Source organism: Eubalaena glacialis, chromosome 1 (genome assembly GCF_028564815.1).
Source record: "Eubalaena glacialis isolate mEubGla1 chromosome 1, mEubGla1.1.hap2.+ XY, whole genome shotgun sequence".
NCBI lineage: Eukaryota > Metazoa > Chordata > Mammalia > Artiodactyla > Balaenidae > Eubalaena > Eubalaena glacialis.
Genome location: NC_083716.1, coordinates 90,084,265 through 90,208,465, shown reverse-complemented (window position 1 = coordinate 90,208,465; position 124,201 = coordinate 90,084,265). Strand labels below are relative to the sequence as shown.

Below are 124,201 nucleotides of genomic sequence, written 5' to 3'. Positions count from 1 at the left end.
GGTTCACACGCGCGTGCAAGCGTTTGTGCTGGGCCGTGGCCTGTGCCCCTTCAGCCCGACGACGACACGAGAGCAGGTACGCCTCCTGCTCCGCCTTGGCGTTTCCTCGTGTCTCAGTCTGGTCCAAGGTTAGCTCTAGGGAGAGAGAAGGGTGACCGGGAGTAAGGGAGCAGACCCGGGAGGCCTCAGCAGGAATGAGGCGGCGGAGCCGGAGAAGTGGGGGGGCGAGGGGAGGGGAGCCCCCGGGGGGGGGCAGCGGGCACAGCTGGGCGGCGCTCTGGCATCCTCCGCCCCCTGTGGAGAGCAGGTGCTCCGGTCCTGGCAGGGAAGGCCCTGCCCTTGGACGGATGGGCCTCCTAACTCTGCGTGACGTTAGGAAGCTGGTCAGAGGGACAGAACGGAGAGTGAGACCACGGGAGGGACTGATGCGAAGGGGCTGAGCCTGCTCGGCCGGGGGCGCCGGCTCACCCGCCTAGGCTGGTGCTCCCTTGTGCGGGGCCGGGCCCACGGGCAGCAGGGGCCGGGACGGGGAGGAGAGGTGGGTGCGGAGTGGGGAGAGCCGGCCCCGCTGTGCCGTCTCGGAGCTGCACGCACACCTGGGTGCTGAGGAAGGGCCTCGTGCCAGGAGGCGAGCCTGCAGCTCGGCGTGACGGGGTGCACTGCACACGCTGCATCACTGCCTCTTCCGCATCACGCGGGCTCCCTCGGGGCCTCGCCAGCCTCGTGCACGCCTGACACGGCCTACCTCGGCAGCCACGTGGCCCAGTCTCAGTCAGCGATGGACTCCGGCGCTGTCCCCATCTCCCCGGCTGCTTTGCCTTTATCGGTTGTTTCAGAACGTGGCGGACAGGGATACAGTTTATCAGCCCCTCCAACTCCAGCACTGTTGTTCCCAGTTTGCAGACGAGGAAACAGAAATTAAGGAGTTGAGTCGGTAACGGGTTTGGGATCTGATGACATCCCTCGGGGGCCATGAGGCATGTCCCCTGGCCGTCCTCGGGCCGGGGCTCGTGCCCAGCTGGAATGTCAGATTGAAGGGACCTGTAGTTGTCAGATGATGACCTTGTCACTGGATAAGCACTCGCAACCCCAGGAAGACGCACGGTTGGCTGCAGAAATGTGTAAGAGAAACAAACCCCTACTGTTAATCCGTTAATATTTTTGTTTAAGTGATCCACAGGACGTCGGTACTGAGTATCCTTGTAGCATCCTGAGCCGACTTCGCATTTGTAAAAGAGCTCCGGAGCAGAGAGCAGCAGGTCCGTTCGTGCACTGCCAGTTGCTTTTGGAGATAAGGCCAGGGCACAGACATCCCCTTCCTCTGGCTGCCATGGTGGCGCTGCCCCAGGTCTATCCAGGCGACTTCAGCCCAAAGCTGGGCACCCAGCGCCCTCACAGATATTTGTCAGATGCAGGAAGGCATGTGCTGGGGGGATTGTTTTGAAAGGCAGCTCTGAATCCAGTAGTCAGCACCTATTTTGAAAATAAAAACCGTTTTTCGCCTGAAAAACGTGATGGTTGTGGTTCTGATTTGCAGATGCGTCTGATTTGCAGATGATTTGTGGTTCTGATTTGCAGATGCATCTGTCCCCTCGAGACCCTTACTCCAAGTGGTGGGTCCTGACTGGTGGTGGCCACGTTCCCGTCTAGAAGCATGTGCTTGGAGGGGAGGTTTTGAGCATCGCTTAAAGCAGTGCTTCCTAAATTCTAGGTGATCCCCGGGCCTCCTGCAAAGATGCAGATTCCGACTCAGTAGGTCTGGGCGGGGCCTGCGGGCCTGCCTTTCTCCTAGGCTCCCAGGGCAGTGCTCCCCCGCACGCTAGGGGAGGACCCTGCCCTTCCTGTGCAGCTTCTCGGGGCTGTCCTCACTCCTTGCCCTGTGGCCCCGTGTCACATCTCCTTTCTCCTCCTCCAGTCTCGCTGTGCCTCCCTCTTACAAGGAGGCCTGTGACTGCACCCAGGGCCCACCCAGATAATCCAGGATCACCTTCTCACCTAAAGACCTTTAATCACATCTGCAAAGCCCCCTTTGCCTTCTAAGGTCACATTCAGAGGTTCTAGGGATTGGGACCTGGGTGTCTTTGGGTGCCATTTTTTAGCCTGCCACAGCTGCCCACAGATAGGCACCCCCCTTCCTGCCATACTTTTGTGGAGCAGGACTTCCAGACAGGGAGGTCGTGACCTTTGTGTGGACTGAGGGCCATTGATGTATTGGTGGTTGTTACTCAGTTATTCATTCAAGCGTTTCCCATTTTACAAATAAAGGCAGGGAGGCCCAGAGAGGCAAAGTAACTGGATCTGGGGCACACAGCAGTTCGTAAGTGTTGGAGCTGGGCTTCCTGCTCAGCCGCCCATCTCTGGAACACCTCTCATGTGCCCGGCGCAGCAGACTAGACGGCTGGGAAGGACAGCGGTCTCCCCTGACATCAAAACTAGGGAGAGGTGTTTTGACTACAGAGGGGGGGCTTGGGCGTGTGGGGAGAGAAACTGAGCTGCTGTCCCCTGCCGGCCGCAGTGGTCCGAGGGGCAGACGCCCACCCCGTTGCCACAGTTCCATCTGGAAGAGCCGGGCCCTTGGAGCAGCTGCAGGGGCCCAGTCTGGGGTGGGCGGGGCAGCTCCTACAAGCAGAGCAAAGACGCTGCCCACTCCCAGCCCTCGAGCCCCCAGCTCCCTCCCCGGCTCCTTGGCCCTTATGGATAGTGGCCACGCTTCAGTACGGCTTAGTCCTTTCAGTGTTCATGGAAGGGAGGGACCGAAGGTGCTCTGCGTGCATTTCACAGTTCGGGGCGAGCAGCATGGGCCGGCCTGCGAGGGCCCACCTCCCTCTCAGGCTCTGCCTGAGATCTAGAAAGTGGGGGGGCAGGCAGGCACTCAGCAGACTGCAAGGCGTCTGCCCACGTTCGTGGGTGAAGATTTCTCGCTCCATCTTGGGATCCCAGGCACAGCGTGGGCAGCAATCCCGCGGGGCGTCCGGGAGGACGGGCGCCGGCTGTCCCCCGCCCAGTGCTTCCCAGCGGGGTGTGCGCAGCTGGTCACCATCACCTGGAACTTGTCCAGATGAGGCTGAGGGCAGCCTGTGCCTTCCATGAAAGCCCCATCCGAACACGGCTCCAAGGCCTAAAAGGCCCTTTTGTCGGTACAGCCTGTCAGCTACCTTGCACACATTTGTCCTGCTGCTGCTGAGTGAAAGAGTTTTTCATTTTTGCTTATTGTTGCAAGACATTTATTAATAACACAGGGATAGTCAGCCATGGGATTACAGTCTAACGTACATTCAGACGCGTGTGTTTTTTTTCGTCATGTGTTTTTCAAAAACCACAAGTATCAGGGGAAAGAAAAACTGAGAAACCCGGAGAAAGGAACGCATCGTGGACCACTTGCAGGTCATCGTCACACTCAATAAGCCAAAGGTGAGCCTGGGGCTACGAGAAAGGGATGTTTTAATTTTAAAGCCCGATTTCTGTCCTCGGTGAAAAAGGACACCATTTTCGGGTTCACAGACAAGCTGGTGTGTTCAGGCTCCTTCAGGAGCAGTGGCCTGTACAGAGCACGGCTCGTGGCCCTGCATCCCCCCAGCCGCCCGAGAAGGATGCGCGTCGCACACGGCGCGCGTTTCCCAGGAGCAGCGGCCGCTCCCGGCCCCCGGTGGACTCCGTGGAAGAGAACGGGGGCGGGCGGTGACACCGGCGGTGACGCACGGGCGGCGGGCCTCACGCGGCGCTCAGCGGGTTGGACACGCGGCCCAGGAAGTGCAGGGCGGCCGAGTCTCGCTCCAAGACAGCCAACAGGAATGGGCTGTTCAGGGTCACCTCCAAGACCTCGGGCCCAGCGGGCTGCGGTGCGGACTCCGTGGGCTGCTCTCCCTCGTCTGCTTTCAGCTCAAAGAGAACGCTGTTCAGCACCTGCAAAGCAGCGAGGCTGGGGGTCGCTCCTGAAGGCCGGGCCCGGGGGAGCACCACTCTCCAGCCTGCCCGCCCTCCCTCGGCCCAACTCACACGATGTGACGGCTCCTCCCCAAAGTGTCCCCCAAACCTGCCCGTCTCCACCTTCCCCTGCTGTCCCGGGCGGGTGCTTCTCTCTGTGAACTCAGCGCAGAGGGCTCCGGGCCCACGACTGTGAGCCGCCCGGCCTCCCCTCCCTCCCAGCGTGCACACGTTTCTCGGTTGCGGGCGTCCGTCGCCCCCTGTGCCCCTGGACCGTCCGTCTACTGCTAAGTGCGTCCCTGAAGCCGGGAGCTGTGTGGCGGGGCCAGCAGCCGGCCTAGAGGCACTACTCCCCGGGTCCCGGTCCCCACCCTGCTGTAGGATCTGGGGAGGACCCGAGGCTGGGCCAGGCGGGACAGAGCCCAGAACGCGTGGTGGGGAGAGGTTTGCCGCTCTCCAGCTGTCCCTGGAAAGCCCCAGAGAGCTCTGGTCTCTTCTCTGCCACCCTGGGCCCCCAGCCGCCCGGCCATGCGCTCCTCTCTCTCCTCCTGCCGCCCGGGCCGCCTCTGTGTCCCTCCCGCCCGTGCCTCCCAACTCCGGGAACAGACAGAGCCCACGTCAGGCACAGACCCTGGTGGCACGGTACCTTTCCAACTCTGAGGTTGGCATCGCTGATTTTGCCCAGGTTCGCCTCGGCGCCCAGCAGGGTGGGCAGCTTGGTCTGGGCAAGCAGGTCCTGCAGGTCGTAGGACCCTTTCAGTGTCAGCTGGGGCACGGTCAGGCGGATGGCCCTGGGGAGATGACACATGGTTACCAAGCTCCCGCTATGAAGCCCCAGGCCACACCGGACTCACGGAAGACCTGGGAAGCTGGGTGGCATGTGTCCCCGAAGGAGGGGGCATTTACCACCCTCACCCAGCTAGGGTGTCTCGGGAAAATTTTCAGCAACAAATGCAACAAAAAAAACCCTTCATTTTCTTTGAAATTCTGTGGGAGGGATGTACAGTATTTAACAACGGTGCTCTCTGGGGGTTGATGTGAATAGTTGTCTATTCTTTTTTCTACTTTTTTAGGTTGACTGCATTGAAAGCGTACTTGGTTAATTTTAAAACGCTGTCCTCTAAAATAACGCGTCGTGTCTCACTGACTACCTTTCAGTGGTGAGCTCCCCGTGGGAGGGGGAGAAGGTACAGTGTCAGCCTCTGTGCCGGGCATGTCACTTATGTCAAGTCAGTTCACCTCCATGTACTACCTCTGCCTTCCTTGGGCACCCCTGAGAGCCCATAGATGTTTCCAGCGATGCCCCAAACCCTTACAGGGTTGACAGTACACCCATGTCCAGAGCACCACTATTGACAACAGCCAAAAGGTGGAAGTGACCCAGGTGTACATCAGCGGATGGATGGGTGAACAGATCGTGGCAGATCCCACAACGGAATACTCTCCAGCCTCAGAGAGGAACGACATTCTGACACATGATACAACATGCATGAGCCTTGAGGACGTTATGCCCAGTGAAATAAGCCCAACACAAAAGGACAAATACTATATGATACCACTTATAGGAGGTACACAGCGGAGTCAAATTCATAGAGACAAAGTAGAAGGGTGGTCGCCAGGGGCTGCGGGGAGGGGAAATGAGTTGTTAGTGATTAATGCGGACAGAGTTTCAGTTTGGGAAGATGAAAAGTTTCTGGAGACTGATGGTTGGTAGCACAAAAATACGAAGGTATTGATGCCACAGAGATACACACTAAAAAATGGCTCGGGTGGTAAATTCTATGTTATGTGTTTACCACAATTGTTAAAAAATGACTTCAAAAGAGTTGACCTCAGGAGGTCCTCTGTGCCCCTTGGTGCCTGTCTCAGAACAGAGTTCCGGACCCGCTGCTCTGGGCCTGATATGTAAGCAAGTGTAATGCCCCAGTGGAGGGGAATTACTTTATTCCCGTCACAGTAGGAAAGAGGAGCAGATGAGCCAGGCAGCAAACTAGGGGAGTCCTGGAGTCGAGCAGCACCCCGAGAAGCCCCCCTGCTCCCAGGGCTGTTGAAGGGGTCCCAGTGCTGCTGGAAAGTCAGTCCCCCGGAAGCTGTTGGAATGCAGCGGATCACACACGGCCGAGGTCCCCTCTCAGAGGGCATGTGGACCGTGGGCCTCCCAGCCCTGTGGGTAAACGGAAGCACAGGGCAAAGCGGGCCCCCTCGTCCCCTACCTCTCCTGCCCCCAGAGAGAGAAGACAAATCAAGAGCTGGGTCCACGGACGGAGGGGGCACTGCTGGGTGGAGGGTGCTCAGGCGCCATCGCCACCCTACCCGCTGGGCGCCCAGGGCTCGGCCCACACCGCGCCCACGCCCGCCCGTGCCCCCCACTGCCCGGGCAGAGCCGTCCGTGCAGCTCCCCGCTCTCCAGGGGCGCAGCCCAGGAGGGTCCAAGCAGTCTCCCGGAGCCGTACCGGGGAGAGAGATTCTTCATCCAGGTCAGGAAGTTGTGCTGGAAGGTGACGGCCTCCACCTGCCGCAGGTCGGGGGTGCGGTGCGGCTGGATGAGCAGCAGGCAGGCGTTGGCGCTGAGGGGCACGCGGGTCACGGAGAGGTTGTTCTGGGTGTCGCTCCAGTAGTGGAAGGTGCCGATGCCCGAGAGCATGGGGACCGACACTGAGGTGGTGTTGTCCACCCAGAACTCCTGGAGCCCCGGCAGCAGGGAGAACCCCTTCATCTTTCCTGGGGACCCGGCAGGAGACAGGAAGGGAAGAGTCGGGAGAGGGAAGGCTGGGTGCAGGGCTGGGCCGCAGACCCCTTCCCCTTCCCCCCTCCCCTCCCTTCCCCTCCCCTCCCCTCCCCTCCCCTTCCCTTTCCCTCCCCCTCCCCCTCCCCTCCCCTCCCCCTCCCCTCCCCTCCCCTCCCCCTCCCCTCCCCTCCCCTCCCCTCCCCTCCCCCTCCCCTCCCCTCCCCCTCCCCCATCCCCTCCCCTCCCCTCCCCTCCCCTCCCCTCCCCTCCCCCTCCCCTCCCCCTCCCCTCCCCTCCCCCTCCCCTCCCCTCCCCTCCCCCTCCCCTCCCCTCCCCCTCCCCTCCCCTCCCCCTCCCCTCCCCTCCCCTCCCCCTCCCCTCCCCTCCCCTCCCCTCCCCTCCCCTCCCCTCCCCTCCCCTCCCCTCCCCCTCCCCTTCCCCTCCCCTCCCCCCCCCTTTCCCCTCCCCCTTCCCCTCCCCTTCCCCTCCCCCTTCCCCTCTCCCTCCCCCTGCCCTCCCCCTCCCCTCCCCTTCCCCTCTCCCTCCCCTCCCCCTCCCCTTTCTCCTCCCCTCCCCCTCCCTCTGCCCTCCCCCCTCCCCTCCCCCTCCCCTTCCCCTCCCCTCCCCCTCCCCTTCCCCTCCCCCTTTCCCTCCCCCCTTTCCCTCCCCCCTCCCTGACAAAGCATCACCCCTGCCCCAGCCCCAGTCTGCTCTGCACTTTCCTGGCCCCCGAAGTTCACGAGCCCCAGGACCCACGACCATCAATTCTTCCTCCTGCAAAATCCACCACCTGCCAGTGTTGAAGGCATAGTCCACGCCAGGCCCCAACCTGAGGCCCACAAAGGAAACCAGCTCGAGCACTAATAACCAGGTAAACTCAGACCCAGAGCTGCCCTGGCCCCAAGCCTGGGCTCTGCCATGCTCACTTTAAAAAACAAACAACAAACCAGAAGAACCACTTTATTTCTTAGAGCCGTTTTAGGTTCACGGCAAAATTGCAAGAAAAGTGCAGGTCTTTCCCGTATGTCCCCTACTCCCCCCTCCCCAGCACACAGCCCGCTACTGCCAGCATCCCCGCTAGACGGTACGTTGGGTAACACTGAGGAACCGAAGTGGCCACATCGTCGTCACCCAGAGTTCCAGAGTTCACACAATTCACGCCTGGCGCTGGACGTTTTACAGGTTTGGACAAACGCTCAATGGCGTGTCCACCGTTATACTAGCGTACAGAATAGTTGCACGTTTCTCGGTACTGCTTGCTGCTAGGGACAGACAGACGATCCAGTGACCAGTGGATGTGAGCGGAAGTGCTACGTGCTACCTCTGTGCTGCGCCCTGAGGGGGGGTGAGCCCTCCCTTTCCCCTCCCACCCCCAGGGGCGGGCTGTGGCATGGGGGTGGCGGAGCTGAGCTGCCAGCCGGCTCAGCTGTTGTTGAGCAGCTTGCTGAAGGCGCTGGCACCCGGGGGCACACCAGCGTATCCCTCCCTCTGCAGTCCTCCCAGCCCCTTGAACGACCCATTGTGTGGGTGTTCCTGGGAGAACAAGGTGAGGTTGAGAGATGAGCCCATCACAGTGGCCCCGGGGCACCTGGCACTTGGAGGTCTGAGCAGAGGTGACTTAAATGAGTCTGGGGTCCCTTCTTATTGAGTCCGAGGTCTCCAAGGAGAGATGGGGGAGGGAGCTGGGGGCAGGGAGCCTGGGTCTTGTGAGAAGGGAGTGGCCAGGGCACCCAGCCTCTGCCCTGTCCTCCATCCTCGGAGCCCTGTGTCTACAGACAAGGTCGGCTTCCGGGAGGGCTGCGCACGAGGAGCTGCAGTGTCCGTCCTCTGGCTCCCCAGGGGACCTCCACGCTGGCCCACAGACCTGGCAGGAGGCTGGTTAGTGTATAGGGAAAGAAGGACTAAATTTTTTCCACCAACAAGCTAAAAGGGAAAGAAGGATGCTGCCTCCAAAAAGATTTGGGAGTCAGAAACGAGGGTGGCTGCCCGCTACTCTCTGCTCCACTGAAGAACACAGCACCCTGTCCTCATCCAGAGATTAAGGACGTCTCGCCAGGTTAGGAGAACTGGTGTGGCCCTTTCTGGCGCCAGTGGCTCTCTGGCTCTGCCTCTTGGGGGGCAGCCCTTTCGCACTGAGCTCTCCTCCCAGGCTCCTCTTAGGGACGGCGGGCCGAGCTCACAGGCCCCCTCCACCCTCCACGGGGTGCGGCCGCCCCTGGCTGCGTGGCCCCTGCCTGGACTCTGCTCCCGGGACCTGTCAGCGCGGGGACCTGGGCCCTCCTGGGGTTAGCGCCTTCCCCCTGCTCCCAAAGGCAGGCTGGAGGCCTTTTCTTTGCAGATTTTCAGCCTTCCAGGGTATTGTCAGAGTAAGAAAAGGACCGCGCTCTGTTCAGCCTTCCCCTGTCCCCACGGCCCTGCCCTCCGACCGCCTGCTTTCTTGTCTCTCGGCTCTGCTAGTTGCCCGTCCTGATGGCACCTCACTTGCAGCCTCCTCAGCCTACCCCTCCGTTCACAGAGCCGAGACCTCAGGGCCTGTTCCCAGGAGAGTTTGCCGGGCAATTGCACAACCTTCCAACGACTCACCTGGCCTCTGGTCCCCGCAGTGCGGGCCAGGGATGACCTCTGAGCAGAACGCCTGCCCCTCAGCTCCCAGACTCCCACAGCTCCAAACTCCCAGCATCACATCCAAAGTCTCAAAATCTGGCCCTGACCCATCTTTGTGGCCTTGCCTAACACTGGTCCCATTCTCTCCTTCTGAGCTCAGGCCAAACAAAGCCACTCCTGTTCTGGTTCCTCGCCCTGACCTTGGCAGCCTTGCGCCACTTCCCAGGCCTTCCCTCTGTCCTCTCCCAGGTGACGCCCCTCGCCAAGTGCGCTGAGCCCCGGGCCACCTTCCCAGCGCGCCTTACCTGCAGCTCTGGGGCTGAGGCACTGGCCCGCGGGATCCAGCTTTCTGGTAAACCACAGTCAGCAAGCTGGGGTCGGGGCCTGTGCGGCCTCCCTGCTTGTCCCCTCTGAGGCGCCAGCTCAGAGTCTTGCAAGTACTACATCCTCAACGATTGTTTTTGAATGAATGAACAACTTGTGTCCTAGGGATTTTTTTTGGTAATAACCTCTCCCAATATGAAAGTGATGTAAGCAAACTGGTTATTTTTGCATGGGACAGTGACCTTCTCAAGGACGAGAACCCTTGATCTTCTCAACAGACAGGAACCCGTCCCTTCTGAGCGTGGAGCTGGGCCACAGGGCCACGAGACGTGAGTTTGGAACCCGGGACCCCCGCTTGTGGCTCTACCATCGGGAGCGGTCCCTTTGTTTCTCTGAGTCTGTTTCCTCACTGGTAAACAAAGGCAATCACACCTCTCACCGCATCACGAGGGGACTCATTGATGAAAGTAAAAGGATGCAGTGCAGGAGCTGCACATAGTAGGGCAGCAGCGGGGGAGGCGGATGCTCGGCCAGTGCCCATCCAAGGAGCCCAGTAGGGCAGCCACTTCGTCCTCCGTGAGGGTGGCCCCAGGTACTTCTCCACATCTGCCACCCTGCCCCTCTCCAGGCCCAGCCCTGCTCAGCTGAACTGAGACGTCGGACATTAAATCCGTACAGACAAAGAACTGCCACCCTCCTGCACCGGCCAGGGGCAGAGCCCCCCCACCCCCCGAGGGCTGGCCTTACCTTGGAAGTGGACGTAAGCGTTGAAGAGCAGGGTGCTGTCTGGGCTGACCCCTGTCAGGGGCCTGCCCATCTCCCACCCCGTCACAGCCTGCATGAACCTGTTGATCTTCTCAGCGGCAAGATCTGGGTCCGTGGACAAGTCTAGCGAGCGGGAGAGGGTGACAGGGGTGATGGAAGACAGGCCCTGCACGAATGGCTGCTTCAGGCGCAGGCCAGGGGCCGTGAACAGCCCGACCACCGTGGACAGGAGCAGCCTGGCCCGGCTGCCGGCCCCGCCCTGGGCCACCAGGAGGCCCTGGATGGTCTGCAGGGCGGACAGGACCTTGTGACCATCCAGCCGGGAGGTGCAGCCCTGATCCTCCCCCGGGACGCCCAGGAACGCCTGTAGTCTGCTGGCTGTGGGGTCCAAGGCCCCCAGGTAGAAAGAGGTCAGGGTGCCAAAGAGAGCCACCGGGGAGAGTACAGCCCCGCTGGCCGTGCTCCGTGTCTCGCTCAGCATCCTGTACATGTGGAAGCCCATGAAGTTGAGCAACATCCCCACGTTCACGGCCCGCAGCCGGTCTTCGGCCTCCAGCTTCTGGGTGGCTCGAACCAGCTGTTCACGCAGGGCCTGCTCATCCACAGCGGACGACTTGGCCTGAATCGGGACGGGTGTGAAGGTCGGGTCTGGGGGCGACTCCGCACTGGGTTTCTCCAGCTGGTCACAGCTGCTCTTGCTGTAAACAAGGAGGTGGAAGGGGTGTATATACACCCGGTCTGCAGTGGCCAGGCGAGCCCAGGCCAAGAGGCAAAGGACGGAGGCCCCCAGGCTCAGGCCAGCAGGAGCCATCTCTGACGGGGTGCTCGCTTCTGCGGACCCTGAAATATTCTGTGAAGGGTGAAAGAGGATTACTGAATGCCCTCTAGCAACAATCCCTACAACCAGTCGGCACAGGAGAAATCCATCCATGTCTTACAGATGTCAGAAAGGAAGTGGTTCAGAGCTCTGTGGAAAATATCTATGTATATGATCCAGGTGCACACTGCACTGTCACGGGCTGAGTTGTGCTTTCGCGGGGTTTTATTTTGGGGTTGGGTTTGGGTTTTGTTTAAATTTTAGAGTGGTGAGGATGCCTGAATATGAAGACATTTGTAGATTTTAAAGAAAAAATATGAAATGGTTCATTAAGTCAAGTAAAAAATGTAAACAAATGTTTTCACAAAATATTGCAAGCATTTTTCTTCAAGAATATGTGAGTGGCTTATATTATTTTTACCTTGTGCTAATTAGTGATATGATGCTTTGGTCAATAATTACATGTTTAACAAAAGAGTAATATGGAAACATTTTAACTTATTTTTAAAGGAACACTTTGAGTAAAAATGTATCATGATTTTATGCAAAAAATTAAAAATTCATATGTTAAAGTTGATGGAAGAAATGTTTACATGTTGAGGTATGGGGAAGTCATTCTGGCTTATCCAAAATGGAGGTGGGTGGCCACTGCAGATGTGCTTTCAGACATGTTCCTGCATCACTGAGAACTTGAAATTTCTGAACTCTATCAGACTCAAGGACACTACCAGCCATTCTCAAAATAATATCAGCTAGCAGCTGCCAGCTGCAACGTTATGGTCTCAGGGTCTCCCCTTGTAACTATGCAACCTTTTGGACCCCAACCAATCCTTGCTAAACAAACACCCTTACTTCTTGCCAGTTCCAATCCTAATTCTTGACAAACAGCTTATGTAATTTTGCAGTTTTTGCCTTTACAAGCCTCCTCTATTTTGTTGTCTGGTGGAACCCAATTCACGTGCTTCCTGTATCCGTGTCTCCCTGCTATAGTCCTCAGTTTGGCTCAAATCAAAGAGTTTTCTATTCCTAATATAGATTGTTTATTGATTGTTTTCGTCAACAAAGTCCTGACCCCCAGTGCCTCAAAGTGTGACTGTATTTAGGGACTTCCCTGGTGGTCCAGTGGTTAAGAATCCGACTCTCAGTGCAGGGGACGCGGGTTCGATCCCTGGTCAGGGAACTAAGATCCTACGTGCTGCGGGGCAACTAAGCCCACGCGCCGTGACTAGAGAGAAGCCCGCTTGCCGCAACAAAAGATCCCACGTGCCACAACTCAGACCCGACGTGGCCAAAACAAAAAAATAAAAATAAATAAATATTAAAAAAAATTTTTTTTTAAGTGACTATATTTGGAGACAGAGTCTTTAAAGAGGTAATGTAGGTTAAATGAGGCCATCAGGGTGGCCCTAATCCAATCTGACTGGTGTCCTTATACGAAGAGGAGATTAAAACACAGACAGAGGGAGGACCGCTCGAAAATACAAGGAGAAGACGGCCAGGAGACCGACCGCCTGCAGGCCAAGGAGAGAGGCCTCAGAAGAAGCCACCCCTGCCAACACCCTGATCTCGGACTTCCAGCCTCCAGAATCATGAGAAAATAGATTTCCATTGTTTAAGACCCCAGCGTGTGGTACTTGTGGCAGCCCACGGCACTAAAATGCCCACACGGTTATGGCTATCAGTTTTCCCCAGAGAACAAAACGTGGGGCAGACAGCAGGTCTCTGTGGGCCTCCAAGCCCCAGGGTAGGTGGTAAACCAGCTTGGAGTACAAGACTAACACACACAGAGGTTTTTCCTGTGTTATAAATCAGCCTGGCAAGAACAATCCAGCTGTGTAGTATCCCCTGGGGAACGTTCCCCTCATTTCCCAGCTATGGTGCATAATCTAAGAATGGAGATCTCATATTTGTTTTGTACGTGACGGTTCACAAAAGCCCTTTCCCATAGATTATGCTATCTAACCGTTACACGATTGCGTAAGGAAGGAATTGTTTCCCTCCTTTGCAGACACACGAAGGGCAGTTCTAAGATGTGGAGAAATGTTCCCAAGGTCATACAGCAAGGATGTAACAGACATCCGATTCCAACCTACTTTACTCTCCCCCGGTGCTCAAGGGACTCACCCGGGAAGCCTTAGAAACTATGAAGCCCTGGGCCTCACCACCAGACATGCTAACTAAGGGGCCCTGGGGAGGGGTCTGGGAAGGGGTTTTTAGTCTCCCAGGGGTCTTAACATGCAGCTGGGACTAAGCACCATGGGCTCAGCCTGGGGAAGCCCAGGCATCCCTCACCTGTGTCAACCCCACACCAGCTCCCTCTTCCCTGCTAGTGGAATCCCCGAGGAGCTCTGTCACCCTACCAAGCCCCACCCACCAACAGCCGGATTTCACTGGTCTGTGTCGCGTTCTCCCAGGCGACACGGATGTGCCGCAATGGTTTCAAACCTCTCCCTAGACACGGGTCACCCGGGACGGGCGGGACCGTCTCCAGCACCCTTTTGGCTCAAGAGCCCTGCGATTCTGTCCCAGCCTCACCTCTGGCCAAGAGCACGGGAGCGGGCCGAACCCCTGGGAGAGGAAGCTCCTGGGCCAGCTCTGCTCGTTTATTCTGCGATGGTTCTCACTGAGAAGATGCATGCTGCCTGTACGGCTTCATTCATTCCTAGCCATTTTTACATGGCACCTCCCTCATTGTTCTGAAGGGGTGTGCTGGACCACCAGGCTACCTCTCAGCCTCCGCATCCTTCCCCATCCTCCCCCTGCCCTCCCAGAGCTGGCCTGGGCCTCCTTGGAGTTGTGGGACGTCACCACAGCCTCCAGGTCACCTTGAGGCCTGGACGGTTCCTGCACACCCATGCACGGCCGGTCAGCGTGCTTTCCTCCCCCAGGCGTGCTGACTGCAACTAGCTTCCACACGTTGTGTGCTCGCCCTGCTCTAGGCGCCGAGTTGCCAAGGGAACTTTGACCTCCGGTCTCAGCCCCTGCCTCCCCTCCTTCCAAGGCATTTGACACAACCCACTGTTCTCACGAGGAACCACACGACACGGAAACAAGGGACAGAAGATTCTCCCCTCTTTATAGGGCTTCCTGTTACGCGGGCCTAAGTTGCCAGCTGATGTCTCGTGTAAAAGGATGTAAAAGGCCACAGCAAGTCAAGTCGCCGGGGAAACCGCTGGGGCCCGAGCGTGGAGCACTCCTTCAGTGACAGGCCTGAGGGTCCCGGGTAGGGGACCAGGCAGGTAATCGCACCCCCTTGCTGGCTTCCTGGAGGCACAGCATCGTTTCAGGTGATTTCCGAGGCTGTTGCTGGCACTCACTTGTGGTCCGTGGCTGCAGCCCCGGTTCTAAGTCGGCACCCGGCCGGCCTGGCCAGACGCCCTCTCCTTGGGTTCCATTCTCTTCCACCCACCCATCCTTGGCCTCCCCCTTCACCAGCCCCTCCTCCTAGGCTTCCCTACTTCTCAGGGCCCTGTGTGTAAGGATAACAGTGAGGACGGCTGCTAAGGCATATATAAGGAGGATCACCGTTCTAGTGATTTCAAGGATCAAGTCCTCCAGCCCTCACAGCAGCCCTACCTTCCTGCCCACACCTCGCCGCCGCCAAATTTCATGCTGCGACTGGCCCCGACACGCCTGGCACTCTGAACTCACGCCCCCTGCCCTCCTTTCCCTTCCCCATGGCACTGGTCACCTGCAACACTCTGTATCACTAAGTTATTCTTTTACTTCTGTTTAGCGTGTACTGCCACGCTAAACAATGAATGCAAATCCCACAGGAGTGAGATTCTTGCTCTGTTTTCTTCACTGATGTGTCCCACATTCCCCAAAATGTGCCAGCAAGTACTCAACAAGTAGTGGCTAAATGAATGGGTTAGTGCTGTTTTGCAGAGGAACAGAGAGGTTCAGAGACTTGCTCAAGGTCACACAGCCAGTAAGAGACAGATCTAGTATTCAAACCCAGAGCCCCTGACTCCACAGTCCACACGCTTAAGCACTAATCTATACTACTCATGAGCCAAAATAATAAGACCGTGTCTTTTTCATTTATTCTAAAGTTTAGGAAGCACTTTCAGGATGTATTAGCACTCTTAATTTATAGCAAGTCCCTGAGCAAGGGAGGACAGGCGTTGCCATTGGTTCCATTTTATAGATGAGCAAACCAAGGCTCAGGGAGCCCGGGACCAGAGCCAGCACTGCCTCAACAGAGCTGCAGGAGACAAGGCCACCGCTCCCCGAGCCCTGCACGGACGCAGCCCCGGGCTCACTGAGCCTGCCCTTCCCCCCAGCTCCACTGCCTGCACAAGCCTTGCTGCCCCTCTGGCCAGAAGAGGACCCAGTGGACTGCTGACCACGGTGAGTCTTCTCCCAGGCCAGCCCCGCAGGACCCAGCCCCGCTCAGAGGGAGAGGCCAGCCTGCCTGCCGCTGAGGGGAGCAGGTCCCCTGGTGAGACCCAGGGTGGGCTCAGAGGAAGGACAGCCCAGGCCTGGGGGAAGAGACAGCCTCAGCGTATTCAGTGGTAACGTCCGCTGCAGCCCAGGTCACCACTGGCCCCTGGCGCCTGGGTCCTGGATGCTGTTTAGCCGTGGCCTTCCGGCAGCTCTTCCCCTGCCCCCAGCAGAGCCCCCAGCTTTCCTCCCACAGCGGACAGGCCCCCCGGCCGGAGAGAGCTGGGGAGGGGGAGGTGCGGGGAAGGCTCCCGCTTACCTTCTGCTCTCGTCCCCAAGGCAGGGGTGGCCTCTTCCTCTGGCTGGGCCGCTGAGGCCCTATTTATGTCTGAAGGGTGGGGACCGTGCCGCTCCGAGGCTGCCCTGTGCTCAGGCTTGGGGGAGGCGTTGCATCACGGCGCCGGGCCGTGGGGGTGGGGGCCTCAGGCAGCTGCCCGACTAGAGGGACGGACGCCAGGCCAGGCGACTCTCACGCTGGGCCTCCGTCCAGGAAGCCAGGGAGATCGATGCACGCTGTTGCCTCCGACAGACCGAGCCGGTACACGGTCGAGTTACACATTTACTGAAGTTCTCCCGAGCAGAGGCTGCTGTTATGGGACACAGGAGTGTCCCATGTGGTGGTGTGATGCGTCTCGGCCCCCAGATGTGATGGCCCGAGGCCAGCCGCCCAAGCCTTGGGCCGGAGTCCCCTTGGGGTGTGCTTCTGAGAGGCCCCAAGGATGTGCGGGCTCATGGGCGCAGCGGGAAGGGGAAAGCCCCGCTCAGGTGGCCTGGGGGTGGCCTGACGGCCACCAACGACGGCCTAGAGCGGCCCAGCCGTTGTCCAAATAGCCACTGGGGGCCCACTCCACGCGAGGACCTCTGACAGGCGTGGAGAGAAACACACAACCAAGAAAAAGCATCTTCTAGAAGCTTGTGATTTATCTGGGGAGACCATTAGACACTCACTAGGCTCAGACAGATGGGAAGGTGCCCACAAAATGCTTTCAGATTGTGAGACACATCAATCCCTTAAAGCTGGGGAAGGTCTCAGGGTTCTCCCTGTCACTTGAGTCAAACCTTGAAGGATAAATAAGTTGGACTTGGAGGTTAACGAAGCGCTTTTCAAGGGTAGAGACAGATATGACAGTAACAGAGGTGGGGAAGCATGGGGCTTGTCTGGGGGTCACCAGCCAGCCCAGGGGCTGGAAGCGGGGGGCAGTGATGGCAGCAAAACTGCCGCTGCTCCTGGGCTGCCCCCCCGGGGATGGCGAGAATCCCCCAGACACAGAGTTTCAGGCTAAACTCTGCAGGAACTGGAGTTGACACACAAGATGCCAGCCTGGGTCTGGGCCATGTAAAGTGAGTGACAGGGAAGGAAGGATGCTGCTTAGAGCCCGAAGACCACTTCGGAGGGTAGAGGCGACGCCCGGAGAGGGAGGGATTGAAGACCTCTAAGCAAAGCGTGGGGCATGATGCTGGACTTCTTCAAAAAATTCACTCTAACAGCGATACCGTCATAGGAGGGCTGGAGGAAAGATGAAGAAGGCACAGGCATCACGTTTCCAAGCTCAGGCTACTGAGAGAAGGATGAAACCAATAACCCCCGAGAGGGACACGGGAGGTACAAGAGCTCTGGGGAAGGACTGCGCAGAGTTTGAGTCTGGATGGGTTTCTTTTGAGGTGTCTATCGGAACCCAGTGCTGAGCACTTGGGGAGACGGTTCTGACGCTCCAGAGGGCGGTCCAGGCTGGGGACACAGATGCGGGAGACAAGTACACAACCAGCACATAATCCAAGGCCAGTGGGAGGTGTTTTACCCAGGGAGAGTCAAAGTGAGGAGAGGAGCTGCGAGGGAAATCCAGGGGGAGAGGGGATGGGATAGGAGTCAGCCAGCCTAGGAGGGGTCCAAGGGGACAGTGCAAGAAGCATGAGGTGGAGTTTCAGAGGCCAGGGGGCAGTTCTGATAAGTGAGGAGTTACGGCCTGAAAGAGGTCTTCTGAGCAGGATGTCATAATGGCTTAGAGTCACTGGTACTGAGATGTGTCCACACAAAGCATTTTTGATCAATCATTGACTAACCCTTTAGCGCTCGTCAAAGGCCAAGAGGAGGTGGGGTGAGGTCATGGGCAAGTTGGAGAGCGGCCTCCGGGAAAGATGAGGGAGGGACCAGGCTGAGATGGTTTGAGAAGACAGTGGAAGGAGAAGTGGGCAGATTGAACTGTGAGCTCCTCTTTTTTTTCTTTTTAGATTTTTTTTTGATGTGGACCATTCTTAAAGTCTTTATTGAATTTGTTACAATATTGCTTCTGTTTGATGTTTTGGTTTTCTTGGCTGCGACGCATGTGGGATCTTAGCTCCCTGACCAGGGATCGAACCCACACCCACTGCACTGGAAGGTGAAGTCTTAACCACTGGACCACCAGGGAAGTCCCGTGAGCTCCTCTTTATTGAAATGTGATAATGAAAGAAGAGGCATTATTCTGTATTCTCAACTCTAAAAGAGAAGAAAGAATTAATATTTATGGAGCAGCTGCTGTATGCCAGGTATATAAATCTTTCAGCATGGCTGCAGTATAAATTTTACTATACCCACCACCTAGGGAGAGAAAACTGAGGTCCAAAGAGGCTCAGCTATTTCCTAAACGTCACCCAGAAAGAATCCAGGTCTGTTTGACCCCAACACCCATTCTTTTCGTACCACTTTTGTTCATTTGCCCAACAACTGTTTATGGAAAACCTATTAGAATACATGCCAAGAATGGAATTCATCTCTGAGGTGACAACTGGAAAAAAATCAGGCACAGTCGCCACCCTCATGAAACCTACAGTTTTGCAAAGTGTCAAAATTAATCCGTAATTGCGTAAATAATGATTTATTTGCAGTTTGGATAAATGTTAGGAAGAAGAGCCGTGTGCAACCTGAGGATAGAACAGGAAGCCTGGTCTAGCCTGTACGGTCAGGGAGAGTCACTTTGAGAAAGGAGAAGGCAGGGCAAGGCCTTGAGGATGAGCGGGAGTGGCCCCGGGAGCAGTGTTGGTGGGGCCCGGACCTGCACTGGCCGGGGTCAACCTGGACCCACGTCTGACAGTCTACGACTCTCGCAGACAGGACGGACCAAGGGACGACATAGTCCTCTGGGCAGGTCTCTGTCCTGCTGGGCTGGGAGCTGCCCCTCACTCCTCTCTCTGCCCTGAGTGACCACAAGCACACTTCTAGCCCTAGGAGTCCCTTATCTACCTGTCAACTCACCTGGCTGCACAGATTTCCCTGCCCTGAGAGAAAGATGCACCCAGCCCAGGGGACGGTCTGGGCTGAGAAAAGTGCTCTCCCGCTGGGCAGCCCACTTGCTCCTCAGGCACTTAGTTTGGGCATTACAGATAAAATTTAAATTGTGCTTGTTGATGTGGCATTGAAATGGGTCTTAGCCCAGCTCTCAAAAGGACCACAAATGTTTCACAAAAATGACGGTATCAAGAGGTGGTGGGAGACATCTGGTATCTAGACAAATCATAATGCACATGTTTTTTATTAAACTAGTGAATTTGGGGGAGGGGCCCTGAACCCCAAATATGTGTATAACTAGGTTTTACTGCATCATCTCAAAATGGCCCAACAGCAGTGGGAAAACTGAGCTGTGAAGAGTTGAATCTTGGGACCACAGAATTAGAAGGGGCCTCTCGACAGTGCCACCCTTAGATCCCACAAGCCACGCTCCAGGGCACCTTCCTCTAAATGTTCTAAGCTCTCTGGTGCCTGGGACCGACAGGGTGGCAGGACCATGACCTGTGTGGCCCCTGGTCCCTGTTTCTCCCCTTCAGTGCACTCATCCCCCAAGTGGCACCAGGGGTTGACCAGATGTCCAAGTAGCTCCAGGACTCTTGCCTATGGAGTATCCCAGTTCTAGGAAGGCTGTCTACTAACGGGATCACTCTTGCTGCCTGGCACAAGGTTTCCTTCACTGTATGTGTGTAGCAGGATGTGGGGGGCGTGTGTGTGTACATGTGTGGTGTGTGTACATATGAGTGGTGCGTGGATATGGTGTGACGTGTGTGTATACGTTTGGGTGTGGGTGGGGTGTGGTATGTGACGGTCTGTGTGTGTGGCGTGGTACGTGATGTGTGTGGTGGGGGGTGTGTGTATGCGGTGTATGTACGTGTATGGTGTAGTGTGGTGTGTGTATATATGTGTGTGGTGGGGTGTGTGTGTATGCGGTGTATGTACATGTATGGTGTGGTATGGTGTGTGTATGTATGTGTGTGGTGTTTGTATGTGTGTGTTGTGTTGTGTATACGTATGTGTGTGGTGCTTGTATGTTTTTGTGTGTATGTACGTGTGCAGTAGGGTGTGTGTGTGTGGTGTGGTGTGTGTAGTGGTGGGGAGCTGGGCATATTGACTGGTGTTTGCCCATACCGTGTCTCTTCTGTGCACACGTCGCCTCCCTGGGTCACTGACCCAGAATTTTGGCTCCTGGCCTCTTCCCCAGCCTTCTCTGTCGGCTGGAGGGGAATAGACACCACGTTGCCCGGTTCCTTCCTCTCTTCTCCAGGCTTCCCCTGGGTCCAGGCTCTGCTGGGCCTGCCCCCTCTATCCATCTTACTGTGTGTGGACTCACTTGTTCCCCAGTTCAAGCCTGGACCAGCTTCTGCCTGTGCTGGGCGGCCACTCCTCTGAGCCCTCAGACCAAAGGCTCTCCTCCGCACCTCTAGCCTCGGCCGTGCCCACCCACCCCCCAGACCCAGGTCACCGCCAGCGGCTTCGGGAGCTTCTGCAAACCCTGCCCTGGTGTAACTCCCCTTGGCGAGGGCCCCCCTCAGCCCTGAGGGAGTCTGCCGCACGATCATACATCTTTTAGTATATTTGAAGCAGCTTCTCAGGGAGCACAACCCATGTCAAAGTTCATTTCAGCCTTGTCATGAGGAGAGAGGCTCTAAGACAAGGCAGAAAATTCTCTCTTGGTAATGATATGTTATTGGGGAAAAATAAGGAAATAACCGTTGTCGGGTTGGACACAATAAAAGGACGTCTGCCTACGTTTTCTGCAGGATTGGTTCAAGGCCCTTAATCAACTTTCAAGGGTGACTATCAGCTGTGTGGGTTTTCTAAGTGAGGCTTTTAAGCTCATTAAAATAAAACAGAAAATTGCTAGAGCATTTTATCAAGAATGTAAATTATCCCTGGAAAGAGCAGCCACTTCCAACACACCACAGATTTTTGACCCAGTCAGATTTAGGACAACTTCTTTCCAATAGGTGTTATTTCTTGTGCTTTCATTCCAGCAGTGGACGTGAGGGACAGTTTATCTGTGGGTCAATAAAGACTTGAATGAAAGTGAGCGCTGGCTGTGGAGGAGGCTTCTCTCAGAGTCGGACCGTGGACCCAGCCACGGATACAGTCGGCAGATGCGGTGACATACTGGTCAGAAGGTGCCCCCCAGGCTGACGACATTCACGTCTATGTGGGTCAAATCTATTCTGTGGTTGTGAGATGAAGCTTGATCTAAACCAGAACCCCCGCCTTCCCAGCTCCTGACCAACCAGCTAGTCACGGGACAGACACACACAGACGCCTGCTGTGAAGTAAAACAGAGCCAAACCAGGAGAGAAGGAGGTGCTTTATTTGTATATGGGAGGCAATCCTGCTTGGAACCAGCTAGCACGAGGGAAGGAAACAAGGAGGGGTCAACACAGGAACCGGGTTTCCATTTTTGCGTCTAGAAAAAAACTGTTTCACAGAGGATCTGTTTCTGCCTGGATCAGACTGTTTTACCATGAACGTGCCTTTTGCAAGACACGTGGCCACTAAACTCATCATTTACTGGAAACAGAGGATGGGGAGGAGCTCGCTGTCCTACATCCAAGGTTTTCCGTTTATGACAAGGACAGTTTCCACTCCTCCTGAGTTCTCATTGCTGCTCTCTTGCATCAGGAGAGCTGGGGCAGACCAGAGGGCTCTGCATTTGTAACATGGGCTCTTTAGGGGAAAGTCCACTTCTTTCTAATAAAGAACACTCACATACAAAGAGTTTTCTCAGTTGGCTCAAATGAGCTTCAGATTTCTGGTAAATAAAACAAAATAGTCCCGGCTCCCCCATTTCCCCAGGAGGAACCTGCTCCCCGTGTAGCCCTCTTAGACCTCTCAGGATGCTCCGGGCCGTGCCCTGCAGACTGCTGCAGGCAGCCTTTGTCTGGCGGAAGTGTGGCTGCCACTTCGGACACAGCAAACCACGGAGTGGAGAAGATGGTGATTTGGGATAATGAGATCTGGGAAATTTTGTGATTGGACCATGTTTCAGGAGTTATAGCCACACTGATGGCTTTTCTTGGTCGCCAATTACAGTTTCATAAATAAGAAGTGGGTTGTTTGTCCCTATCAATTTTAACATGAGGTGATACAGTTAGTGAATTCAGTTGCATGTTCTTTTGAAAAGTAGTAATAAAGTTTTTTTTTTTTTTAATTGGAGTATAGTTGTTTTACAATGTTGTGTTAGTTTCTACTGTACAGCGATGTGGAGTTCCCTGTGCTATACAGTGGGTTCTCATTAGTTATCTGTTTTATACATATTAGTGTATACATGTCAATCTCAATCTCCCAATTCATCCCACCACAACCACCCCCCACTTTCCCCTCTTGGTGTCCATACGTTTGTTCTCTACACCTGTGTCTCTATTTCTGCCTTGCAAAGCGGTTCACCTGTACCATTTTTCTAGATTCCACATATATGCATTCATATACGATATTTGTTTTTCTCTTTCTGACTTACTTCACTCTGTATGACAGTCTCTATGTCCATCCACGTCTCTACAAATGACCCAATTTCGTTCCTTTTTATGGCTGAGTAATATTCCATTGTATATATGTACCACATCTTCTTTATCCATTCGTCTGTTGATGGACATTTAGGTTGCTTCCATGACCTGGCTATTGTAAATAGTGCTTGGCATAAACTTTATTACCACTTTTCAGAGAAAACCATAATTCAAAAAAACACATGCACCCCAAAAACACATTCTCCCCCTACACCTTTCTCCTTTGTCCACATCCATGTAGAAATTGAGAAAAGTAAATACTTGCTTTCTTAGCCTCCTCTGTAACGATTAGTGGCCAAATAAAAGAGTTCTGGACAGTGGGACATAAACAGAAATCTGTTGAGGGCTTCTGGAAGTGCTTTTGCTTTCCTTTTATTAGCAATGTCACTGGTTCAGACTCTACCCCTTCTTCCTCCCTCAAATGTTGATGTAATGTCTGGAGACAGAGTAGCCATCTTGCAGCCATGAAACAACAAATGTAAGGACCAAAGGCCAACAAGTCAAGAATGATTGGGTGGAGCGACGGAAAAAACCTGGACTTTTGATTGACATATAGAGCTGCTACGCTAGTACCAACAGCTGCCCGTCTCTAACCTCTACTTGTCTGGACCCAACTAGTGGCATTTTTAGACGGTTATGTGCAGCTGAAAACATCCCTAAAAAATACAACTTTACCTCCCACCCAGAGGCCAGAAGAGCATTCTTTTAAAATTCAACTCCATTGAGTATAGTATATTTCCTGTCAAATTTCAGCCTCTTTGTAATGGGTTTTCTGTTTCATATTTGTTTCAGTTGGTTTTAATTTTAAGGGAGCATGCAAAGTATAATGAAGTGTAGCAATTTCCCAATTAAGTTCAGAACTTAATCTGCTATGCCCAGATGAGGTTAATGACTCTAAACCTTGAATGAATAACAAGGTAAGTGTCATACCTTGCTTTGCTATTAGTTTTTATTTTATCATATAATTAACCCTGTGATGAGGGTCTGGACAGTCGTTCTGCCTTCACTTTCAATAAGGTGGGAATATGGTTACCTTCCCTATATCCATTCCCAGGAGGTTTATGGTTCTTAATTTAGCACTGCAGGGTGTTGAGGTCTTCTAAGAAAACTAGGTATGACTCTGATGATGCACACATTGTTGGTGTACAGTCTTCTAATAACAGCTGCCATCCTGAATGACTGGGTGAAAAGAAACCATTTCTAATGTGTATTCCAGGACCTCCCTATTTATAGTAGTCTATGGTCAATCTTGGCAAGGAAAGGATACTTCTATAAAACAAATAGAATGAACATCTATTCCAGGGATTGGCAAACTATAGCCCACGGGCCATATCTGGACCATGTGTAAATAAAGTTTTATTGGAACACAACCATGCTCAGTAGTTTTCATACAGTCTATGGCTGCTTTCAGGCTACAACAGCAGACTTGAATGGTTGTCACAGAGAACGTATGACCTGCAAAGCCTAAAATATTTATTACCTGGCCCTTTACAGAAAAAACTCGCTGACCCCTAACCTATTCTGTTAATTCAGATTGCCAGTGACAGAGGCAATAAATCTAGACTTGTATATTCTCTCCTTTTATTTAAAAATTAGCATTGTAAACATGTACTGTATTTACAGCACTTATTTCATGTATAATTTAATTATTTCATTCCTACATGAAGGGATGACTACTCAGGGAATTCTGAATATAATGACACACACACAAATTAGATAACATATTTTATTCAACTCATAATGAATATGACAGGTAGAAATAGTCTACACAGTCTATCCACAGACAATGGCTAAAACCGCACGTTACACACTTTGTCACCAACTGAAAATTGATTTTAAAAAATAAAAAATTGATTTTAAAAAATTTAAGCCTTGGACACTGGATTTGACCATGGTGGGGTGGGAAACAAAGAAAAACAAAAGGAAATTTTGTATCTGGCCATAAAATAAAACTTTCAGTGGCAGAAGTTATAATCAGGAAAATTTGATAAGGACAAAAGCTAATTGATTAATCAGCTCTTCATTATAAATTCTAAGTGGAAAAGAATTTATCCTAATGAAAAGTACTTTTGAGAAATCAAAATGGAAAATGTTTCATTAATTAATTTTAGAAAAATAAAAATGATTTAACCAAGTATATAGAAATTGATTAAGGAATTAAATTGGCTTAATGGATTTTATTCCAGAAAATACAGTTTTCAAGGAAAATTCATCAGGAGTCATATAAAAGTGCATACAATATTCTTATTTAAAATGGCGAGACTTCCCTTGTGGCACAGTGGTTAAGAATCTGACTGCCAATACAGGGGACACGGGTTTGAGCCCTGGTCCGGGAAGATCCCACATGCCGCGGAGCAACTAAGCCCGTGAGCCACAACTACTGAGCCCGCGTGCCACAACTACTGAAGCCCACGTGCCTAGAGCCCGTGCTCCGCAGCAAGAGAAGCCACCGCAATGAGAAGCCCCCTCGCCGCAACTAGAGAAAGCCTGCGTGCAGCAACGAAGACCCAACGCAGCCAAAAATAAATAAATAAATAAATTTATAAAAAAATATAATAAAATGGCACATTCTCAGTTATCCTGTTTGTTTTGTGGGTGCCTCCTTAGCTCAGGAATGGCCCTGGACAGGCCTGGGGAGACATTTCTGTGTCAGTAGAGTGAGGTGCTGTGAAAGCAGATACAGAAAGTACTATTACTAAATCCATTTCTCCATTCAGACTCTCTTGCCCTTATACTACTGCAAGCAAGGTGGCTGAACTCCGGGTGTTTGCTTTGGCACTCACGCAGCTGGGAAAAGTCTACAGAGGACAGTTCCACTCACCATTTAATAAGTTTAGATAAGACGTGGCTGTTGAAATGGAAAAATGTTGTCACCCTTTTCCCACTGAAGCGCAGCCTTGTGATGGTAGAAATTCTGTGCTGTGAGCCTGAGATGCTATCTCTTATGAAACCAAGCTCCAGAAATAATATTTATTTAATGATCGGTTTCTCTTCTAGGAAGAACATGGCAGAGAGATTTGGAAAGAGATGTATTAGTGCCTTCCTACTGCAAAGGAGAAGTTGGAGGACTCAGCCTGGGGGAGGCCGTCACTGCGGGTCTGTGGGGAAGGCTGGCGGCCACAGCAGCAGGAAGGGGGGTTCCCAGGCACCGCTGGGCGCCCCCCAACCCCATGCTCCTCCTGCCTGAACATCTGTGTGAGGAGAGCACCCACCACAGTCCCTTTGCTCCTCTTCACCATGAGAGGGCCCAGCTGCCTTACAACTGGTTCAATGGCAGATGGTCAAGCCAACTGGACGTAAGGCTTGGCCTTACATGTCACCCTACCAGCCAAGGTGGGAGAGAGCTTGATTTGGTTTGCACTTACAATATTTTAAAAAGCAAAACCAAACGAAAACAGTGAGTTCGATTGACCACTTACATTACTTTATTATATCCTTAATTAGCAGTAGGATGTCTGATGGGTGAGTAAATCTCTTCTGGCATCCTTTCTAAACATCTTTGTTCCATAATTCAATAAAGAGTCATCTGTGGGTGTTCTTCAAACTGAAAGACTCACAGAGGTCCAGGCGACCCAGGGTCAGCCATCCCATTCTTCCTCCTGTCTTCAGATTTGTCTCCCCTACTCTTCCCACAACAGGGCCTCACTGAGCCCAGCTACCATGTCTCCCCAACACTTGTCTTCCCACCTCACTGTTCCCTTGGATCTCAAAATATTTTCCAAGAAGACACCTGGGCTATCTGAGTAAGGAATAAGGAATTTGGACAAAACACCTGGAAGTCCTCCCTTCTCCTTCTCTCCTAGATGGTCATGTCATGGCATCCTTCTCAAGTCAAGGTTGCCCTCTCCATTGTCTGTACCATGAATGATGAATGGTGGCACTTTCGGGCACCCCAGTGGGCCTTGGAGAGCCTGAAAACCACACCAGTGGTGCCCAGGTATGACCCTGATACCCAGAAAGGACTAGCTCTCCTCCTAAAGATTCTAGACAAGAGGAAAATACAACTCCCCTTAGCTCCCTTCTCCAGACCTTAGTGATCCCCCGTGCCAGGAATTGCTTCTCGTACGTGAACCCAACTGGGCGGTCCCCCAGGCCAGGGCAGAGAGAGCATCTCATAGCACCAACCATCCAAATCGGAAATCTCAGATGTCTTCCCCAGGAGGCAGATATCCAACTGCACTCACTCAGTTATTCCACGATCATAATCTAAAACTATCAATCAACTGTTAATACATATTTACTGAGCACATATAAACAGACCACAGTTACAGAAGAGATTGGAAAACTGAGAGCTAATACTGTATACAGCTTCATGCCATGAAGGGGGAAAACCTAAATGACATGTCACAATTCTCTAGCAAAATCCGCAGAATCAATACAGGCTCAAGAAGAAATAGAAATCCTAAGTGAATAACCGAGGAGGACATAAAAAGTTCAGTCAGAGTTCTACCCCCCAAAAGACACCATGCCTGAGTGGGAAAATGGCAAGTTCTCTCCACTTGTAAGGAACCAACAATTCTCCTCTTCTGTGAATAATTATCGAGCACCTACTCTGTGTAAGATCTTGACCTAGTGCCGGGAGGCATATAATATAGGAAGTTCTCCAGCCTTCAAGGGTCTTACGTCAAGCTGGAGAGGTAATATTCATACACATGAAGATATAACCAGTGAAATATTAGCAACAATAATAAGATACTGCCACTTACCAAGCACTTTTGATGTACTTGACATCTTTACCAAGCACTTTACATCTACTTCTTCATTTCATTCTCCATAACATGGTACACAGAACAAGGGTAGCGTGTACTATTTGCCCTGTAGCTCTTTCAGGGCAGGGATTATTTCTGCTCTTGCATCCTATATTCTTTAATTAAGGTCAGGGAACATACCTGGCACATTTTTGTATTCCCTGCAATCCCCAGCAGAAAAATTCCTATCTCGCAGTTTGTTCTGAGGATTAAATTAGTTAACACAGGCAAGGCTTTGGAACAGAGCCTGGCTTGCAGTGAGTGTAGTTTAAGCCTTAGCTTCTCTCACTCGTGAAAGGTCAGCTGGTGGTGTGGTTCTCAGCCAGCAAGCTGGGGAAAGAGAGGAGGTCCCCACGGAGCTAACCGGTCCAGGCTCACAGCAACGGCAAAGCAGAGGCAGCCTGACCCTCCCCCGACCTGGAGCCCACGGCTTCTGCAATTTCTCCATCAACTACCTTGCAGGGCTCTCACTGCCCTTTGGCTGCCACTTTCCACCCGCTCCCTGGACTTTCACCCACATTCAGCAGGAGCTTGATGATGCCTGCTACCTGTGCTCCTGGGCTGGGTTCCCAACACGCAGCAGACCCTGTGTTAAGGACAGATAAAAGTCTAAAATTCTTCCTGTTGAGAATGGGGAAGAGATTCCCCTCCCATCCCTCTTCTCAGGGCATTTACCTTGGAAAACGCATCACTGTAAATGCTTTCTCTTCTTTCTGAAATGCAAGCATTAAGGGAGATGGTGTCCCATCCTCCAGTTCAGTGGGCACCTGGCTCCAAGTTGCAAAACCACTTCCTGCCATAAAGATGTGAGAGTTTGTTTTTCCTCTGGATGAGGCCAAGTAGCCAACACAGATGGCTCTCCAATTACCAGGTGAAGCTGGGATGAACTCTGTGTGACCAGTGGCGCAGTCAGGCCCCCTCCCGTGAGGACTAGTTACTGTTTATCATGAGAACATACGTGTGATTGGTTGTATCTGCTCATCTGCATAAAAAGTCAAGGTGGCTTCCTGTCTCTGCAGTCCCTTAGCGGAACGCCTGTGATGCCCGTCACCCTCTGGTTTAAATGCTTCTTCAATAATAAAAGTGTTTGCTTTCCCAACTGCTTGGTAGAGAGGCTGTCTGGGTTGGGAGAGAACCCAGACAGCCTCTCTACCAAGCACAGCATCCCATACTGGCACTGCTGGCACTTTGTCCCCAGCAGTGCCCCATAACTCTGCCTCGTGTGTGCCTGGCTCGTCCCGCAGGCCCCCTGACTAGGCCCCCTGCTTCCCCTGCTGCCCCTTCCAGCTGTTACTCACTCAGCTCTCGGTGTAAATCAAATCACATCATATTCCCTCCGGGACTCAAAGTCCCCAAAGGCAGCCATTCCCATGAGCCAGCTGCTGTCTCTCTGTAAGCCTCACCCTGCGCCCGTCCCTGACCTCTGGGCTCCAGCCACGCTGACCGTCTCTGTCCCCTGAACACAGACTCGCAGTGCTGCCCTGTCCCCCTGCCCCCAGCATGCTTTCTTCCTCAATCTGGAGCAGAGGTCCCTCACCACTTGAATCTCAGCTGGAATCGCACCCCAGGGGAGCCCTGCCCACCTCTCCCCTCTCAGGACAACCTTACCTGTTTTTTAAAATTTTAAAAAGATTTTTGGCCACGCCGTGCAGCATGTGGGATCTTAGTTCCCCGACCAGGGATCGAACCTGTGCCCCTGCATTGGTAGTGCAGAGTCTTAACCACTGGACCGCCAGGGAAGTCCCAACCTTACCTTCTTCACAACCATTGTCATCACAGGAATTGCATTATTGATGTCTGGGTTAATAATTTATGTCTGAGCTCAGTGAGCTCTCTGAGGAGTGATTTTGTTCGTTGCAATATTGCCACATCTAGAGCAGTGTCTGCCTAAAGGTAAGCCCAAGAACCGGTGTGCCCACCAAGTCGTGGGGCGGGTAGAGCTGGGGCAGGCAGCCTGGCCTTTCTGGTGAACTGGTTGAGGGGTAAACTGGGTCAGCACAACTTCAGAGAGGCACCTAAAACCATCTCAGTCTCGGATGGGCTCAAACGAGCAATTGGCCCATTAAAAGTCAGCCCCTTTTTGTGAAAACTCCTTCCAATGGAAATGATAGAATATTACTATCAACTCCCAAACTCAACTCTTTACTAGATGTTTCCAGGCACACTTCTGTGACAGCTGGCGTCTGTGACCAATACTGGCAGGAACTGGTACCCAGTGATCACCTTTGGTCATGAGGCTGCTTCTCTTCCTAAGCGATTTGTGTGCATTTACCTCCATCCCAAACGCTGTCTCATTTGCCACAGTTTAATAAACCCAGTCGTACCAAAATGGTATCTTTGCTTATTGTGTGAAAATAGGAAGGCTTTGAAGGAGTGACTTTCCTCTTTCAGGCAGTAAGGGGGGACGTTCAAAGGTTCTTCCTGAGTCTTTTGTGCCTTGATTTTTTTCATCTCAAAATAATCTGCAAGCCGGAGTGACACATCTTCGGGTGGCGGCCCTGAGCCCCATCAGTTCCCTTCTCTGAAACTTCCCTGGAAGCTTTACACACAAAAAGCTGAGCTGGTGGCTGTGGAGAGAGAAAATGGTATATAACCAAGTGGTAAGGAATCTGCAGAGGGAGAAAAAAACATAGATTGGAATGAGGATCAACCAGCAGAAAAGAACAGAGTTGCCACCTAAAGACTGTCCCTTGTCATCTGCCTCTACAAGGATGACGTCACCGGCCACTGCCATCGCTGACCTTCAACACCCCCCCGAAAGGAGTTCAGGGCGGAGATCAGGAATGCGGCGCCCTGTGCTCTGGGAAAAACTGGCAGAGCAGGGCTTCAGATAAATATTTTCAGCAGAAGGTTTTATGAGCCCAATTCTAGCATCTTCTCACGTCTAGAGAGGCACGAACATCACAAACAGACGCATTTGCTCCCCGTGACAAACTGCCTTCTGCCAAAATGTGTGCTTAGGTGCACACGCCCCCTTCACCAAAATCACATGTATATTGACTTTCTCCCCTACGTCTTCGGAGCAGTTCCTCAGAGCTATGTGAGACGCTGTCTCCTGGGCTATAGTCCTCATTTTGCCCCAAATAAAACTTAACTCATGACTCTCATATTGTGCATTTAAAAAAAAAAATTATTTATTTGGTTGCACCAGGTCTTAGTTGCGGCTCGCCAGCTCCTTAGTTGCAGCAGGTGGGCTCCTTAGTTGTGGCATGCAAACTCCTAGTTGTGGCATGCATGTGGGATCTAGTTCCCGGACCAGGTATCGAACCCGGGCCCCCTGCATTGGGAGCGTGGGGTCGTATCCACTGCACCACTAGGGAAGTCCCTTGTGCATTTTTTTTTCGGTTGACAGAGCACATTTCCTTACACCCCACTGACCCAGGCCCTAACCCTGGGAATGGGCCAGTCCAATGAAATGTTTAAGCTTCATTTATCTAATGGAAAATGCTAAATTTTTTTTAACATCTTTATTGGAGTATAATTGCTTTACAATTGTGTGTTAGTTTCTGCTGTATAACAAAGTGAATCAGCTATATGTATACATATATCCCCATATCTCCTCCCTCTTGTGTCTCCCTCCCACCCTCCCTATCCCACCACTCTAGGTGGTCACAAAGCACCGAGCTGATCTCCCTGTGCTATGTGGCTGCTTCCCACTAGCTATCTATTTTACATTTGGTAGTGTATATATGTCCATGCCACTCTCTCACTTCGTCCCAGCTTACCCCTTCCCCCTCCCCTTGTCCTCAAGTCCATTCTCTATGTCTGTGTCTTTATCCCTGTCCTGCCCCTAGGTTCTTCAGAACCATTTTTTTTTTTTAGATTCCACATGTATATGTTAGCATACGGTATTTGTTTTTCTCTTTCTGACTTACTTCACTCTGTATGACAGACTCTAGGTCCATCCACCTCACTACAAATACTTCAATTTCATTTCTTTTTATGGCTGAGTAATATTCCATTGTATATATGTGCCACATCTTCTTTATCCATTCATCTGTCGATGGACACTTAGGTTCCATGTCCTGACTATTGTAAATAGAGCTGCAATGAACATTGTGGTACATGACTCTTTTTGAATTATGGTTTTCTCAGGGTATATGCCCAGTAGTGGGGTTGCTGGGTCGTATGGTAGTTCTATTTTTAGTTTTTTAAGGAACCTCCATACTGTTCTCCATAGTGGCTGTATCAATTTCGCCACTATTATTCAAGATAGTTTTGGAAGTTTTAGCCACAGCAATCAGAGAAGAAAAAGAAATAAAAGGAATCCAAATCGCAAAAGAAGAAGTTAAGCTGTCACTGTTTGCAGATGACATGATAATATACATAGAGAATCCTAAAGATGCTACCAGAAAGCTACTAGAGCTAATCAATGAATTTGGTAAAGTAGCAGGATACAAAATTAATGCACAGAAATCTCTTGCATTCCTATACACTAATCATGAAAAATCTGAAAGAGAAATGAAGGAAACACTCCCATTTACCATTGCAACAAAAAGAATAAAATACCTAGGAATAAACCTACCTAAGGAGACAAAGACCTGTATGCAGAAAACTATAAGATACTGATGAAAGAAATTAAAGATGATATAAACTGTTTTTTTGGTAGATGTAAGTTAGACACTACTTGCCCTGTTTGAGTCACATAAAATCAACTTTTTCCACGATGATTACACAAGCTCCTCCTTGCTGGGCAGTGTATCTGGGGCATGCTGTTTTGGAGCACCCCAGAGGCCAGGTTGTTAACTTCGAACTGGAGTATTTTCAAAGTTTGCATACTGGTATTGAACTCTTGTTCTATTACCATGGAGAGATTTAAGATTGCCTTTTCCAATTCATAACCTCTAAAGCTTGGGAATAAGACCCTCAATGCTGAAAAGAACTTGGAGTTGTGATACACAAGGAGATTCTCTACAGTTTCTTGACTGGCACATTTATGTAGCACAACTTCATGAACAAAGAAGCCCAGGTTTGTAACTTGGCTGGCATTTGGGGTGGAGGATTTGGTGACAGAAGAAGCCAAGTGCCCAAGTCTACATCATCCAGACCACTGAGGTGGGAACCCTTTATATACTTTGTTGCCACATAAAATTAAAAAACCAGTGTGGTTTGCAGACAAGGTTAGAATGGAATCTGTAATTCCCAGTGTCTGGAGCATTCTATGGCCTTTGTCATCGGTCTCCCCAAACCTCCATTTCCCATGTGCTTCTGTCAATCTTTGAGAACAAAACAGATTGCAAAAGAGCCGGTACAGGAGGCCTGTCATCTGGTTTTGGCAGCTGTAAAGTTTGGTTCTGTCACCTAACCAAGTTAAGTCCAGGTTTTTTTTTTATATACTTTTTATTTATTTATTTATTTATTTATTTATTTATCTGTCTGTGTCGGGTCTTAGTTGCGGCCCACTGACCCACTTTGTCGGGCCTTTGTTGCGGCATGTGGGCTTCTCTAGTTATGGAGGGCGGGTTTCTCTCTAGTTGTGTCATGTGGACTCCAGAGTGCATGGGCTCAGTAGTTGTGGCGCGTGGGCTTAGCTGCCCCGCAGCACGTGGGCTCTTAGTTCTCCGACCAGGGATCGAACCCGCGTCCCTTGCATTGGAAGGCGGATTCTTAACCACTGGACCGCCAGAGAAGGCCCAAGTCCAGATTTTTGATCCACCCATATATAGTTTGGGTACTGGCCAATTTAATCATGGTGGGTAGCTACAATACCCAAGCTGTTCAAGGGTGGCTGTGAGCCATTTGGAACATGTGGTGATTTGGCAGACGTTTGTGTTAGAGTCACTCACAGCTTTCTTGAGAGGTTTGAGGATGCCACCTGTGGCAAACTGCAGAGTTTGACTGCAGTATTGTCCTGGAATGTCACCCAAGAAAGGTCCAGGGTCATGTTTGTTTTCAGTGCAAAGGGAAAAGTTTCCACCTATGGCCCTTATCTGGGTAAGGGACAGACAGTCCTTGGGCTTCTATAGAGTTTTCTGGGGTCCAAATGACTGTCCAAAAAGAAGACAGAACATGACACTGGACCTTTCCTGGAGTGTGTTTTCTTCTAAAGACCCTGATGTACACCCAGTCTCCTGGTCTAAAGGGATGGCGAGCCTTGTCAGTCCGTGGCGGCCATGCCCCTTTTATCTGTTGGTGATATGCTTCAAGTACACTTGTTAGTTCTTGTATCTAGCTAGTCATAGCATTGATTGTTCACGTAAGACTCCATAATGTTCATTTAATCCAGGAATGGAAGGTTTACAGATGCCAGTAGGCATTGGTTGTCCAAACACTAGTTCAAAAGACATCAATCCATGCCTCCTATTTGGAGTATTCTGATCTCTACAAGGGCCAAGGGCAAAGCTTCTGGCCATTTAAGTCCAGTTTCTTGACAAAACTTCCCTAAAGTCTTTTTATGTCTAGATTTTTATGTTCCACTTGCCCCGATGATTGAGGATGATATGGGTATGAAAAATTTTTTTTTTAATTTGGTTGCACCGGGTCTTATTTGCAGCACGTGGGCTCCTTAGTTGTGGCATGTGAACTCTTAGCTGCGGCATGCATGTGGGAATCTAGTTCCCAGACCAGGGATCGAACCCAGGCCCCCTGCATTGGAAGGCGAAGTCTTAACCACTGGACTGCCAGGGAGGTCTCTCATTTGGCACCCTTTTTTATCCATTTGTCTTTTTCAGATTGCAGGGCATTTGCCCGATAGTCAATAATGTCAGTCAGGGATAAAGGCTGGTTTAAAAATTGGGTGGGGAAAGGATCAGGGGCTCCCTATAGAGCTGCATGTTTAGCAGCTCTGTCTGCCCTATCACTTCCTAAAGATACAGCATCTGTGTCCTTAGTCGGGGCTGAGCAAGGAACAATAGCAATTTCAGAAGGCAGGTGAATAGCTTGTAATAGGGCAGCAATTACATGCGCATTAGCAATAGGAATTAATCATCCGCGGGATTTCCAAATTGTGGCTACAGCATGGCAGACTCCAAAAGCGTATCTGGAGTCTGGGCAAATATTGGCAGCTCTCCCTCTCGCTAATGTACAAGCTCTAGGAAGAGCTATGGGTTCAGCAGCTTGGGCTGATTTCACAGTCGACAAAGAATAAGCCTCAAGAGTTTCATCAGGGAAGCTATGGCATAACCAGGTATTATGTTTCCCCGGAAATTTCGCTTAGAGGAGTCCTCATGAAATAGAAGTGAGTCTGGATTGTTTAAAGGGCTGTCTGAGACATCATCTCGTGGCTTAGAGACCACTTCTGTGGTTGCAGGGCGATCATATGGGAGAGAGTGGGTTCTCTGTAATCTGGGAGGCGCAGCGGAGGACCTGGGGTCAAGGGGTTACAAGACTGAGAGGGTGGAGAGTTAGTTAGAAGAGCCTGCCCAGAAGTGGTCTGTGCTGTGTAGACAGGTGTGTGTCCTATGGAGGCGTAAGATGGCAGACACAGCCTGGGGAACACGGAGACGGATGCGGGCTAAGGTTACAACACTGGTGGCAGCTGCAGCCATCACGTGGGGCAAATCTGATGCTATGGTATCTAACTGCCATGAGAAATATGCTATACGACAGATCCGAGAGGCACAAACCTGTCCTACAATGCCTGCGGCAATCCCATCATTTTCATGGTGGTATAGATGAGGAAGTTTGTCAAAAGTAGGTAAGAGCTGGGGGTGTGGATAAAGCTTATTTTAAGGCTTCAAAGGAGGTGCATGTCTCTGGAGGCCAGGAAATGGGCTCTGGGGTGGTATCTGGGAGGCGTGCCTACAGAAGCTTAGCAAGGGCTGCAAAATTAGGCATCTATCGGCAGCAGTAGCCACCAGCTGCCCCTAAAAACATATGTAACCGTTTTTTCATTTTAGGGAGAGGGATGGCCAACAATGACTCTCCAGGTGTTTGGGGTGAGCCTTTGAATGCCCTGAAATATCTCGTGTCTTAAGTAGGTAACAGTGGTTTGCACCCATTGAAGTTTAGATCTGGAGGCTTTATGGCCTCATTCAGCTGGTCCCTTTAGGAGAACAAGGGAGTCTGTAAGAGCTGATCACAAGGTAAAAGGTTGAGACTTCCCTGGTGCCACAATGGTTAAGACTCCGCGCTCCCAACGCAAGGGCCCCGAGTTCGATCCCTGGTCCGGGAACTAGATCTCACATGCCTTAACTAAGAGTCTGCATGCCGCAACTAAGAGTCCACATGCCTCAACTAAGGAGCCGGAGAGCCTGCCTGCCGCAACTAAGACCAGGCGTAACCAAATAATTAAATTAAATAAATATATTTTTTTAAAAAAACAAAGTAAAAGGTCAACACACTGAACAAACATGGGAGCTTGGGTAAAGACTACAGGATCTGGTTTGCCTTAAAGACTTGGGAAAATGCTGAGGGAGACTCACAATATCCCTGAGGTATGAGAGTCCATGTTAATTGTCTCCCTTTGAAGGTAAATACAAAAAAAAAAAAAAAAAAAAAAAAGAATGCGAGTCAGGGTGCAAAGAGTTTGAGAAGAAAACTGAACAGAGGTAAATTACTGTAAAGCAGGAGGCTGCGTCAGCAAGAATTATTTCAGTGAGAATAACAGCTGGACCAGGGACCACAGGACGTCAAGGAATTACAAAAGAGTTTATGGCTCTTGCGTCTTGTACAAATTGATAGATTTGGCTCCTGTCAGAATCAAATTTGCCTTCTTTCTCTGTTGGCAAGATTGGGATGTTACAGGGTGAGGAAGTAAAGACTAGTATACCCTGCTTCAAAAGGGAGTCTATTATATAAGCTACAATATATAAGCTATATTGTACACCACAGGGAATATAGCCAATATTTTATAATAACTATAAATGGAGTATAACCTTTAAAAATTGCGAATCACTATACTGTATACCTGTAACATATACAATATTGTATACCAACTATACTTCAATAAAAAATGGGGAATCTATTAGAGATTTAATTCCTTGCTTTGCATCCCTAGACAGAGGGATTAGGCTATGCTTGTGATACCGAGCAGAGCCCTGTGGGGCTCCTGGGCACAAAGCCTTTCTGTGTTCCCCTATTTCTTTGATTACAGGAAACAGTCTTCATTCAGCCTCCATGACCTTCCCTGAGTTCCAATGGGCAGATCCAAGCAGTTGTTAATTAGGGAAGGGAGGGGACAGGAGACCAGGGCAGAGCAGCCAAGAAACAACAGTGCAGCCTTGGGGCAGGGTCCTGGTTCCCCCTCAAGGGATTCACACAACGATATCTTTTGGGCTCTTTATAGAACTAAAACCCCCAATAAATGGAAGATGAAGCAATCCTCCTTCCACAGAGAAGGTCACTGGATTGATAGCCTCGGAAAACCAGAGAAGCTAATCTGGAGACCACCTGAGGCCAGATTAAAGGAGTGCAGGTCCTGCACACACCCTAATCTTATCAGCAACCCCACCCCTGAACTATTTGCTATAAAATTCCTCACCAAAACCTCCCGGCTTGGGACACATACTTTTTGAGGGGCCTGAGACTGCTGTGTCCCCCTTTGCCTGGCAAAGCAATAAAGCTATTCTTTTCACCCAAAACTCTGTCTCCAAGATTCGATTCAACACCAGTGCACGGAGGTCGAGCTTTTGGCATCAAATTCAATAAGCCTATTTATGATAAAACCCAGAGGTAACTTTCCAGATTTAGAATAAATCTTTACCATAGATGCAAGATGCATCCCTGGTGAGGGGGCAGATGTAGCCCTCACGATTCAAAGGTTTACTCCCAGAAATAGTCTAAAAAAGTAAAGACCTTCGTTGCATAGGTGGTAAGGATGGTATAGTGAAAATGGTGTCCCTGGTCTCCCACAAAAATGTGTGGCACCTTTGCCTATAAACCCACTAATTATATGGCACCGGGCAGGTACTACTGGAATGGGACATTTCCAGCACTAACAAGCAACAAAGTTTGCAACAACGAAGGCCCCTTTCAGACTGGGACCCCTTGTGAGAGCTGGAATGGCTGGACAAAGAGGGTGCTGTTTGTGACTTAGTGTCTCAGAGCCCCAGTCTACTTGACTGGCCACAAGATGCACCCCCGTCATTGCACCTTCTAGATGGCGGAGACAAGAGAGAGGTTTCTCACTGGCCAACAAGCCAAGCTCTTCAGGACATAGAACAAGACAGAAAGAAAAACTTCAACTTTTTCTTACCTGCACATTACCAGTTTGCCTAGGTCTTGAGTTTCTTGGGGTCATGCTAATGCCTGGGAGGGTGGGGATTGGGTAACATTTTACAGAGTACCTTGCTGCATGGAAATTTTCTTGAGGTCGGTGGGTGACCTAGTGTCAACCTGACAGGTTCTGTGACCAGCTTACCCCCTCGCGGGTGTCTTCTTGAGGTGGCGAGAACACTAATGTCTATTAAATGCTTGCCTCGTACCCACCAATGGGGCAGCTGTGGCTTCCAAAATGTCCCTTAGCTTTAACCTCGTGGGCCTATCCACCCACAGCAGTGTTTGTCTACACAGACTCGTGGTCTGTGAGGTTGGCCTGAACAACAGGCTTATAGGGCCTGTGCCTGTATCCCACCCTATGGAATCTCCTTCTTATGACGAATGACACAATACAGACAAAGAAAAACAGTAATCATCTCTGGGGGGGTGAGGGGCAGGGAGGATCAACACACCAAGAGTGCTCTACCAAATTTCCAACCAAGTGTCACTGAACCAGGGAATTCGTTCCACAAATATTTTCTCCTGCTAATCTAAATTTAGAGACAGAAAGAAGGAGATTCTCACCACATTCATGCCACTGAACCCCACAGACAGATTCTGGGAGGCCGGCGTGCTAAGAAGTATCACCTTCTGCTGGCCTTTGTCAGGTGTCCCAGCATCTCTTCACCTGCATCCGTCTTCAGGAGGAAGCAGCTTTCCACCCAGAGAAGGCAGTTTTTCAGCCAGATGTTCCCAGCCAGGGAAGTATCCTTCCAACTACGCCAACAGTGGGGAAGGGGAAATTTCCCCTCTTTCGCTTCCTAGTTCTTTTGTCTGGCAATTCAAATGACCTAGGGAGATTGACAGGAGAAACTCAACTATGTTCCTTGTGCACAGGGAATCCACATAAATATGAAGAATTCCAAAAGTAGTGAGGCCAGGTGAGGTAAGGAGAAGGAGGTAGGGGTTTGAGGACTCAAGGGGAAGTAAGGTAACTCACAGAAGATACAAAGTTATGTGTGGTAAACAAATGTTTTCTGGGCCATCTTATTTTTTTTTTTAATAAACAACTTTATTGAGATATGATTGACACAGCCCAGACTCACCTGTTCCAAGTGTACAATTCAATGATGTTTAGTGCATCCACAGGTATGTGCAACCATCACCAGGGTCAATTTTAGTACATTTTCATCACATCAGAGAGAAACTCCACAGCCTCCCCACACCCACCCTCCCACACTCCCCCAGCCCTAAGCAACCACGAATCTACTTTCTGTCTCTATAGATGTTCCTATGCTGGACTTTCATCTGAATGGGATCATCTAATATCTTAGCCCGTTTGAGCTGCTGTGACAAAACTATCAGATTGTGTGGCTTAAACGACAGACTGTTCTAGAATCTGGGGAGTCCAAGGTCAAAGTGCCAACAAACCTGGAGAATCCGTTTCTCGGTTCATAGATGGCCCTCTGTTCACTATGTCCTCACATGGGGAAGGGACAAGGGAGCTTTCTAGAGTATCTTTTATTAAAGGCACTAATCCCACCCATGAGGGCTCTGTCCTCATTACCTGATTACCTCCCAAAGGCCCACCTCCTAATACCATCACATTAGAAGTCAGGCTTCCACATCTGAATTGGGGAGGGACACAAACATTCAGTCTATAGCACATAACATGTGGACTTTTGTGACCAGCCGCTTTCACTTAGCATAATGCTTTCATGGTTCGTCCATATTGTAACAGGTATCAGTATTCCATTCCTCTTTATGACTGACTAATACTCCACTGTATCCGTATGCCACATTTTTTTATCCGTTCATCAGCTGATAGACACTTGGATTGTTTCCACCTTTAGGCAATGAACAATGTTGCTATACACATTCCCGAACAAGTTTTTGTGTAGACGTATTTCATTTTGGGGGGAAATATGCTTAGGAGTGGAATTGCTGGGTTATATAGTAACTGTTGTGAAATAAAACTCACATTCTATGGCAAGACAAGAAAAATTTACACATACAAAATCTTCTTTGCCCTTTGGCCTCCTCCCTCTCCATGCTGTGCATTGTGTGTCTGCGTTAGACATCGACCAAACCTCCCCATCGACAGAAATACCTGCTCAGCCATTTGGAGGAATATTCTCCCAGCATCAACGAGACAACTCCTTAAAGATAACGTTCCTTCTTGATCTCGTAAGGGACCACGATAACACTTAGATCTGGATTGTGTAAACTCTGAATAATACCTCATTTGCTGTCCAGCCCTCTGTCTCAAAAAACTTACATACCTGTGCCTGGACTGCTAATGGGCAGGACAATTCTCGGGGTTTTCTGAGATGCTGTCCCCGGGTTATAAGCCTCAAATTTGGCACAAATAAAATTTTCCATTTCTTTCTTAGCTCAAGTGATTAATTCTTTTGTCAACTCTGTTTAATCATCTGAGGAACTTCCAGACTGTTTTCCCAAGTGGCTGTACCATTTTACATCCCTACCATCTCACACATGTTTAATTACCTACATTAAACAGGAAATTATATTTATAAATCAGTCATACTAACTGAACTTGTTACTGTAGTAGTTCATACCATAGTACTCAGATGAAAAACAGTCCTATCAGAAAAAAAAGATTATTATGTCCTCACAGCTATGACTGACAGTCGGTGACTTTATAAATTATCTTTTCGTAGGAACCTAAGCTAATAAATTCCTTTTGAAAGTTGGATCATAAAGATTGCTATAAGATTTTATGGAAGCCATTAGCTTAAAGAAGACATATAGTTCTTTTCCTGAGCTATTCATCCACAAAAACACAGCGTGTTTGCTGCCTAGTGCTGCCTTCCCAAAGTGGGAGGATACGTCATTTATGAGAATCTGACAATGGTGTATCAAAAAGAGGAGATATAAAGGGACAAAAGAAAAGACACAGGAGGAGATGCTGAAGATAAACCTTGACCACAAGAAGATGAGAATTAAATCAGATCTACGTCACATAACTAAATACGCAACTGTACTTGTACGGAGAGCGCCAATGAGATATCTTTAATGAAATCAATTCATTTAATAACCCAGAAGTATTATACTTGGAGAAGATAAAAATCTCTATAATGAAAGGATTTTCTTTTACGTCTCCTTCTGCTGTAGAAGAACTTCACGAACTTTGACCTCCAGTAGCCAAGAACCTGATGTGTCAGCAGTAATTCACGTTAGTCATGCTCTGGCTACTGTGCCCCTGCTTCTATGCATCAATGACCTCTCCAGTGTTCCCTGTAATTAAAAATAATAAATGCCCAAACATTAATATTGTTGATAATAGGATACAAGTGAGGAGAAAGTATCTTTTTTGTTCGGCTTATCATTTTGTGTTACTGAATCTCAAAAATCACAAGAATGTTAGAACTGGAAACCATATGGGAGATAAGTGGTTTTTGGGTTTTCAAAAAAATATTTATTTATTTATTTGGCTGTGTTGGGTCTTAGCTGCAGCACACGGGATCTTTCGTTGCGGCACACAGGCTCTCTAGTTGTGGTGCAGGGGTTTAGTTGCCCCACGGCATGTGGGATCTTAGGTCCCCGACCAGGGATTGAGCCCACGTCCCCTGCATTGGAAGGCGGATTCTTAACCACTGGACCAGCAGGGAAGTCCCAAGATACGTGGTTTTTAACTCAAGGGGAAACAAGCTCATTTGGGAATCTGGTGAAAAATGTGGACTTTTTTCCTAGAAAAATGAGTAGCAACCATAAACAGTATCAGGGTTGCTAATTAGCCATCCCTTATCCTGCTTAACTAGTAGGGTTGTGAGTGACACCCTTACCTGCAGGATTCTCACAGAATAGATGTCCTTAGAGTCTGTTGATGTGGCAGAAAAAATCGCAGGTGGTCAGAGACTTCTGGAGATTAGCCCCTCCGGGCAGGCATGCAGATTGCCTCCAGGGGCAAACAGCAGTTGCCAGTTTAGAAAAATATGTATTTAGGGATGTTAGGGAGCTGACAGATCCCGGGGAAGGCAGAGACTCAGGCTCAGAGAGAACAAAGCCAGAAACAACACTCGACCCCATCAGGAGGCTGCGTTAGAGAGACGGCATTGTCACTGCCACTCGCAGAGACCTTGCTCTTCAGCCATCCCTTCCCTCCTGCTTCTCCCCGTCACTGGCTCTGGACCAGCCTCGTACAGGAGCATCTGATGAGCAGAGCCTGAGTCAGGAGGTCGGGCCACCAGGAAGACCAGGGAGTGCAATCTGCTTCCAGCCCTGGGACATGGGGCTTATAAAATGGGAAACTCTCTAGTTAGGAAGAAGGATGCCAGGCAGCCCAAACACAGCAACTTCCACTGTCTGGGAGGGGCTGGCTGAGACTTAAGAGTTGGGGAAGCAGGGCTTCCTTGGTGGTCCAGTGGTTGGGACACTGCACTCCCAATGCAGGGCGCCCTGCAGGTCGGGGAACTAAGATCTCACATGCCACCGGGCAACTAAGCCCGCATGCCACAACTAGACAGCCCATGCACCGCAATGAAAGATCCCACGTGCCGCAATGAAAGATCCCGCATGCCGCAATGAAAGATCCTGCGTGCCGCAACTAAAGATCCCGCATGCTGCAACTAAGGATCCTGCATGCCGCAGCTGGGACCCAGCGCAGTCAAATTAAAAAAATATATATATAAGAGTTGGGGAAGCGACTGACATTGGAGAGACCTGGCGGGAGCTCCTCATTATGGGAAAATGTTGGACTCAGGCTGAGCCCAGGAGAACAGCAATGCATGGTCCCCAGTAAGAAACTAAGACGCAGGTTACACCAGCCTCGGTCCTTCCCCAGTGGACCGGAGGTCCTGCCCCGATGCCCTGGATACATAAGATCTCCCCCTGTTCCCATGCCACTACTTGAAAGGAAGGGAAAGGAAGACTATGGGAGAAATGGACTTTATAGGGTGTTTAAACTTTCAAGTGACTGCTAATTTACAGACAGAGAGAGAGAGAGGGAGAGACTAATCCAAAATGAAAGAGTGTGTCATACAGCAAAATTTAAATTGAATTTTTAGTACTAGACGGAACGGGAGCTTCAGAGCAAGAGGAGATAAAATATATAGTTTAAAAAAGTAAAGTTAGCATGTTTGCACCCTAAACCATGAGGAGTAAACGCCCAGGGTTCAAGTCGCCCTAAGAGCTGTGTGCAGGGGCTTTTAATCTCTGGAATAAGATTAAACGGCAGGGGGAGAAGTGCCGGGGCAGAGCTGGGCGATATTTATCCTTCGGCAACACTAGATTTTTTTTTTTTACTTTATTTATTTTTAATTGAAGTATAGTTGATTTACGATAGTATATTAGTTTCAGGTGTACAGCAAAGTGATTCCATTACACATATATATATATATACCTATATTCCTTTTTTTCTATTCTCTTCCATTATAGTTTATTACACAATATTGAATATAGTTCCCTGTGCTATACAGTACATCCTTGTTGTTCATCTATGTTATATATGGTAGTGTGCATCTGTTAATCCCAACACTGGAGTTTTGAAGAGTAGAGTTCCTTCTCAGGGATGCAAGGGCAATTTCAACAGTGTCAGCTGGGGCCAGGGGTTTCCTGGGGAGATTAGGCCTCTGGGGGAAGCTGTATTCCACAATAGAGCCTTCAGGCAGCTTCAGCAGTCCTGGGAAATGGAAGGGAAGTTCATGGTCTGTGTGACTCCAAACTGGAATCCCTGTGGGTCAATGGAGGCCCAAGACTGGCCAGAGAGTGTGGAGGGATTGGGCAGGTGCCTGAAGATGACCTCTCACCCCATGATGCGATGCCTTTGCGAGGCTCATTCCCACGCAGGAGAAAGTGGGCTCCTGCAGGGGGAGGGGTACACAGATGGCGGGTGTTCCAGGGAAGAACAGGCCCCAGGGGAGGGAAGCGAGTCCCACCTGGTAGCCAGGTTTGCTGATATGAACTTGGGAGGTGGGAGGTGGAGGACAAGCTCTCACCTTCTAGGACACACAGTGACACTCATGACCACAGCTGAACCTCCTTTTGCAAAGCACAGACTTCTGGGGACGGCCCAAAAAGGGAGACCGAGCTCGCCTGGAACAATGCCATCATTGCTCCGCTCCGAGCTTCAAGCTGGACTTTTAAGTCTATGGCAAGGCTTTGGAAAGCTGGGCTGTCAAGTGAAAGCAAAGGATTTCTCAGAACCCACGAAATGACTTTTTTTTTTTTTTTTTTTTTAAGATCAAAGCTTGGAGACGTAACGGGAAAGTAAATCATACAGCAAATCGCCAGGGGACAACAGTTACAACGTAAAGGTCATTCCCACCTAAGAGAGAAAGCCCCCTGGGGCCGGGAGATGTGAGGATCTGAGGTGGCGGAGGGCAGAGACCCTTCCCCCTGCCCCCACGTGCCCCCCTGGGGAGGGCGGAGGGGGCAGAGTCGCTGCAGACGATGCTTACCCTGAGAGGACTCCTCTTTGGCCTTGAGAGTGACTGAGACAGTAATATTTAAAACCGACCGGAAACTTACTGCATTGGACTGAACACCCTGCAGAGGGCCAGGAGAGATGTGCGCTCCCTGCAGTTTTCGGGCTTCAGGGCCACGGGAAAGCAGGTACTAGAAAAGAGGGAATTGCATTTCTGTACATGTGGGACACAGGGCGTGGATTTTGAGACCCCAGGCCCAGCTCTTACTGCAGAAGCTGACGATTCTCAACCTGGGTATGTGGCGCTCCTTTGCATACGCTGTGAGTGCCACGTACCGGGGCACAGGTGGCAGGTGACGACCGGGACAGCCAGTAAGGGAAGAGTGCAGAGTGTTCCGTGCTGGGGGGGAATAGAGCCGCCAGGATCCTAGGGCGGAGGGATTGGGAGTCTGAGAGAGGATGACGGGGGCATCGGCCAGGGCCTCCTCCCTCTGTGAAGCTGCCCTGAGGTCTAACCACCACTGGGCGTTGCCCTTTCATGGGCGTCTCAAGGTAAAAAGAAACTCAACCAAGTAAGTCTAGAGGGTTACAAGTGAAAACGTATTTCCTGTACTCAGTCCACCCCTCTCGTTATGCCTTGTGTAATTTCCAAGAGAACTTTATGCAGCTGTAAATGCACACCCTGGTCCCCCTTTCTCCACAAATGGGAGTGCCCTCTGCATCCCGTGCTGCACCTTGACCTGTCGGAGACCTTCCGCGTCAGCGTGGAGGTCCTCCTGGCTCTACTCCGTGGCTGCCGGTTATCCCACTTCGTGATTGGCTGGGCCATAATTTTTTTTTAGCATTCCCCCCAGTGGTGGGCACTGAGTGTTTTTCAACTTGTTTCTAAAGTGAGCAACGCTGCAACGAAATGGAAAAGCTTGAATATCTCCACTTTGCAGGGGTGCAGGTTCGTCTGCAGGATAAGCTGCCGGGAGGGAGTGGTTGGATTTAGAGAGTGTGTGCATTTGTAATTTTCATAGATCTTAATAAGCTGCTCTCCAAAAAAACTGTACCCGTTTACACTCCCACCAGCTATTAGGAGGGCATTTTTAGCTCAACAGACCCAAAGTTTTGAACCTTTCTTCCAGGCCTGCCCCTGCTTCGTTCCTTTGCTCAGGTCCGAAAGCAGGAGGCCCCATCTTGCCCCCCCATGAGGAAGCCCGGGCAGTGATTCTCCGAAGACAATCTGTCCCTTCTCGCCTTCTCTCCTACCACACCTGCGCTGCTCACCTGGACACCTGTGTGAGCCTCCTGACTCACTTCCCCTCTTGTATCTTCCGCTACCTCTTCTCTACACGCAAGCACCGGGGCCCATGCTGCACCCGTCACCGCAGGCAGGCTCCCGACCGCCTCCCGCAGACACCCAAAACAGAGCAATTCCAATTCCCACTGCGGGGTCGTCTGTTTTGCATACCTGTCAAAACCTGGTGCTGGCGAAGAGTCAGCTCTGCTACGGTAACTCCCGGCCCACTGGCGTCCAGGACAAGGTCTCTGCGCCCAGGTGAAGGTTCAGAGCGGTGTTCTTGGGTTTTGCCCAGAGGCCTCACAGACGCACCCAGGGGGCTTCTTGCATCCCACTGCCCTGATACACACCCACACCACCCCACCCCCGGGGCTTACTCAGGCCTCTTCTCTGGAGAACGAGAAACCCAGCGGCCTCTGCAAGCTGAGGGTGTGGAGGAGAGAGAAAGAAAGGACAGGAAGGCCCCAGGGCCAGGGTGAGGGTGAGTTAAGCTGGAGTTCCCTTTAGCAGTTGTTCTGTTCAGGGGAGGAGAATGCAGCTAAAGTGATGAGTGGTCCCCATGGGCACCACAGGGCTCAATGCCACGCATGCCTCTAGGCTGGTGACAAGTGGGCAGGCCTTGTGACAAGCAATGTGCACCGTCCTGTCGTGTTTGTGAGCAAACCCACGGGCCTTGCCCTCCGGGCGGGCAGAGCGCTTCCCTGCGTGTGTGCCGGAGCTGCACACAGGAGGCTGAGATCCCGCTGGGCCTCCAGAACGCATGGCTCAAGATCCTCTAAATATTCCATCCAGAGAAGAAGCAAAGGTTTGGAAGATTCACCTGAGAGGCTCAGGTACGGTGTCTGCTTTCCAAGTTCCCACAGCAAATGGGCAGCCAGCGCCGACCCACCCGGCTGAGCTGGGGGCGGGCTCAAAGGTGCTGGGATGCAGCCCTAAGTCCAGCCAGTAAGCTCTGCTGAGTGCCTGCACCCGACATGTGGCCCGGGCACGGGTGGGGGGTGTGGACAGGTGACCAACAACAGCACTCCTTCCTGCGGACCCTCCCCGCAGACCCTTGCAGGGGCCGGCGAGCGGGCGTGCTGGGGCAGGGTCCTGGCGGCAGGCCTGGCCCCCTGCGCTGGGGTGATGTCCTGGAGAGCAGGGGTGTGGGATGACCTCCAGGAGACTAAGGCATCTCTAAGCCCTTTTAGTGTATTTCCCGCTCGCAGGTGTTTTTGCTTTAGTCACAAATGACAGTGCAGTCTCTGATTACCTAGTAACTAAGATGGGCTTTAAATAAACATGGGTTCATCCGGTCCACAGGAGAGACCAGCATGGCAGGACAGGACCCCTTTCCTGGAGAGGTAGGGGCACGGTATACGGACATGCATCCCTGGAGCCTGGAGAGGGTCCAGCATCCCGGAAACCCCTTACGACATTGAGATTGTGTTGAATTTCACTTCAAGGTCCTTTCCCCCAGTCTCGGGGTCGTTTGAAGGGGAAATTCTGAAAAATCTGAGCTGGTGATCATTTCCCTGACCAAGGCGTCACAGAAATGGATGGCCCTCATGCTGCTGCACCTGTCTCCCGGGCTGTTCTCCTTAATCACCTGGAAACAGAGCTGTCTTACAAGACGCCAGCAGCTCCACTGTCTCTGGCAGAGAATTATTCCAGAATCCTTTATGGTGTGGTCAAAGAAACATAAGAAGCCTTTACTAGAGGCGGCAAAAGAGGCTCAGGAAGGGGGCTCTGAGATCCGGTGTCTAGGGCAGGGCAGGGGATAGACAGGACAGGGAAGGGGGCACCTGCAGCTCCTGACCCGGCCCGTGGACCCTGCCGGCTGCTTTGTTCCCAGCCGCCCCTCGCAGCCCTCACAGTTGCCCGTCATCCGAGTCCCAGAGGAACCGGGGCAAAGAGGCCCTGCCCAAGGTCACCCCAGGCAAATCTGGGAGTCCAACCCAGATGCCCCCAACTTCAGTGTCTGTACATCCCTGTAGACCATATGCAGGATTCTCTCAACAGAAAGTGTGTGGAGCCAAGTGAACGTTCCTGGGAATTGGGGGTCATGTGAAAACTCATGCCACGGGCTTCTAACCACACCTATTAACTCCAGACCCCTTGACTCCACGGTGAAGCCCTTAGAAGCCTCGGGGCTTCACGCGGCGGCTCAGATTTTTATTAAACTGCTGCCCCAGAACATCATTTCTTCTCCATCGTGACAGCCTATTTGTAGAGTTTGGCAGGGCAAGGAATTTCATTAATAGATGTCTGTTTTTGCAACTGTTTTCCAAGACCAGCTGCCAGGAAAGATGGAGACAGAGGCCTCCTTGCCCTGGAGGAGGGGTGGACGTCCCCTGTGAGTGCACCCATGTCGGGGGTCAGAGCCACCCAGCTCCGGCTGGATGAAATCCAGCCCTTCTGCTTTTGTAAGTAGAGTTGGATGGGGCGCAGCCTCGCTGTTTGGTTCACACAGCATCGTGGCTGTTTTTGCTCTACAACCCAAAGCTGAGTAGCTGCCACACAGACCACATGTCCCACGAGGCCGGAAAGATTTACTATCTGGTTCTTTCCAGACAAAGTTTGCCAACCCTGCTCTAAATCAAAATGGGAGACTGTGAGAAAGCTGTCCGTGCAACATGGACTATTGTGATTCACTAAGCTCTCTGCCAGCTACAGAACTCTGCGACTCTCTGATTTAAGAGGTGATTGAAGATCACCCCGTGCCCTCTCCCCACAGCAAAGCCCGCGCTGCCTGCCACCTCCTTGACCAGTTTGGTATCTTGCGGTCTTTTGCCATAAAACCACCCTCTCTCTCCCACCGGGGTCTCCCCCGTGCACTAAGCAGAGAGCGCTGTCTCCGCCCAAACCCGGCTCAGCCTCAGAGCTCCTGCTGCGCTACAGGATCCCCTGGGAGGGCAGAGGGCTCTGTGAGAGTTTGCCATCAGGGTGCGCCCCGTTTCCGTCTAACAGGGAGGTCCCCAGGAAAGCAGGCGGAGGCCAAGGTCCACTTAGCCCAGTGCTGCCGCACTGGCTCCTTTTGACTGGCACCTGCATCTCACCTCTCCCCATCCATCACAGACCCCGAGTCCGCTGGCCCGAGGACAGCTACGCCTTTCCTCTACCGGGCCCCAGGGCCTCGGGAGCCGCCCGCCCCCAAGGATGCCCGCATCACCCACTCCTCAGGCCAGAGCTTCGAGGAGCTCAGGCGGGCGTGTCTGCAGAGGGGCGTCCTGTTTGAGGGTGCAGACTTCCCAGCCAACAGATCCTCTGTCTTCTACAGTGAGAGGCCCCAGATCCCCTTCGTGTGGAAAAGGCCGGGGTGAGTGCTGCCAGGGTGGGCGGGCAACAGACAGGGGGTGTGCAGCTCAGCAGCCCAGGAGGGGGCATCAAGGAAAGGATGGGCTGGGAGGCCTGGGCTATGCACAAACTGGACTTAGGCACATCTCCTGGGTCCCCTAGAAAGGATGCGGTTTGAAGGTAGGAATGATGCTCGGGGGGCAACTGGCTGCTCTGGGTGGTGGCCAGGGTCTGGCCTCGACGATTCCCCGCCGAGGCCCGGGACTCAGGATCGGAGAGGGTCTTGTCCGTAGCTGGTGAGTGGAAGTCAAAGCTTTATCCGGAAGTGTCAGGTGACACGTCCCACCAGAGCCCAAGGGCAAACACGCAGAAACAGGTGGGAGGTGGTTCCCTGCAATTCCCTTGCGCTAACGCTGAGACAATGCGCCCGAGGTGCTCAGGGGCTTCTGGCCAGAGCCTAGGATGCTCGGAGGGGACAGAAGCTCACTCAGCGAGCGCTCAGGCCCTGTGCGATGGACAGAAGGCGTGTGAAGCAGGGATTCTCTCCCCAAACCATCTCCCTTCCTGGAGGGCAGCCACCATCTGTGTCCCCGCAGATCCCCTGCCACCAGCAGTCTGGAGGTGATGGTCCCACGTGGCACCAGCTGGTGCCTGGGACCAGGAATCAATATTGGCCGTGCTGGATTAGTCAGGGCTCGACCTCTGACCGGGCGCCGGCTGGCTCTCCTTCCGCCAGGGAGGGTGCTGGTCTGGGCGCGGCTCCTGTGGGGACAGGATGCTGTGGGCAAGGCTAAGGGTGCCGGCCCTAAAGGGGAGACCCTGAGTGCTGGTGCCACCCTGCTGCTAACGTGACCCCTGACCGTGGTCCCAGGCCTCAGTCTTCCCACCTGTAAGGTGGGAACAATAACGACCAACGTAGGCCCGACGTCTGGCACACAGAAGTTGCTTAAGTGACGGCTGTTGTTCTGATTGCGGTTGCTATTACTGCATCATCAGCATCAGCTCTGAATCTCATCTCACCACGAGCACCACATCGACCTCACCATCTCCCTACATTCAAATAATGTCGATATTTTAAATATACAACATGTCTACTTTAAACAAACAAACACGAAAACCTCCGGCCTCTTCAGGGCGGGGCCCAAAGCACACATAAGCTGTTATTTGCACAGTGGTAAGCTCTTTTTTTAAAATTAATTAATTAATTAATCTATTTATTTATTTTGGCCGTGCCGGATCTTAGTCGCGGCGCACGGGATATTCGTTGCAGCACGCGGGCTCCTTAGTTGCGGCACGCATGCGGGATCTAGTTCCCCGAGTGCAGAGTCTTACCCACTGGACACCAGAGAAGTCCCACGCAGTGGTTAGCTCTTTTTATTGCTATTTCCCGTTGTAGACTGTGTGTGTGTGTGTGTGTGCGTGTACATCTATAGGCCATGCTGCCCTGGTTCAGGTGTAAGTCGCTTCTGGTTGTCCAGTATTTTCCTAAGTCTGACAAGGCTACCACGGAATGGCTCAGCCTTTCTTCTGAGAAATTCCAGTCACTTCCTTTCCTTCTAAGTGGTCTCCCTACTTCCAGCCGTAGCTCGTCAGGCCACCCCTACTGCCACCAGGGGCCTTGCCATCCCCTGCTCAGCGCCCTCAGTGGGCTCAGCATTAGCCAGGAGTGAGGCCCGGGCTCCCACACAGCCCCTGTCCCCAGGCTGCCCTGCATCCGCCGCCCCTCCCCGAGGCCGGACCCTCCCATCGGAACACGCTGTCGATCTGGGAGGCCCTTCTCTGCTTGGGGAATTCGGGCTCTTGCTCAAGGGCCTCGCCCACCGAGCCTTCTTGGCCCCCTGAAGAACTGTCGGCCATCCTATTTCAGCACTCATGCCGTTTTAATGTAATGACCTGCCTGTGTCCCTCCTCGGCGCCCAAGTCTTCTGAGAGGCAGGACCTCATTCATCCCATACCCCACTGCACTCTCAGCTTCCAGCACCTTCTGTCACCTTCTAAACAATGATATCAGCCAGCAGTTACGATGCCCGGCCAACACTGACTGTTCCAGGATTGTCTCATTTAATCCCACACAGTCCTAACATCCGGGTATTATCATTATCCCCGTTCTACCGAAGGAGAAGCTAGAGCCTGATGGGTGACGCGCACAGGCAGCACATGACAGAGCTGGGCACCCCCCCAGGCACTGCTCCGGAGCATCGAGTGTGCCTGGAACCCAACGTCATCACCCCCGTCCAGGAGGGCGCCCACCCTCCAGCCTACGTGGTCATCCCCTGGCTTCAGGTGTCATTCTGCCGCCTACAGCTTGCCTTCTCTTTGCCAAAGTTGAAATTGCTCCACGGTAAGAGCGTGATGTACACAGGCCAGGCTGGAGACCGTCTTTGTCCCCTCCTGGAACGAGGGCCCCCGGGACCCCCAAGGGATCCCAGTGCCCCAGACCGCAGCTCTGGGAGGTGCTCACCTTAACACTGATGTCTGCTCAGTGCCGCCCTGAATGATGGGCGAGGCTCGCACCCAAAGGCCTGACACCTCGGGCCCCTCCACGCTCCGCTTTGATGTATCATAACTGGGCAGCTGTCCTTCCTGCATTCACTTTCAGAATCCGTTCTGCCCTTTGCTTGGTCTGCGGCTGGGTTCACCCCCTCTGTCTTCATTCCCAGAAACACACTCTGCGTGTCTCCTACTCAGGGAGGGCAGGGGCTTTGTGTCCCGTCTTACACGCGTCTATGACGTCAGAAGCAAGGACCTGGGAGGGGATTGAGGTTGCTCTGGCAGGACGGAGCCCGGGGTCCCCGGGATGGGGTCAGCCAGGGCAGCAGGGCCGCGGGAAGAGTCGCGGCGTCCCTCTGGGAGCCTCCGTGGCTCGGGCGCTGTGTCTGCCTGTCTCCTCAGCCCTGACGTGCTGCGTGTCCCAGCAGCGACTGCCCGGCCATCCAGAGGGAATGTGGGGCGGGAGCTCTGCCAGCACCACCTTCTTGGCAAACACAGCTCTGCCTGGGGGCCGGGGACTGGTGCACGAGAGCAACCAGAGCCAGGAAAGTCATGGGACGTCCGGGGGTGCCGGAGAGGCACCTCGTCCCCCCGGGACCCAGGGCAAGGAGGCTCCGAGGGGGAACCTGGGCCTGGGGTTGGGGTAAGAAGGGGAGGTCGTCCAGGGGTGAGCCCGCCCCAGGCCTCGCGGGGAGGGCTGTGGATCTGGGGGGGCGTCTCCCGGCCTGATGGGGACACAGGCAGGGCGCAGTGCAGCCGAGGGCCTGCCTTCTGCGCCTGTAGCCCGAGCCCCTCAACTCACAAGCGCCTCGGCTTCCCTTTGCCCCCCGACTCCCCATCTGCCTGCTCCCATCTGCCTGCTTACATACAATTCCCTCCTGACTCCTTGGCCTCCTGAAGGCCCTGGTCCCCCCTCGAGCCTGGGCTGACGGCCCCTGGCAGCCTGCGTGCATTACGGCATGTGGCGGAGACCTCCCTGCACAGTGGCGCTCCCTTTGGGGCTGCCCTCCCCCCAGAGGCCATTGCGCTCCAGGTCCCCATTCTCCCACCCCGTGCCCCCTTCTGCCTCGACTGCCCTGGGCACACGGCCGGGATCCGCGCACAGCCGTGATCATAGGGCCCAGCCTCTCCAACCTTGTTAGAAATGCGGCTTTTCCCTTTTTAAATTAAGGACTTAATAGAGAAAAGTCTGTGTGTTTGGCTGAGCCCCTAATGAGGTACAAGGTGAACCGTACAGGCCCTGAAAGCAAATGTTCCTGGACACTTGGTCCCAAGTCCTCTAGGGAAACCACCTGCTGGTGCCCAGGCCGGCCTCCCTCCCTGGGTCCCCAAGCCACCGTCTGGGGTCACCTCAGGTCTATGGAGACCCCTCTGATCCTCCCTTCACAGGACGGTGGTTTCAGGTAACCCTCGTCCTCAAGCCCCCAGACAGCATTTCTCACGAACAAACACACCTCTGGGGCCCACACGCATATGCAGGAGTCCCAGGCATAAGCGCCACGCACGGGAGCGCACACGGGGCACACGCGTGGGCTCACGCACTCCACATGCCTACACACGTCACACATTCAGCAGAGGAGGCACCCACACCTGTCAGCACACGTGCCACGTGGCACATGGGCGTCCAACACTCCCACACAGCGCCCCTTCACACACGCACGCACAGAACCCTGTGACCGGCACAGGGCTGCACCGACGCACGGCAGCGCTGGACAGACAGAGGCATCCGTCACACGTGACAATCTCACCAGCCTATACCTGATGGCTGATTGGCATTGGCTTGATGAGAATTTCTGAGTTTTCTCTTTTTTGTATTTTTCTCCCTCAATGCACAGTTTGATGCAATTTGATAAAATTCTCCTGGACAAAAACAACCAGTTGCAAGACAAGAGCTGGGAGGCGGGGCACCTGCAGGTGCATTTGGCGGAGCTGGTGAGGCGGGCGAGGCCGCAGAAGTCGGGCCGGGGCGGACAGCAGGGAGGGGAGGAGGGGCCTTCACGCCCACAGCCCATCGTGTGCCAGGGGGCCCAGCATCTGGCCCGGGGCTGGGCAGCGGTCTGCCAACCTTCAGACTCCATTCTACACGCGCGGCTGCTCATGCAGGCCCTGGAGCAACTCCCTTGGGAGGGCCTCGGGGCCGTGCAACAGGGCTCTGGGGACTCCTGGGGTGCCCTTGCGGGCAGGGGCTCCAATACAGATTCTACCACCCGCCAAAATGTCCCCTCTGGAGGAGGGTGGGGTCTGTGTCTCACGTGACAGATAAGAACACAGCCTGGAGAAGTCCGATGGCCGGCCTGACCCGCCGATCGGGGAGGGCTGCTGCTGGGACCACTCTCACTTCCCTGGTTTGCGCCTTCCCACATGCAAACGTCCTTGGGCACTGAGGTCAGGGAGAGAGAGAGAACATGGGGGCGGGGGAATCCTCACGGGCGAGGCAGGGCACGGGCACAAAGGAGCTGCTCCTCACCTGCAGCTGCCCTTCCTGCTGTCATATGATGCCAAGACTCCCCAGATTACCTGGAAAGAGGCAGGAATTCTAGGGCTGGTGTTCAGGACGTCAGCCAGCTCTCTGCCAGGCCTGGGTTTGTCCTACATCAATGGCACAGTGCTCTTCAGAAATTCTCCTGGCTGAGTTTGCTGGGATATTTTTATTTTTTAAATTGATTTGGCTGTGTCAGGTCTTAGTTGCGGCACGCGGGATCTTCTTTGCAGCACGCAGACTTCTCTCTAGTTGAGGCGTGAGGGCACAGTAGTTGGAGTGCGTGAGCTTAGCTGCTCCGCGGCGTGTGGAATCTTAGTTCCCCGACCAGGGATCGAACCCATGTCCCCTGCGTTGGAAGGCGGATTCTTAACCACTGGACCACCAGGGAAGTCCCTGGGATATTTTTTAAACTAATAAACCCCTGGGCTGGCACATCCTGGAGGCTGCAAAGAGAGCCCCATCATTCTACACTTTAGCCTGGGAATTCCTCCTTCCTTCAAAGAAATCACCACCCTCTTCTGGCCCTTTAAGACACAGACCAGAGGAGAAGCAGGGTCCTGGGAAGCTTGTGGAAAGCAGTTAAGGACAAAGCTCTTCCCCAGGCGTCCACCCAGACCTGGTGGCGAGTGGCTGTCTCCAGCCCTCATTTCTGGAAATAGGTGGGAAAAGTCCCTCACTCACCTAACTGCATTTGGACCCAGTTAAAATGATGGGGGACTTCCCTGGTGGTGCAGTGGTTAAGAATCTGCCTGCCAATGCAGGGGACACGGGTTCGAGCCCTGGCCCGGGAAGATCCCACATGCCGCGGAGCAACTAAGCCCGTGCGCCACAACTACTGAGCCTGAGCTCTAGAGCCCACGAGCCACAACTACGGAGCCCGCGTGCCACAATTACTGAAGCCCGAGCACCTAGAGCCCGTGATCCACAACAAGAGAAGCCACCGCAATGATAAGCCCGCGCACCGCAACCAAGAGTAGCCCCCGCTCGCCGCAACCAGAGAAAGCCCACGCGCAGCAACGATGACCCAACGCAGCCAAAAATAAATAAATAAATAATGGGGCATCCGCTGTGTGCAGAACTTTCATCCACATCCCCTGATTTGCTGATTCCCCTCCCTGGACGGTCACATGATGCCTCTCAACTGCCCGCTGCCTCTGAAGCAGCCCATCCCCTGCCGTCACTCTGTCCTGGTGCTTTGTCCCTCCCCAGCTTGTACATCTGTTCAGGGGTCTGGCCCCAGTCACTCTGCAGGAACTTTCTCTCTCTTGTTCCTTAACTGTAGTCCACACCAGGAATGGAGCCTGATGCCTCAAAAAATGGAAAGAAGATATGAATTTTATATAAATGCTCTCAAAAACCTTTTGTTAATGTTTTATACATATCTCTCCATGTTTTATATATATAATTATATTACATACACTTATATTATTGTGTGTAATATATAATAAAATATATAACGCACTGTGATAAAATTATATGAGCGATATGTGCACATAATCTATAGATATATAAAAATTTTCACCTAAATGTGTAGTTAAAAAAAGAAAGAAGCTGGAGGTGGGTGAGGGGGAATTTGTGCTTAATCCCAGGGCTGTGGTGTGGGTATTACTTCACTCTAAGAGGAGGAATTTGAAGCCCACAGAGGGCACAAAGCTCATAAGTGTGGAGCTGGCATTCAAGCCTGCGGCCCCGGCTCCTAGCCCAGGGCCTGAGCGGCGATGTGAAGCCTCAGTGCGTGGTCCTCTGTGCAGCCAGGAGGGTCGGGAGTCTATCTGGCCAGAGGGTGCATGGGGGTGCTGCTCAGAAGACAGGACCTCTCCCCAGGGGTGTGACCAACCAGGGACAAACCCAGGTCTGCGAGGAATAGGGTCACGGCAGTCTCTCACCTCTTCTTGTCCCTTCTTGGGAAAAATCAAATATAGGAAAATCGCCCACTGCTCCGAGTAAGGAGAGAGCCCCTGGGCCTGCTCCATCACGCCGGCCCTCCACGCAGCGGGCCTCACTTTAATGATGCTTTCCTTCTTCCAGGAAATAGTGAAACACCCAGAATTCTTTCTTGGAGGGGCCACCAGGACAGACATCTGCCAGGGGGGAGCTTGGTAAGTGTGAGGGGATGGAGCGTGGAGAGATGGGGTTGGACAGACCATCCCATGGGGGCCAGCAGGAGTAGCACCGGGTCCCTGAGAACCCAGGGGCACAAGAGTTGGGACAACATCAATGTGACCACCCTCTGCCACCTCCCTCCCCCTCCTTCCTTCCTGGTCTCCTGGTCTGGCCCCAGCTGAATGGTACCCAGGGACTCCAAGCCCCCTGCATCATCGTTCCTCCGGCGGGTGGATTCCCCTCTGGTCCAGGCTCATAGCCCAGGAGTCTACAGAGAACAGAGATTCCCAGTGCCCTGGCCTGGCTCTCCTGCGCCGTGACCAAAGCTAACACTCACATATAGGAACTCAGCGCCTGCCAGGCATTCTCCTAAGTGCACGTTGCCTCATTTCATCTTCCCAACCACCCTTCCAATTTTACAGAAGAGAAACCAAATCTGAGGGAAGCTAAGTGACTATCCAAAATCACAGTAGTGATGGCAGAGTCAGGATCCGAACTGGCTCTTAACCATGATGCCACCCTGCCTCTCGGGGGGCTCATACTTTGGGGAAGTCCCACTCGCCGCCGAAGCAATCCAGTCTCCTTCCTGCAATTGACTTGAGAGTGTCCCCAAGCCAGTTAAACTGGGCCTCACATTTCAGGATTTAGTCCAAAATTGGGCTGGGTTTACCTTTATTCTCTCTATGTAAAAAATATAAAAAGAGAAAGAGAGAAACCTAAAAAACATACCAGTGGAGCAAACTCACTTACAGCCGAGCTACCACCACTATGGTCTAATGGTTAAAGTGGGCCGTGCTGGAACCTCCATGTTGAGTGACCAAGCTCCCCTCACACAGAACCCGGAAGCCACAAAGCTAGAGGGATGACAGCTGAAAGACAGAGATGGTGGATCATAGATAGACCACAGAGAGCTAGACGGTGGAATTATATGTTCTAGATGTAACTCTGACCTCTCAAAAAGATCGCATTCAGATCGGCATTCATTTACCGAGGTGCAGCCCCTAGGAGGGTCTCCCTGCCCCTGCTCCCACGTCTCCCTTCTCGTTTCTCCACCCGCCTCTTCCTCTGCCTGCCCTCCCCCTACGCCCCTACATTGATCTTCAATAGAAAATCATGGAACGGGTGCCTTTATTTTTCACAGTTTTGGTTTGTCACATTGGTGTAAACGTGTATGGTTGGTTGGTGGTTGATTACAAATATCATTTTGTAACACTTCCATTACATCCAATACTGTTCATAGTATACGTGTACCTTATGAAGGGTCACCATCAAATGGCCCTGCAGCCCAAAAAAAGAAGCAGAATAGGACCGCACCGTTGCCAGCCCCCCGCCCGTTAGCGCCCCCTGCGCGCAACCTTCCACCCAGCCGTCCAACAAACTGACCTGCAGGGGTGCCGTCTCCTGACCTGAGCACGGTGCTAATGTGGATGATCCCACCCATCGGTACCCACCCAACAGAGATAAAGCAATCTCGTTTTTCCCTTTGTTTCAATTGTGTAAATAACTTTGACTTCTGAACCTCCCCCTTCAAAAGCTCAGAGCAATTCGACTGAATAGACTCTCAGGCCCGCCCTGGCCACTGAGAGCTGAAAGCAGGGATGGTCACCTGGAGGGTACATGGCCAACTCTGCAGAACAAAGGGTGCTGAGAGCCTCCAGCCTCTGTCCCTTCCCCTCTGCACCTCCCCAAAGCCAGGCTCCCGGCTGCCACAGACCAGCTAATGCGTTAGGAACCGGTGGTAGGCGCCCCGCTGGCGACACCCTAGGGAAAGCCAGAAGCGGAGGGCCTCCGAAGCAGCTTTCCTGACACGAGGCCCTCTGTGAGTCTCTTGCCTGTGGACGACATCCAGGAGGGGTCATTTGACAAGGCCCGAGTCCAGCGTACACGGCGCTTCCCAGGAACGTGCGCTCTCAGGAGGCCCAGCAGAGTGTGCTGGGGTCTCGAGTTCCATTGACCGTGGCGTTATCTACAGAAAACAAACAGATGTGGGATAAACGTGGAGGTCCTGCCCTGCCACTTAACTGGATCCTTCTAGACCTCTGCTCACGCGTGTTTCATAGGCAGCATCGAAACATGGCTAGGCACAGAGGAGTGCTGGCTCCATTCTCTAGACAGGCGGATGGAGGCCGCAGGAGTCTGGCACAACATGGACCAAATATCGTCTCATGTTTGATTTCGCTTTGGAGTTTTCCTCTACATGTGTGTTAACATGAAGATGTAGTTGGGGAAATCAGTAGATCAGTCAACAGATCTTGAAAATGCAAGATAATTGAAAGCAAATACCCACAGAGCTACCATTATCTATAATTAAACTGAGTCTAGGTTGGGGGGAGGCATCGGTCCCAGAAACGCCCACCCCAGGCACTGCAGGGCGCTATCTCTGAGACCCCCCAAAGGCCGCAGGTGCTCCTGAGCTACAGCTATGCTGCGCCTGCTACCCAGTCCTGCTGATGCTACCGTCTGCAGCCTCGGCCCCCGGAAGGGATGGCTCTGGAACCTCACAGCGCCGATGTGCAAGTATGTCTGAAATCCAAGCAAGCATATCCTGTAACAATTGCCAAGACAGTGACAGTTGTTTACGACAAACTGGGCAGGAGAAGAGTCAGGAAGGGAAGCAGAAGGGAGGAAAGAGGTATTTGCTGCTATTCTGATTCTGTCCACTCTTTTAAATGCAGAAAAGATGTGGTCACATCTGGAACGCCCCACATCCCTTTCTGGCCTTGAGTTTTCCTGTTTCTTGTGAATTGGTGGCGAAAACTGATTTCTGGCTTTCATTCTGCAGGCGACCGCTGGCTGTTAGCTGCCGTGATCTCTTACGCTTAATGAAAAAGCACTGGCTAGAGTCGTCCCCCAGGACCAAAGCTTCGGCCCAGGTTACGCAGGGATATTCCACTTCCAGGTAAGGGGGAACCCTGGCCAGCGGACTGACCTCTTAGGGGCCCAGTGTGATGCCATGGGCCTCTCCAGCTGCGTGGGAGCCCTGGAAGGAAGCGCCCCTAGACCAAACTGCACTTCGTCAAGGAATAACCCCCGAAGCGTTAGGAGAGCCTTGCAGGCGTTCTGCCATGAACCCTTTCAGGGAATATGCACCGCCCCTTCTCCTCTGGGCCAGCCCAGCCCTTCCGTCTCCGCAGCCGCCATCTGAGTTCTGATTCCATCCCTTTCGCTGCTTCTCAGGAGGTAGGGCCTGGCCCTGCTGGGTGCCTGTCAGTCACCTGCTGATGTCTGGTGACAATACTGTCATCTCCCCCATAGGGAGAGGGGCACTGGAAGTGAGCCCCTCCTCCCTCTCCTCTCCTGTCCTCACCCACAGTCCTGCCCCCCGGGCTGATGGGGCCCTCTCTCTGCCACCGGCAATGCCCTCTGAGCCAGCGCTCCCTTGGAAAGCCGGCCCTGAGCGCCCCCAACCCTGGCCCCTGCCCCAGGGAGCCCGAGGCCCAGCCCGGCCAGCAAGCGCACTGCTCCACAGTGCCTCTGCCCCCAAGGAAGCCTGGGGTGACACGGGTTGGGAGGATGAAGCCCCAGGGGGAGCCCAGCTGGGGCCGGTGGCAGTGTGCCCACACGGTGCCCCCACACATAGCGCTCAGGCCCCTCACCAGGGCCCAGAGGGGGATATTCCTTAAATGCACACAACTCTGCCAGGAGAGGGCTGGCCCACTACGAGTCACCGGCCCCGAGGATGCTCGGGACGCCCAGCAGCGCTGCAAATAAATGGCACTGGGGCCACGGCCGACCCTCTCTGTCTCTGTCTTCTTCCCTTAGATCTGTCTCCCGGCCGACTGGACGACAAGGAACACGCACACGCGTGCACGCACGGAGGCACGCGAGCACTTGCACGCAGTGCACGAACACACAAGCACATGCGTGTGAGAGCGTAAGGACACTCGTGCAGCGGGGAACTCGGCTCGATGTTACGTGGCAGCCTGGATGGGAGGGGATCTGGGGGAGAATGGATACATGCATATGTATGGCTGGGTCGCTTTGCTGTGCACTTGAAACTATCATAACATTGTTAATCGGCTATACTCCAATAGAAAATTAAAATAAAAAAAAAAGAGAACACACGTGCAGGCACATATGTGCACACACACGCGCCCCTCACGTGTCGCACCTGGCACAAGCGTCCACCTGTCCCACTACAGCCTCTCTCTGTGTCTTAGAGGCCCCAGCTGCAGGTGAGGAGGGAACACCTGGGTCCGAACGTGAAACTGCGTGCAGGGAGGAGTGGAGGCCCAGCTGTGGGCAGACCAAGCCCACCCCGTCCACCCCGCCCACCCCTGTGAGAGAAGAGCTGATGCAGGGCCGTGGAGGGTCCACGGAGGACCCGTCCTGCTTGCCCCAGCCTTTCGTGGGGACACCGAGCCTTCAGCCCGTGTCACTGGTGGGCCAGCTCAGCTCCAGGTCCAGGTGGCTCCTCCCCCATGGAACCCAGGAGTGGTTTTTCCTCGACAGCAGGGCAGCGTGGTCCAGTTGAGGGGAGGAAAGCTGTCAGCACTTGCAGGGGGGGTGGGCCTCCCGAGGGCCTCCCCGCTCAGTTTCCGCCTCCACCCCGGCTATAGTTCTGGCAGCCCAGCCAGTGGCTGGACGTGGTGATCGATGACCGGCTGCCCACCTTCAGGGACCGCTTGGTCTTTCTGCACTCCGCCGACCGCAGCGAGTTCTGGAGACCTTGCTGGAGAAAGCCTACGCTAAGTGAATGCTCCCAGCTCGCCCGCAGGCCCAGGCCCAGGAAGCCCCGGCTCCACAGCCCAGGCCTTTGCCTGGAGCATCCTCAGAGAGTGAGACAGAGGGTCTGGGTGTACCGGTGTGGCTCACCGGGGCCCATCTAGCTTGGGCTCGGTCAGGGTTGGTGGTAGAAAAGGAGCAGCCAGAATAGTCTTCCTGTCATGGCGTAGGTGTGCCCATCCTCGAGCATCGTGGTGACACGTGTCCCCTTTCTTTCCCTGGCTCACGAGTCTGGCCTGTGGAGGAGCGGGGAGGGTAAGCAGTGGGAGATTCTGGCTGTGTTGATGAAACTTGGTTCTCCGGACTTCCCGTCAAGCAGTCGAAGCTCAAACACCTGGGTTATTAACCACGTGGGTATCAAGGCATTAGTTTTTCCCCCTTCAGAATATTCCTTCTTTTACTCTTTAAAAAACTGTGGTAATTTTTACCATTTTAAACTTTTTTAGGGTCGAGTTCAGTGGCATAAACACATTCACATCGCTGTGTAGCCGTCACCACCAGCCAGCTCCAGAACGGCTTCATTTTGCAAAACTGAAACTCTGCATCCATTACACACTAACTCCTCATTCCCCCTCCCCTGCCCCTGGCAGCCACCCTTCTACTTTCTGTCCCCATGGACTTGACTAGCCCAGGAACCTCATAAGCAGAATGGAGATGACCATTTTTAATCACTTGGCTGACGGCCTCAGTTCCCTCCGGCACGCTCGACTTCCAGCCACCAGCTTGTCAGTGAGAGGCCACAGCAGCCTGACTTCTGTGCTCAGATGACAGCAGAGCTACCCCAGGAGTCCCTTTCGGGCCTAGATCTTCAAGCCATGGGGAATCCTGTCCTCAGAGACAGGAACCAGGAAGGATGGTCGTGCTTCTACCTCCAGGTCAGGCTTACAAGTGGCAAAAAAATGTGAAGGCAAACTGGAGTTAGGTCAGTCCTTGAAGTCATCAGGACAGCATTAAAGCCATCAAAGAAGAACCAGAGGTGGCCGCCTCACCCCAGCCCCACCCAGGTCTGTGCAAACACCCTCAGTGCCACCAGACAGGCTTGAGGTGAGCAAAGGGGCACTGCTTACAGGCACAGCGGGGAACCTAGTATTGGCTCTCATTGAGTCCTCCCATCCAGGCGCCTGGCTGGGGGGATCCTCTCCAACGCCAGCTGGGCAGGGGGCAGCTTTATTCTCGGTGAGCCCAGCACAGGGCAATCCTCTCCCTGCAGCTGTGCAAAAGGCTTGGGCCAGGAACTCCAGCCACTGGCACTCAATGGGATATGAAGAGTAAGCCCTCTGCCTCAGAAAGGAGAGTAAAGAATAGGTTTCCTAAAAAGAAAATCTTTGGGTTTTTTTGTCATTAAAAGAGGCCAAAAGTGGTTGGGAGGACACCTCACCAAAATAGATGTACAGATGCAAATAAGCATATGGAAAGATGCTCAACAACATTTGTCATTAGGAAATTGCAAATTAAAACAACGATGAAATATCACTATGTACCTACAATACCAACTGCTGACAGGGCTGTGGAGTAAGAGGAACTCTCATGCATTGCCGGTGAGGATGCAAGGTCAGCCATTTCGGAAGACAATTTGGCAGTTCCTTACAAAACTAAACATCATCTTACCAAAAGATCCAGCAATCATACTCTTTGATAAGTGAGATCCAGAAACTGGAAGCAAACTAGATGTGCTTCAAGATGAATGGATAAACAAACTGTGGTACATTCAGGCAATGGAATATTCTTCAGTGATTAAAAAAAATGAGCTGTCAAGCATGAAAAGATATGGATGAATGTTAAATGCATATTGCTGAATGAAAGAAGCCAATCTGAAAAGGCTGCATACTAGATAATTCCAACAATATGACATTCTTGAAAAGGCAAACCTATGGAGATGGTAAAAAGATCAGTGGTAATAGAAACAGACCAATCACAAGCACTGAAATTGAAACTGTGATTAAACAACTTCCAGCAAACAAAAGCCCAGGACCAGATGGCTTCACAGGTGAATTCTATCAAACATTTAGGGAAGAGCTATCACCTATCCTTCTCAAACTCTTCCAAAATATAGCAGAGGGAGGAACACTCCCAAACTCATTCTATGAGTCCACCATCACCCTGATACCAAAACCAGACAAAATGTCACAAAAAAAGAAAACTACAGGCCAATATCACTGATGATCATAGATGCAAAAATCCTCAACAAAATACTAGCAAACAGAATCCAACAGCACATTAAAAGGATCATACACCATGATCAAGTGGGGTTTATCCCAGGAATGCAAGGATTCTTCAATATACGCAAATCAATGTGATACACCATATTAACAAATTGAAGGAGAAAAACCATATGGTCATCTCAGTAGATGCAGAAAAAGCTTTTGACAAAATTCAACATCCATTTATGATAAAAACCCTCCAGAAAGTAGGCATAGAGGGGACTTACCTCAAGATAATAAAGGCCATATATGACAAACCCACAGCCAACATCGTTCTCAATGGTGAAAAACTGAAACCGTTTCCACTAAGATCAGGAACAAGACAAGGTTGCCCACTCTCACCACTATTATTCAACATAGTTTCGGAAATTTTAGCCACAGCAATCAGAGAAGAAAAAGAAATAAAATGAATCCAAATCGCAAAAGAAGACGTAAAACTGTCATTGTTTGCAGATGACATGATACTATACATAGAGAATCCTAAAGATGTTACCAGAAAACTACGAGAGCTAATCAATGAATCTGGTAAAGTAGCAGGATACAAATTAATGCACAGAAATCTCTTGCATTCCTATACACTAATCATGAAAAATCTGAAAGAGAAATTAAGGAAACACTCCCATTTACCACTGCAACAAAAAGAATAAAATACCTAGGAATAAACCTACCTAAGGAGACAAAAGACCTGTATGCAGAAAACTGTAAGACACTGATGAAAGAAATTAAAGATGATTCAAACAGATGGAGAGATATACCACGTTCTTGGATTGGAAGAATCAACATTGTGAAAATAACTATACTGACCTCATACCGGTCAGAATGGCCATCATCAAAAAATCTACAAACAATAAATGCTGGAGACGGTGTAGAGAAAAGGGAACCCTCTTGCACTGTTGGTGGGAATGTGAATTGATACAGCCACTATGGAGAACAGTATGGCAGTTCCTCAATAAACTAAAAATAGAACTACCATACAACCCAGCAATCCCACTACTGGGCATATACCCTGAGAAAACCATAATTCAAAAAGAGTCATGTACCACAATGTCCATTGCAGCACTATTTACAATAGCCAGAACATGGAAGCAACCTTAGTGTCCATCGACAGATGAATGGATAAAGAAGATGTGGCGCATATATACAATGGAATATTACTCAGCCATAAAAAGAAATGAAATTGAGTTATTTGTAGTGAGGTGGATGGACCTAGAGTCTGTCATACAGAGTGAAGTAAGTCAGAAAGAGAAAAACAAATACCGTATGCTAACACATATATATGGAATCTAAAAAAAAAAAAAAAGGTTGTGATGAACCTAGGGGCAGGACAGGAATAAAGACGCAGATGTAGAGAATGGATTTGAGGACACGGGGAGGGGGAATGGTAAGCTGGGACGAAGTGACAGAGTGGCACAGACATATATACACTACCAAATGTAAAATAGATAGCTAGTGGGAAGCAGCCGCATAGCACAGGAGATCAGCTCGGTGCTTTGTGACCACCTAGAGGGGTGGGATAGGGAGGGTGGGAGGGAGATGCAAGAGGGAGGGGATATGGGGATATATGTATACGTATAGCTGACTCACTTTGTTATACAGCAGAAACTAACACACCATTGTAAAGCAATTATACTCCAATAAAGATGTTAAAAAAAAAAAGGAGAATCTGGCTAGAGGAAAGCTTACTTGTAGTTGGAACAAGGCAATAAGAAGAATAACTGGAATAAAGGAGTGTTTCAGACATAAAAAAAAAAAAAAGATCAGTGGTTGTTGGGGCTTTGGGGGGAAGGAAGGAGGGAAGGAAAGATGAATATGTAGAGCACAGAGGTTTTTTTTAGGGCAATGAAACTATTCTGTATGATACTGTAATGGTGAATATATGACACCATGCATTTATCAGACCCACAGAACTTTACAGCACAAAGAGTGAACCTTAATATATATGAACTTAAAAATCATCTAGGAGGATAAAGGAACCCCAGTATGAAAAGCAGCCTGTGACAAAACAATCTAATAGTATTACAAATGTATGAAACAAACTCATTGAAGGTGTAGGCGAGAAAGGCGCTGACCTAAGTAACTCTGGAAATGAGTGCAGTCTGTGAGATTGAAAGCCAGAGAGATTGGGACTTCCCTGGTGGTCCAGTAGTTAAGACTCTGTGCTTCCTAATACAGGGGGCGAGGGTTCCATCCCTGGTCGGGGAACTAAGATCCCACATGCCGTGTGGCAAAAAAAAAAGAAAGAAAGAACGACAGAAAGATTGTACACAAGCACTGTACACTAGCTGGTAAAGTTGTTTCTCATGGGGTACAGGACAACAATTCTGATACCATTATACATATCTACTGAATTGAACAATTAAGTAAATGGGTGGCAGATGGTGGAAGCCAGGTTTCTCATTGTTGGAGTGAGAGGTTACAAAGAAGCCTGGTGGAGGAGGCTAGAATGATATAAGTGGTAGTGGGTCAGAGTTGGGGACATCAGTATGAACTCAGGTTTAGTTGAATAGAGATGGTTACACATTGATGAGTATATGCGTCACTCATGGGTTAGTACACAGGTATTATTTCCTTGTTTATCAGCTGAGAGGGCCTAGAAGCAACGACAATCCCATAGCAACAAGCACTCCTACTTCTCATGTCTTGGTTTCTAACACCATTCTCCAATCAAAGGAACCAGGGCTCCTTGGAGATAAGGCTGATTGTAGAACTGGGGCAAGAAATACAGAAGAGGAGCCTAGAGTATCTTGCAGTGTCAGGAAGTGAATGTGTGTGTATGCTTTAAACATACACACACACACACACACACTGATGGAGTTATGTCAAAGGGACACAGGAGCCAACTGAAGGAGCCGAAAGTAGCCAAAGCTGGAAAAATTAGAGCAACAAAATAAGTAAAATGGTATTGGATTATAAATCAAAGTATAAAATTAATATTCATGAGTCCATACTGATGTAAATAAATCATTGAGTAAATAAATGGGGGAGAAGAGACAAATCTGCCACATAGAAGAATTCCGGGGAATTTATGTAGACTCTCTGCCCTCAAGAAGGTGGAGCATGACCCCCACTCCTAAGTCCTTCCGAAGAGGACAGTAATGGGGGGTGGGGGGAGAGTAAGTTCACAGAGGAGAAACATGACAGACAGGAGACCTCAGCCCATGATCAAGGCGACATCAACAGTGACAAGTCATGAAGACATGATGTATGCTTGATACGACGTGATGAGAACGGTACTTCACCCCAGTGGTCTTCTTCCCCCAAACCTGTCACCCCAGTCTACGCACGAGAAAACCAGCAGACAGATCCCAACTGAGGAACGTTCTACAGAACACTGGCAGTGCCTCAAAACTGCCCAGGTCATCAAAAACAAGGACAGCCTGAGCAACTGTCACGGGCCAGAGGACCCAAGGAGACTTGACTAAGTGTGATGATGTGGGATCCCGCATGGGATCTTCCAACAGAAAAAGCACGTTAGGTGAAAACTAAGGAGATGTGAATGTGGTATGAACTTTAATAACAATGACGTACTGGTTCAGTCCCTGTAACAAATGCACCACACCGATGTAAGATGTTAATGTACAACCGCATTAATCAAAGAGATGAAGAGAGAAAAGCGGCTGGGACTACATGGGTCCAGAAAGCAAGAGAAACGCCTCCATCTCCCTCTCGGTCTCATACAACTAACAGCTTCATGCTCAGGCCCCATTCCACGTGAGGGGAGAGAAGGAGGCTCATTTAAACCTCACAGCAGCCCGAGGAGGAAGAGTGCAACCCCATTTCGAAAATTAGGAAACTGAAGCGCTGAGTGAGTTGGTCCAGCATCCCTCAGCTGGTAAGTGGGGGAACTGGCACTTGGACCTGCAGTCTGTTGGGGACCAGGGTTCTTGGCCTCCTTAATCAATAGAAATTGATCAGAGGCCAGACAGGAAAGTCAGGCAAGGCTTTAGGGGGGCCCTGCTGCAGCAGGGGGGGAGCGAGATCAAGCAACATGCCCCCTTGCTTGCTTTTCCCTGGGGGATGGGGCGGGAGCTTGTTCCTTATACGGGGTGCGTCCAGGGGTCGGGCCGGAGGGGTGGCTTAGGTGTTTTGCCCACCCCTTAGGTGGTGTTGCGTGCAGGGGGCGTGCGCAGTACCCTGCTTTTGCTCGCGGCTCTTCAAAAGTGGCAGTTGGGTATTTCTCTTGGTCTCGTTTGTCCAGAATTTGTCTCAACTGCGCATGCACGTGGTTATTTTTAGCCCCATACAGTTTCTTTGTATTTTGTTGCTCAAGGAGAGGTGTGTCCAGGTGCCAGCACGGCAGCCTTGCAGCCAAGGGTCCCAGGTCCCAGCCAAGGGTCCCAGGTCCCCGCCTGTCTCCTTACCACCACACCCACTGCCTCTCTCACAGAGTTCTCAGCATCTCTGGTTTCCTCAGAGCTCCAAGTAAACCCCATCCCTGCTTTCCACCTTCTTCCACATCCCCAGCCGGGGCGAGCCCCGGGAGGTGGTTCTTGGTTAGAAAAGGTAGAAAAACTCTGGCTGAGGGGCGCCACCTGGTGGCGGTCCTTGTTCCCTGCAGCCGTTGCCAGGCTGTCTTGCCTCCCTCACAGGCTGAACGGGAGCTTCGAGGCTCTGAAGAGGGCAGCGCCATCGAGGCCATGGAGGACTTCACCGGGGGCGTGGCAGAGACCTTTACAACCAAGGAGGCTCCCGGGAACTTCTATGAGATTCTAGACAAGGCCTTGAAGAGGGGCTCTCTGGTGGGCTGCTCCATTGACGTAAGTCTCTGGCTGGCCGCATCCCAGGCACTGTTCTAGGCTCAGATGCCGGGCTGCCCACGGAAGAGGCATACCTTGCAGGGGGGCGGGGGCAATGCTTATTTATTTTAATTAAAACAAACGTTTGTGTTTAATGGTTTTCGAGTTGCAGAGGTAAGACGCCCTTGCTGTATCAGGTGGAAGAATCCTGAGATGATGGACAGGGCAAAACTCTGTCTCCCTCCCCCGTCCACGCCGGGACGCCTGTCGGGTACCCATCACGCCTCTGTCCTCGCTCGTGCAACAGGCACGCGCGTATATGCACAGACTCGGGGGCGGTGTTTACTGAATGGAATCTTACTACACACTTTCCTGAAACTTGTCTCTTTCCCTTCATAGATCGTGAAAAAATATATCCGTGGATAGAAACAGAACAGCATTTTTTCTAATTTCTTTATGCATACAAATACACGCATGTAATTTTACCTCATCTATTTTTTGAAGCCTATTCAACTTTTCAACTTCCTCTTGGATTAACCTGGGGAATTTATCCTTTGCTAGTAAATTTCCTCTACTTTTTCAAGTTTGTGACATAGAATTGCATGTCATATGGTTATATGCTTCTTACTGCCTCTTTGGTGTCTGTTCCTTGCCATTGCTACATGGTGGGAAAGGTCAAGTTTTTCTGTTTGGGGGCAAGAATGTAAACTCTTCGGTGAAGTCCAAGCAGAGAATGAGGGACCTCCACCCTGGGAAGAGGCCGGGAATTGCTGTATGTCACTGCTAACCACTTAGGGGGGTTCCCGTGTACCCATTTTATATGCCCACTCACAGGGCCCTCACCTGACGGGGCTGGAGGAACTGGGCCAGACACGGAGCTGTGTCTGGCCGGCTGGGGAAAGTTTGACGTAGATACTGCTCCTTTCCTGTTTTAGATCAGAAATGCTGCAGAATCTGAAGCCCGGACACCTTTTGGTCTCATTAGGGGTCATGCCTACACAGTGACGGGCATTGACCAGGTAGGCGACAGGGACCCCTGTTGACAGGGTATGGGGACAGACTTCGTAAACCTATATAACGCATTGCAGTTTAAACTGCACTTTCGGACATGACAGAGGATGTCTCATCCAAAGAAGAAAGGCTGGAATTCAAAACAGCAAACGGGAGAGAGAGAGAGAGAGAGAGAGAGACCTGTGAGGCCGGCACAGTATAAACTTGGTCAGCAGCTGCGAGACCCTGGTCTTTGTTTTTTCTGTTCTTTTCTTCCCTGATTCTACATCAGTCCTGTCATAGTCAGGGTTCCCCAGAGAAACAGCACCCATAGGCTAAATCTGTATATGAAGAGACTTAGTAGTCGGAATTGCTCACCTGGTTATAGAGGCTGAGAAGCCCTGCTATCCACAAGCTAGAGCCAGTGGTGTAGTTCCAGTCTAAGCCCAAGAGCCTAAGAACAAGGAGAACCAGTAAGTCCCAGCCCAAGAGCAGAAAAGGACCAAAGTCCCAGCTCAGCAGTCAGGCAGAGAGGGCACATTCTCCCTTCCTTTGCCTTTTTGTTCTTTTTGGACCTTCACCTGATGAGATGGGGCCCACGCACAATGGGGAAGGCCATCTGCTGTACTCAGTCTACCTTTTCAGAGGCTCATCTCATCCAGAAACACCCTCACAGACACACCCAGAATAATGCATAACCAAACATCTAGGCACGCCATGGCCCAGTCAAGTTGACGCATAAAATTAACCATCACAAGTCCTATTCTCTGCAGCTGTAGTTCAGGGTGGAACTAATCCCCAGGGCGGGGAGGGGGGGCACCCAGACCCCTACATGGCACCACTGTGACTTCTGGCGAGTACTTTGTTTGGAGGAGTGCACGGGAAAGAGGAGGGGAGAAAGTGAGATGAGAGAGGAATATGAGAAGCAGAGGGGGGCGCCCTTGCAGGGTCAAGTTCAGTGAAGTCCAAAGGGTTTCCCTCCGTGCCCCACTTGGGTGAATCTCAAACCCAGTCGGTAGGGGACCCGGGCACCTCCGGTCTCCTCCAGTGGCTGCCATGCTCCAAATGAGTGGGGAGCACACGGGGTGCAGAGGGAGCCTGTCCCTGCCCCTCAGCGGGCGGCGTGAGCAACGTGCCCAAGCGGGAGATGCAGCTGGACTCTTTGGAGAGTTGGCTCCCTCCGCCCCCCTCCCTGTCCACACACGCCTTCCAGCCACTCACTTGAGCAGGCCTGTGATTCCTGACGTCAGATCTTCTAAATGTTATTCCCAGCGATGGCAGAAACCTTCCCATCGTATGACACTCTGTTCAATTGCGTTTGCTTCCTCTCCACCTGTAAGGAATTCACCTCCCCACCCATTTCAATGAATGAACCTCTTTCATGGCAAACTTGGACTCTGGAGAGGTCATACTAACTTAAATAATTTTGCCCCTAAAAAGAGAAAATTGATGCCAAAGGTATGAGGATAAAGCGTTCTGAGAACTGAAATTCCTGGATCATTGATGAATCGAAGTCTTTTACTCTCACCCTTCCAACCCCAAAACCTCTCTATGCATTGGCGCTCTTTCCTGCTCTGGGCAGAGCCTGAGGGCTGAGTCCTCTTTCTGTACTGGCTCAAGGGCTCTCAGTGTGGCAGCAGAGACCCTCATGTGACACCTGAAAGGGGTAGAAGATCGGATTTAGGAGACTTTTAGAAGTGGGTTTTTGTTTATTGCGGTTGTTTAAACTCCCAGCATGTGCTTATATTCTGATCATCTGGGAGTCAGATGCTAAGGATGAAGAAAACTCAGTGTCAGACCCACTGACTGCTGGATGCTGAAGATACACGATAAATAAGACTTGGCCTCTGCCTCTGGGGGGTTCCAGTCTAGAGAGAAAACTCACTCATTTGAAGATTCCTGTGGACTCGCTTCTTGTTAATTACAATTCCACTTTGTTTCCCAGATGCGACATCACCATTCTGGGGTGATTAATATAACATCGCCTTCAATAGGAATTAGGAAATTTGAGGGCTAGCTAACAACTGATGAGTTTTGACATGTCCTTAGGGTGTCAACAGGCTTTCAGAAAAGCCAGCCTCAGCTGGAGAGAACCCACCCTGGAGCTCACAGATGGATTTAGCATCTCACATTTCTCTGACGCTTTTCCCTTTTAGGTAAACTTCCGAGGCCAGAAACTAGAGCTCATCAGAGTCTGGAACCCTTGGGGCCAAGTTGAGTGGACCGGGTCCTGGAGCGACAGGTCAGCCCCCGCCCCATCCTTCTGACCGATCCCCACCTTCCTACAGCTCACGGGGTACGAGGCCAGGGCTGGCTTGTGCACGTGTGAAGAGGGAGCAGCCTGACTACAGTTCTCTCCTGGCTCCTGTTCAGGGAGGGTCCTGTCCCGCTTCTGGACCTTACTTCTGCCCTCGGGCCCTCCATGCTCTCAAACTTGAAGACTCACGGTGCCCTTTACCTTTCACATAATTGTATTATGTCAGTGACTGTATTACCTCCCATGGGAACTTTATATCCCATGATATGGTGAAGGCTTCATCCCAGTGATGAAGAGCTCCTGTGTGTGTGTGTGTGTCTGTGTGTGTCTGTGTGTGTCTGTGTGTGTGTGTGTGTGTGTGTGTTGGGTACAGGTGGCGTGGCAATGAGTACTTCAGGTGTGAGAATCCCTGAAACATTGCCAAGCAGGTCGCTAAAGTGTTCTCTCCCATGGTCACTGACCATTGGCCACAGGCCCGGTGGCCCACAGTGAGACAGAGGAAGTGGAGCAGGAAATTCATCCATCACAGAGCAGCCACCTGGGCTATTTATACGGCCCCCGATTATAAAGAAAGGGCTGCCTGTCTTGTATGTGTCCCCTCCTCGTTCCCCGGGAAACAGCCTAGATGACTGGGATGGGGGGGTGTTCTGGCTCAGGCAGGGCCCCCTAACCCGTCCCCACTCCTGCCCACCCACGGCTTGGGGGACTCCAGGGAGCCTGGTAGCGAGTCTAGAGCTTCAGCAAAACTGAGCGGTGTTTGTCCTCGGCTCCCACAGAGGCATCCCCCCCCCCCGCCCCGCCCGTCGGTGTGCTGGAGGCTTCATTAAGCAGACCTCCGGGCCTGCCTGTCAGCCCCATCGCTGGGCTTGTGCCACCATCCCTGCCGTCCGCTGGGCTTCTGCCTCCTCAGACCCATCAAAGGAGGGAAGAGACCAGCCTCCCTCTCCAGTCGGAAATGGAGAGAAAGAGATAAACCCACATTAATGAGACTGCTTCCTACGGTGAATAGATTTTGAGTCTCTCGGTTCAGGGAACGCCGTGTGTAAAAGGGCCAAACCCTTTTTCCCCGTCCTGGGAAACACGCAGAGGGAGAAATAAAGGAAGTGCATTTTCACTGGCTCGAGGCTGGACACAAGCTTGCCACTCGGCCTCGGGGTGATGGGGGGCTGGTCCACAAGCTGATCCCTGACCCTGACCCTGACCCTGTCCCTGCTGTGAGAACAGGGCTGAAAGGGCTGCTCACTCCCCCAGGCCCATGAGGTATCTGGGGAGGACCACTTAAAAGATATTGGCCCTGGGTACTGCTGTCCCCCGGACTGGAGAGTTGTTCTACCTGAGTCCTCCCCGCCCCCATCCAAGACAAGGTCTACAGGGTGTAGGTGAGGTAGACACACCACTTACAGCACCGCAGTGGTGGTGACTCAGTTTGAACTATTTAGAGGTGGTCATGGGGGTCACAGAAACTCCGTGGACCTGGAGGTGGAACTCCTGAGTCTGCAGGACAATGGGCGCTGTGCACCTGAGCCTTCTTGCCCATAGGTGGGCACGTCTACCTGGCAGAAGCTCACCTGGCTTCCTAGCACAGTCTTGTAAAGAAGCTACTTGGGGGCTTCCCTGGTGGCACAGTGGTTGAGAATCTGCCTGCCAATGCAGGGGACACGGGTTCGAGCCCTGGCCTGGGAAGATCCCACGTGCCGCGAAGCAACTAGACCCGTGAGCCACAACTACTGAGCCTGCGCGTCTGGAGCCTGTGCTCCGCAACAAGAGAGGCCGTGATAGTGAGAGGCCCGCGCACCGCGATGAAGAGTGGCCCCCGCTCGCCGCAACTAGAGAAAGCCCTCACACAGAAACGAAGACCCAATGCAGCCATAAATAAATAAATAAATAATTAAAATTTTTTTAAAAAAGAAGCTGCTTGGTATGTTTAATGTCAAGCACGGGTGAACGTGAGGTATTATCACCGCTCTTCAAAGTGTCAGCTTGTAGACCGAGAGGAGAGGTAGAGGGAGTGCTCCAGGCCCCACCTCTCAGCCCGCTGTGGCTTCTCGTTGGGCTCCTTCTGCTGCCCTGTTCATGTTCAACTCCCTGTGATGGCCCCAGGAGAATCTTCCGTGGAGGAGGGGCCAGTGGTCCTGAGGGCCTTTTTGCATCAGCTGCGCTTGGAGATGTACTTTCCCACCAGCCTCTCCACCCCCCGGCACATTTCCAGGGCCCCGATCAGGATCAATTCCCCACGTAATGTGGACCCTGGTTCCTAGGGAGGGGCAGGTCCCACCCCAAGGCCAGTGTCGTTCCCATGGCTGTCCGTGACCTTGTACCTAACGCTGGCTTTGTTCACCCCTGGTTTTTCCGAGTGGCATTCCGTTGGCCCAGCCGAGCAAAAGCGCCTGTGTCACGCTGCTCTGGACGATGGGGAGGTCTGGTACGGTGCTTGTCTCTGTTTTCCTTTCCGTATTAACTCCATCACAGGTGTGGAGCGTGTCTCAGTGCCCTTAGGTGTAAGAAACGCTGCTTTTTCTCTTCTATTTTCTTTTATTTTATTGGTAAATCAAATCCATTTGTCTCAAAACCCAGGTTGGCAGAGAATGTAATGTCACGTTTGGGGGACTCACCCTATCTACAGGTTTAAGAGGCCCAGGGGATTTAGTGCGATCCAGAAAACATGGGGCTGAGCCTCTGGTCTCCGGCCCAACCTCCTTCCTCTGAGCACTCCATCATCCCCGCTTGCACGTGAATTCGAAGACAAGCAGCCCTGACGCTCACAGGTACACTCCCGCCGTGCCCAGCTTGGTCACAGGGACCCTTGAAAGCTTCTACCTGAGAGCATCTAAAAATACAGACCTAAGTGGGAAGGAAACATTCCTAACCTGGACTTTCCACAGGGCTGAATCTCTGTTTAACTGAACACTTTAATGGGCCTTCATCTCTGGAGGCTTTTTTCAATCTTATTTCTTCCCGTCGGGTCCAGAAAGAGTTGGTGCATCCAGCCCTGCAAGACCACAAATTCTTTTTTTTTTTTTTTTTAAGAAATACATACTTTTTAAATTTTTTTATTTTTGGCTGCGTCGGGTCTTAATTGCAGCATGAGGGATCTTTCGTTGTGGCACGCGGGCTCTTCTGTGGCACGTGGGCTTAGTTGCCCCACGGCACGTGGAATCGTAGTTCCCCAGCCAGGGATCAAACCCGCTTCCCCTGCGTTGGAAAGCGGATTCTTTTTTTTTTTTTTTTTTCAAATTTGATCTTATATTTTAGCATTAAACTGACATCTCCATGTCAAAAGCATCAGGATTATATAGATCTGCTGCAAGGCACTAACCAAAAAGCATTCATAAAATTATATATCTTACCCCTAACACACACGCACACACACATACACCCACACACACTTTGTCAATCTCTTTTTAATTGTCTTGACTTAATAATACTGCCTATCCAAATAGAGCTCATTACACCGTACATTAGAACTTCAGGGTGTCTGTTAAAATACCATCTTAAAAAAACCACACAGTATAATATTGAAAACAATTCTCTTGGAATAAAAATGATTTTTTAGAGAATGAACTTAACAAACTCTTTCTTTAACCTGAGGAGAAAGTATAGATAAAGAGAAATAATCTTTACATATATGAATATTCATTGTCGTCTATTTTATCTAGACATAGATAGCCAAGCAATTAGGTGATTCTAAGAGAGTATAAGTGAATAATTTCAAAGAAGACAGTTTTGGTATTTCAGAATATAGAACTCTGAAGTAATACAACCAATAGAGGACACCTAGTGGTCTTTAGCAGAAACAATATTTGCCCGAAAAAAATGGAAGGCGGATTCTTAGCCACTGGACCGCCAGGGAAGTCCCAAGGCCACAATTTCTGGATTTCTAGCTCTCTTCCCTTTCACGTGCTCAAATCAGTCCATTCTAGCCTGAACTCATCTCTTTTTTTTATAACACCTTATTAAATACAACATGCAAAAGCTAGCACACAGTAATTAATATTCCAGTTTCTTCCCTTCTTTTCCCCTCGAGCGCAGCGTCAGTGGGCATTTGTTCTGGCTTCAGTATATTTACATATTTTACAGACAACAACTGTGGCAAGTATTTTTCCTCTTAATAACATGGATATCTATTTTCCAGCTCCAGTATTCCCTTGCATCCTCCTGCCCAAATGCTAAGCTGGCATCACATATTTTAGATTACCTTATGGTGGTTCCACACTTCCAGGCACCAGTGACTCCAGATAACACCAGCTGCCATAACAAATAGACTCAAAATGTATAGACTCAAACGCAATCAAGTGTATTTCTCACTCATTGTAACCGTCCAGGAAGACATTCCTATTCTGTGGGTGGCTCTCTCCATGCAGCGATTAGGGACTCAAGCTCCATCCTTCGTGTGGCTCTACCATCCCCTGGCATGACACAGTCACCTGCAGGAAGCCAGCAGAAGGGGAAAAAAAAAAAAACCTTTGGAGAAGATATCCCCAATTCCTAAAAGCCTTGACCCAGAATTAAGACACACCACCGTTTTCATCCTCCGCTAGCTGGAAGGCCCCGCCTGGTGAATGAGCTTGGTGTCCTGCTAGCTATCTGTCTCAGGATCCATGAGTTCATAAGTAGAAGAAGTTTGTGGAAAACATACAAGGTGTTTGAGAGATTGACAAGCTGTTGAATTGGACATTAGACACACATTGACCTTGAATTTTGAGTACTGTGCAGGGTTAATGAGTTACATGAAGAGAGCAAACCAGAAGAAAGGTGGGGTCTGGAATTCGGATTCTCCCACGAATTGCCAAACATGAGCGGGAGGTGGGAACAGAGTTTGAGAGGCTACCTGAAGTCAAGCTAGTGGAGGGAAAGTCAGGCCCAGAAGGAAGGAGAAACAGGGCAGAGGAAATGAGGAAACCCACAGGGAGAGACCCAGCCCTGCACCACGACTGCCCTTCCAAAAGGAGCTGCGCCCGACACCCGGGGCTGAAACTGGCCCGGGCAGTGCGTGGCATTAAAACTGTCAGCAATCTGAATCTGGAGCCTTTCCTCTGGGAACCTTGACATTAAAGCCTTTCCAATCTCTTTCCACTTTTATCTTTCACCTCTCCTCCTCCCAGCACATACTCCCAAAACTTTCCCCTCTCTCATTTATGAACTCCTCTCTGTCACTGAATCATTTTCGTTCGCAATACAGTGCTGTCATTTCGCCTACTTCAAAGGAAAAATGTTTCTCCTGACCCACTGAAACCACCAAGCCTTTTCTCTCCTCTTCGCTACGCAAAACTCACCAGTTCCTCTCCACCCTCCCTATCCTGACGACCCTCAACTGTGGCATGTGCTCCACCATCCACTGAACCTGCCCTTGCCAAGGACACCCCGGACTCTCACTTTGCTAAATCTGATCGACTTCGTCCGTCAGCAGCATTTGACATAGTTGCCGTGGTGCTCCCTGGATCCCAGGTTCTACCTGGGCTGTTTCTCAGTGTCCCGTCCCGGTCCCTCCCCAGCCCCCTAACCTGTTAGCATTGAAGGGCTCCAGGGCTCAGTCCATGGACCCCCTCCTCGCTATCTGCTCCCCGTATTTAGGGCATCTCATCCTGTCTCAGGAGTTTAAAGACTGTCTTCGCACTGATAACTCCCAGTTCCTTTCCCCGGAATTCCAGATCCACATCCTCACCTGCCCGCTAAATCTCCCCTTGAACGTCTAAACGACAGCTCAGTTAACATCTCCCAAACTTGCTTCAACACCCCCCGTTTCTCTCCTTCCAGTTGCTCAAACCAAAACCTTGATTCCTCTCCTTCTCTCCTTCCCCACATCCATTCCGTCAGCAGGTCCTGTAAGATCTACCTTCAGAATGTGTCTCAAATCTGATCTCCGCTCACCACCTCCCTCCTACCAGCCTGGACCGACCACCCTCATCTCTTCCCTGGACGATGGCACTAACTTCCTAGCTGGTGGCGTCTATGCCCCTGAAGTCTGTTCTCAACACAGCAGCCCCGGGTCCCATCCCTCCTCCGTGTAACACCTTCCAGGGGCTCTCCATCTTGTCCGAGTCAAAAGCCTTATGGTGACCAACCTGACCCACCGTTATCCTTGGATCTTATCATTTGCTGACACCGTGGGCCACCTCATTGGCCTTCCTGGTGTTCCGTGAGCACATGAGGAAGGTATCTGTGTCAGGACCTTGCTCCCTACCTGCCTGGAGCTCACAGAGAGCCACTTTTCCCGTCCCCCATGCCTCAGGCCTCCACACCTGATCAGAGAGGCCTCCCTGTTTAAAATAGCCCCAGACCCGCAGTCTCACCCCTCACCCTAGTCTAACTTCCTTGCAGCACTTACATATAATCAACCTGTATTTTTGCCCGTTTAAACTTTTTTCGCCTCTACTTTTTGGTGTGCATTTTCCATCTTCTCACACCTGAGGTCTCCCTGCTCCTTGAGGAAGCAGCCGGCCCTTGTAGCTGTTTGTTAGAAGAGTGAACGAACGGATAGACCACGTCATAACCATCACCCCCCACGTGCTGCATCTCCCCTTGGTTGCAGGATGGCATTCATAGACTTCCAGGCCCACTTTGACAAAGTAGAGGCCTGCAACCTCACTCCTGACGCCCTGGAGGGGGATGCTGTCCACAAGTGGGAGGTGGCGGTCCCTCAGGGAATCTGGGTGCGGGGCGCCACAGCTGGCGGCTGCCGCAGCTTCCTGGGTAGGTAGCCCGCCTGTCACTCTCTCTGTCATTCCCAGGTGTCCAGTCCACTTGCTGGACATTGGTGGGTCAGGGCCAGGACCCTCGGGAAAGAGTAGAGGTCGACAGCAGGATTTCAGGGGTGACCAGGAAAAGAGGGCTACAAAGACTGAACAGGAAGTTAGGTAAGAATTGCTCAGGGAAACGCCCATGTTTTACCACTTAAGTTATTTTCTGTTATAAGTAATAGAAAGCACAGCTCACACTGGTTTATCAATAAAAAGGATGTATCGTCCTCCATAATTGGAAAGTTCAGAGGAGACGGAGGGCATCAGGCCTGGTTCTATCAGCCCGTTTGTTTGCGATACTCTGTCCTGCCCTCTTCCCTCTGTTGACTTCTTCCTCTGTCTGGTTTTCTTTATAGTCAGAGGAGGGCTGCCAGCAGCATCCTGGCCTCTCACTCACACGCACGGCAAGAGCTCCTAATGGTCATTCCACAAAAGGCCTCAATGTCCCTCTAATTGGGAGCTGCTGAGATTGCCTGGTGAATGCTACGGCTGATGGGCTTTGTTCCAATTCTCCGTGGCAAGAGGGACTAGCACAGATTACCCAGCGCTCACGCTTGGAGCTGGGGGTGAGGTCCATCCTGTTCAAATTGTGCAACCACTAAGCGGATGCTGGGGGACGACCACAAGGGCACCGCACTCTCCCTTAAACGCCAAGTGGAAAAATAAGATAGTGCACACTGTAGCCGACTAGCCCCAGAAGAATGTCTTTAAAACGCTGTGTGGGAAGTGGTTGGAAAGAGGGTGGAAATGGAAGAGGGGACACTGCGTTCTCACAGGAGATTACAGAAAGGAGGGCAAGAGGAGGTCGGGACAGAAAGGGAAGAACTGTTTTCTCAGGTTTGGGAGGATGTGGTAGGGGTGCATGTGTGTGTATGTGTCCTTTGTGGGGTTTTTTCCTACATTTATTTATTTGGTTGCATCAGGTCTTAGTTGTGGCGCGTGGGCTTCTCTCTAGTTGTGGAGCGCAGGCTCAGTAGTTGCAGCACACGGGCTTAGCTGCTCCGCGGCATGTGGGATCTTAGCTCCCCGACCAGAGATCAAACCCAAGTCCCCTGCATTGGAAGGCAGATGCTTAACCACTGGACCACCAGAGAAGTCCCTCCTTTGTGTTTTTTGTTGTTCTTGTTTGTTTTTTTTTAAGGAAGGGAAAATAATCTTCCTCCTTCAAATGGCAGATACCTTTTGGACCAATCCACAAATAAAATTGTCCCTGACTGAGAAAGATGAGGGGCAGGAGAAATGTACTTTCCTTGTAGCCCTGATGCAGAAAGATCGAAGAAAACTCAAGAGGTTTGGTGCCAGCATGCTGACCATCAGTTATTCCATTTACCAGGTGGGCGGGGGCCATTCTTCTCTTCAGAGTCACCATCTGAGTTCTAGACTCAGTTCCTCCTTGGCTTCACGCCTGAGATTCAATGGCCTGTCCCCACACTGTATCCAAACAGCCAGGACCAACAGCCCTCCCTAGAGAAACCACCCCATTACTCCTCACTGCAGTGCCCCGGCCAAGACGGACACCTGAACAAAGACTTCTTCAGACACCATGCCTCCCAGGCCAGAAGCAAGATGTTCATCAACCTGAGAGAAGTCTCTGACCAGTTCTCGCTGCCCCCTGGGGAGTACATTGTGATTCCCAGCACTTTCGAGCCCCATCAGGCAGCCGATTTCTGCCTGCAGATCTTCTCGGAGGAGAAAGCCATTACTTGGTGAGTCACAGGTTCAAGAATCCCTCTCCATTTTGTGGTTCATTTCCAGAGAAGTCACCATTCTTCCCTTTCCTATGACCTCCCTGGGAACCCAAGCAGGGGGCGTTCCTTATCCATTTGCAAAGCAAGATGCATGTCCATTTTAGTCCCACTCCTCCCCTCCCTCAAACAAACTGTTAAAAAATTGCTTCCCCCAAATGCTCCCAGAAGCACGCTCACAAGACCCTCCTGGCTGGAGCCCTTCATTTTCCAGACCCTTTAGCCAAGAAGCTCCTGGAATGGGAGCCACATTGAGGGATGAGAAATTCATTTCTGTGCACGATGAAGGCATGGCTCTTGCAAGTTTGAAGAATGTCACTTTCTTTTAGCTCCAGTTTAAATAAATGTTAGCAAGTTGTTTTGAGCTGGTCTCATCCTATTGATGTGATGCTATGGGCGGAATGCCTGAGGCACAACCTGGACCTGTACTATTTGAGGCGAGACCCCCGCAGACATTTCCCCAACCAGAGCCAATGTTGTGGCTGGACCAGCCCTTGTGGTTCTTATTATGACTGCAAGACACCTCAGCAATAGCCATCAGGGAACTTTGAAAAATAAATGTATTATTCACTGGTCCTGGAGGGTACCTGGCCCTCCTAGGGCCACACAGGGGCAGGGGGTAGGGGAGAGGACCCCAGGGTCTGCTTTTATTGAGGTCAAGGGTGGGGTGCCTAGATTTCGTAGGTTCACCCTTGGTGAGTTTGAAACATAAGAGCTGGAATTAAAGCAGGGGAAGGGAAAGGCAAGTGGCCAGTCAGTTATCTGGTCTACCAGAGCTTTCTAAGAAAAGGGAACTCCAGAGTGGGGCGCTGGCTCTTTGTCCAGCTGTGAAGCTGGCAATGTGTTTATTCCAGATGGATGTCTTTGAAGCAACTGCCTCGGTAATCAAAAGCTTAATGTCAGGGGCTTCCCCAGTGGCGCAGTGGTTAAGAATCCGCCTGCCAATGCAGGGGACACGGGTTCGAGCCCTGCTCCGGGAAGATCCCACATGCCACGGAGCAACTAAGCCCATGCGCCACAACTACTGAGCCTGTGCTCTAGAGCCCGTGAGCCACAACTACCGAGCCCACATGCCACAACTACTGAAGCCCGCACGCCTAGAGCCCGTGCTCTGCAACAAGAGAAGCCACCGCAATGAGAAGCCCACGCACCGCAACAAAGAGTAGCCTCCACTCGCCGCAACTAGAGAAAGCCCACGTGCAGCAACGAAGACCCAATGCAGCCAAAAAATTAATTAATTAATTATTTTAAAAAAAGCTTAATGTCAGGCACTTACATTACAATCAAGAAAGCTAACTGCCTGGCGCTTACACCACACCAGTATGACTGCCATTCTCTATCCCTGACATTCTGCCACCTCTCCTTTTCTGTGTCTTAGCAAAATTATTTTGTATCAGGTACTTCTATGGAAAAAATTTCCCATTACTGCCTGATAGCAATTTTTTGTTCTGTGGCAGAGGGAAAAAGGGGTTCAAGATACAAGACTCCATTTCAAGGGATCACAAGAGAATGGCAAGATCTAGGAATTCTGTATTTAAGTCAGATCAATCCCCAACAAAGGGAGGTTATCCCAACCTGAGATAACAAGGTAGAGACAGCTGTCACTCCGTGGTCTGCTCTGGCTTTATCTGTTGTCTAAGGGGATAGTGTGTGCTGAGAATACAGTCATCCTCGCTATCTGCAGGGGATTGGCTCCAGGACCCGCCATGGATACCAAAACCCTCCCACACTCAAGTCCTGCAGTCAGCGCTCGGCACACGCGCGTTCTGTACCTGTGGGTTCAACCAACCAGGGATTGTAAACATCGTACTATATTTATTGCAAAAAATCTGCCTCTTTTGACCCAAGCAGTTCAAACCTAGGTTGTTCAAGGGTCAACTGCACTCCCAATCAGAAAGTCTGGTTGGGTTTTCCCAAACCAATGCAAGAGTCATGTTTCTTTCTCATCAGCTCAATTGAAGCAATAAAGTCTCTAATTTTTAAAAACTGTGCTGGAGAGCTGTTCTCCAGTCTTCTCCCGTGTACTAGCACAACCTGAGGATGAACGTCCCAGCATCTGTTCACACAAAAGCACCCCATTCGGAATGAGGCAGACTGGTGACTCATGTGGGTGGAAGAGAGAGAAAGTCAGGCTGTTCCAATCCTGCACTTCTTGTTCTCAGTCCCATCGGTGGGGTGAGGTACGAGTCCTCAGCATTGGTGGCTTCTAGGTGGCAAAGCCAACTCCGTACTCCCCCTTGCCCTGAACGAGATACTCGACCTGCTCCGATAATGATCCTAAAAATCAGCTCTGTAGTCAGTAACAGAAGAGCCACACTAAGCTCTTTCCACTGGTTTAGTTCTCATGAGAGGGTTCTGAACAATAAAAGAGCTCTGATAGCTCTGTGGTGGCCCAGGGGGAGAGGAGTAGAGGGAGGCTGCCCGGTGCCATCCTCGTGTTTGCCTGTTTCTGTTCCCTTTGAGCTTCCAGCAGTTTTTTGTTGTTGTTGTTTTTTAATATTTATTTATTTGGCTGCATCCGGTCTTAGTTGTGGCACGCGGGATCTTTCATTGCAGCGTGTGGGTTCTTCGTTGCGGCACGCGGGCTTCTCTAGTTGTGGCGCACGAGCTTAGTTGCCCCGCGGCATATGGGATCTTAGTGGCATGTGGGATCTCAGTTCCCTGGCCAGGGATCGAACCCGCATCCCCCGCATTGGAAGGCGGATTCTTAACCACTGGACCACCAGGGAAGTCCCTCCAGCAGTTTTTATTTGGGAGTGCTTCAGGTTTGAATTTAAAAAGAGTAGATTCTTCCGAATGTTTTCAGTATCAACAGAAGCTGAAGCCTGCTCCAGTGTCACTGCTTTCCAAACACTACAGGTTCCCCTAAGGATGTGAACAGCAAAATAAACATCTTCCCAGTTATCTTTCCTCTTTGCCCAAAAATAAGCATACAACCCAGTACTCCCCTACCTCCAGTGGGAACAAGGGTTACTTCTGCAGGAGGGGCAGCGGCAAATGATGCTGCCCCAGGGCCAGTCTTTTTGGTCCAACTCAACTTGCTCTATAATCTTTTAAAATTCCCTCACGAATAGTTAACCCTCAATAGGTTGAATGACTGTCTCCAATGAGACAGAGTTTATGGGGAGCGTGTCATGAATCCTCTCTGCTTATGGGACCTCAGAGGCTCTGCTATTCTATTGAATGTGTAACACTTCATAAACATCCTTGGTCAAAGCGCATCCAGGAAATAGGGAATGACTGCTGGTTTAGCTTCTTTCACTTCTGGAGGTCCAGGCTTTGCAAGTTCTCTTTGGGTGATGGCTAAGCCGCCTTCTTCTCATTTTCATGCTGGGCAGTCTGAGTGGTGACGGTGGAGGGAGAGCCACATACAGATCTGCAGCCTGGTGAGATGGAATGTCACTGAGAAAGGAGGGCTCCAGTGGGACAGAACCTTCCGTACGTCTGGGCCCTTCAGGGCTGCAGGTTCTAAGGAGTAAGTTAACCCACATTGAGTTGGGTGCTTTCTGTCCCCACAGGGACATGGACGGAACTGTAGACATCGACCTTCCTGAGGTGAGCCTTCTCAGTTGCCTTGGAGGGTGGGACTCAGTGACGTCCTTGAACTCGTCCCTCTAACCATAGCATCATTTAAAACTCTGGAGTTCAAGGAATGGCTATCTGCGATCAGGTAGGTAAGCACCTTGGTTCTAACCTCCTGGAGAACGACTTGTGCCTTCCAAACTCCCCTGGCCCAACAGAACCCGGCATGGTAGTGAGGTAGGTGCTTGCTAGAAAGCTCTGTTTGGGGTGATCTTCTTTTGTGCTACCAACTTACTCTTTTCCCTGAGAAGCAGCTGCTGTTCCCAGAGGAAGCGAAATATCTTAAACATGTACCCAATTTAAGAAAAACAAATGATAGAAAGAAAATAAGAGAGACAGGTACATTCTTTTCAAAAAGATCTCTTTTTCTAGATTCTCGGGGAAACACATTACTTCTTCCCTGCATTGCATGTGGGAGTGACGGGGGGCTGATTTTCTACTTGTCCCGGGGCTGTAAGGTTTCTAAGAGGCGCTGAGGTGTAGCAGGCACCGAGTGGCGGCTTGTTAATGGGGCCCAAAACAGAAGAAGACGAAACACCCAAAACATTGACTGAGCTTTCCATGCTCCAGTTCCTGGGTTCTGTGCTAGCAAGAGTCTCCTGCCCTCAGTGTCAGATGATTAAGCAAGTAATTAGTCCATGAGTGTTGAGTGTTGAGAGTTGAGATATCTAATTAGTCCATGAGTGTTGAGTGTTGAGAGTTGAGATATCTAGTTAGTCCATGAGTGTTGAGTGTTGAGAGTTGAGATATCTAGTTAGTCCATGAGTGTTGAGTGTTGAGAGTTGAGATATCTAATTAGTCCATGAGTGTTGAGTGTTGAGATATCTAATGAGTGTTGAGATAGAGGAGCTGCAGGGACCCTAACGCAGTCGGGGGTCAGGCCACCTTTAGGCAAGGAGGCTTAAGAGTCCCACTAACAAAGTCCTTCCAGACACTCCGAAAAAAGCTTCACGAGGAATGGAGACCGTAATGCCACAGGCAGCAGCCAGTTCAGAGCTCAACTACAGAGCGCACGGCATCATGTGGCTGGGAGGTCCCGGCTTCTCCCATGGGGCGACACCACCTCCAGCCTGGGGCTCTTCTGTCCTGCCATTTCAAGTTTCCTTTCTGTGGGTTCAGTGCAAGTTCCTCTGGTTAATTTTCAGCCACCAAAGCCGACTCCGCCTGGCCAGGAGACAGAGGAGGAACGGCAGCTCCGGACCCTATTTAAACAAGTCGCTGGTGAGGTAGGCTGCCCTGGATCCCCTGCAGTGCTGAGGGACTCGGCTTCCCCCCTGGGGATGCAGGAAGGTTTTTGTTACACTTCCCAGAGGTTTGGTGCCCGAGGCTTGATGGAGCTGGTTGCAATGTGAGACCAGTCCATACAAGAGGCCCTAAAGACTGCCACCTCCACACCATCTCCCATCCCAGTCTGCGCTGTGGATGAAGGAGTAGCACCCCAAGGAACCTCAGACAAGAAAAGGAAGCCTTCTGTCCACTCTGGCCAGAGGCGGCAGTGTTCAGGGAGGCCGCCATTAGACTGCAGACGCGCACGGGCATTTTGTCCATTAGCGCCAGAGGCGCGGCCAGGCTGGGCACTGGGAAGGAGAGACCGTCTGTGCCCCGCCTGCAGCCCTTCGCACCCTCCATTTCCATCCTCAGCTGCCCAGCTTTATTGCTGAGGGGCCCTGACCGCTCCTGGGGGACCTGGGTTTTCCCTGCCCCTGTGAGGGCTTCCATCATCCTGGTAACTGCCCCATCTGTGTTCCCTGGAAGCTTCTCCGTTGGAAGCCGGAAATAAAATAAGCCTGATAAACCAATTCAGGGCAAGGAGCTAATGACTATGTGAGCATCCTTCCTCTGAGCAGGCTCTGAACTGTGGAAGAGGGGTGTCACCTACACCTGGGGGATGAATCCCTAATGGTGGGCTTTCGGGCACTGGAATAAACAGGCAGGTCAGGGAGACCTGGGGACCACAGTCTGGGCTGGAGAAGAGTGGGAAGGAGGGAGAAATTCCCAGCTCGGGCGCCTCTGTAGGACTGGCCTGGGGGAGCTGCCAGAGTGAGGAGGCAGGTGGGAGACCACGGAAGTTGCCAGAAACAGAGACCCGGGTTTGGAAGGGAAGGAGGGAATGTTGCAGATTCGTTCAACCTTTAGTAACAACCCAAAGGAGGCTCTAGAGCTCAGGCGCTTGGTCCTGGCCCTGCTCTTCTTCAGACAAGCCGGATGACCGGGCTCAGGGCTCTGTCTCTCTGGCCTCCTCTGCTCCTGCGGGGCTGAGGTTGCATCCGTGAATCTTCACTAGGGCTGCACGTCCCAGCGCCCACTCCCCAGGCCTCAGGCGCTCAGGGGTGGAGCCTGGGCGGGCAGAGGTGAAAGTCACCCCACAGGCAGTTGTGTTTCCCGCTGCTGGTTCAAAGTCCTGGACAAAGGAGCCCGACATGAGGGCTCCTCAAACTGTCTTGGACATAAAAATCACCAGGTCCTCCTGGAAGTGCAGGTTTCCTGGTCAGGAGGTCTGGGTGGGGCTTGAGACTTTGCGTTTCCAACAAACTTCTCAGGGCTGAGGATGCGGAGATTCAGTGAGACTTAGTAGCCCGCCTTAGATCGGTGATTCTGAAATTCACCCCTAGAGGTTTTGAAAATAACCCATGAGCCATACTCCCAAGTCTTCTGATTGAAGAGGGCCCTGGGGTGAGCCCCCCAACTCCGTGTGGGGTTGTTTTAAAGCCCTCCAGTTGCTTCTGCTGTGCAGATGCTTGGAGACAGAGCCCCAAACCTCCGCCAGCATCAGAATCACCTGGGGAGCTTCAGCTCGGGGATTGGGGTAGTTTTCCCATGCTTTTTTGGGGGGCCCGCAGGTCCCTGAGAAGTAAGCGGGCACAGGACCTCCAGCAGGGTCCTGAGGCCAATCACTTGAGCCCCATCACGCCCAGAACTGGAAGAAACTCTAAGAGAGAAGGTGCTGAGGGCCATAAAAAGCAGTTGTCTCCACTTCAACAGGACGCAGAGGTAACCGCGGAGGAGCTCGAATATGGTTTAAATGCTGTGCTGCAAAGGAGTACGTGCTCACATCCACTACCCCTACCTGCACCCCGGGGACCCCAGGGCTCCCATGGAGGGGACGAGGGACGTGTGATGGACGGTCTGCCTCCTGGGTCTCCTGCAGCTCCCCCAGATTCCCTGCTCCTCAGAGCTGCAGACCAGCTTTTCAGGGCTGACTTTAGGTAGACTTTTAAAATAGCTTTCATTGCTCATTTCTTTCTTTTTTAAAAAATTTATTTATTTTATTTATTTATTTATTTTTTGGCTGCATTGGGTCTTCGTTGCTGTGCACAGGTTTTCTCTAGCTGCGGCGAGCAGGAGCTACGCTTCGTTGCAGTGCGCAGGCTTCTCATTGCGGTGGCTTCTCTCGTTGCAGAGCACGGGCTCTAGGCACGCGGGCTTCAGTAGCTGTGGCACGTGGGCTCAGTAGTTGTGGCTCGTGGGCTCAGTAGTTGTGGCTCGTGGGCTCTAGAGCGCAGGCTCAGTAGTTGTGGCGCACGGGCTTAGTTGCTCCACGGCATGTAGGATCTTCCCAGGCCAGGGCTCGAACCCGTGTCCCCTGCACTGGCAGGCGGATTCTTAACCACTGCGCCACCAGGGAAGCCCGCTCATTTCTTGATTACACTAATGATTCAAGTTTATGGTAAAAGATTCTGAAAAATGCAGAAAAGCCTAATGACAAAGGCAAACATCACGGCTAATCTCACTACCCATAAATAACCACTTTAACATATATGTGTGTGTCTTTGTGTATGTGCTTCTGTACCAGATGTGTAGTCTGTGGGTGTGTGTCTCTCTCTGTATATATAGGTACACACATAATAGGTATTACACTATAGATGCAATATTATTTTTTGAATTAACAGCTTTGAGAGTTAATTCTCATACTGTACGATTTACCCATTTGAAGTATACAACTCTGCTAAGTGAAATAAATCAGACAGAGAAAGACAAATACTGTGGAATTTAAGAAATACAACCAACTAGTGAATATATAACCAAAAAGAAGCAGACTCACAGATCTAGAGAACAAACTAGCGGTTACCAGAGAGGAGAGGGAAGCAGGGGTGGGGGAAATAGGAGGTACAAACTATAGGGTGTCAGACAGGCTACAAAGATGTATTGTACAACAGAGACTATAGCCAACATTCTGTAATAACTGCAAATGGAAAATAACCTTTAAAATTGTATAAAAAATAAAAAAAAATTTAAATAACATATACAACTCAATGGATGTTAGTGTGTTCACAGAGTTGTGCAACCATCACCACAATCAATTTTCATTTGATTCAGAGCATTTCATCACTCCGAAAAGAAACCACGTACCAGTAGCATTTACTACCCTCCCCCGAACCCCCAGCCCCTGGCAATCACTCATCCATTTTCTGTCTCCATAGATTTGCCTGTTCCGGACTTTTCATATAAAAGGAATCGTATAAAATGTGGTCCTCTTTGGCTGGCTTCTTTCACTTAGCATGACATCTTCTAGGTCCATCCGTGTTGTAACATGTCAGGACTCCTTCACTTCTTTTTATGGCTGGATAATATTCCATTGTCTGAATATACCAGGTAGGGTTTATCCATTCATCCACTGATGGACACTTGGGTTGCTACCACTTTTTCGTTATTATGACTAATGCTGCTATGAACATTCGTGTACAAGCTTTTATGTGGTCATGTGTTTTCATTTCTCTGGGGTATATAGCTAAGACAATTGCTGGGTTAAACAGTAACTCTATATTTGCTTCTTAAGAAGCTGCCTATTTTCTAAAGTGATTTCTGTACCTTTTCACTAGCAGTATGTGAGTGTTCAAATTTCTCCAATAATTTTAAACCCTGTCTCCTAAACTTAATTTTTATGAGCATTTCCCCAGAAATGATCTTAAGAATCAAAGCATGATTCTTAAGGATTGTATAATAATCCATCATATGGACATAACCTAACTGTTGTCCATACCCTTCCACTGGTCATTTGTATCATTTCTAAGTTTTTGCTATTACAAGTAACCTGATGATAAAAATCTTAACTTATAATTCTTTGCTTGGGACTCTTGAAACTCGGATAAAGAGTGGAAGGATATCCCTATTTTTAAAGCTTGGAAAGCTTTTTTTATATTTTGCAAATGTTCCTCCCCAAAGGCCACGTTCTACTCTCACCAGCATCTTAAGAGTGACCACATCACCACCCTCACCAACCCGGATCTAACCACCCTACTGGACTTTCAGCAGATGGAAATAGGTTTATCTTATCAGGGGTCAACTGAATTCTGCTTTCTAGTGTGATTTCAGAAAAGGACATCAAATTCAAGAAGCTAAGCCTGACTTCCTGTAAAAACATCATTTCTCTAATGGACGTATCCTTCCAAATATGTGGGCAGAAATAGATGTTAAGTGTTTTTCTCTAATGCAGACTTCCCTAGAATGTGGAGAGTCTTCTTCACAGAGAATAACCAAAGCCTGGGAGACACTGGTGCTAGAATTGGAACAAAATCAAGAGGCACAGGGGACTTCCCTGGTGGCGCAGTGGTTAAGAATCCGCCTGCCAATGCAGGGGACACGGGTTCGAGCTCTGGTCCGGGAAGATCCCACATGCCGCAGAGCAACTAATCCCGTGCGCTACAACTACTGAGCCTGCGCTCTAGAGCTCGCGAGCCACAACTATTGAGCCCGTGCGCCACAACTACTGAGCCCACGAGCTGCAACTACTGAAGCCCGTACACCTAGAGCCCATGTTCCACAATAAGGGAAGCCACCGCAATGAGAATCCCACGCACTGCGACGAAGAGCAGCCCCCGCTCGCCGCAACTAGAGAAAGCCCGCGCGCAGCAATGAAGACCCAGTGCAGCCAAAAATTAAAAAAAAAAAAAAAGAGGCACAGACTGGCCAGTGGGGGGAATGTTTGTGAAGGGACTTGGGGATCTTTTTGCCACTTTGGGGTGCTGTCCAGGGCAATGAAGAGTTTTTCATATGTGTGTTTTCAACCTTTCTTTTGCCATCCCCCCTCACCCCTGCCATGCCCCCTCTTCAGAGATTCATGGCTTAATAATTGAACCCCCTCCCTCAGAGCCCTGAGTCTGTGTCACACATGTCACCCATGCCAGCCCATTGCCCTCCTCCCCTGCAGCCCCAGGAGCCTTGGGGTGATATGATGCTCACGTCTTCCTTTCTTCCTTAATTCACTTGCACAGACCAGTGGCAATGGGAAGCTAGCGTTTGGTGAATTCGGAGTGTTCTGGGACAAGCTGAAGAAGTGGACAGTACGTAACCCAGCCAGTGCGTGGCTGCTAGGGGACTGTACAAGCCTAGAGCAGAAGGGGATTTTATTTTATTTTATTTTTAAATATTTATTTATTTATTTTGGCTGAGCCATGTCTTAGTTGAGGCATACATGCAGGATCTAGTTCCCCGACCAGAGATGGAACCCGGGCCCCCTGCATTGGGAGCACAGAGTCTTAGCCACTGGACCACCAGGGAAGTCCCAGAAGGGGATTTTAAAAGTCCAGGTGCTGCCGACCAGAGGATTTGTGTTTGAAAAGGTGGAAGGGAGGAAATCAAGATGGAATTCCCATAGTTACTTCCCATACTTATGGCAGTACCTCAGGGCTTCCACCCAATATGAAAGGAAAACAAAGGGACCCACGCTTTTGGAGACCCTAAGCCTGCCATTGCCCCCATTACTGCCATCAAAGGAGCCTCAACGGGGGCTTCTGCGTGCTCGCATTCTCAGTGCCTCTGCTCTCCCCCTACAGAACGTTTTCCTTCAGTTTGATGCTGACACATCTGGCACCATGTCCTCCTACGAGCTGCGGACCGCCCTGAAAGCCACAGGGAAAGGAAAGCCTGGGCCGCCAGGCGAAAGCTGTCTGCGTGCCGGGTGCTGTCTGTGGTAGCCACTCACCTCTCGCGCGGCCCAGGGAGGGGGCTGGACTTTGACCAGAATCGATGCTTCTTAAGGGCAGGGCCCAGCCTCTAATTCAGGACTTGCTCACCCTTATCAGGGATCTTTAAAGTGTATCCACTGAGGCTGAACTCAGCCTGACCCCTGGAGGCCTCAGCCTCTGGCCAATTTTCTGGCCAAGCAGAGTTATATGTGACTCTGGTGGCAAGCTCCCAAGCCTTTAATTTCTGCTTTCACATGGCGATTAACACAGAGAGGCAGGGCATGTCCATCCCATGGTTTGGGGTCAGGTTTGGGGTACACAGAGTTCGTGTACCCCTCTGCCACGGAGGCCCCGTCTCTGGCTTTGTCACCAGCAGACTGAATCCAAACCAATGATTCCGTTGTCGTTTATACCCATTTCCTGCATGAGGGATGGGCTCCAGGTGGCATTCCTAACCCTCTGGCAGCCCCTGCCGGGGCAGTCTGAGTCTCTGGGGCTCAGCTGTCCTTTGCATAGGACGGCCACTGCAGCCTGCCTACACCCCACCAGGCCACAAGGCATTTCTCACAAAGCAGGCTTCACAGACATACCCCTGGGCCCAGCCAAAGCCTGGAATCTGGTTCCCTTCCAGGTAAAATAAACATCGGGAAACACTGTCAGCTTCATGGTCTGATAATGGGACAAAATCAGGACCAGCTTGGGTCCTGTGTGATGGCAAAGAAACAAAATTAATTATAAATGTGGAGAGTGCCCAGAGGAGAAGGGCCTGATCTTCTTAGGGTCTGGGGACCTGGTTTCTAGGGCAGAAGGATGGAGCAGGGGAAAAAGGGAGCCCTTCAGAGAGGGAGGTGTGGCCACGTCTTTCTTTTCCCGGCTTGGGGAGGGGAGGGAATTCGCCCTCACCCTGCCCTCTTCCTGCCCCATCCAGAGCAGACGCCAGGATTCTGGGTGTTGCCCCCAGCCAGCTCCACTGTGCAGGCTCCAGAAACCATGTCCTGCCTCTGGACTGGCCCCCTCTCGGTCTGGAATCGGGAAAGAGGGCACAGGAAGACCCTGGGCAGGCTTCTAAGCAATACTTTGAACATTTCCTGGAAAGGGAGCGCGCAGGCTGAAATGAAAGAGGGCAACGCTGGTTAGAAATCAAAGCCTTAAGTGTTGAATCTATAAGGAGCATTACCTTCTCTAAACCCCTCATTCGACCAATGAGCAAAGAGGTCGAATGAGCAAAGAGAAGGGAAGCAAAGCGTCCAGGCCCAGGTTCTCGCTCCATTGTGGGCGTGTGTGAACGAGCCTAGCATGGGGTCTTTCACTGAGGGTAGCGGCATAACTCGGTCTCCAGAGCCCCCAACACCTCTGGGTTAAAATGCCCATGAGAAACAGACACTTACTGCGGGTGTCCTGGCTGGAATCCCCCCAGGGCCAGCAGGAGCTGGAAGTGGAGCCCTAGAACCAGAGGGTGGCACCGGGCTTGGGGCTTAAACACTCTCCAGCATCAAGTTCTCCCAAGCAAGGCTTCCTGAAAAGTCAGCAAGACGCTATGGGGGATGTGAGGTCAAAGCCAAGACCCTGAACTTGGCGAACTCAGAAGGTACAGCTGTGGGTTCACCAGTGTCCCCCCGACGGAGGCACACTGTCATCCTGCATCGAGCCAAGGGCGCCGGGTGGGCACTAGCTGCCTTCCTTGGTCCAGCCCCGGGCTGACTGGTGCTCCCGAAGTTGCACCCTGTGGGGCTCACCCAGGGCGGCCGTGCCTCCCCCCTCTCCCCGCAGGCTTCCAGCTCAGCGCTCCCCTCCTGCAGCTGGTCGTCCTCAGGTACGCAGACCGGGAGCTCCAAGTGGGCTTCGGTGGCTTCCTCAACTGCGTGGTCCGGCTGGAGACTGCAAGCCGTAAGTGTCCAGGGGGCTGCGTGTTCCTGAGCCCAGGGAGAGCACACCTCCCTCCATCACCTTCCAGGAGCATGTGAGGAGCAACCTGCTGAGAACTGCAGCAAAGGCGGGCCGAGCCACACACCCAGCCACCTGTGTGCCGTGTGCGGCTAGCCGAGGGGTGGGTGTGCACGTCTTCTCTGCAGTGCACCTGGTACCGTCACCCTCCATCCGTTCCCAGTGTCTTTGTGGGAGGGTAACTGGGTGGGGATGGGGCTCCTGCCGCGAATCAGAAGAAAGGTCGGATCCCATCACAGGGCACAGAATCGGGAGTCTCTCTCCCTCTACCTCTGTCCCCCGCCCTCCTTCCCTCTCCATCGCTCTGTGTTTTGTAAGCCCTAGACACTGACCCGATTGTCTCGAAGAAGATCTGTTACCCCAGGAAGAGAGAGAGAGAGATTACGTGCAGGTGGTCCTTAGCGTTTGCAGTTCATAGCCACCCACCCCTCACTGGGTAGTCACGCAGTTAAAGCTGAAGGAAGCACATCCAGAGCCTGTAACTCAACACCAGAGTGACTACTGTGCAGGTGCCCCCCCGGATGCCCACGCTTGGTTGAATGCTCTGGGGTCACCATCTTGAATCTTAATAATTTTTTAAAATATATATATATTTATTTATTTATTTTGACTGTACCGGGTCTTAGTTGTGGCATGCAGAATCTTTAGTTGCAGCATGCAGGCTTCTTAGTTGCAGCATGCATGCGGGATCTAGTTCCCTGACCAGGGATCGAACCCAGGCCCCCTACACTGGGAGCGCGGAGTCTTACCCACTGGACCACCAGGGAAGTCCCTTGAATCTTTTTTTTTTTTTACAGCCTCTAAGTCATCATTTATTGATTTATAGAGCACCCATCGCATGATCGAGGTGCTTTACGATACAGTAAACATCACAACAGAACTCACATAGTTAAATATAATCAACAAATTACAGAACTAAAAAAACAAACAAACAAACAAAAACTGGAATGAAGCAACATTATGTCAAATTTCAAAGATGCTGAGAAGTGGCAGTACACAAAAGGTAATTCCACCAACTGGGGACCAGACAGGCAAATACACAGGCACCACAACCCCAAATGGGCAGATTTGTAGAGGGTGAAAGAGCATATAAAATAAAATTTCACAACCAAGAATGAAGGCCATTAAAGACACTATGACACCCAAGTAATCACAGAACTAGTGGAATAACCTCACAAAAATATTACCTTGTAATGACAAGAAAACCAACCTCATTTGGATTTTAAACTCACAAGAGGCCAGAAAGCCACTGAGATCATCCATCCCATTATAAGCACAGACTGAAATCGATAAGCCTTTATAAGAACTTGGAATACATTTAGGAAACAGGCAACGGTTCTACAATCCATAAGACTATGCAGGTGTTGTTGATAGTTGGCACGAGGTCAGGGAGAAAAATCCTTTTCCTAAAGCAGACAAGACTCACACTAATGATGAGGCACTGCTGGGACAAAAGCCACCTGGATCAGTGTCACCTGAGTGTGGTTTAATATCAAATGTAGAGGCATTTAGATTCACAGTCAGATGAACACTGGGAAAGGCACAGATGACACCTCTGACAGAGGAAAAGAAGCCAAAACATCTCTCGAGGCCTGTGTTTCCATATGTAGCACGCTCAGGGCACAAGATGGAAAGGGGTGTCATGAGACCTGCACTCATTCCTGGCTCTCCTTCTACTCCCCAAGATCTAGCCCTAAAGAACACATGGTTCCACCAAAGTAACTGCATTAATGTGGCACTTAAAGTTCAAGAATAGTTGTCCCTGAGTTACCGGGTCATTTGCTCCTCTCCGAAGAGTCAAATCCCAGGTTTTAACTCAAGAGATTGCTAGCAGAATTACAGCAATAGGAGAGCAAAATTCAGACTCCATCTTGCCACAAGCAAGCACCATGTGAACAATTTCTGATTTAAGAATAAAAAGGGATTGCATTCAAAGTCCCAGGTAGGCATGCAGTACTGGCACTTTGGGGCAACAATGTGTACAGAGTCTTTGAAAAAGTAAAGTCACACGCCAAGTTCTTGAAGAAAATTGGGCTGCAATGAATCAAACAATTTCACATTCAGCCATTACACATTTATGGGCTTTTTTAATGCTTCAGAGTGAAGAAGAGACTGAGATTTAGAAAAATCACTCTCTACTGTGACTACATCCTCAATTATTTTACGTCTGCTTTAAAAAAGACATGCAAAGTTCGTAAAGGACTGGCTCCTTGCAGGAATCCTTTCACTCTTCTGCCAAAGCATTTCTCCAAACCCCACAGAGCAGAGATGCACCAATTCTCACTGATTCTCACAATTAAACACCATGTCCCATCGGGTACTGTCTCAAGTTCTATCCCGTATATGCCAAAGACTACCTCCCAGTCCCAGCCTCAAACACAGAGGAACCTGGGCCCACCTTTAACACTGCACATGCTCATTTTACATTTCCTGAAATTATTTTCGAAAACTTATGATACGAAATATACTTACGCTCAAACAGTAATAAAAATCCAAGTGCACTATGTCAGTGGCAAAATCTGTATATGTCAAATAGCAAAGCCGTTACATCCCTGTAATGCTTTGAGATTCACATAAGAATCTATACAGAACCCAATACATATACTGCCATGGCCATGTGATTTTCAAGTATTAAATTTGTTTGCGTAAGGAAACAACCTGAGATTTTTCTAAACTGCACTTCTCTGGCACTCAGTATTATAACCTTCATTCAATACAATAAAAGCCAACAACTTGACAATTATTGGAAAAAAATTATATTTTGGAAGAACTCACTACATAAGGTGACAGAATTCCAAAATCAAATTACATGAAAATATACATCACAATTTCTTTGTACAATAGGTGAGAAAAATCTGCAGTATAGAGAATAGAGGCAAAGAAATATGAAGGGCTAAGGAGAAGGGTGCTATTTTTAATAGCAAACCCAGAAGTTAAGTAGAAAGCCTGCAGCTGTGCATGCTTTGTTCACCCAACCTTCACATTAGGTAACTGAGGGCAAAAATAAAACCAAATCAGAATTTTGTATTGTTTGGGGTAAATTTCAATAATTTTAAATCTGAATTGAATTCAGAACCAACTCTTTTTAGTTCTTGGGGGAAATGACTGAATTCAAGAGCTCTCAACAATGAAAAAATGTTATTGCTATATCCAATCCAAGAGATGGGTGCAAGTGTAATACAAAAGGGATGAAGCACCTAGTGATGACCATTCCTCTGAAGTCATCATTAAAAATCAAGTAGTTGCTTATTGATTGTTTCAGTATTTGAACTAAATGATTTGAAAACTTCCTGGCAGACAGAAGAGATAAAAGCAAAGGGGAGTGTGTCAAAACAAAGAAGATACAAAGTTTAGTAAGTGAAAAGAGTTTAATGAAGCCTCAATGGTTTAAAGGAAATTAAATGGAAACTTTTAATCCTAATTGCTTTTTATCTGACATGCTTTAAGGAGTCTTTTAAAACTGATAAGAAACAATGAATAGGGAAAGAAAACCTGCTAAAATCTTTTAGAATTTACTCGATTCTTATTCTACTACAAGAAAGCATTATTTGGTACAAGGTGTGTTTGTGGATGTACATGAACAGTATATATATTATCCGGATCATGTTGTGCTATGTACAGGTCTTTACAATTCTTCCTGAAGGTTAAAACAGTTCATTAGAATTCAAAATGCGTAATCATCTGTAAGTTGGCACTTGTTAGGCTCTTGTCAGCATTGATACTGGCATGTTTTATTGCAGCCCAGTTCCAGCCAGCGTTTGCCAACTTGTTACAACAGAAGTCCAGCAATAGGTGGGTAGAGTGCAGGAAAAACAGTGCCATGTTTCTCAATTGGAGACCCTGAAATAAGTGAAGTTACAGGTGTTGGATAAATGTCGCTCAAAAGCAGTCTCTTGGCTTTTTCTTACACAGCGGGCAACTTTCCTTTTGAATTCTCCATTTCTGTCTTCCCTCCATTCTTTCGCAGCGTCAACATTAGCAGGTGAGTCTCCATTAGGGTCTGCCAGCATAGAAATGACACTAATCATGATGGTTTCCACGGTGTGAATAGGCAGCCAGCGTTCCTCTGGCTTTTCATAGCCATATTTATCTTCCCCGGGCTCGTGAAGAATAGAAATGCATACATCACCATTTTTATCAACATTTGGGTGCCAGATTTCTGTAATGAATTTCATTTTAGGAGGCCGAAGGGGATAATCTTTTGGGAAAGTGAGATGAGCCTTAAAAACACCACCTTCATAAAGTGTATCTGGAGGACCAATAATAAGGACTTCCCATCGGTAGAGATCATTGTCATCTATTCAACCTGCTGAAAAGCCTTCCACTGGGTTTTTGTTGAGTTAGAGGGGGTGCAGCGGGTGAGGAAGGCTAATCTTCTGGGCAGAACCCCAGAGAGGTGCCAGTTCAGTGACCGTCGTAGTAAGTGGGACGGAAAACATCTTTTTAAATGTCACAGTGAAAGTCTCATGCTCAGTAACCACAATTTGCACACATTCACAATTTTCCCTATTTCCTCCAGCCCCGAATGGAGATCAAGGGGCACGCTGTTGATCACCTTCATTTCTATCCGCCCGGGGGCCAGTTCCTCTCTCCCACCCGGCCCCCGGCTGTCCGCCCGCGGCTCGGACACCCGAGCCCGGGACGCGCAGCTGGCCCGGCCCAGACGCTCTTCCTGCCTCGGGGGTCCGGCGGCCTCTCCCTTGAATCTTAATAATTTTTTTTTTTTTAGAGTTTTTTGTTGTTGTTGTTGTTGTTGTTTTTAATTTATTTTTGGCTGCGTTGGGTCTTCGTTGCTGCGCGCGGGCTTTCTCTAGTTGCGGCGAGCGGGGGCTACTCTTCGTTGCGGTGCGCGGGCTTCTCATTGCAGTGGCTTCTCTTGTTGCGGAGCACGGGCTCTAGGCACGCAGGCTCAGTAGTTGTGGCACGCGGGCTCAGCAGTTGTGGCTCGCGGGCTCTAGAGCACAGGCTCAGTAGTTGTGGCGCACCAGCTTAGTTGCTCCGCGGCATGTGGGATCTTCCCGGATCAGGGCTCAAACCCGTGTCCCTTGCATTGGCAGGTGGATTCCTAACCACTGCGCCACCAGGGAAGCCCCTTAATAATTTTTTAACAAGGGGTCCCACAACAAATTATGGAGCCAGTCCTGCTTGGCACTTTCTAAAGTATGTTTACTGGGTGACTTGCAGGCACTGGCTAAACAAAGGCAAAGTCTGTGCTCCTCGGTTCCACGGTGGGGAGCTCCCGCTGCTTCTTTCGGGACACTTAGAACACACGGAATTACTCATTTGAAGCGTGTCTCCACCAGACTCTAAGCTCCAGGAGAGCCGTACTGAGTGGACAAGCAAGGCACAGGTGATGACTGACAGAGATGATGGTCTGAGACAGGCGGGCAGGTCCTGAAGGGCCTGGCCGGTCACCTCAGGGCCCGGGCTTTCTCTGGGTGTGACCGGGAGCCAATGAGAGGTGCATTTTAGAAAGAGCCTCCTCAAAGACAGTCACTTATTAGACTTACAGGGCTGTCAGAGCTGACCTAGAGATAATGAGATTTGGTAGCTTCTCTTCTCTCAACTGCCCTTTTCCTTTCTGAATCCCCTCAGGCCCAGTCCTTTCCTGCAGAGGGTTCTCAGCTTGTTCTTATAATTGAGGAATCCTAGGGAGAAGGCACTCGAAACTGAACATCACTGGTCAGTTTAGCTAAAAGTATATGAATATTATTGATCTTTTCTAAGAACCAACTTTTCATTTCCTTGATTTTCTCTGTTCTTCAGTTTTCTAGGATCCTTATGTTAGGTTCACCATCTGGAGAACTTTAAAAATCCCAGGGCTTTCCTGGTGGCGCAGTGGTTGAGAGTCTGCCTGCCAATGCAGGGGACACGGGTTCGAGCCCTGGTCTGGGAAGATCCCACATGCCGCGGAGCAACTGGGCCCGTGAGCCACAACTACTGAGCCTGCGCGTCTGGAGCCTGTGCTCCGCAACAAGAGAGGCCACGATAGTGAGAGGCCCGCGCACCGCGATGAAGAGTGGCCCCCGCTTGCTGCAACTAGAGAAAGCCCTCGCACAGAAACGAAGACCCAACACAGCCAAAAATAAATAAATAAAGTAGGTATGAAAAAAAAAAAAATCCCAAAGCTAGGGCTTTATCCCCCGCTGATTTTAACTTTTTATTCTAGAAATTTTTGCTCATACACCTCAGTATAAAGAATAATAACCGGTCTCCGTGTGCCCTCCACCGGTGCCTCTCCAACCCCGCCCCATGGCAATCCCTGGGGAGCATCTAAAACTGTTAGTGATCAGGCTACACAGACCAATTAAATTAGAATCTAGGGGGTGGCAATACAGCATCATCATTATAAAAATTTCCCAGTTGGTTCCAGCACCTTCTACCCAGCCTCAGTTGTCATCTTGCTCATCTTTTCCATATGACCCCCTAAAGCATACTGTTTTTCCTGAGTTATTTAATAACAAATCTCAGAAATTTGGTCCTTTTGTCTGTAAACATCCCTATCAGAGAGACTTCTTTTTAACATAATCGTCATGCCATTTGCACCCTCACAAAATTCTCAGTGAGTCCTCAACATCATCTAAGAGCCGGTCCACGCTGAGATTCCCGGGGTCTCCTCAGGACCTACTCACTGCATGTGGCTACTGGGTTCTGTCTCTTTTGTTCCGTGGCAGCCCCTCCTACTTCTTGGTGTATTTTAAAGCTCCCCGCGTGATGCTCAGGTAAAGCCAGTGTGGTCTAGTTCCACCACCTGGTCTAAGATGGGGAGACCGAGGCCAGGAGAGGAAAGTAACTGTCTCGGGTTATTCAATGTGGCAGGCGGGCTCTCTCTTCTACCCCAGCTCTGCCTACGTGGGGGACCACCCACTGCTCACCTTCTCAGAAGGGACGTGTAGAGACTGAACAGCTTTCAAGACTCATGCAAACCTTTATGTACATGTGCTTTTTTTTTTTGTCTGGGGAGAAGGTCCATGGATTGCAAGGGCTCTGTAGCCCCCAACAGTTAAGATAGGGGAGATATTTCGGGTCCACGAGCTGGCCGGCTGACCCACATACAGTAAATGAAGAGACCCACTCCCCAGTGCTCAGGCCACCGGCTTCTGCCATCACAGGAATTCCAGAGGCTCCCCCAGTTGAGAGACACCCCGCTCAGGGGCCTGAGTCCGGCCACCGCCCTAGAAGATGCTCACCTCTTAGCAACAGACAGAGCAGCTTCTCCACCAGCCTCTCAGAAGGCCCCTTGGCCATGGGAAAATAACTAAGCCTGTTGAAGGAACTTCTCCACAATGATACCTTTCTTGTGTCTCTCCCATCAGGGATGTTCCAGGCCCTCAGCACGAAGAACAAGGAGTTCATTCATCTCAACATAAACGAGGTATGACCCAGCCAGACTTCCCGCTCAGGGACCCAGCCAGGGCTAGGCAGAGCCCACACTCCATAATGCTTGCTGATTGCATGATCACATGTGAGGGTCCAGATCTAGCCTCAGGGTAATAATAATAATAATAATATTGTTAATAATTGTGAGGCACTATTCATGTAGCAGTCAGTAGAATCCTACGGTAGCCCTTTGAGCTAAGGACTAATAGTATCCCCATTTTGTGGAGGTGGAAACTGAGGCATAGAGAGATTAATCCCCTGGAAGAGTGAGCGAGCAAACTCTGCCCTCTTGTCCCGTCCTCCTTCTGCCACATAGGCTCCTCGGCCTCCTGCCCTCTGCCTTCTGAAGTTCACTTCTTCTCGTTCATGCCGTCGTCCTGTGGGTCTCGAGATTCTTGGGGGGTGTGAGTGTGTGTGTGTGTCTATGCACATGCACACACACCTCAGAGACCCTGAGGAATACACAACTTTTACCCATTGCAGGGGCTGATCACAGCAAAAATGATGGAGGGGAGAGAATGGGTCAGTGTTGGAGGCTTGGATGAGGGGTCCCAGGAGTGGATAGCCCTCCCCCGCTGTCCAGAGTGTGGTCTGTGGGCCAGCGGCATGGCCCTCACCTCGGGGAGCTTGTGAGAAATGCAGAGTACCACATAGGATCACAGTCAACAGTATGGTGTTATAAACTTCAAAGCTGCTAAGAGACGAGATCTTAATTGTCCTGACCGCAAAAAAGAAGTGATGATGTGATATGATAGAGGCGCTAGCTGACGCCACGGTGGTGATCATCTTACAATATATCAATGGATCAAATCAATGCATTTACACCTTATACTTACACAGTGTTATGTGTCAATTATATCTCAATAAAAGAAATCAACAAAATAAAAGCAAAAAAAGAAATCCAGAGTACCAGGCTCCACCCCAGACCCAGTGGATCAGCTCTCATTTTAGCAGGATACACAGTAATTCCTAAACCCACTAAAGTTTGAGAGCGCTGGTTAGACGTTCTTCTGCCCAAACGTGCGGCAGGGGGGACCACAGGACACTTTCCTTCAATCGTTCCGTAATTTTTATTTCTCTTTTTTTCCATTCTCTCCCTGTGCTTTCTGTCCAGCTCTGCTTTCCCTTGGACCTAAGGGTGGAAAAACCAGGCAGCCTGTGTCTCCTCCATCTCTGAGCTCTTTCTCCTCCCCACACGTTTCCATGCTCACACCGCACACATCGGCTCACTTCCAAATTCAGTAGTAACTTTGGATGTGGGTACCACTTTATTGACTATTCCAAGACAAAGAGATGGATGACGGTGTGTGTTAGACAGGGGATGGAACTGTCAGTCTCTGTGCCTCAGTTTCACCTTTTTCAGAAAGAGATCTAGGCCTTAATCTTACACCAGAAGTTTGGTTTCTAGTAATATCATGCAACTTAGCAATTTATTAGGTTGACTCATCACTAATTTTCTCATGGGGGTCTCAGATTCCTGGATACATTATAATTTCACCAAGAATAGAAACTGGACATTTTTCTTTTCTAGTATTCTCTTTCACCTTTAGCACATGCAGCACATTCAATAAATGTAGCTCCTCTGATGGATAACGTATAAAACACCCCAAGGATGCCAAAGAAAGACATACATACTCAACATAGTTCCTTATGAAAACAAGACAGACCCCTATACCCATCTTTATTTCTCATTTACCTCAAGGTTTTGCCACCAATAAGTGTGAAGAATGTGTGGGAGTTGCCATGTGTCCATGGTGCAGGGGGAGCGTCAGTGGGTTTTGTATTCGATAGCTCTTAGCCGGTCAAAGGCCCCGAAGTACCAGAAGCATGGAAGGAAGCATTGCATTGCTTCAAGTTCTAGGTGTCACTTCCAGCCCAAGTGTCCACAGGTGTGGGGTCTGGAATGAGCTCTGTGTCCCCATTTCCTCTTCCTCAACAGGCCAAGTCATTTTGTTGTAAGTGCTTGCCCTTGCCCCATACTTACCACCCTCCGAGACGACAGGAAAAATCTTTGAGTTCTCCCCCTCTCCTTCTCCCTTTAAACCTGCCGTCCTCAACTCTGGCTGGAAGTTAGAATCATCTGGGGAGATTTTAAAGCCTCAACGGCCTGGTCACATCCCAGATCAATTAAATCAAAATCTTTGGGGGCGGGACCCAAGCATCAGTATTTTAGAGATTCCCCTGGTGAGCCCAGTGTGCGGCCAAGTTGAGAGCCACCTTTTTAAATCCCACCCCCCGACCCCAGGAAACCATTCTAGCCTTCCTCTGCCTTGAGTTGGCCTCACCGGCAGTTACTCTGCCAAAAGTAACTTCCTCCATCCAATTGCTTTCCACAATCCTGGCCTCATCATGTGCCGTGCCCAGGAAGGAGGGCAGAGAGGAGGGAAAAAAACCAACCCATATAATCATGTTCCCCCAAGTCACCTTGTCGTGATAAGAAAGCTGGTGGGGGCTTCCCTGGTGGCGCAGTGGTTGAGAATCTGCCTGCCGATGCAGGGGACACGGGTTCGAGCCCTGGTCTGGGAAGATCCCACATGCCGCGGAGCAACTAGGCCCGTGCACCACAACTACTGAGCCTGCGCGTCTGGAGCCTGTGCTCCGCAACAAGAAAGGCCGCGATAATGAGAGGCCCGCGCACCGCGATGAAGAGTGGCCCCCACTTGCCACAACCAGAGAAAGCCCTCGCACAGAAACAAAGACCCAACACAGCCATAAATAATAATAATAAAAAAAAAAGCAAGCTGGTGGGAAGGAGGAGGTGGATGGCTTCCGGAGAGAGGAGCAGAGGGGAGGCCCATCCACTTCTCCACCAGCTCACCTGTAAAAAGCCCAGGCACCGAGTCTGCTTCCCTTTCCTGCAGCCCTTCTCTGACGGAGGGTCACCTCTGTCCTCAGCGTCCCCGTCAAAGAGGAAAAGGCGCTTATTTTATACCGCCTGGCCCAAGGTGCCTCAAGGTGTCTCTTCGACAGGGAGAAAGCACATTTCTCTCTCTCTCTCTCTCACTATCTGCACTTGGCTTGAGCTCACTCAGAAAAGGCTCAGGACCTCTGGAAAACTTAAAATGCTGAAAATTAATTAATTTTTTTAAATGTTTCTTGTTGAGGTAGAAGTCCACGTGTGCGGCGCAATTATCAGGTGGTGGCGCTCCTGTGGCCCAAACGAACTGGGGCTGGTAGGGAAATGAAGGAATGACCATTCTCTCTTTCCTTCTCTTTTTATTCCCAGTTCATCAGCCTGACAATGAACATTTGAGGCTTCCCTGGCAGGGATGCACTTTGTCCAGCTGAATCTTGGTTTGGGCCATGAACTTCAGTACGTTCCCCAGGTGTAGAGCCCTCATGCCCGGAGCCCTCTCCCCTTCCACTGTCCAACCCTCTCATCCCCTGCACCCCACCCTTCTGATCTCGGAAGAATGAAATGGACTCAGTATGATCTCTGATTTTGTGCTCCTTTGTAAAATCACTGCCCTGAGATGGTTGATGCCAGCACCTGTGCCTTACACACAGGTTTAAGGATCGCCTGCAATTCCTCCCCCGACTTTCCCCACCTCCTCCCATTACTAATTCTTCAAAGTGCAACTCAGTGCACAAACCCTGGCCTCCATGTAGCTTCGATCATTGTTCTCAAACATCCTCTATGGGACAATGCTTTTGTAAATGCGTGTGGGGCTTGAGATGACAAGGAAAAGGTGTGAGGTCATAATTAAGCATTTTTCTGCATCGTAGGCATGTTTCCTTATTGGGGAGAACATCAGGGAATTCGAGATGCTTACTGGTAAGAGTAGAACAACCTCCTCCAAGAACTGGTAACTAAGACAGCCTGTGTCCGGTCCACACATTCTTTGTGCCCAAAGCTTTGGAGTCAGAAAAGCCAAATGCAATGCTGTTTCTTCTCAGGGAGGCCAGATTCAGGTCAGAGTTGATCTCATTCATCTCCCCCATGATGAGAGAGGATAGAGTGAAGCCTCGCTCTAGCTCCCCTAACACTGAACCGGAAAATCCCACCAAATTGGAATAATGGAAGGACCATGATAAGATATTGGCTCAATAAATGCTAGGTCTCATTTTCTTATTAACACACTTGTGGCAGATGAGGTGGAATGGAGGGGAGAGCAGAGAGGAAAGGAAAGAGAGTGGTTGAGATGAAGATCCAGTTAGGATGGAGCTTCATCGGAACCCTATCCCTGGTTAAAGAGGCCAGGGCAACATGGTCTCCTCTTTCATTGCCAGCCCTTCCCCGAGTCACCCAGCAATGGATGGAGGATAAGAGTGTTACCTAATAACCACGTCTTCTAGTTTCTGTACTTGATGTTTGACATCTTGAGGCCTTGCTGACTCTGAAGGGATTGCCCCTCCCAAGGCTACGTAATTCCTAAGGATAGTAATTATTTTCATATGCAAACCAACCAATCCAGAGCCTACACCCCAACTACCTCCTTTATCAGGCTCTCACACTCTAGGCCACTACCCACCTGCCTTAATCGCCCCACTGCCAGATACTCAACAACCAGGGACAGACCCTATGCCCTAGACCCTGCTGCATTTATTCAAACTAGCCAGTCCTCAGCCTGCTTACCCTGCCTCACCTTTTCCTTCCCATGGAAACCACAATAAAAACTCTTGCCCACATTTTTCCTTCACTCTTTCTGCCTCGTGATTGATCCTGGTGCTTCCCCATGTGACCCTGCATGGCTTAGTGAACCCTCCTCTTCTTGGGATCTGTGAGTATAACAAGTTATCTTTTCTGATCTGTTGGCCTCACACCAGATGGTAACTTGACTTTGCAGGAAAAAATTAAGAGCACTGGAAATGGTATCTGGGTAAATATAAAAAAAGGTTGTATAAATGTATTTTTTCTCTTTTCTCCTAATTTTGTTAAAAGACATAATATTATATATATATATATTAGAGCAATATTGCTGTATTTCACAAGAATTAAGTCAGTATTAACCTGAAGTAGATGGTATAAGTTAGCATGCATATTGTAATTTGTAGAGCCACCACTATGAAAGTAACTCAAAACTACAGTAAGGCAACAGAAGAATCAAAATGGTACCCTAAAAAATTGTTTAGCACAAAAACAGTGAAGGGGGAACATATTCTAAAAAGAGATGTAGAAAACAAAGTGGCAGGCCTAAATCCAACCATATCATAATTATATTAAATATAAGTGGACTAAACACTATAATCAAAAGGCAGTTATTGTCAGACTGGATAAAAAAGCAAGATTCGATTGGTACTCTTTATAAGAGACACATTTCACACACACACACAAAGACCCCACAAATAGGTTGGAAGTAAAATGATGAAAAGGGTATACCATGCAAATGGTAGCAACAAGAGAGCCAGAGGCAACATATTACTATCAGACAAAATGGACTTTAAGAAAAAAATATTACTAGAGACAAGGAGGGACATTTCATGATGATAAAGGGTAAATACATTAGGAAGATATAACCATTTAAAATGTAATAGTACCTACCAGCAAAGTCTTAAAATTTATGAAGCAAAAATGGATAGAATTGAAAGAAGAGATAGACAATTTAACAATTATAGTTAGAGATTTCAATACCCCACTTTCAGTAGTTGATAGAGCAACTAGACAGAAAATCAGCAAGGGTGCAGGAGACTGGATCAGTACTATCAATCGATTTGACATGTATAGAACACTCTACCTAAAAATAACAAATACACATTTTTTCAAAAGCATGTGGAACATTCTCCAGTTTACACCATATATTAGGCCATAAAACAAATTTCAATATATTTAATAGGATTTAAGTCATTTAGAGCCACAAAGGAATTAGAAATTGGGAACAAAGAAATTTGGGAAATCCTCAATTTTTAGAAATTAAACAACACATTTCTAAATAACCCATGTGTCAAAGAAAAAAATCACAATGAAAATTAGAAATATTTTGAGCTGAATTAAACAAGAATAAAACATATCAAAATTAATGGGATGGAACTAAAGTAGGACTTAGAAGAGCAGAAAGCTCTAAAAACAATAATTTAAGTTTCTGTCTTAAGAAACAAGAGAGACGGAGAGAAGGAAAGGGAGGCAATTAAACCCAAAGAAAGAGTGAGAAAGGTCAGAAGAAATCAGTGAACTAGAAAACTGAAGAATAGAGAAAATCAAGGAAATGAAAGTTGGTTCTTAGAAAAGATCAATAATGTTGATATACTTTTAGCTAAACTGACCAAGAAAAAATAGAGAAGACACAAATTTACAACATCAGGAATGTAAGAGGGGCATCACTGCTGACCTTACAGAAATTAAAAGGATTATAAGTGAGTATTATGAACAACTTTATGCCAAATTAGACGACTTAGATGAAATGAAAAATATTCCTAGAAAGAAAGGAATTGCCAATACTGACTTAAGGGGAAACTGAAAGTCCTGAATAGATCTGTAACAAGTAAAGAAATTGAAATAATAGTTTAAAAATCTTCCCATGAAGAAAATTTCAGGCTTTTCTTTTCATCAGAATTCACTGGTGAATTCTAATATTTAAAGAAGAAATAATACCAATCTAATACAACGCTTTAGAGTACAGAGGAAGAGGGACGATTTCCCAACTCATCCTATAAGGCTAGTATTACCCTAACAAAGCCACACAAAGGCATCAAAAAAGGAAAACCACAGACCAATGTCCCTATTGCAACAGATGCAAAAATTCTTAACAAAATATTAGCAAACCAAATCCAGTAGCATATAAAAAATGTTTAAACACCATGACCACATAGGATTTATCCTAGAAATGCAAGGTTGATTTAATATTCAAAAATCAATCCATGTACTACACCATTCAAACAGAATAAAGGACGAAAACCTCATGATCATCTCAAAAGATGCAAAAAAAAAAAAAAATTCAACAAAATTCAACACCATTCATAATTAAAATTCTTAAAAAACTAAGAATAGAGGAAACTTACTCAACTTTATCAAAAGCACCTATGAAAACCCTACAACTATCATACTTAATGGTAAAAGCCTAAATCCTTTCTCCCAAAGGTCAGGAATAAGGTAAAGATATCAGTGCTCACCACTTCTATTCAACTTTATACTGGAGGTTCTACCCAGTGTGATAGGGGCAAGAAAAAGCAATTAAACACATACAGATTGGAAATGAAGAACTAAACCTGTTCACAGATTCACAGATGACGTGAATTTGTATGCAGAAAATCCTGAAGATTCTACATGAAATCTACATAAAGAACAAAGTAAGAATACTTATACCACTCAATTTCAAAACTTACTACAAAGCTACTGTAACCAGGAGAGTGTGATTTTGGCTTAAGGACAAAACATGCAGACAAACTGAACGGAACAGAAATCCAGAAATGAACTCTTACGTTTATGGTCAACGAAGTTTTTACAAAGGTGCCAAGTCAACTTAATGGAGGAAAGGATGATCTTTTCAACAAATGTTGCTGGAAGGATTGGATATCCATATAACCATATGTAAAATAAAAACAAAAACAAACTTAGATTGGTATCTCACACCATATTAAAAAAATCAACTCAAAACCTATCATACTTAAATGTAAGAGTTAAAACTGTAGTCTTCTAGAACAAAACATAGGAGTAAGTCTTTGTGACCTTGGATTAGGCAAAGATTTCTTAGATATGACACCAAAAGTGCAATTCATTTTAAAAAAAAAACCTTCAGTAAATTAGACTTCATTGAAATTAAAATATTTGCTTTTCAGAAGGCACCATTATATTAAGAAAAGCCATAAACTGGAAGGAAATATTTGCAAATCATGGATATATATCATGTCTGATAAATGATTTGTATCCAGAATATATGAAGAAGTTTTACAACTCAATAAGGAAACAAACAACTCAATTTTTTAAATGGACAATATTTCAATAGGCATTTCTCCAGAGACGATATACAAATGGCTAATAAGCACATGAAAAATGTACAACATCATTAGTCATTAGAGAAATGCATACACCACCCATTAAAGCCACAATAAGATACCACACATACAATGGTGTTCATGAAAAAGGCTGACAATATCAAGTATTTCTGAAGATGTGCAGAAACTGGGCCTTCATCCCTTGGTGGTACTGCCAATTTGCAAAAGAGTTTGGTAGTTTCTTTAAAAGTTAAACATAACACTTACCATATAAATAAACAATTACAGTCCTAGGTATCTTCCTAAGAAAAATGAAAATGCATGATGTATACACAAAGGCTTGTGTGTGACTATTCATGACACCATTCTTTATAAATCCCCAAAATGAAAACAATCCATGATGGGGGAATGGATAAACAAAATTCTTTACAGTGGAATTATTATAAATATTGTAAAATAAACTGCTGATGTATGCTTATTCCATTTCCATTTCCATAAAGCTCCTAAAAAAGGCAAATCTGTAGAGACAAAAAGCAGATCAGCAGTTGCCTGGGGCTGGAAGTGGGAATGGGGATTAACGGCAAACAGCATGAAGGAACTTTCTGGGGTGTTGGAAATGCTCTAAAAGTGGATGTAGGGATAGCTTCACAGCTCTGTAAATGTACTAAAAAGCATTTGTTTGTACACTTACAGTGGGTGTGTTTTGTGGGATATAAATTACACCTCAATAAAGTCGGTAATAAAAAGTACGTGATCTATGAGAGAAGAGACAGAGACAAGGATATAAGAGAGAAAATAAGTAGACAAATAATGTTGAATTAATCGATGTCTAACTCAGCCCCCGGTCTTTGTTAAATCAGTCAAAATGATAATCCATGTTGGTGTTTTTACTTCGTTTGAGGAATAATTGTTGTTTTCACTCATCATTTAGGGGACAAGTGTCCCTATTTAGGGTAGTAGCGATCAGCTCAATGAGACACATTTGGAGCTGAGGTTGAACACATCTAAGTAGGCTAATCTATTAATTTTCAATTTTTTAATAACAGAAGCTTCGTCTTGGTTGAGTGAAATATGTATATATCTAGGCAGGTCGCGGCTCCTTCCCTGACTGCAGCAGTGCTGCTGGGGTGATATTCAAAATATTTAACCACCACATAGACCTTTGGTCAGGCGACCGTGTCAGTGGATTCAGCCTCAGTTGCCCATCAGGACCTTGGATGAGACATTTTAAAATACTGACTTGAGAGTGTGTTTCTTTCTTTTTTTTTTTTTTCTTAAATTATTTATTTATTTGTTTATTTAGTTGGCTGTGTCAGGTCTTAGTTGCAGCACGCAAGCTTTGTTGAGACTAGTGGGCTTCTCTCTAGTCGTGGCGCGCAGGCTCAGTAGTTGCGGGCTCTAGAGAGTGCAGGCTTAGTTGCCCCGTGGCATGTGGGATCTTAATTCCCCAACCAGGGATCGAACCCGTGTCCCCTGCATTGGAAGGCAGATTCTTAACCACTGGACCACCAGGGAAGCCCCGAGAGTGTGTTTCTTGACTTCCAGTGTCTGTAGGTCCGTCTATTACCTCGGGAAGACCAGCGAAGGCCTGAGGCCTCTCCAACTTCTGACCCAGGGCCTAGTCAATGAATTACAGTGGAAGACAAGACCAAGGTTGCTTCCTGAGTTCATCCTACTCATTCAAATTAACAGTCATACTTTCTAATTAGCTCCATTAATATTCGGACAACTTTTCAAGTTTGATTTTCTCATTCCCATAAAACAGATTTTAAGGCAACCTAAAGTGAGTCTCAGAGGGGCTCAGGAAGCCCCCGAGGAACACTTTGAATGCAAGGCTGACCGCTTCTGGTTCCAGCAGAAGTTGGACAAAGAGGTTCAAGCCTCGGCTGGAGGACATGGCATCCTTCCCAATGTTGAGATTCTATGATGCTATAAAATAACCTGAAAATCATTCTTACAATAGTATAAGTGACTAATGACACTTTAAAAAAATCTCCTCTCCTACTTACATGTTGAAGGGAGATGAAAGCCTTAAGCTTAAGGAATGATGTTCTTCAGTGGGATTTCAGGTTCAGAGAGGAGGGTAGATGTTATTTTGCAGTGTGGACTTTCTCCCCCCTGCAAGCAGGTGCCTGTTCACTGGGGCCAGCTTAGCCCAAAGGGTAGATGGTGACTATCTGTGTATCTTAACTTTCCCGTGACCTAACTTTCCTGGACTCAATCTGTACAATGGATGATAAATGGAAATTCATGTATGTGATAGCAGTGTTTGACACACTGTAACATTGTAAGTCCTCAGTAAAGCACAACCTAAGGGAAAAAATTCTCGAAACAAAGACTTCCATGGGCCCTGAGATAGAAGGGGGACAGCCCGTGGGCCACTCCTGCAGCCCCATTCCCTCAGGCAATAGGAATGATGTGCCTTCCCCCTCTGTCTCCCCACGGGGCTTGTCCCCAGATCTGAAGTCAACCGCAGTGCTGTGTCACATCTAAAGAGCCTGCACCCAACTCAGGGAGTGCAAAATCTTTCCCCAAAGATCCTCAGACCAAATCCCTCAGACCCTACCAGGAGCGTCACAGGCTGCAGGCGCCTTGATCTGAAATCTGGAGCCCACCCGGTTCCTCTCCACCGTGGCCTAACAGAGCCACACGGTGCACCGAAGGGCCCGGCTTCACAAAGTACCAGAGCACATGACCGGGTTGGCAGAGACGCGGAGGTCATTGGTGCCAGCTCAGTTCAGTGCACTGGATCATTTATGATACAAAGCGCCGTTCTACCGAGAGCCAAGTACCAGTGTGGAGGCTGCGTGGCACCACAGCTGTGAATCAACAGTAGCCTGTGCAGCTACGGATGCCGCCCCGGGGCATTTTCCCTGCCCCACTGTGCCTTTCTGAAAGGGGGGAGGGGCTGGGGAGAAGACAGGTGGTGGGAGGGGCAGAGGAACATCAGCAGAGCGGGAGGGAAAGAGAGAGATGGATTTAGCCCCAGCTAGCTGTGTGACTTTAACCATATCACTTAACCTCTCTGGGCTGTCTTTTTCTTTTTTTTTTAACATTTGACTTTTTATTACTTTTTAAAAATCCAACTTCAGTTAGATTAACAGACTAGATTAGAACTTCAAATGTGATACACCATACACTGCCCTGGATCTCTATTACTCAAAAGCCAGTTGGAATGCCGCCTACACAAATCACAGGTGAGTACAAAAATGGAAGTAATCATTGAGCGATAACTGTTTCCTTCCACCTCGTCACCGATTGTCTGTACTCTGGGGATTTATAGATTCAAGTTTGACACAGTTGAAAAGCCCAAATGGGACTGCTTTTCCAAAGATGCTCTGTTGTCCTTCAGAGACATGTTATTTCCTCCTTGCACTGTGCAATTGTATGATTCCTTCCCTAACTCTGGGACCTCGAAAGCAAGTCAAATGTGGCTCAGTCCTGGTCCAGTAGCTGGAGAGAGACTCGTAGGAGACAGCAGAGGTGGGGCTGGCAGGCCTGAGAATTCATTCATCTGATTCCCTGACAGGGCTCAGGGTCCTGGGAAGAACGAGACCAGAGCAGTCTCTCTCGGCCACGTCAGGACCTGGCTTCTAGGAAATACTCCTGTACTGTCAACAACTTAACAAGCTCAGCCCCTCCCTCCTGTAAACACTTTCTCTCTTGTCCCTTACAGTTTGCCTTCTGGGTCCTAAACAGACAGTCATCCACCTAGACGGTCTCCCCTGTGACCACTCCTCAGCTGCTGGGCTGGCTTCCTCACCACTTTGCTGACACCTCTGCTGGGACGCTGCCAGCTCGGGGGACCCCCATCAGTCCCCATCCTGTGTGAGGTCTCTGCAGTTTTGGGTGTTTGGCCACACCCTTCGGTGTGAAGGACTCCTTCGCTCTGGGCCCTGTTACCTCTGGCTTCCACTGCCTTCCTGGCCACTCTTTGACCCTCTCATTTCCATGCTCTCTTCACTTTGTTCAGACTTAAACATTGGTGTCCTTTGCGAATCAACCCTCGGCCCCTCTTCATCTCAGTCTATGCCTCCTATGTTTTGTGTCCTTGTGGCCTCGATCACCATTTCTCTGCCACTTACTCCCAAACCCATGTCTCCCTCCTCCCCTCCTGGGCTCCCCGACAACACGGGTTGGAGGAGAAGTGTATCTGCACTTGCCCTGCATGAGACCTTCCACAGGCGTCTCCACTTCTGCATTCTGCAAATATTGACGACTCAGCCAGCGTGGTGATGGGTGCCATGTCACCCTACTGCTTAAAATATGGTCCTGCCTCCTCACTGCTGCCAGGAAAGCCCCGCTTACCTCGAGACATCTTACCTCTTCCGATGCTTACCTCCTGGCTGCATCTCCCTTGTCCTCCGGGAAGCAGCTCAGAGCCGGCCGCCTGTCCTCCCATTTGCCCCACGCCCTTGGTCTTGCTGGATGCCAGCACTGCCTTTACCGTGTTCTCGCCCCTGTCCGCTGTGGAGCCCCTGCAGACAAGGAGCAACTTGATGGCGGGGACCGGGTCACCCACCTCCGTGTGTCCCAAGTGTCCAGCACAGCTTCTGGCCCATGTTAACGGTTGGGCCTTCTCTCTTCTGCTCAGTTAGTGTTTGTGAACCACAAGCGTGGAGGAAGGGAAATTAGACCCAGCATATGCATGCCTGTGCCCCTTTGATCCATTTGAAGAGTCAGGATAGGCTTGGCTTTGTGGATATTGGAAGGGCTGCTCACTGAACACTTTTGCCGGCCTGTGGCCCTGCCTCAGTTACTGCTGAAGAGCTCCCAGGGCATTCTGCTCCAGAGACAGCATCATGCCCTGCAGATACTAGAAATTTCAAGCATGCAGGGGGCCTGCACTGAAGCAATGAGCATTGTGGTAAAAAAAAAAAAACCTTTGACAGAAAACAGGTGCAGGTCCCTTTTTCTAAACAAAAGAATCACGGTGCTGTTCGTGGAAAATGCCTGAGCATTCAATAATTACAATTTTTTAAAAATCACCCTATCCAAGCAGCATTCAGTTGGTCAAAATTCCCTGGAAAAGCCAGAAAACATGGGGTTGAGAGTCCCACAGAAATCCCACATCATGTTTACCTTTATTTATTACTGCATTTGGTAGAAATATGTACAAATCAGTCCGTTTTTTGCAATTGGTCACTGTATCTACAGAAACAGAAGTTTCCTTAGCTGAAATCACAGAGGTATATAGGACTGTGGGTGGCATCATATCACAGGGCACACACACAATAATAATTCAAGGAGCTCTTGCAGAGCAGTTTCAAGGCCTATTATAAGCCCTCATATTTCTAAAAAACAATCCCAATTTTTTGTTGTTGTTGTTTTTTATTTATTTATTTTCGGCTGCATTGGGTCTTCGTTGCTGCGCGCAGGCTTCCTCTAGTTGCAACAAGCGGGGGTTACTCTTTGTTGCGGTGCGCGGCCTTCTCATTGTGGTGGCTTCTCTTGTTGCGGAGCACGGGCTCTATGCGCACGGGCTTCAGTAGTTGTGGCTCACGGGCTTAGTTGCTCCGTGGCATGTGGGATCTTCCCAGACCAGAGCTCGAACCCGTGTCCCCCGCATTGGCAGGCAGATTCTTAACCACTGCGCCACCAGGGAAGTCCCCCCAGTGTTTTTAAAACCACTTTATGTTGTTCTTATTATATATATTACAAAGAGTTTAAGTGATAAAAATATGAGGAATGAGGTTGAAAAAATCATCCCAAATATCATCATCCAGATAAAAATTTTTTTTTACTTTATTTTATTGTGGTAAAATATACGTAACATAAAATTTACTATTTTAACCATGTTGAAGTATACAGTTCAGTGGCATTAAGTACACTCCTCAGTGTTGTGCAACCATATCTATCCATTTCCAGAACTGTTTCATCATCTCAACAGAAGTTCTGGACTCACTCAACAATCACTCCCCATTTTCCTCTACTCCCAGCCCCTGGAAACTTCTGTTCTACTTTATGTCTTTGTGAACTTGCCTATCCTAGGTACCTCAACTAAGTGAAATAATACAATTTTTGTCTGTTTCTGTCTGGCTTATTTTACTTAGCATTATGTTTTCAAGGTTCATTCAAGTTGTAGCATATGTGTCAGAACTTCATTCCTTTTCATGGCTCAGTAATATTCCCTTGAATGTATATACTACATTTCGTTTATCCATGTATCTGTTGATAGATATTTGGGTTTTTTCCATCTTTTGGCTATTGTAAATAATGATGCTATGAACATGGATGTACAAATATCTAATTGAATCTCTGTTTTCAATTCTTTCGCATATATACCTAGGATTAAAATTGTTGGATCTTATGGTAATTCTTTGCTTAATTTTTTGAGGAAGAGCCAAACTGTTTTCCCCTGCAGTTGCACCATTTTACATCCCCACTGGCAATGCCCAAGGGTTCCAATTTCTCCACATCTTCACTAACACTTGCAATTTTCCTTTTTTAAAAAATAATAGTCATCATAGTTGATATGAAGTGGTATCTCACTGTAGTTTTGATTTGCATTTCTTTAATGACTAATGATGTTGAGAATCTTTTTTTAAATTAATTAATTTATTTATGGCTGTGCTGAGTCTTTGTTGCTGCACGTGGTGCGTGGGTTTCTCATTGCGGTGGCTTCTCTTGTTGCAGAGCACGGGCTCTAGGCGCTCGGGCTTCAGAAGTTGTGGCGCACGGGCTTAGTTGCTCCGTGGCATGTGGGATCTTCCCAGACCAGGGCTCGAACCCTTGTCCCCTGCATTAGCAGGTGGATTCTTAACCACTGTGCCACCAGGGAAGCCCTGTTGAATATCGTTTAATGTTGCATATCTTCTTTGCAGAACTGTCTGTTCAAATCCTTTGCCCATTTTGAACTGGATTGTTTGGTTCTTGTTGTTGAGTTGGAGGAGCTTTTATTCTGGATGTTAATCCTTTATTAAATATATGATTTGCAAATATATTCTCCCATTCCATGGCTTGTCTTTTCCTTCTCTTGACAGTGTCCTTTGATCCACAAAAGTTTTAAATTTTGATAAAGTCTTATTTATCTGTTTTTTCTTTTTTGCCTAAGTTCTTGGTGTCATAACCAAGGAATAAATGCCAAAACAAGTGTCATGAAGATTTTCCCGTATGTTTTCTTCTAGGAGTTTTGTAGTTTAGCCATTAAGTTTAGGTCTTTGGTCTATTTTGAGTCAATTTTTGTGTATAGTGCAAGGTAAAGGTCCAACTTCATTCGTCTACATGTGGATATCTAGTTTTCCCAGCACTATTTGTAGAAAAGACTGTTCTTTCTCTCACTGAATGGTCTTAGCATTCTTGTCAAAAATCAATTGACCATATATGTGACGGTTTATTTCTGGACTCTCTATTCTGTGCCATTGATATATGTTTGTCCTTATGTCAGTGTCACACTGTTTGATTACTGTAGCTTTGTAGTGCATTTTGAAATCAGGAAGTGTGAGTCCTATAGCTTTGTTCTTCTTTTTCATGATTGTTTTCACTATTGCCCTTGAGATTCCATATAAATTTTAGGATGGGTTTTTCTATTTCTGCAAAAAAATGCCATTGGGATTTTAATAGGGATTGTGTTGAATCTCTAGATTGCTTTGGAATTGACACCTTAATTATGTCTTCCAATTAATAAACACAGAATATCTTTCCAATTTTGTCTTCTTTCATTCCTTTCAGCAATGTCTTTTTAGTTTTCAGTGTACAAGTTTTTGCCTCTGTTAAATTTATTCCTTTTTATTCTTTTTAATACTATTATAAATGGAATTGTTTTCATTTCTTTTTTGGACTGTTCATTGCTAGTGTATAGAAATGCAACAGAATTTTGTGTGTTGATTTTCATTGTGTCTTGCAATTTTGATGAATTCTTTTATTAGTTTAACAGCGTTTTGTGGAGTCTTTGTTTTCCATGTACAAGATCATGGCATCTGCAAACAGAGATAATTTTACTTCTTCCTTTCCAATTTGAATGCCTTTTATTTCTTTTTCTTGCTTAATTGCTCTGGCTAGAATTTCCAGTACTATGTTGAATAGAGTTAGTGAAAGTAGGTATTTTGTCTTTTTCCTGATCTTAAGGGACAAGTTTGGTCTTTCACTATTAAATATGATGTCAGCTGTGGATTTTTCATATATGGTTTTATCCTATTGAGGACGTTCCCTTCTATTCCTAGTTTGTCGAGTGTTTTTATCATGAAATTGTGTTGAATTTTGTCATATGCTTTTGGTGCAACTGAGATTATCATGTGGGTTTTTTTCCTTCATTCTTTTTTTTTTTTTTTTTTTTTTGGCCACGTCACGCAGCTTGCGAGATCTCAGTTCCCCAACCAGGGATTGAACCTGGGCCACAGCAATGAGAGCTCCAAATCCTAACCACTAGACCACCAGGGAACGCCCTCCTTCATTCTATTAATGTGGGGTGTTACATTAATTGGTTTTCATTTGTTGAACCATACTTGCACTCCAGGAGTAAATCCCACTTGACCATAAAAAATAATTCTTTTAATATGCTGCTGAATTCAATTTGCTAGTATTTTGTTGAAGATTTTTGCGTCAATAGCCATCTGGGATATTTACTTGTAGTTTTCTTACAGTGTGTTTGTCTGGCTTTTGTATCAGGGTCACACTGGCCTCATAGAATGAGTTAGAAGTGTTTCCTCCCTTCAATTTTTTAGAAGAGTTAGAGAAGGATTAGGACATTTTTTAATGTTTGGTAGAATTTACCAGTGAAGCCATCTACTTCTGGGCTTTCCATTTGTTGAGATTTTTGATTACTGATTTAATTTCCTTACTAACTAGAGTTCTTTTCAGATTTTCTATTTCTTCATGAGTCAGCTTTGATAGCTAGTGCAGTTCTAGGAATTTGTTCATTTTATACAGGTTATCCAATTTGTTGCCATACAATTATTCATTGTATTCCTCTTATGGTCCTTTTTATTTCTGTGAAATTGATTTTAATGTCTGTGCTTTCATTTCTGATTCTAGTAAGTTGAGTCTTGCAATATTTCTGATGAGGAAGCTATTGTCATCTTTATTTTTGTTCCTTTGTATATAATGTGCCCTTTTTTTCTGGCTTCTTTTAAGATTTTTCTCTTTCTTACTGGTAGCAAGCAATGTAATTATGATTGATGTGTCTTTCTAGTTTCTTTGTGTTTTTTGTGCTTAGTGTCCATTGAGCTTTTTAAGTCTGTGAGTTCATAGTTTTCTCTAAATCTGGAGAGTTTTCAGTCATTTTAAAAAATATTTTTGTTTCCCCATCTGCCTTCTGCGTTGGACACTTCCAGGCCACTTGAAGTCATTCCATAGGTTACGTGCTCTATTTTATTTCAGTCTTTTTTTCTCTCTGTGTTTCATTGGGATAATTTCTTTTGCTACATCTTCAAGTTTACTAATTTTTTCTTAAATGTCTACTCTGCTGTTAATCCCATCCTGTGTTTTTTTTTTTTAATCTAAGCCATTGTGGTTTTCATATCTAGAGGTTCAGTTTGGGTTTTTTTTTTATATATATATTCCATGTCTCTACTTAACATTTGCAAGTCTTCTTCTAGCTTCTTGAGAATATGGAATCAGTTATAATAACAGTGTTTATGTGCTTGTTTACTAATTCTATTGTCTGTGTCAGTGCTGGTTCAGTTTCAGCTGATTGATTTTCTTTTCCCTCGTTATGGTTTGTGTTTTCTTGCTTCTTCACATGACTGGTAATTTTTGATTGATCACCAAACACTATGACTTTTACCTTGCTTGCTGGATATTTTTGTATTCCTATAAGTATTGTTGAGCTTTGTTCAGGAACACAGTTATTCAAAATAAGTTTGATCCTTCTGAGTCTTGCTTTTAAGCTTTTTTAAGTGGGACAAAAGCAGCACTTAATCTGGGGTTAATTTTCCACACTACTGGGCTCATCCAGAAAAATCCAGGATAACCTGCTTTTTTTTCATTCTAATGTAGGACTGAATAAGTAAAGGATTTTATGGATACAACTACTGAATAAGAACTTGCCCACCCAGTAATTGTAAAACAAAATACAGACAATTTCCTTATAGTGGAAATTGTCTTATCTTAATTGTCTTATCTAATACATAGATAAATTTTCCAATAAAATAATATTGGGTTGGCCAAAAAGTTCGTTCGGATTTGTCCATAAGATGGTATGACAAACCCAAACGAACTTTTTGGCCAACCCAATACAATCAGGATAACCTGCCTGTTTTAAGGTCTGTAACCTTAATTACATTTACAAAATCCCTTTTTCCAGTTCACATAGTTTTCTGGGATTTGAGCATAAACATCTTTGAGGGGCTGTTAGGCATAACATAGTTCTCCCTCTAGCGCCCCCTCCCCCAAACGCATGTCTGCTCCACACAGAAGATACAGGAGCCTATGAGCCTTCCCCTGCTGCTGCACCATCCAAAACACCGCAACGACTGGCAGTGCCAAAAAGGTGCTGCCTTCGTGCAGGCTTCCAGAGTCCAGACCAGCCTGACTTCCGCTCCAGCATCACCCCACTCTTGCTGCTTTACAACTGCCAGCAGCCACTGCACGGTCAAAACCAGAAACAGAAGGGTCTCCCTTCCTTCTGAGTTCTGTTCTTCTCCCAGAGCCTCTCTCCTATTGGCAGCAGTCACCTTGCCCAGCGGCATGCAGTCTGGAAAGAGTGAGTCTAGCTGTACTGGCTGCACTTCCCTCGCCTGCCCTCTCGAGGTCTGCTCAGTGGAATCAATGCCCAAAGAGCAATAGCCGGAGGTGAACAAAGACCCAGATGTATTCATCAGTGGGCATCGCTAAACTCTGATTGCAGTGGGGGAGGTGTGCGGGTCACGTGGGTCTGAAGAGGGTGCTCTTTGGCTTGGCTCTGCCAGGGCTGGGTAGACAGCAAGCTGGCGGCCCTTCTGCTGCTGCTTCTGTGGGAAGGCCCCGCAGCCGGGGTGGCGCTCACAGGAACAGCAAGTGGACAGGAAACAGACAGGAAGGAGTGAGGCCCCCTCTTCCTCCTCACGTCTCGCAGCTTCTGTCTCCCGACTGGCAGAGCCCAACAGGGAACAGCTGACAAAGCAGAAGTGGGTTTTGCAGGGAACCACGTCACAGAGCAAGGTATAAAGGGTGAGTGTGGAGCTGAAAGTAAGACCTAATGACGGGCCTACTTTGGACACGGGTGATGCTGAAAGTGCATGGAAGATGCACGTGACCCCTCAGTACAGTGACCCTGCAGACACCAGCCTGAACATGTCAGACTCTGAGTCATCCTATAGCCACTCTTCCAGGGAAGAGAGAGGCTGAGGACGCAGGGAGGGCAGAATATCCCTCTCTCGCATGCCTCCACGTGGGGAGAGAGCGTGGACATCCCTCACCCCCAGCCACGGCCGCAGCATGAGAGGAGAGGCAGTGCCCTTGCCCCATGCCCTTGCCCCGTGGCACTTGGCCGAGGGGTGGTTACGCAAGGACCTCTCCAACCCTGAGAAAGTAAAGATGCAATTTGTGTCATGAATATGGGCTGTCTAGAGGTAACTTGAACAAAGGGTGTTTTTAGTGAAAACACAAAAATTGGATTTTACTTTCCCATAGAATAGTACACATGTCTGCAATTGCTAATTTTGATGATGAAATTCTTACTAAGAGAATTTCTTATAATACAATGATTATAGGAAAAACCAGAGACGATGCAAGTTTTACACCCATACAGTGTACAGAATAAATCTTTCTAAAGAATATATAACTCAAATAGTCAATCATCTTAGACATTTTTTCTAAGTAGAGTTTTCTCTGAATTAATTCTTGCCTTTTTTCCACCGACGTCAGAAGGTACTTATAGAACTGTACAGCACAAAGAGTGAGACCTAATGTCAACTATGGGCTTTAATTAAAAATACTCTATCAATATTGGTTCATCAGTTGTGTAATAGGGAAGAGCCTTTGTGTTCTATTACAGGTTCATCACTAAAGGGATGTTGCCTATAAGCTTAAATTATACACAATGGCTCATCTCTGGGAACCCTGCCTCCCAGGTAATGAGCATTAAGCTAAAATACCTTTGTTTAGCTCACAGGAAACATCCCAACCAGGCCCACCTGTGAATGGCTGCAGGAAGGAAGAAATGAACACATCCTGGCTGGAACCAGGACTTTAACCCCTCCCCTTTTAGTATAAAAAAAGCCTGAATTCTAACTTGGGGAAGATGGTTCTTTGGGACACGAGTCCCCCATCTTCTCGGTCTGCTGGCTTTCTGAATAAAGTCCCTAGTCCTTGTCCCAACAACTCGTCTCTCTATTTATTGACCTGTTGTGCTTCAAGCAGTACAAGCTTGGACACGGTAACAGTTGTAACAAATGTACCACCCTAACACAAGACATTGATAATAGGGAAAGGGGGGCAGGAGGGGTATATGGGAGTTCTTGTACCTTCTGCCCAATTTTTCTGTAAGCCTGAAGTTGCTCTAAAAATTAAAGTCTATCTAAAAACTCAGAAGGTGAAAGAACACCTTAATCAGGCAGTTCAAGAGAATACTTGCTGCAGGGGGTGGGGGGAGTAGGGGAGTTGGGGGAAGGTGAAAAATATCTTTCCTGGGGAGATTTAGGGCCAATTTCTGAGGAACTGAGTCAAGGGGATTTGGTTAATTAATAATTTCTCTCATTTTCTAAAATTTATTTATTTGGCTGCATCAGGTCTTAGTTGCGGCACGTGGGATTTTCACTGAGGCATGTGGGATCTTCGTTGTGGCGCTTGGGCTCCTCTCTAGTTGCGGCGTGTGGGTTTTCTCTCTCTAGTTGTGGCGCGAGGGCTCCAGAGCGCATGGGCTCTGTAGTTTGTGGCACGTGGGCTCTCGCTTTGAGGCGCCTGAGCTCAGTAGTTGTGGCGCGCGGGCTTAGTTGCCCCATGGCACGTGGGATCTTACTTCCCTGACCAGGGATCGAACCCATGTCCCCTGCATGGGAAGGCGGATTCTTTACCACTGGACCACCGGGGAAGCCCCTCTCATGTTTATAAAAGCTTACTTGCAACTTTTTTCCTATTGCTTTTAAAATTGAAATCCATTTCCTTAAAAATTGGCACCACTGTTTTCTTATCATGGCATCTTGGTCGGGATTCTCCAAAAAGCTCTTGTTTGTTTGTGAAGGCAAGCAGGGTCATCACTGGGTAGTTCCTGAGACTAGGGGGCCATCGGCCCTCAGACCTCCTTTGTTCGACCTGGCTAGGTATTTGCACTTCAGCAAGAACTTCACTTGATTTGCAAACCTTTATAAATCAAGACCCAGGCGGAGTAGTTTTTTTCCGTTTGCATTTGTTACGAAAATCTGAGAGAGGCTTTGAGATGCTGATGAGTGGTTTGAATGTGGGAAAATGTGACCGGGCACGGGTGGTCAGGGCGTGGGGAGGAGAGGTTGTTCTAGACTCCACCATCAGTGACTGGACAGCGAGAGCAAGAGTGGGCAGCAGGGACAAGGGAAGGCATGTGAATCAAGATGAGAGAGAGCACTTCCCTGGTGGACCAGTGGTTAAGACTCTGCACTTCCAATGCGGGGGGGCGAGGGGGGGCACGGGTTCGATCTGATAATGGAATGGAATATTTATAAATGGAATATTTTCTGCCATATCAATAAACAAAGGCTGTCACAGTCATCAACTATTGCAACCCTCCAACGCAAGCCAGTGGGCCGGAGGAAACTCAGGGCTGAAAAGGATACCTGCCACCTAGCAACCATCAGACTGCAGCCACTCCCTGCGGTGAGCCCTGAGGAAACTCAGGATGTGAAAATACAGGATGCTGGCCCCAGAGAGCTGAGGTGCACATCAAAGGAATGATTTCAGGGAACCCAGACTCTTGCATCTGCCCATGCACAGAAAGGCGCCAAATTCCTTAGCTTGAGATATCTGGTTTTCTTTAATCAAGAATAATCTTTTGACATTCAGACTACCTGCCCTTTTGTTGCAAAACTTCTATATATCCTGGCTCCCCGCTCACCTCCTCGGAGCAGTTTCTCAGAGCTATCTGAAAGCTGTCTCCCAGGCTGCAGTCCTCATTTTGGCCCAAATAAAACTTAACTCACAACTCTCAAGTTGTGCCTTTTTTTCAAGTCAACAGATCCCTGGTCGGGCAACTAAGATCCCACATGCTGCGCGGCATGGCCGAAAAGTATATTAAATAAACAAACAAACAAGCAAACCAATTCTCAATTTTTAAAAAATAAATTAAAAAAAATAAAGTGAAGGAAAAGATACTTATGGGAGTGGGGGGGGCAAGGGGAGAAACCTGGAAGAGGGCCAAGGACCTGGCAACCAGAGCTGAGCAGGTGTGGGCGAAGGGACAGAAGGATGTGGCTGGAGGCATCTGCACCAGAGGAGTTATACCCTTGCCCACCATCAGCAATGTCAGGTCACAGGAGAAACGGTCCTGAAAACATGAGGCCCTCGACCAACATCAGGGCTGATCACTCACCCTGGGTCAGGGGACCCCAGGCATCAGGACACCAGCATTGTCTCTTCAAGATCTTGACACAGTCTTTCGAAATGAGGGAGATGAGAACACCCACCCAGGGTCTGAGATGCCCACGTGGCGGGGAGAATCAATTTCCCACATCCTGCCCTGTGCGGCTCAGCCAGGCCAGGCCGGGCTGAGAGAGAGGTGCATCACTGAGGCGAGATGGCTCAGGGCATGGGGATCGGGAGGCTGACTTCACCAGAAGAGGCCTTCTGGCCCCTCTTGTCCGGGGAAACCCTGCCTTCCTTCCTCTGGGAGAGCCGGTGCCATCTGGCTGGCGAGGGGGCCCAGCACCAGGCAGAGGATTGACCATGAGGCCCTCCGGTAGAAAATGGAACTCCCCACCTCTCCTGCCAAAAGGCTACTCAAACTGGCAGGCCTGTTTTCAAAGGGTCTAGGAGCGGGGCAGGATAAAGCAAAATGTGCATGGAAAATGAGCTGTCCAGTAGCATGAATCCCAAGGAGCCGCAGCAGGTCCAGGGGAGCACAGCCGCAGCCGGGGGCTGAGGGCTGGTTTGGCTAGATTTCCAGAAACAGCCTGTGTGAAGCCGGCCAAGGAAAACCTTTTCTCCCCAAAGCCTGGGGATCTCACACATCGAAGCATTTTCCCCTGGAGATTCAAGTACTTCTGATCCAGTGTTGAGGCCTGGCCGGGGTCTTCCCCTCAAAAGCGCTGGAGGTGTGGGACCGGGGGTCCGAGAAGTAAAAGGGCAGCTCAGAGATGGTTGTGCACCTCATCCAGTGAGTGAGGCTGAATTCCCCAGACCCCAAACTGCCTCTGTTTATGAATTTCTACCCTGTTCTAAAGAAAACCAGTTTTGTAGAGAAAACTGACAACACTATTTTTATGCATCTAGAAACTGGGGCAGCTTAGGGGGCTGTGAAGTACCACAGAAGGCATCTTCTTCCTCCAGCGATGGCCCTGGGGCCCAGGCGACAGCCACCCTCCGATGTGGTACAAAAGCCACACTAGATCACATCCAGCAAATAGGATGATAGAGATGGGGCTGGGCCAGCAGTCTGTCCCAAGAGACGACCCAGAGAGTCTGTGGATGAGGAACGAAAGGAAATGGTTCTAATAGGAGCATCTGCATCTAATTACTCGGGAAGAACACAGTACTTTGGAGAGTGCATTTTCTTCCTCAGTGCAGGGCAAAATATAAATGTGATCCAACAGCCTGTTCCACCCCAGCTTCCTCTCAGAGTCACAGCCTCTGGGCCAGATTCAGACAATGTCTCTATCACTGTTGGAAACCTGTCGACAGGACTGAGAGGTCTATAATTTAGAAATTGAGAAGGTCTGAGATGGAAAGGACCCCAGAGATCACCCTGAAGAGTGGTACTTTTTTTTCCGGGTTGGAGACCTTTGAGAATCTGAAAAAAGAGTTCCTGGCCCTTTCCTCTGGGAGGTGCACACACACACAGAGGTGCACACATCCTTCTAGAGAGTTCTCCCATCCTCCGATGCCTCTCTATGTGCAGTAGGTTAGAGACCCTGCCCCCTGTTTCCCTGAAGTCGTAGATGGAGAGGGGTGGCCCGGCTGGTTATTTCCAGAGCAGGACTGCAGCCCAGGCAGTCTTTTCTTGCCCACACCACCGCCATCCGCCCAGCAGGTCTTCCTCAGAGACTGGAAGCCTCCCTGGCTCTGGGGTGAGCTCTGCCTCATCCACCTCATCAGCCGGCCGCCGGCTATGGGGAAGGAAGGACACCCCCTGGGACCCAGTGCTGGGCTGTATTAAACATCTAGCTGTGTTTCCGCTTTGTGTTTGCTACACAAGATAAATATTGATACAGTGAAAGTGTGAGCAATAATCGAAGCTAGAGAAAATAGATGTCACAACATTTCAGGGTGAGAAAAAGCTTCAGGGAGCTGATTTCAGGTGGCTTTCATGACGGGTTCACTAATAATGATGGTGTTACATCCTAATGATGGAGTCCAAGCTCTCTCTGCTTGCCACACGACAGGCCAGCGAATCGGGAGACGAGGTGTTGAGGCAGGGAATACGACTTTGTTCGCAAAGCCAGCAGACTGATAAGATGGTAGACTAGTGTCTCAAAAGAACCATCTTATCAGGGTCTGGATGCCAGTTTGTTTTATAGCACAGAGACGGGGAGGAGATGAAGAAGTAAAGTAAAAAGGCCATAAATTTTGCTAATATCCCCTGGAATGGCCAGCCTCGGGGAGGGGATGTGTTAATTTCTTCTTTCTTGCAGCCATCCACAGGTGGACAGGGGCCGGAGGTTGCCCTGAACAAAGGCACTTTGGTTTAACATTCAGGCAGAGGGGCAGGGTTCCCCGAAGCAGGCCATTATGTATAGACAGTATCCTTTTAGTGAACCAAAGCAGCAGAAAGCAAAGGTTAAAGTAAAAGAAACAGATCCAACATGGAGTCAGATTTTGCTCTTCCCTGTAAAATATTTGCTGTGGACAGGCCCTGCTGGCTGTGCTTTACATTTTTATTTATTTCATCCTCACAGAACTATTATTTTACCTGTAGTGCAGATGAGGAACCTGGAGAACAGAAAAGTTCAGTAACACGTCCTATGTGGTCTCCTAACAAGAAGGCACTTAGAAACAGTAACTCTCTGCTGTAGGTCATGGGAGCAAATCTGACTGTGGCCCTGGCAGGGGAGATAACGGAGGACATGAGAGGATTTTGGTGAGTGGTCTGGTTCTAGAAAGCGGGCCATTCATGGAACAGCAGGGTCTCCTAAACGGCAGTGCAGGGACTAGTGTCCCGTGGGACTTGGGGTGCTGGCAGTGAGGTTGAGAAGCTGTAGAGCCCTTCCGCTCCCCCCACCCTGCCTCAGCACCGGCTAGGGTGAGGGTACAGGCTGATGCAAGGTAAGCGATTCTAGTAGAAATCGCTGTTCTGCCTGCCGCCCACAGTGTTCCGGAGCTGCGCCGTCTCCCTCAGTGCATGAGCACAGAAGCAGCCCCCAAGTAGGAGGGGGGCCAGGGCCTGGGGGAGCAGAGCTGGTGTGAAGCCTGGAAGGCAGACAGAGTCCACTGGGGCCAATGCTGGGCACCCGCCAGGCCCACAGCCCAGGCTGCCGGGCTCCTCACCACTTTCCCTGTCCCCCCTACCCCAGCCCTGGCCCCCGCTGGGCACAGAGCCTGGGGCAGGGCTGGACAGGCCAGGGCGGGAGGGTGGGAGCTGGCATGTCTCGGGCACTTCAGCGCAGCCCAGAGCAGGCACCTGCCACCCCTCAGTGGAGGCACCCTTTGGAAGGTGGGAAGATGGCACTGCAGGGGCACCAGTCCCACCTTCGGGAGCCTGCCCGGCCAGGTGGCAGCAGGAGGAAGCAGAGGAAAGGCTCATCGGAGCTGCCTGCAAACGGGAACAAAGTCACAAAACGGCATC

At 49.5% G+C, this 124,201-nt stretch overlaps 2 protein-coding genes and 1 non-coding gene across 3 annotated transcripts; 1 reads left to right on the top strand and 2 right to left on the bottom strand.

Annotated features, from left to right (window-relative positions):
* Window positions 1-3,220: 3,220 nt before the first annotated feature.
* On the bottom strand, window positions 3,221-16,082 carry AGT (angiotensinogen). Its single transcript, XM_061198748.1, has 5 exons — window positions 15,868-16,082; window positions 10,328-11,195; window positions 6,378-6,645; window positions 4,571-4,715; window positions 3,221-3,903 (listed from the first exon to the last, which is right to left on the bottom strand). The coding sequence occupies exons 2-5, from the start codon at window positions 11,154-11,156 to the stop codon at window positions 3,712-3,714; spliced, it is 1,434 nt and encodes a 477-aa protein (XP_061054731.1). The 5' UTR covers window positions 11,157-11,195; window positions 15,868-16,082; the 3' UTR covers window positions 3,221-3,711.
* A 12,730-nt stretch (window positions 16,083-28,812) lies between these two features.
* TRNAG-ACC (transfer RNA glycine (anticodon ACC)) lies at window positions 28,813-28,884 on the bottom strand. Its single transcript has one exon. It is a non-coding gene; the product is annotated as a tRNA-Gly (tRNA).
* Window positions 28,885-47,299: 18,415 nt separating this feature from the next.
* Window positions 47,300-98,506, top strand: CAPN9 (calpain 9). Its single transcript, XM_061190460.1, is given in 23 exon segments — window positions 47,300-47,357; window positions 47,669-47,701; window positions 48,010-48,254; window positions 55,229-55,290; window positions 58,078-58,110; window positions 58,112-58,202; window positions 59,863-59,965; window positions 59,968-59,995; window positions 66,819-66,844; window positions 66,847-66,986; window positions 67,901-67,984; window positions 70,112-70,197; window positions 76,742-76,902; window positions 78,125-78,282; window positions 78,447-78,655; window positions 82,213-82,249; window positions 83,422-83,502; window positions 85,259-85,316; window positions 87,590-87,654; window positions 88,489-88,557; window positions 89,050-89,122; window positions 90,946-91,068; window positions 98,442-98,506. Coding segments are annotated over 23 exon segments (2,088 nt in total).
* Window positions 98,507-124,201: the final 25,695 nt, after the last annotated feature.

What these genes read in the sequence shown, in the direction of transcription:
- AGT (XM_061198748.1), bottom strand. Translation starts at nt 11,156, where the DNA reads ATGGCTCCTGCTGGCCTGAGCCTGGGGGCCTCCGTCCTTTGCCTCTTG. An exon ending in ATGAAGAATCTCTCTCCCCG is followed by an intron (nt 4,716 to 6,377) that starts GTACGGCTCCGG and finishes TCATCTCCCCAG; the next exon opens with GGCCATCCGCCTGACCGTGC. An exon ending in CCAACCTCAGAGTTGGAAAG is followed by an intron (nt 3,904 to 4,570) that starts GTACCGTGCCAC and finishes GCTGCTTTGCAG; the next exon opens with GTGCTGAACAGCGTTCTCTT.